Genomic DNA, 144179 nt, shown 5'->3' on the forward strand with positions numbered 1-144179 from the left:
AGGTGTTTTGGATTAGTATCTCTATAGATATTTAAATTGGTGTCTTTATGGATATCCCTGGCTCAGAATGCTCCAAAAATAAAATAAAAAATAAATCTGTGTTTGTCGATATAAGGTTAAGTGGAAACAGACTCAAATTAGAAGGACAGCAATAATACTGTAGTTCTTTTTCCGTCTTGTTCCAGCATGTCTTCTCTGTCCTGTAAGATAATTACAGTTCTGCTGGTAAATAGACTTTCCAGGAGTAGAGGCTCAAGTCTCCCCTTTTCCCCTAGCCAACAGAAAGCCTCTTGTGACATTCCCATTCCGAAATCTGATAGCCTGAAGCAACTCTTGATTTATTTCCAGAACTTGTAGAACAACACCCCCCCCACATGCTTCAAATGCAATCCCGTATCAGGCCTCACTTGACATAAATTGCAACTCCTCAAATAAGCAAGAACTGGTGTATTTCACAGGTCATTTATGGTCTTGGTGTAAAATGATTTCCACATTGTTGAAGTTGCAGACAGACGAACAGTTTGTTTGCATTTTTTTTTCCCTTGCATTGGTACAAATTGCGATTAATAGAGTAACAATTTAGGTTTCAAAGTTAATGATGGCATCCTTCCCTATATACCTTATCTCCTCTTCAGAACCTGCTGCCAACTGTAGATGTATAGAAAGATACCATAAAACTGTAAGGAAATAGTCTCATGAACAGGCTGAGTCCCATTTCTCTATAGTATCAGGCAGTGGGCACAAATCAGCCCTCTGTTTAACACCAGCCCTAAGTGCAGCTGTGGCAAGGATGCTGGTGTAAGCCTCATGGGTGCCCTGGACACAGTCTCAACTGCCTCTGTTGATCAGTTTTTGTCTTCTCAGCCCAGAAATTTTTGGTCAGGGCTGCCGTTTGATTCACTTTTTGCTACTCAGAGGAAATAATTTGACATCTGTGTGGCAAATGGAAGTAAATGGAATTAAATGTGGTAACGTATATTTTCCTTAAATGTTTACCATCTACCCTGGAGGTGGTTCATATTAATCTTCTCTCACGGGCAGGACTGAATGTTGTGGGCAATTATGTTACATCGCTGGATGGGTGAAGTTTTGCTTTTATTCCCCTGAAACCTTAGTTTTCAATCTGATGGGGCAGGTAGGTGTTGTTCATGTTGCAGTGATTTCTAGTTCTGTGTCAGCATCCTCTCTAGTAATAAATGCTCGTTTTGAAATCTTGTTAGTGAAGATGAAACTCGCAACTCTGGTCTTACACAGGGTGCCAAGCTACTGCTGGTGTGAACGACATGGTCTGTAGGAACTGTAATTCTGGCACGGGGCCCTGTAGCTGGGAATATAAAATAAAATCTCTGGATTGTAGCCTTTTAAAATATATCGGCTGGCTTTCTGTAACACACAAAGAAACTGGGTGTTCTTAGGACATCATTAGGCATATTTTCTGTGGCAAACAGGGAAAAACAGGTTACTACCATTATGAGTGGCATTTGTTAGACTCAGGACATTTGGGATCCCAGGTAAAGAAAACATTTAGGACTTTCAAGTATGTTGCGAAGGGCCTGTTCTGCACGTGGGTGATTTCCTGAAAGACTCAGTTCAGCTTGGTGTCATTGGCATTATATTCTTCCCTGTTAATACACAACACATTTCTGTATACTGTGTTGTGTATGTACTAGAGTGCTGATATATAGGTAATATGAACACCTCTGATTTCAAGTTTCAAATACCCAGTGAAATTATTAATACATATTTTTTTGCCATTAAAAAAAAAGGTTCCTGCAAACCTGCACTTTAATCTAGATACTGAATTATGCATTGTATTAAATATGTTAGTGTATCACATTTACTAAGTGTATGAGGCAAGAATAAGGGGAAGTTAATTTTCAGGAATAGGAAGGTCTTTGGGATGAATCGTCCATCTGCTCGTATACACCGCAGCTTGTGTTGCAAAACGGCGCTCAGATCAGGGCTCTGTAGGACATTTCCAAGCTTGCACGCTCCACAGTCAGTGTGTAAATAGATGATGCATGCACTCACACACTGTTTTTTCAGCCCCAGGCAGAAAGAGGTGGACTGGGAATAAGGAGACGGGCAATATCCCCTGAAGAACATTCAGGGGTTGGCAAAAGTTTCTACATTGTTGCTTGACTGTGGGAGTAAATAAATTTTTAGAGATGCTGTAGAGACTGCCTGGAAACAAACTTGTACCATTCAAAATGGATCATTTCAGCCGTTTCTAGGCAGGTTGTGACGAGTAATGCAGTCAGTGCAAAATCTACCGAATCCTACAACAGATGTATTCAAGAGAAGACAAGGTCTTTCTGAAGTCTATTTGTTATTTTGGTAAAAGGAAATGAAGCGACTCATAGATACATTAGGATGTGAAAAGACTCCTACATCCCGGATACGTCTGGTTTTGTTGTAGATGGGCTGCTGCCAAAACTGGGATTTAGAGAACGATTTTCAAAGTTATGAGATAATGAACAACAACACCCCTAATAGTGGTGTTTTGACCCATAACTTGTCGAAGACATTTTCTGTGAGAGGGCTGAATCACTCTGTGAAACTTCATCTGGGAGGTTCAGTGACACATCCAGCCCTCTTGCTAAAGTGACGGTGTTATCTCAGCTTGTGTCACTGTGCTGAACTTGATCTTCCAAGCAGGGTGTTCAGTGTCCTTACACTCAAGATGGATCTCTGCCTTCTGACATTGTTTGGCTGTAAGAGAAGCCACTGCTTCCCCCAGGAGTGAAGTGACCAGTCCTTTGGCCTGGGTGGCCAGGACAGGAGCAGACTCTTGTGGTTAAGACGTAGTCTTGTAGGTCATGAAGTCATGGTAAAGCCCCCTGAAGAAGGAGGGAGGAGGCAAGCTGAGAGTCAACAGCAAGGCAAAACTGATGATGTAACTGTTGGAAATGATTTAGTGAGAGTCACAGCATTTCCCAGCTTCATAACTTAACAAGCAGGAGCTGCCTAGTGGCAGCAAAAAACAGCCTTTGTAGTAATTCATTACTTACTTTTAAGGGAGATTGGACGATGCTGCTTTTTCCCTAGAATAATTAGGTGTTTGCAGACTTTGTGACAAAGGGATAAAAGTTCACAGAGCCAAGCAGCCACAGTTGCAACCCACCAAGTATGTTCAACCTGGCCCACTGTGTAACACTTGTTATACCAAGGAGTGGATGTTGCATGTGGCATCAGGATTTGCCACAGTGAATGAGCTGGTCCCATTCTTTAGTGTCCTTATGCCCAGCAGGTTGCTGAAATAGGATACTCAGCACAGAGTCTTGCAAAATTTAATTGCGATCTGTAACTGGGCTTCAGCAGTTCAGGAAAGGTCTTTTGATCTTGGGAAGAAGTTGGAAATGGGAATAGCCGACTCCTCTACATGTGATAAACTTGTCAGGGGATTTTAGGGTTGCTGAAGTGAACCTGAAGCAATACTTTTGTTGCAACTACTCCTTGATGCTCAGGAAAAGGAATGGCAATACCATGAAGCTGCCCCAGGGCATGTGAATTAGGAAGAAGATTGCTTATAGCCTGCTGAAAAATAATGGCACATATGACAGACTAGTGCTGAACCAAACAGCCCGCTTGTTTTTCTAGGGTGGAAATTGTAAAGCTAATGTTGTTTTAGACCTAGTCTGGAAGCGTTGACTGGTGGAACATGTTGCTAGGCTGCGTTTTTTCCCAAAAGACAGTGGGCAGGACCTTCAGAAAAAAAAGGGGCCTGACCTTCGCTGGAGGAACTTGGCCAAAAGTGAAGACAGAAAAAGGAAAAGGCTTCTAAATCAAAGAAAGCAAATAAGAAATAGAAGATTAGATAGAAATACTGAAAAGGATGGGATTAATCAAACAGAGAAAATGCTTAACTTTGAATGAGTAATACAGTGAAATGGCAGTGCACTGCAAGGAAGTGCTGACTCAGACTGGTAGCTAAGATGAGCTGAAGGTGTTAGGATGTGCTGCAGTCACTTCTGCCGTATGCGTGAGCTGCCCCTGAATTTAAAATGCTTTTGGCAACAACTAAAAAGCTTTGTAGTGATTCTGCATATACTAACCGAAGTGTAGATGTGTCCTTGGATAGATGCTCGGGGCAGAACTCTTAGACTGTGGACAAGAAAGCCCAACTAGAAATAGCAGAAGATGATAAAAGAGGGGAGGATGGTGCTGTTACGAAGCCGCACCTGGAGTGCTGCACCCAGGCCTGGGGCCCCCAGCACAAGCAGGGTGTGGGGCTGTTGGAGCGGGTCCCTGGGAGGGCCACAGAGATGCTCAGAGGGCTGGAGCACCTCTCCGGTGAAGACAGGCTGAGAGAGCTGGGGATGTTCTGCCTGGAGAAGAGAAGGATCCAATGAGACCTCACTGCAGCTTTCCAATACCTAAATAGGGCTTAAAAAAAGATGGAGAGCAACTTTTTACTCATGCAGACTGTAACAGGACAAATGGGAATGCTTTTAAACTAAAAGAGGGGAGATTTATATTAGATGTTAGGAGGAAATTCTAGGGTATTTAGGTTCATCTTATTGTGCTTCACACATGACCCTACCATGTCTGAATACTAGATTGCTTTGGCAATGGAGAACTGAGCTACATTTCCTGGAATGCTTCTTGGCCATACTGCTCATGTAAGTCAAGTAGGAAAGATAATCCCACTACTTCTTAGCACATCACAGAATCACAGAATGGTTTGGGCTGGAAGGGACCTTAAAGAGCACCCAATTCCACTTCCCCTGCCCTGGACAGGGACACCTCCCACCAGACCAGGTTGCCCAAAGCCCCATCCGGCCTGGCCTTGAGCACCTCCAGGGATGGGGCATCCACAGCTTCTCTGGGCAACCTGTGCCAGGGCCTCACCATGCTCTGAGTAGTGAAAGAAGATGGTGAAAGAAGGTGGTGAAAGAAATACTTCTTATTTGCACAGGGAAAGCAGGATAATAGAGCGACACAACATTAAAAAGCCTACCACATCTAAAAGGCAGTGAGGTACCAGCTCGTACAAGACGCCTACTGCGTACATTCCTGTGCATGGAGAGATGTTATAGCAAACAACAGCCTTGTGCTTTAAGTTGCTTTGTTTCGTAACTGCTAGTCATGCTGTTTAATGTTCTGTCCTGCTGGAAAGCACTTAGCAGGATTGTTGTGGTGAAAGAACCTGAATGTGGTAGAAAGTAGTGCAGCTTGACTTGCTTTAACAACCATAAATTTGCTTCCTATGAATTCACACATCAGGGCAACACCCAGCTGCTGAAGGTCTATTCTGTTGTAGCACGCAGGGTATGCATTAAGCCGTTGTTATGGTTGGAAAGGTTGGCTTCCTGATCCTGCAGGGTATGTGGAGCTTACAAAGGGGATATCTGCTACGGGCAAACTACTGACAATTCTTCTTCTATTTTTCCTTGCTATACCTACAGAAATCAATACAGTGAGATAGCACTTGATTTCCAGGAAGAAAGCCATCAGCAATTTTATGCAGTTAATTGCCTTAAAGTGACGTATTAAAAAAGGGATCTTGACAGCTTGGTGTCTGAAGTTTTCTGCTTCAGCTGTTACAAAACACAAAGGGAGTGGAGCTTGTTGCTACAAGCAGAGGTTGGGAGAGTCATGGGGAAACACGTTCTCATCCACAGAACTGAAGCCAAGTTCTGTATTAGAGAGCCCCTCACTCACGGCCGCCTACAGTTACACTGACTGATGTTATGCAGAGCAGGTGAGGCTGTGTGTAGAAAATATATTCAGCTGCAGTTAGAGAAATGTCACCAGAAAGGAGTGCATTCATGAGAGAGAAGGAATGTCACGCAATGAAGGAATGGAAAGAAGAATTGAGGATAGGAACAACTGAAGAAATTATAAAAAAAAAATAAATCAGCACACCAGGTATGTGTGAATGTATAAATAAAAGACACAAGAAGGAGTGTAGGCATTTGTACATGATGTTGTAGCACAAAAGGGTTGTGTATAGAATGAAATAAGCAACAGAATGAAAGGGAACTAAGGAGTAGGCTTTTGGTAATCATTTCCCATTGTTAAGACATACTAGACTGTGGTATAGCTTCTGACGGCTGTAGCTCTTAAACAATTTAAAGTGGAAGCTCTATTTAGGTACCTAGAAAACATATTTTATTTTTGGAAAATATAAGAAACAGCAATGATCAGTATTATCCCATTCATACTGCAACTGCATATCTGGTACAAAGTCAAGAGGAAAACATTTTTGTCCCACGTGCTACACTACCTTTGAAGATCAACTTTGCAGTTTACCTTTCTGATCTCTCTGACCTATATTCTCTTCTTCCTCTGCTTTACCATTAGCACTTACAACTTATTAAGAGTTCTTTCTTTCATTTATCTTCTGGTGCTTTCTTTTTCTCCTCTTCCATTGCCAGTCTTAATTTTGTGTTTTCTCTGTTCTCTTTGACATTAGTTTAAATACAGCTGTTATACAGCTGTTATATTCACAGCTTGTTCAGAATCATTCCTTCAGAATAACACCTTTTAAAATGTCATGGTACGGAGAAAGTTAATTAAATATTTGTGTGCCATAGTTATTGTCACACACAGGTATGTTGCAAAACACGATTTTTCTTGTAATTCTGCTAAAAATCTGAAGCTACAGAGAATTCCTTTAGATCTCATCTCACTACCTGCTTTATCAAGTGCTTTGCAGTCAGAATTTAGCAAACAATAATTATGGTGGTCATGCATAAGGCATAGAAAAATCACACCTAAGTTCCCAGTGCTGAAACTCCTCTCTAGTACCAACAGCAGTGAAAACTTGTATTAAGATATAACTCAGGGAGATAAGAATCATGCCCTAAAGGAATCTCCTACACTGAACCTTAAACCATTGTTTCTAGAAACAAGTCCCCAGTTCAGAAATTGCCACTCTAACTTCCAGTTAATCACTGTTGTGATTTTTTTTTTCCTTCTGTTGCAGTGCTCAGATATCCCAGTCTGGACAAGGAGCTCATTTTCTTGCTGGTTTATAAACATGTGGTAAGATACAGACCTTCTCACAGAATCAAGGCTCCTAAAAGATTAAAGAAAATGACAGACGAATGTTAGTGGTGAGAGATGTAACATGCAAACCAAACTGTTATGGTAATTGTAGACTAACATTCCCTCAGTTTTTGCAATATCATTGTCTACTGCTTTCATTCTCACTTTTCTGTCACTTTTCTTTTGCCTTTCCTTTCTTCTTTGACTGGTACTACTTGTCATTCAGCCGGCTGAATGACACTTCTGACTCAATTCAATGCTGACTGAAATATGCTTTGTATATATTTTGGGAGGCAATCGGTGAATCGTCTTGGAAATATGTGTGTACTCAAGGTGAAGTTCAAGTCATGTCAGTATCAATACATCCTGAAGCATATGGGCTTTTCATCTTTAGTGTCTATTCTGAATAGATCCTGAATGTGTTAATATTTGCTCCAGAGTTATACTTCATAATGTATTACTTGAATTTTATTATATGACTGTGATAATCAATATGTATTAGACTAATTCATTCACTAGTGATAGCTTATTCAACAGGCGTTAACGTTTTCACAATGCTCACATTTTATACACAGTCCTTAGCAGTGTGAATACATGTTTCAGAAATGCATATGAATGTCTTGTGAACCCCTCCTGCCCCCGTGAAAAGTCTTCAGATGTGTAAACTATTGTCTAAAGTTTCTTTGCAGCTTATCTGTAGGTTAAGTTTTTTTTAGAACCTTCAGTGCTCTCAGGAATAACCTGAAGTTGCTGTCTGTTCTTCTGTCGTGTTTAGGTGTCAGGCTTTCCTTTCCTGCCTCATTTTCTTTACATTTTCCTTTATAGCTTTTAATTTTCAGTTTTCTTGCTTTCTCCACTACATTTCCATCTCCTAACTTTCACCTCTGGCTTTACTTGGTGTCCTCCATATCATGTCACAGTGTCAGGAGGAAAATTTGGTGGGTTGGTATCACAGCCTGTGGTCTCGTATCAGATATGAAGTGGAAAGAAGAGGCATATGTGATTAACAAGCTCACTCTCAGAAGCAAAGCTGGCGGCTGTGGCACTTGTGGCAAAGGTGGGGACTCAGCCCCTACAGCCTCCAGAGTTAGGACTTGACGTCAGCTGGAAACTAGTACCTTGCATACAGACAGGCTATTGACGGTATAGTGATGGGATCCTACCCCTTGGGAAGCAGCAGTTCCTGGCGCCTGCTGAGTTCCTTCCAGCAAGTTCAGCCACTGGTTTAGAAAAGAAAAATACAATCTGACATATAATCCTTGACAAGCTGCTGACCCTTGTATCTGAGGGATGAGAATAAACTATTCTCAGTGTTCACACAGGTTTTTTTTTTTTTTTTTTTTTTCTGTAAGCAGTAATAGTAGTAATTCTTTGTCCACAGCCTTAAAAAATTAAATTAAATTTAAAAAAAAAAAAAAAAACAAAAAGGATGAGGACAGACATTTTAGTCTCATTTCTATGCATAAGAAATCTCTTTTACAGATGACTGAATTCAGCCATGTGTGGGATGAATGTAACAATTGTTTAATAATGTGAAGCTCTAAATTATATCCAGCTGATTATGTAGGGGGATTTTGCAGGCAGGAAGAAGTTAATTATCCAAAGCTGGATCCACATCAAGATTAGGCTTATTAGCTGACACATTGTAAGCTTGATAGCTCTAAAGTGGTAACTGACGTACTTTTTTTTTTTTTTTTAATTATTATCATTTGTGAGTATGTTCTGTGCTGTAAGAAGGTACTTTTCCACTCTGCTCAAGAAACAATGTTTTTCCTGCTCGTTAATCAATTACGCTTTTCTTGAAAAAAAGAATGTAATCTGATATAATGCTCCAATACTTACTGTAAAAAAAAAAAGTTCTACCGGTAGTAATCTTATGACTATTTTTTTTCCACATGTATGTTGTCATTGTTCTTATTGGTAGTAGCATATATTCATATTGATGACATGAATATAATGAAGAAGCATAGACAATTTTCTACCACATCAAAAGCTAAGTGATTCTGTTCCCGAGCTGTAAAATTAAACTTACTGATAAAATACTATACAAGCAAGGCAAATGAGTATTTTATATTGACCCCTCTAAGATGAAGACGGTCTCTGAGGAATTAAAATTTCAGCCACTGTTAAAAAAGCAATCATGAGTATAAATGTGTATTAATCTTAATTTTGATTTGATTTAAATTAATAGGAATTTGTTGTTGAATTCAGTAATTGAATTGGGTTCCCATTGTCAAATGTTGCAAGATTCTGCTGACTTCCACTACCTTTAGGGAGGACTAAACTCTGACTCATGATTGAGTGGAAATAAACTTGTCAATATGCTCTTAGATTGAGTCTAGGAAATTAATAAGAACTAAATGCTTATCTATAATTATAACAGAAAAGACATTTTGAACTATCTGCAGACATAGAGGGTCACTGTGAAAGTATTTTGAACTATTCAGAAACTTTATAGAATACTCTTATTCAAAAGAAAAGTTATTCCCAAGATCCAGTAACATCCTTTATTTATTTTTTCCCCCACACAATTAAAGTTAACTGAGAAGAAAAAGCTTCCTAGGATATATATACTAGGCCTGTTTCTGGTGGGAGAAGTCCATACTTGGACAGCAACTTTATGTGAGATTTTATACCATTAGTGCAGTATATCTATGTTACATGAGGTTGACATATAAGTGCTAGTTCTGTAGACTCGTTTTGCAGCTGAATCTAAAATACAGACAAAAACATGACCTCCCTCTGGCAGGTAGGATTCATTTTCTGCAAGGGGATTTCATTTGATTGTGCACAAAATATATATTGCCCAAGTAATGTTTTTGTGAAAGTTGCCCATTTACAAATGAAGACTGAAAATTAGTTTCCTCAGAAAAACTTAATGTTTAAAGAAGGACTAGAAGGAATTCTTATTTCATTGATGTAATCCCTCCCTCCCCCCCCCCCCCCCCTTTTTTCCCCAAGATTTCATCTTCCATTTTCAAAAAATAGGCTGCCCAGGTGTGTGAGATCTAACAAATATGTAAGAACGTGATCTTGTACACGGTGATCTTGTACATTTTGAACCAGTACATTTTTTTACAGTGCTTTTTCAGTTACTGTTATTTTTTGAAACATACCTTTATTTTTTGGAACTTAGATGGTACCACTGGTGTCAATTCCTTTGTGAAATGAATTTCCAATATAATTGTGAAGTGAAGTGGAAAATCAAGAAAACAAGTACAGGATGCTTACTGCTCAACTGACAGACATCCACACAGCTTGAAAGGAAAGGAAACACAGCAAATCCACTTCCTATTTGAGTCAAACCATAGTGCTAAAAAAAGAACCAGAGATAATAACAGCAAAGTAAGTTGTCCGGAAAGGACTACAAATTCTCAAGGTAAGGAGGAGGAAAAGGCAAGCAACAAGAGATTATTGGAAAGACACAGAGAACAGTGTGGCTCTGCCAAGCATATTTTGTGTAGAGTATAACTCTCAACTTCTGTAAGAAAAGGAAAATATCTTTTATTTTCCACCTTTCATGGAAAGTGATACAAACTGTTTAAAATTAGTTGCTTTAAGCAATAAATTGCTTAAAAACTCCACTAAATTTCAACATTTCACTCTTCTCTGTTTCTTGCACTAAAACCTCTGGGGTTTCTGTCTTTTTTTTTTTTTTTTTTTTTGAACACATTTGTAAAATGGACATACAACTCACTCTCGTGACAAAAGCACCCACATTTCTCTAATTACTGTTATTATGTGTTATATTTCTTGGGTTGTTTATTTGAATTCTTCACTCACCTTTTTTGTAAAGTATCTAAAGACCCAAGAGGACAATAGCAAACATAGGTAACATTATGTTGTCTAGGGAAAATGCTTCCTAGCCCAGCAACTAATAACAAGAATGAGAGTTGATAGTTTTCTCATCTTAGTCTAATGTTGGTCATGGCATACAGGTAGTAGAGTCAAACCCTGAACCGTTCCCCTCAGATACAAGCCTGTTAAGACTTTTCCTGGCAACCAGGCAAGAGTCAACATTTAAGTGAGGTCGGACATACATTAAAATGAAGTATTTGACTTAGTGAGCCAGACTGTATGAATTTACTGGCTTCAGAACTCTCAAAATCTGTAAAATTTTCATTTTTGGGGGGACATCTGTTATTTTGCTAAACCCGATCATCAAGCAAAGCCCTTTGTGTTCTCCACTTACCATGATTAACCATCTGGCAGCTATCTGTAGATACAATTTACCAAACTATAATTTCTTTCCAGGGCTCAGCCTAGCAGGATGACTAGGGGCCTCCATTGGCATCTGCTTTTTTGTTATTTTAAAAAATTACTTCCAGTATTTCTGCCCAGTTCTTAGCATCCTTATTTACTTTAGAGTATTTCCAGCAGATGAGGAGGAATGTTCCATTTTCCTCACATTCAGCACATTTCTAAAGAATGCTGATTTCTTTTTTTGGGCTATAATGGAACAAGATACCACTGGAATAGTATGTTTCATAATAGGTTTCTTTGGTGGTTGCACTTCTTGATGATCCCAGAGATCTCTTAGATGCCACTATTCATCATCTTACCTTGTTTTGTTTCAGCTATGCCATAAAAGAAAAAGTGTAGTCTGGAGCCTGGAGCGTCAGTCTGTGCTGAAATACACCAAGTCTTCTCCACTACCTCTTACAGCTCTGCATTCCTGAAAACCATCTTAGCCATGTCAGACAAAAACAATTTAGAAAACAATCAACTGCTTCATCTGACAGGAAGAACCAAATAGTGCTCAACTGCAAGATAATAAGAATTGTTAAAAACACAACAAAACTATGCTATCCCTAGTTCTTCTCTTGGTTTGGCAGAATGCCAAATTTGCATGCTATGGGGGCTTTAAGAAGCTTTAAATTATAAAGACCGACTATGTTTTAAGCAAGTGCTTTTTATCCATGGCCAGGGTTCCACACTCTCTGGTAAGGTGTATAAGATTTATATTCTAAGTACATTAATCATTACCGTTGGAAGCCTGAGAGGCACAAACTTCACACGCGGTTGGCACTGTTATGAAATCAGATCAGACAAGGTTTTTAAGAGCATCGTATCTCACTGGGGCTGTGCTGCATGGGGCAAGTGGCACGTTGCTATTAGTTATGTTGAATTTTGACAATGAACCAGTTTGCTGTTAAGGGGGCTGAGGATGGTGTTGTACTTCACTGTTGTAATGCAAATTCAGGAAAAAGTAAAACTTTTGCTTTCTGTTATACATTTTATGGCTCACTCATGAGTTGTACCTAGGTGAGATTATTGTAAGGAGTATTCTCAGCAGCCAAATGACTATTACTGCAGTGAAACAATTCTGTTCCAAGCCTAGGGAGTACAGATAAGGAAAAAAAAAAAAAAAAAAAAAAGAAACATTAATCTAAACTTTGTGGTTAAATGATTCTGTAGTTGCAATTCCACTTTTTTTTTTTTTTTTTTTTTTTTTTTTTTTTTAATCCCCTCTCTCTCTCTCTCTTTTTTTTTTTTTTAATTTTATTTATTGTTTCGGTGAGCTAATTCACCCATATTAGGTGTTATATCAGTTCTGAATAGGCTGAAATCTCTGTTATAACTCTCTCACAGGGGTTTCTGAACCTTTTAAATCTATGGTATGAGAGGCAGTGGTAGTGTAGCTACATGCCAGCTGTACATAGATAGAGAGCTGTCATGAGGATACAGTACAGGCTCAAATAACATTAGCAGGGAAAGTCCAAGGAAGGACCCTGGGAATAGGTCACAGTTTCAAATCTTTCCAGGTTCATCATAGGAAGAAGCTGTTTCATACTGTACAGTGGAGGAGAGGGTATGGAAGGTTGTGCAGTCCTCAGGGAACTTATGATTTGGCAGGTGAATTCCCCCTTCACAAATATGCTCCTCGCCTGTAGCTCCTGGCAGCTTCCCTGTTTTTCTGGTTTGAAAAGGGAGGGGAGAATTTTAATGTATAAAAGTACTTCTGTCTACAGGTCACCTCAAATAGTCGTTGAGCAGTTGAGCAGCTGCCACACTTTCTAGTTGGCCTTAAGCCTCAAACTGTGTGACAGACAAACTTTTTATCTGAAAGCACCAGGGAATATAATATAATATATCTATATATGTATATAGATATTTAAAATAAACACCTTCACTAAACAGGAAATATTGTTCAGATACAAATTAGAGTTTGTCCTAAGAGGAAGAAAAAATATTTGGTGAAAAAGATATTTGAAAGATGTTTGGCTTTCTATTTTCACTTTCTACATTAATACTCATTCAAAGATTTTTGGTACTGATTATAGTGTTTCCTCTTCCCTTCTTGTAATATTCTTCTCTAATACAAACACTCATGCAAGCATTGCTGCAAATGTATCAGTCATGTAGGAGTAAGGAGCTTCTTCTTCTCTTTCTGACAGTTGAAAAAAAAATGTTCCTCAGGAGACGCCTGAGAGAAGGGCAGAAAGAAAAAGAGATTACGACCTGACCAAATGTTAAAAAAGAATCACAGACTAGCTACACTCATACTAACTTTCCAGCATTTATTCTATATCCACCTTTTTTAGGTACTCACACCTTTGTCCTGCAATTCAGTCCATGCAGACAAATGTTTCAGGGCAGTACCTGGAGATAGGCAGACAGAGAAACCTCTTCCTATGGACTACTCTGTCTAGTCATTAGAGCAGGGAAGTTCCTTAGGTCTGCACAATGCTTAGACTGTAGACATCAGCTCCTGGACTCCTCAAAGCATTTGAACATTTGCTTAAAGCTTGATGTAAAATATTTAATCAATCACTTGAAAACATTAAATACTTGTTGAATCATAGGCTATAAAGGTTGCAACTTAACTGAATGGTAATATAAATGATTTCTGAAAACTGAAAATAACTGATGCTGCTTTTAGGGAACTCTCGGTAAAACTGTTGGTTATAATTGTGTCTGTATCTCATCTTCCTAATAACATATATGAGTACTGAAGTTTTCTAGAGGTTAGAGTGAAATCCAAGGTCTCTCTGACTTAGTGTCACATCTAGAAATAAATTTAAAAGTGTACAATTCTTGTTTAGGACATCTCAGTGGGAAAAAATAAAAGGAGGCAAATTAAGTACAGACCTGTTTCTAACTCTCCTTGAGCCACTGAAAGAAGTCTTTTGGACTCAGCTGGGATCATGGAAACCTCAAGAGGAGAATTATAGAAGGGTTCTTGTGGTTATTAAAGCCAATGGTTTTGTGGTTATTAAAGCCAAGTGACCTGGTAAAGAGGTCTCTTCTATGAACAACTGAGCCTAATTTGTTTTGCAGTTCCTCTGCAATAGGCATATGTCCTCCAGAAAAAAAACAAACCAAAACCATTATTTTACTTTCCACCTTAGGAAGATAGGTGAGATATTAAAAAAAAAAAAAAAAAAAAAAGTTTTAAAATTCTAAAGTTCTAAAGTAAAAATATTTAGAAAAAAAAAAAAACAAACATTAAAATGCTTTATAATACTAAAAAAAAAATAATAATAAAAATTTATATTAAATATGTCTTGAGGTCCTTGTGACATGAGATAAAAAGGATACTGAAAAACCTTCCCCCTGGCTGGCTGGTGTGGTTTGCTGTCAGTACAGAACAGCATCCCGGGAGCTCTACAGATGTTCTTTTCAAACAGACTGTAACATCTGAAACTAAGTCATTTACTCAGTTCTGACTGGCTCGATGTGCATCTCCGGTGATTTCACAGTAGCCTGAGGAAGAATCCCAACAGCTGTAGTATTCTACTGACCTTACTATGCCTGTCCTACACCAAATGTGATCTTTCGTTTTAGAGATTATGTTTAAATCTCTGGTTTCTGAAAAGAGTAATGGGAATGAGGTAAGGAGTAAGAGGTGCTCTGCAGGAGGATTAAAGAGCACTCTGTAAAGGTCCTTTGAAAGAGTGAACCTATTTGAACAATGTACAGTGTAACTTTTGCAAGAACATGACTGGCAAGAAACTGGGATATATGAGAAAGGACATTGGTTTCTTAGTTAATGTACATTGCTGACTTGTTCGGGGAGACACAGGCTATTACCATTAATTTAAGAATAGCTAATACTTAGAGAAAGCCTAAGGAATTATGCTTATAGGATGATTATATTTTCTCTACTGCTAAAATGCAGTCCCTTCTACAGTGACTGCTAAAAAGGGTTTATCATCAGTACAAGGGTTGTATAGATCTGTATTAATAAGGGTTGCATGCACAGTACATAACTAGGAAGAAAAGGCAATGTATGTGCAATGTATGGAAAACCCTGCTAAAATCCTACATTCAGAATAAAATGAGAACATGGCAATAATCAAATAGACAAAAATCAAATAGAAAGGACTTCAGTCTTATTTGAAAGACCTGTTTCATTGCAAAGATGGTACAAAGGGTTTCAGTCGACTTGAGAAGTAAAAGGCCCCAAGAGAGTAGTGCTACAGGGAAAACAGCAACAAGAGGTGTAAGAAAGAGAAAGCAGGCCTCTCACTTGAGTGGTTTCATCAATGTGTCCTTTAAAGCACCATTTATTTCATCCCTGAATGTTGTTTCACAGAGCTCACATACAGAAAACACAATGGGGGATGAAGTTCGTGACTTTTATGGTTTTCATGACATAGTTATATGGAGAAATGAGAAAATTTTACAATACGCCATCAGCAAGTGTTCTTTCTAAGTCATAGACACCAGAAATGGGTAGCTTAGCCTTCCTTTCTCCTTCTAACACTCGAGACAGTGCATACTAGGCAGAATCATGCCCAAATGCCATCTCTTTCTTCTACAGCTGAAGAGCTGACACCCAGAGATAAAAGGGAAAACCACTCCCTGCTACTCTGTAAGCTTCATTTCCTCCTGAGCCATTTTGATTACCAGAGTGACAGACACTAAAGGATAATGACATGGGAATACAATCATTTTCAGGTATTAAATACAAACAGGCATTATATTTTCAGTTTCAGAAAGATAATAACAAAATTTATGGCTTAATTAAGAAATCAACCAAGGTATTGTTGTAGTATGACCTTAACCAAATTAATTCATTTCAATGTTGCTGTTAATCTTGCTACTCTGTGTCTGCTTCTCTGCTTATTTCAATTCTAAATTTTGGGTTTGCAGCATCTATTTCTTGTAATGTATTAGCACCCACCGTAGGAAGCAAGAGATTTAAATCTTCACTGGAATTTCCAGGTGCTGCTTTGATATGAGTAAACAAATTATACACTGTTTAATAAGTAGTCACATCTTACATATAACAGTTGAGCTTTAGTTCAGTTAGAGCCTAATGGAATAAGAATGAATAGCAAAAGATTTTTGTGCAGCTTGGGAGAGGACGGATGCAGTCTGATGCAATGCTGACTTTTGCCACAAGCTGTACTTCCAGTTATGCTGACTGTGAAGTGAAAGAATATTTTGCATAATGGAATTTGCATTTTTTTTGCTGTTTAAGCTAGCCACACAAATCACACCCTAAATGGTTTCTCTTTTATAAATCCCAGTACAGCTTACTGTCACGTGCCCCGCTGCTCAGTGACATTCCACTCTCTCACAAACGTATTTATTGGTGACTTTCTTAAACTCTTGCTAGAGGGTATTAAGAGTACTTGCCAGTAAGATCTTAATTTAAATTGGATAAGTATTCCCAGAAAGTCAAAACTGTTAGCCCAGTCCTGGCACTATATGCCAAAGCTGTATGATGCTAGACAGTTCACGGGTCTATAGACCACGCTCCTGAGGCAGTACCTCAGCCATGCTGCGCTGGACAGTACGAGCAGTTGTAAATATGGACCTTACCTTTCATCTGTAGAAAACAGAGAAGCAAGAGAGCTGTTTTATGGAGTAAAGAGCTGAAACAATAGAGAACATGTCCCACAAGGCTTAACCACAAACATTAAGCACTAAGACTAAGAAACGTTTCCCTACAGAGTTACTAAAAAACAAGAGCCAGGGATCCAGGGGGACTGGCGATATGAAGAAGGTGGACAGAGATCCAAAAGAAAAAGGACACTGGGAAAGAGAAGGAATAATCTGCTCTAGCTCTGTTTGGAAAGCAGGGTCCCATTTTTGTATGTAGAAGCTGGAATGGTGTTTGTTTCTTTGCATACAGAAAAAAACAACCCTGCATATATTCTTGAAAAATAATCAGATGAAGTCAGAGACCATGCTGCTTTCTCTTGTGAATATCTTATTTTGATTTATTTGCTAGTTACTTAGGATCTGGTAACAACAGTTGCTTACACAACTACTATGAAAACCTCCTCAGATCTCTTGGTTTAGCTCAAAACCCCACAGTACACTTCACCTTGGGAACATGTTATCTTGTGGTTTTTCCCCAGTTCCTCTCTTTCTCCTTGTCAACAGCTTTCCAAAGTGCCTCTGAGGGGCATGTGTGTACTCAGACCTCAACACATCCTCATCTTTCTTTCCATTTTGTTGCTGTGCTCTTCTGTTATGTAGAACTAGGCACTACTGTTTCCTCTTTGCAGAGGTTTGGTGAGGCATGTGTAAGGCTCAGGAAGCAAGTTCTGGTTCAGAAAGAATTAATTTTACCTACTAACTCACTGTGAAATTCAATGAAATAAGTGAAAATAAAATACTATTTTTTATGAAGAAAATATATTCAGAGTACACAACAGAACTAATGCATCTGATATAGCTATTCTTGTTTTCCTAGAATTCGTATGTCTCCATACAGCTGACTTTCCTTTACCAACAAACAAGAAAAAAAAGCAAACGACAATAAAACAATCGAAAAACCAACCAACCAACCAAACAAACGAAAAAATCAAATCAAATCAAAACAAAACAACAAACAACACCCCCAAAAAAACAAACAAACAAATACCAAGAAACAACACAGCTATTTAACACAACTATATAAAATCACCAACTATTCTTATTCAGTGTTTTCTTAGTATGCAGACAAGGTTACACACTCTGGGAGAACTGCCCATCAAGAAGGGGTAATCAGTTTAAAAATGAGAATGGGTCGGGTTGGAAGGGACCTTAAAGATCATCAGAAAGATTGACAGTTTTAAAAATAATGCCCTGAGAAATATATGGCATTACACTGAGATGGTACCCCATACCCAGATGTATTGGAACTAATTACAGCCACTTGACGTTGTGACATGGCTGTTTGAGAGTCCGTAAAATAAGGTGTGCATTATTTCCAATAATGTATCGCACAGTGTGTATTGATGACTGAAGAGTTAACTCTGTTCATTTGACCATGTGCGTAACATTTGAACAGCTGGAGGACCAGTGCTGACTACTCTCAAGGACTTCCCATAAACACAAAAAATGGAATACTCCCAAGGAGAATTCAGGCTCTTGAAGAAATCCAGATGACTGCCAAATCAGAAAGGTCACTAGGGTGTTTTTCTCTCTAAAAAGTCTCTTGAACTGAGATATGATTTCTGTTATGAAAATATATTTAAAAATAGCTTCAAAGTTCGTTTCTCAGACTATCTCTAGGGTTGAGATTGTTAGTAGATGTGCTCAAAAGGAAGTAGTTCACACCTGTGGCAGCACTTCTTTGAAGGTCCTAAATAAAGAGAATGTTTTGACAAAGATCTCTGACATCTCTCAGCTGCAGGCAGCTGAGGAATTGTTTTTTTTTTCTTTAAGAACATTTGGAATAGAAAAGTATACTTAACTGTCTTACATAATACAATGTGGTTACATGTAGCAACCAAAAGAAAAAAAAACAACACACAAAACAACAAACACAAAACAACAAACAAAACTTTGTTGTGTGGAATGCAGAATCTGTCACGCTCCTGCAGATATTAAACTTCAAAAAAGGCACATGAATGTGAGAATTTGCTGCATGATCTGGCAGAATTGAGAAGAACGGTCAGAAAATAAGTAAAGCTTGTTCTCGTTTAATAGCATATTCAAAGAAGACCATAAATAAATTAAGGTTAGTGCAGAGAGCAAAGTCTACAGGCTTTATTCATATTTTAAATTAGAGTAAGTTAAGTCATCACTTGAAACAATTCATACTTGTCAGTTTTAACTGACCTGACTGTTGAATTTAGCCCAACATTTGGATTACTAAATTAGGATTATAGATTTTAGAACATTAAACAGGGGAGTTACACTAACACGGATTTTATTTCCCTGGCTGCAAGTATGTGGGTGGCACAGTAAAACAGGAAGCTTTTCAAAATCGACTGCTGGTTGAAATGGAGAGTCAGTAAGAACTGAACTCATCCTATCGCTTTTCAGTAGTTTGAGTTGATGGTTCTTGTTCAGCTCAGAGAAGGTAGTTTTAAGTGTTATTAGGACTGCCTTTTTAACTTTTAAAGGCAAGTCAAAGAAAACCGCAAAGAAACATGTGATTTAGATTTTACTGCGGGAATTTTCCATTTGTTATGAAATGACAATATGACAGCCCCCTCCTCTCCAGCACTTTCCTATGGTTAACCTGGTTAATTCAGCTCTGAATTGCTGAGTGCTGGTTGCCCACCATTGTGTTTGGGTGAAAATGATGTCCGGAGATACTTACCGAGTGATGCTGCACAGAAAAGGTTGCACTGACATCGTGCACTATATTTGGTGTCCCTCCATGGGCAGTACCAGAGGGCAGCAGCATTTCAGTTTGGATCAGCTAGAGGATGTGAAACAGGGCTGCTCTCTGTGAGAATGGTACAGGTCTCCTGTGTGGTTAACAGTCATTGTTCAGTGACTATTGCAGGAAAGCTGCCGTAGGTGTTATGCGATGAGTTCAGACAGAGTTCACAAAACCTGTCAGGAGAGCAGCCTGAACAAGCTTGGTAGATATTAACTTGTTTAATCTCTTTTCTGTTATTTGGGATGGCAGAGTTGAATTGTGACTCTGAAATGTCTGCCTGTGCTCTTCCATCCCCCAAGGAGATCAAGGAGACATAAGAAGAGCTAATCTGAGCTGGCAGATAACTTACCCAATGCAGCTCTAGGTCTCTCCTAGACCAGACAGTAATCACACAAAGTAACAGCTGTGAAGAAGTCTGTCACTTAATTTTCCTGAAGATAAAGGCTCTTTCTTAGTCCTGTACTACCGCTCTGGGGCTGTGGTTCCTGGCTAGGATCCCCAGCATCCTGCATGAACCATCCATAAATGTGGTTAATGATGCTTTTCAAGCTGTCAGTGACAGCACTGTGACTACTATACACTCCCCAGCAGGAGCTTTGCAGCTGAGCTGCCTTGGCTGACTAGCCAAGGTGGCTTTTGGCCAAGAACAAGCACAGACCAGTGGCCAGGATCTACTGTCAGACTCTGACTCTCTGCAATATGCCCTGAGGGGAGCCATTTAAAATCTTTATTTTTCCAGACCTTAATTTGCTTCCTGCAATTTTCCACCTGGATTGTCATAAATACTGAACACTCACAAGCAAGTTCCCATAAGGAGGGATAAAAGAAGCCATGCTTTGGATGGTTAACACCTGGGCACTAAAAGACAGCTTTACTACCGCAGTCCTCAGAAGCCACTACTGCAAGCTTAGTGGCTAATCTTCCTGTTTTAGTTTCCTAATGTGTTACATTAGGATGATATTATTTGCTAGCCTACTGGGCTAAATTTCATCAGAATTTATAAAAAACAACCAACACACAACCCCAGGTTGCTCCAAGTTCACTGACAGTTTTGGTTATCAGACGCTATCCTCACATAAAAGCTCAGAGGAGAATAAAACCTTTGTGAGAGCAGACTATCTTCCTGTTTACCACCTTATCAGAGAGCACCACAAGCTTGTAAAGCTGGTGCTTGCTTTTTCCATTTAGATAAAGAATTTACACTAGTTTCTGCTGCCATTTTAGGGTCTGTTTTTGACACTTTTTTTGACAGGTGCTGAACTTAAATTACAAAAGTAACATTGAAAACTGATGGTGATAGATCTGACAGTATTGATAAGATTTCCATTATGAAAAAAGAATTCAGGAAGGTATTTCTTGCTTTTGTGAACTGAGAAACTAAGGATCTCACATTTACTGTAGTTAAGAAGGTGATGTCTGAATTCTCAAGCTCTAAGTCCTGGCACATTGATTTTTATATTTCTGAAACTAAGTATGCCAAGCTCTGCATGTGGAACAGCGTGAGAGAAGCTTCACCTGTGCTTTTTAAGTGTCTATAACCGCAACATTTGGTGAAATGTACAGTAGGCATATATGTAAGAATGAAAACAATAAAATCCTAATGTAAATTCATTGAGCATAAAAAAAAAATAAAAATAAAAATAAAAAAAAGAAAACCAAACAGAATAGAAAGTAATAGAATGACATCAAGGGCACACATTGCTCCTAACAGCCTGTGCCACTGATGAGTCCCTACATTTCTGAGTGGAAATTTTCATGCATATTAATTATCATGAACCCAAGAATGTGTGTCTCATGAAGAAACCTAAGCAATGGCTAATCAGAAGCAGCTTTTGTAAGATATGTCCTGGAACCCAAAAGGAAAATAAGATGTCAATGTCATTTACAGGAAAATCAATCTTTTAAAAATGTTTATCTGAGAGACAAAGACTGCAGGGACAATGATAAACTTCAAGTGGCTTTAGTCAGTAGTTTCTAGGACATACTAAAAAAACACCTAAATCAACAATGGAAGAAAAATTGCTGTGTATAAGATCACAACATAATGAACTGTGGAAAAAGCACTAGACACTGTAACAGGAAAGGCCAAAGCACAAGAACATATTTAGAGTTTCAAGCATTAGAATTTTCAAAACCATCCAAGCCCTTTCTGATAAATTCCCTACACAGGATGTCTTCTGTCAACAGCTGTAGGATGAATGAACATTTAAGATACTCCAGACTTTCAGATCAGAACAAAGTACAGCTCTCTGGTGCTAGGAGTTGGACAGAATGGGAGACAGAGTCTCATTATGGGTTAATTAATTGTTTTAAGAGTTTGGTATAGTTGTTCTTAGCAATAGATCTCTACCTTATTTCCCAGAGTCTACAACAAATAGTCACTTTAGAAACAGTACCTGACTGGCAAATTTTAGAAACTGAAAATGTAGCCTGTACAACTGTATAATTAGTATATATATATATATTTAGTATAACCTTTCTCATTACATTTAATATTCTTTCTTTATTTATTTATGTATTTATTTAATATTAATTTATTGTTTATATTTGGTGTTTGTGGTGCAACAGAAGGTCGCAGAACATGATACCAAGTACCCTTAGAGCAGCACAAACAGTGACATGGGGAATGGGAAGTGTACCATGTAGGTGTCTGCGGACTATACCAGACTCAGCAGCAGCTTCAGAAGGCAGGCCCCTGACAACATAGGCTAGCAGGCAGGGAACACTTATCTGATGTGCCTGGAGTTGATTTCTTGTCTCCATGTCACAGCTGCTTCACATCAAGTACTGCTTACTACCAAAGCTTGCACTGACACTGGACACCTAACAGACTCTGGTCTAAACTGCCTCTGTGGTGATGCTGAACTTTTCTGCCAATGGAGACAGCACAGGAAAATCTTTGCTTTTTCTGAAACCAAGGAACACAGGCAAACACTATAAATATAATGAGGGAAGAGATCCTCTTTAGAACACAACAACATAATAATATATCACTGCAATACTTCTGTCTTCTTCAAAATTGTTATTATGGTGCAGATGCCGTGTAGCAGATCTGATGACTGATGGTGACAGTGTGATCACATTATGGAGATTATTCTGGGTGTTATTGAAAAACACTTGAAAGACTACACAGTCTTTGATCACAGGCAGCATGGGTTCATGAGGGGACAGTCCTGTTTAACTAACCTAATTCCTTTTATGATTAGGTTTGGAAGACAAGCGAAATTATGGGCCCTCTCTGGAAGGAAACAGGAAACCTGGTTACCGAGGATATGGAGAGGGCTGAGGTACCAATGATATTTTTGCCTCAGTTTTCACTGGCAAGAACTCTAGCCACATGGCCGAAGTCCTAGAAAGCAAAGGCAGTGACTGTGAAAATGAAGAATTGCCCACTCTGGGAAAATCAGGCTCAACACTGTTTAAGGAACCTGAAGGTGCACAAGCCCATAGGACCTCATGAGATGCATCCATGGGTTCTGAGAGAACTGGCAGATGAAGTTGCTAAGCCACTGTCCATCATATTTGAGAAGTTATGGCAGTCTGGTGAAGTTCCCACTGACTGAAGGACAGGAAACATAACCCCATTTTAAAAAAGGGAAACAAGAAAGAGATGGGGAACTACAGGCCAGTCAGTTTTACCTCTGCAAGATCATGGAGCAGATCCTCCTGGAAACTATGCTAAGGCATATGGAAAATAAGGAGGTAATTGGTGACAGCCAACATGGCTTCTCTAAGGCAGACTGTGCCTGGCAAATCTGGTGTCCTTCTACAACATGATTACAGCATTGGTAGGTAAGGGAAGAGCAATTGACATCATCTTGGACTTGTGCAAAGCATTTGACATTGTCCCTCATGATATCCTTGTCTCTAAATTGGTGATCGTGGATTTGATGGATGCATTGCTCAGTGGATAAGGAATTGTCTGGATGGTCGCACCCAGAGTTGTGGTTAATGGCTCAAAGTCCTAGTGGATATCAGTAATGGGTGTGCTCTTCAGGGCTCAGTATTGGTACCAGTGCTGTTTAACATCTTTGTCAATTACATGAACAGTGGGATTGAGTGCAGCCTCATCAGGTCTGCCGATGACACCAAGCTGTGTGGTGCAGTCGACACAATGGAGGGAAGGGATGCCATCCAGAGGGACCTGGGCAGGCTTGAGAGGTGGGCCTGTGTGAACATCATGAAGTTGGACAAGGCCAAGTACACTAGGTCCTGCACCTGGGTTGGGGCAATTCCAAGCACAGTTACAGGCTGGGAGGAGAATGGATTGAGAGCAGCCCTGAGAAGAATGACTTGGTGGTGTTGGTTGATGAGGAGTCAATATAAGCTGGCAATATGCGCTTGCAGTCCAGAAAGCCAACCATGTCCTGGACTGCATCAAAAGAAGCATGACCAGCATATCAAGAGAGGTGATTCTACCCCTCTAGTGTGCCTTTATGAGACCCCACCTGGAGTCCTGGACCCAACTGTGGGGCCTCAGAACAAGAATGGTAGAGATCTATTAGAGCAAGTCCAGAGGAAGGCCATGAGGATGATCAGAGGGCTGGAGCACCTCTCCTATGGACACAGGCTGAGGGAGTTGGGGTTGTTCAGCCTGGAGAAGAGAAGGCTCCAAGGAGACCTTACAGTGGCCTTCCAGTACTTCAAAGGGACCTACAAGAAGGCTGGGGAAGGACTCTTCATCAAGGATTGTAGTGCTAGGACAAGGAGTAATGGCTTTAAAGTAAAAAAGGGCAGATTTAAATTAGATATAAGGAAGAAATTCTTTACCATGAATGTGGTGAGACACTGGCACTGGCTGCCCAGAGAAGCTGTGGATACCCCATCCCTCACAGTGTTCAAGACTAGGTTGGAAGGGAGCTTTGAGCAACCTGACCTAGTGGGAGATATCCCTGCCCATGGCAGGGGGCTTGGAACTAGACTCCTTTCCAACCAAAAACCTTCTATGATTCTATGATCCTATGTTACCCACCTGGTTGACCAAGGGAAGCCAGCTGAGGTAATTTTTTTGATTTCAGCAAAGATTTCAATATTGATTCTCACAGTATCTTATTGGACAAAAAGCCCACCAAGCAGCTCAGCAAGTACATAATATGATGGGTCAACATCTGGTTGACGGATTGGGCTCAAATGGTTGTTTTAAATAGGCTTACATCAGGCTGGCAGCCAGTCACTAGTGGGGTTCCATAGGCCTCCATTTTAGTGCTTAAGGGCTCCATTTAATGCTTTCAAAAATGACTTGAATGCAGGACTTGAAGATATACTAAGAAACTTTGGTGATGACACTAAATTGGGAGGAGGTGTTGACTCCCTTGAGGGTAGAGAGGCTTTGCAGAGAGATCTTGACCAATTAGAGGGCTGGGCAATGGCCAACAATGTGAAGATTAACAAGAGCAAGTGCTGGATTCTGCACCTGAGAAGAGGCAGCCCTGGCCACATGTACAGACTGGGGGTGGAGAGGCTGGAGAGCAGCCCCACAGAAAGGGATCTGGGGTTTTTGTTAACAGCAAGTTGAACATGAGCCAGCAGTGTGCCCTGGCAGCCAGGAGGGCAAGCACTACCATGGCGAGCACGAGGCACAGCATTGGTAGCCTGGTGATGGAAGGGATTGTTCTGCTCTTCACTGCACTGGTGCAGCCTCATCTCCAGTACTGTGTGCAGGTTTGGTCTGCAGTATGAAAAGGACATTAAAACTATCAGAGAGTGTCCAAAGGAAGACTACAAAGTTCGTAGAGGGTCTAGAGGGCGAGATGTTTGAGGAGCAGCTGAGGTCCCTTGGTTTGCTCAGCCCTGAGCAGAGCAGGCTGAGGGGAGGCCTCATGGCGGCCTGCAGCTCCTTCACCAGGGGAGCGGAGGGGCAGGTGCTGAGCTCTGCTCTCTGGGGACAGCGACAGGACCCGAGGGAACGGCATGGAGCTGGGACAGGGGAGGGTCAGGCTGGGGGTTAGGGAAAGGGTCTGCACCCAGAGGGTGGTCGGGCACTGCAACCGGCTCCCCAGGGCAGTGGTCATGGCACTGAACTGCTGGAATTCGAGAGGTGTTTGGACAATGCTCTCAGACACAGGGTCTGATTGTTATGTAGCCCTGTGTGGAACCAGGCATTGGATGCAATGATCCTTGAGGGTCCCTTCCAAATCAGGATATTCTATGTGATTCTGTGATCAGACGAGCTCTTACAGCTTTTTTTTTTTTAAAGTCACTATGCTTTTATGCCCTGAAGTAGCAACTATGATGCTTCTGATGTTTTGCAGTAAAGGTATATATAGATTGTACGTATTTCCCTTTGGTGATGACAGAGGAGTGCAATATTTGAGGTGATGAGGTAGAGATTTCCAGCTTTGGCAGGGGGAGAGGGTTTAAAAATGTCCTAATAGGACTGAGTTTTTGAGGATATAACTTCCTCTTTAGGCATTCATACTGGAAGAGTAGCCTTTTTCATCAGATATGCTACTTATCGATAGAATAGCCTTTTAAAGATCCCCGTAATATTTACAACTGTTTGTTTTATATGTGAACATTTTTCTCTATCTGAAATAAGAGAACAATGCAAACCTCCAGCGCAGTTTACTGGAAGCATGCAATACAGTATCAATGTATAAGTAAACAGTCCACTGGATTAAAGACCACACTGTTTTCAAATATATTTTCAAATTCTACTTGTAAGAATGATGTATGGTAAGTAGAGCATGTTCCAGTAAGGAAGTATATTGTGTTTGGTTCAGAAAATGTATCCTGTATGTACATATATTTTCTTAGCTCTGTGTGCCAAGCCAAACTCCCCAGACAACTGAGTACTGCAACACTGTATGAATTAACACTCAGCTAGTGCCACAGGAGAATGTGCCAGAGATGTTTAATCCCTAGGCAGAGGGAGAAGATCTCTGTCATGACCTACTGACCAGACATTTCTTGGCAATTGCTAATCAACTGTTTTAGCCTTGTATTGTCTATCCTGCCATTATCTTCCAGGAAAGGTCTGAGCAAGAGGTCAATGTAGTTTAAGTAGGTATTGGTTCATTTGTTATCTTTGGTGCAGTGTGCTGCAGTGAACACTTTGCACTCTTCTGAAGGTGAAAGACTTCAACAATGTTTGACATGTTTATTTACTGTAGAATTGGGCTATCAAAGCCCAAGGTTAAAAATAGCTTCTGGTGGGAACATTTCTGAGAATAATATTCAGTGCTTTCTATAAGCATTACTTTTTTTTAAAAGATATATGTTTAGTAAATTGTGAACTCCAGAGCGGTCTGGTAAATGGGGTTACATCAGGCTGATGACCTGTCACTAGTGGAGTTCCCAAGTGCACAATTTTGGGACCAGTCCTCTTCAATGTTTTCATAAATGATTTAGATGAAGGACTTGAAGGTTTTTTGAGCAAGTCTGTGGATGATACCAAATTGGGTGAAGCTGTTGACTCTGTCGAAGGTGGTGAGGTCTCACAGAGAGATGTGGACAAATTAGAGAGCTGGGCAATCCCCAACAATATGAAGTTTAACAAGAGCAAGTGCTGGATTTGACACCTGGGAAGGGGCAACCCTGACTATACATACAGACCGGGGGATGAGATGCTGGACAGCAGCCGTGCAGAAAGGGATCTGGGAATTTTGATCGACAGCAAACTGAACATGAGCCAGCAGTGTGCCTTGGTGGCCAGGAGGGCCAGCTGTGCCTTGGGGTACATCAGGCACAGCATGGCCAGTTGGTTGAGGCAATGGATTGCTCTGCTCTGCTCTGCGCAGATGCAGCCTCACCTTGCAGCCTCACCTCCAGTACTGTGTGCAGTTCTGGGTGCCAGACTATGAGAAGAAAATAAAGCTGTTAGAGACTGTTTCAGGAGAGGGCTACAAAGATGGTAGAGGGTCTAGAGGGGAAGACGTATGTGGAACAGATGAAGTCACTTAGCTTGTTCAGCCCCGAGCAGAGCAGGCTGAGAGGAGGCCTTGTGGCGGCCTGCAGCTCCCTCACGAGGGGAGCGGAGGGGCAGGCGCTGAGCTCTGCTCTCTGGGGACAGCGACAGGACCCGAGGGAACGGCATGGAGCTGGGACAGGGGAGGGTCAGGCTGGGGGTTAGGGAAAGGGTCTGCACACAGAGGGTGGTTGGGCACTGGGACAGGCTCCCCAGGGCAGTGGGCACAGCACCGAGCCTGACGGAGTTCAAGAGGTGTTTGGACAACGCTCTCAGACATAGGGTCTGATTTTTTGGGCGATCCTTTGGAGACCCAGGATTTGGACTCAATGATCCTTATGTTTCCCGTCCAACTCGGATATTCTATGATTCTATAATAAGTGCATTAGAAAAACGACCTGGATCTCCATTCAGATTGCCATGTATTTAAGATTGTCTCTGTTCAGGGAAATACTGTAGTCCACACTTACCTTTGAACATGCAATTAGTTTTGCATTCCTTTTCTGAAAAAGTCTATTTCCTGGGTTAAAGACTCAGGGAAGAAAAAATAGTTTCTTCCTAGAAAAAGGCTAAGAAAAAAAGGGGGGGAAAGGATAGAAAAAAGTCAGACAACAAATGTTTTCTGTTAGTTGCTCACACAAATTTTTTGTGTACAGAGGAGACAGTGGTAAGAGACTGCACCTGAAATTCTGCATTTTTTGAGGAATTTTGTTTGAAAGACAGTATTATTTTTGATCAAAAATGGCTCATTATTCAGGTTTATACACTGCTGGTACGTGAACAATGGCAATGCCTATGCTGACATTTAAGGTTAACATGGAGGCTATTTGCTGCCAGACAAAGCTGCGTGAACTGTCTTTTCCTTCTTGTCACTGCAGCCATTTCCTCCTTGTCACTACCCCAAAACCATCCACTTTGCACTACTGATTTTTCAGCTTTGTTAGTGTTTTAAGGGACACACTGAAATTTGAATGATTCTATGATATCTGAATGTGATTTTTGAACCACTTGTATCTTGTGTGAGGAGGGGGTATGTCAAAAGGCTGGCATCGGAATAGAGAATTTGGGGGTTGCAGCTGGTTGGCTTCCTGGGCAGGGAAGCCTAGGGCTTCTAGAGAGCAATGCAGCTCAGGCAGTGACCCTGTGCAGTGGAGAGAAGTCTGCAGGAGGGGCTCTGGACCTTTTAATGAAGCTGGACTGAGTAGGAATGGTCAGGTGCAAAGACAGAGTGTACCAGAACTGATTTTTCCTTTGACCAAGTATGCTTCTGTTGTACAGTATTTCTTCCATTAACCTCAAGGACTAGGTTGCTTGTCAGGCAGAAGCACATGAGCTTTTTACTCTCATGGATTACAGCAAGGAGCTGGAGGTTTATGTCACTTATTCAACTTGAGTTTTACACCCTGCTATTTGGATTAGAATATCTGTGCTTTTGGCTCTCAGTGGCTGTCTGTGACAACCACCAGCCATACTTCTGTTTACAGTCATTACCACAAGGCAATTGGAAACTGCAGCTCTGTGGATGAGATTATCTTCTCTTTCATGCTAGGTTTGTCTTTTACTGTTACACAGCAAAACAAACATTTGTACAGCTAATAAAACCCTTTTATAGAGACAGACAGAAATGTTGCATCCTGGTTGGGTGAGCTTTTGATGTAGGACTCAGGTAAGACAGGTTTACCATTAATGGTGATACAGATGTGGTGATAAATGAGGGTTGTCCTCCCCCTCTTGCTGCCCACAGAGTGCTTTGCCCAGCGGTCTTTGGTTAGTCCTCTGTAATCAGACATGGAGGAGCCTCCTGGGTAATAGCAGTGAGATTTAGATAAGAATCCTGAAGCAAGAGGAGGCTGGCATCTTTGTCAGCTTCTAGGAAAGGAGAGCCTTGCGAAATGTTTAGTCAGAGGCTACAGCACTTGCCAAGGCTCTTAACTAAACAGCAATCTAGTTAGATTTCCTTCAGTTTGTGGATAAAAGTAATAAAACAATGCCTAATTTGTCAGGATCATACAATCCTTGTTTTATGAAATTGTCAGTGAACAACTCCATTTTTGTGACCGAGAAATATAAAATTATAAATGAAAGAGATATATGTCTTTCAGTGTAAGACACAGTTTTGAACATGTGCTGTAACCTTGCCTGTCCCACAAGGATTAGTGTTTCATTGTAATTTTTTGGCTTGTAGAAGGAAAGAAAAGAAGAAAAAACCCACAAACTTACAATGTAGAAAATATGTGAAAAATAAAGAGCCAAAAAAGCTCATTTGATAAAATTGCCTTTTATTTTGAGCTTACATTTTTTATCTTAAAAAGATATTTTTGACGGCACACAGCTTCAGAATCAGCACCCTTGCACTTACAATCTGCGGAGAATCCCCATTGATTTGTAGTTCTCTGATTCTGACTTAAATCACACAGAAAATCTTACTCTTCCTGTTTTCTAGGGAAGGCTTGACAGCACAGTGCTGCAACAAGATTGCATGTTATGAGGGCTCCATTCGCAAAATAGATTTACAGAACATTAAATACAGCTTTAGTATTTCCATCATAACAAAAACTATGAGTATGCCTATATAAATACACAGTGCAGCTTTTGTGATGCGCTACCCTTTTCCTTCTTTTTTTTTGTTTTTTTTTTACACTCCAGTTCACAAGAGCATCAGTAGTGCAAATTAATGAGATTTTACTGTATACTTATCTTGTAACAAGCTCTTGGATGTATTTCAGCTGATGTTTGATGCCAGTGCAATGAGTTAATTTTCAATGTCTTTGTTGGTGAGGGATTTCTCAAGCTCTTCTGCAGGGTTGGATTTCTTCTGGCTTGGGATTGCAGGTAGGACACGGCTTGGTTTGAGAGGCTCTCCTGATAGACGAGGCAAGAAAGAATATAGCATATGACTCTGAGAATGTCCCCTCTTCTGGGATCTGGAGGTTGGGGCTGGTGGGAGAATAACGGCTCCAGTCCTTAAGGAATTTAAAGGCAGGGATTTAAACTTCTTATCACCCTGAGATGGTAGCTGAACTACAGAAAAAAAAAAAAAAAAAAAAGAGAGAGAGAGAGAGAGAGAGAGAGAGAAAGAGTGTACAAGAATGAGAAGCATGAAATTTTTACAAATGATATGTTTGTTGCTTTCTTTGAGCTGTTATTTGTTGTTGTTGTTGTGCTGTGTATAAATAAACCCACATTTGAAAGATGTGATAAATATATGGGTAAAAAGTCCCTGAAGTCTGTCAGGGCTAATCTTCAGCTGAAGAAAAGAATTCCAGTATCAAGAGATTTACTTCATGTTTGGTGATCCCTAAGACCCAACAAGGTCAAAGGTTTACTTTTGATAAGCACAGAATCTGTAGTTTGTCTGAAAGAGATTCGGTCTGCTCAGAGAGATTTCCAGAAGACATTTTTTTTCTTCAGAAAATGTAGGGTTGACTGAAACAGAAATGTTCCATGGAAATATATTAATTTTAGCACAACTTTTGTGTGTGGTAGGTGGTCTATAACCTTGTGGTAAAAACATTAGGAAGATGAAATGGAAGAGCTTGGGAAAATGTCTTGGTTTCTCTAGGCACAGTCAGTCATGAAGGTAGGTCCAAACATCTGCTCTGCGTGTCACAGGGCACAAGAGCAGCCCAATACAGCACACTTAAGACCTGTGCTGAGACACAAGAGCTACAGCTGTTGCATGTCTTGTGCTTGTCAACAGCCTTGTGAGAAACTGAGGATTTAGAGCATCCTTCACCTCCACCTCACATCCAGCAGTGTAACAGTGTTTGTGCTTTAGGGTTAGTACAGTTCTGTGCCTTCTCTAAAGAAGCTTGTCCTCAAGCTCTTTCAGTCAGGCAACTTGTTAACTAATCACACAAGTTTTTAAAAGGAGAATTCAAAACCTTAATTATAGACTTCTTTATCTCTGCCTTAGACTTTATTGTGGATTACATTAGACTCTATTCATTTTATTCACTGTTTAATTTGCATGCTCTTTGCCTTGGCCATTCTTTTTTTTTTTTTTTTTTTTAAATTTATTTATTATTATCAATTTATTTATTTATTTATTTATTTTCAGTCTAGCCATGTCAGAGATTCCCAACAAGAGTTAACACCTATTTTGGTTAGAGATCCTTCCTCACTATTCTTCACATTTGTTTTTCCTTGGTTGCAGTCTCAATCCACCTGCAATTTCCTTCCATCTGCACCTGTCATGATGAATATACAATATCAACGTTTGTGTCTGAAATGTTTCATGCTAGTAGTCGTGGCAGCCTCCAGAAGGTTATCTGGATTTTCTGCCCATTTCGATAGCTTTTCCTTTGAAATTAGGCACAAATGCTTTCTAGTGGTTAGGTATTAAAAGCCATTCTCTGACTGGTATCATGTTGGTGTCCTGGTTCTTTGCATGCAGAAAGAATTCTGCTATAAAGTACTCTGCTCAAAAGATGACTTTCTCAGCCAGGTGTTATCATTTCATTTCCTAGTTAACCCCATTGAAAACCTGAGTATTCTTGTTTACATTTTTCCCAGCAGACCCTTTGATTATTCCTTCTTCATATTGAGAAATTTTTCTGGTGCAAATTGAAAGAAATTCTACACAAATTAAGAATGGAGGAAAGTATCCTCTCTTAATCCTATGAAAATCATGTGTAATTTCAGAAAAAAACATCTGAAGATAAGCTAGACTTTTACTGTTTGAATAGAGAATAACATGATAAATAAACTCTTTCTTATTAGAAATAACAGGCCAAATAATCAATTGGTATGAACTGAATTGGTAAGTACTGCAGTCAATGTGTCTGTAAAAAGCTGGACCTTGTAAGTGAATTTTAATCTCAAAAAAAAAAAAAAAAAAAAATCCTCCCAGATAAACTAAACGTTAAACACACTTGAGGAACTTATAGACAGAATAGTGGGTAGAGTATCTTGAAGGCTGTAGATTAAAAAGACAGAATAAAAGGGGTCTTCAGGATTTCAAATATATTAATCTAACTTTCATACATAATAACCTGTCTGTGCTGGTGTTTCTCAGAAGTGAGTCTTTGAAGATATAAAGTCAGCCTTCTCACTGTTCATCAAACAACATCAAAAAGAGTTACTTGGGGTGTAATAATTTCCTGGACAACAGGTTTACAGTGCAAAATGACCTTGATAAATTGGAGAAATGGTAAGAAATTTAGATAATGAAATTCAGCAAAACAACATGCAAAGTACTATACTTACGACAAAGAAAGAAAGAAAGAAAAAAAAAAAAAACAAAACACAATCCAAGCCACCAAAAGTACACATGAAAAATGGGAAATAGCTGGCTGGGTCAGCAACAGTAGTACAGCTAACTGGGGATACAGGCTGTGCCCAAGTCAGAAATAAAACTGCAAAGTTTCAAATAGAAACCCCGCAGCTTCTGTGCCACAGTAAAGCAGAAGCACAACAGTTTTGTCATGCAAGCACTTCTGTGCCAGTAGATTTACCTAGTGTATAATTAAGGAGTCAGAAATTTGTTCCGTTGAATACAAATGAACCTCTCTGATGTCTTTAGTGGGCACTAGAAGAGTTTTGCAGACATGGATTTTTTTCACTATATACATGTACATTGTGACAAAGAGGCTGAAGTTCTCCTTGCCATCTTTCCCCGTATGCATTTCATCTTTTTTTATTTACTTATCAGGGGTGGTAATTCTCTAAGACTCAGCAGATGTCTATCAGGCACAAAGCAGAAGCTGCTTCACGGAGAGGATTTAAAAATTTGGAAGATTTTTTTCTTTTCAGGCTAATTTCAGTACAATTAAAATTGTGATGGCCAAACCAGGCAGTATTGTACTGGACCTCCTTGTCCCTTGTCAATTTAATGTAATTCACAGATTATGTTCAAGGTTCATTTCTGTTCAGAAGTCCAGGAAATGGCTTAACTGTTGCTTCCAACATCAACAAAAAAGCACCATTAATAATTTGCTTCAGTTTATATATTTATATATATTTGTGTGTGTGAGTACAATATAGTAGCCTGTATCTTTTCTGGCACATGATTAAAATGCTTTGGGTTCACAAAATTTCGGCATGAAAGCCAAATGCATGCTAAGAAAGCCAGTTATTTCTTTGGGGCATATGCATATGTTCATGCATTCAAAGTTTACACCTGTGTGAAACATCTCCAGAACGCTTTATGTTCTAGATAAGCCTTAATGGTGGGTTTAAGTAGTGTGTAAGCAGTTTAGTTTGATTTCACCTCCATGCCATCACAAACCCACACTCCTTGAAGAAAGGAAAAAACATCAGCCAAACATCCAAACATCCATACTCTCTCCTAACATGGATCATGGATCCCTAATGCATGGATGATAGTGAAATTTCCAGTCATGATAAATAAAGGCAAAAGTAACTATTGATCCCCAGAAATTGTTGTTAAATGACCTGCAGAAATAGCTTCTTTTTCTTTTTTTTTTTTTTTCTTTTTTTTTTCTTTTTTTTTTTTTCTAACAAGTAATAGCCCCAATGTGGCTTTAGACTTTCTGTGCCACATGAAGAAGTGAGAACAGCAGAGAGTTCTCTTGAATTCCCATATTTGCTTGGAAAATGATTCTGGCACTGTGTGAGTGGTGTGTGATGGCTGTGAGTTTGCTATCCAGGGGTTCTTGGGAGAGTTGCATGATGAGGTAGGAGGGGTGTTTGAGTGGAGGAGCAGCAGCATGAAGCATAACAGTGATGCCAGGTCATGAAAAGGCTACTCATGAAGACATTTGATGTACCCCTTTGGCCCTGGAAATGTCTGGAGTGTGAGAGTTCATAAACTAGGTTTTAAAGTTATTGAAGTATTCTTTTTCCTAAGCTACCATATAATTACTATTGTCTTCCTCCTAACCTGTATCTTTAAATATTTTTACTTGGAGGTTAAAGCATCTCTTCCCGTTTTTTTTTTTTTTTTTTTTTTTTTTTTTTTTTTTTTTTCCATTGCCCTTCCTTTTCTGGGAGATGTTTCTTCTTTTTGTTTATTTCTGACAAGTTTCAGTTCTCTCTCTAATTTATGCTTATTTTATCTTTCCAACTCCGTGGCTTTTTTTTTTTTTTTTTTTTTTTCCCCCTCCACTGGTTTTGTTGCATGTATTTAGCACACATCTAGTGTAACAAAAGAAAATACTAGAAAAACAAAAATGTTTGTACTCAAACTTCTTTGCTGGAACCATATGTCTGAGTAATGGCTGTGTCTGGAACAGTAATATTTTTAGGGCTGGATGGTGACTGAAATCTTGGCTCTGAAACAGTTACTTGGAAAGCTCCAGGATGAAATGTGTCATTTGTATTAACAAAGAAGAAACGTAATCTATTTTGCAAATAACTTTCCTTTTCTTTTATTAGCTTGATCTGATGTTCATGCAGTAATGACACCTGGATAAATGTGCTATGTTAGTTCATTACATGATGATTATGAACTATAATAGTTATATCTCATTTATAGAGCACTTTTTTTTTTTTTTTTGGCATGAGACTAGAACTAAAATCGTTGTTGTCCGTGTGAATTTCTGCAAAAACACCACTGATTATGAAATCTTTTTTTTTTTTTTTTTTTTTTTCCTTTTAGGATTTTGCTTACAACTATGTTAAATAGAAGACATAAAGAATGTTAATAGAAAGCTTGAAAACAAAAAGAAGACTTGGAGCTGGGGTTTTCAAAGCAGTTAGAAAATTTTCCTTCTCCTGGGGAGGCAGGCGATACCACCTCGGTATTCCGCATGTTATTCTTCTTCCTTTCTCACTTACTGTGCAGCAGCAGTGGAGGATTCTGCATTTCCCCTACCCAGTCTGATGTTCCCTATAAAGATACCTCTGCTGTTTCATTTTTAGTAATGTTGTCATAGCTGCAGCATGGCTTCAGAAGCTCACATCATAAGAGGCTTTAGCTTTGAAATTTCAATGCTTTAGGACCTGGCAGATCTGCAGGATGGCAAATAGCAAACTGCAAATCCTTGTTCAAAATACATGGAGGGATTTGGACTTAGTGGAGCACAAGAGTGTGAGGGCAGGACACTGCTGGGAGTAGTGTTTGTATGTGAAATTTATATGTGCATACTGCCTGGGACACTCACTAAGTCTTGGCACTCCTCCTGTGCTGTTGGAGCAGGGTGAGGCTTTCCCTGCCCTTTGGGATCTTGCTTCTTACTGCCTTGAGAATGAAGACCTGGCTGATAGTGCAGAAGAAAAAGGCTGATGCTCTCTCAGTCCCTTTATTTTAGTTCCCAAAACAGTCCATTCTAGAATGAGAGAAGCGAATGGTTCCCATCCTTGTGTAAGAGCTGGTCCAGCTGCTGTGCTTAGGATAAAGTGAGCTCTGTCTTGAAAATCATCAAGGATCATCTGTTTCAGAAACCTGATAATCTCAATCTTATCCTCTTTCCTCTAATTTTCACTAGCAAAAGGATGCAAAAATCAGTGTCATGATATTTTTCATGCTGTTTGTAAAAGAGCCATTCCTTATCCTGGCTTTCATCCCACATACCCAGCCTTTCTCCGGTGTGCAGTTTTGAGGGTGTTGTCAACCATCTCCAGTGACTCCTTACACAGTGCAAGTCTCTGTGTTACATCAGGTCCTACCCCCTGTGAAACACTACGAGACATGTAGGCATCCACAAACCCTTCTGAGAGTGAAAAATCCCATCTCTGTGAGAATTCCAGTCTCTGCTCTGGAAAACAAATGCAACACCAGACTTTCCTCTCTGCTTATTTAGATCATATCTGTTAGAGCAGCTCCGTGGAACTCACTGGAGAAAAGTGTTGAGATCAGCAGCACAAAATCCAGCTGGAGGTGGGCCATTCGCTAGTGAGATACCCCTGGATCTGATACTAGGGCCAGTACTGCTTAACATCTTCATTAATGACTTGGATGATGACACAGAGTGCATGCACAGCAACTCTGCAAACAGTCAAAATCTGGGAGAGTGGCTGATACCGAGGATGGAAGTGCTGCCATTCAGAGGGACCTGGAAAAGCTGTTGAAATGAACTGACAAGACTCGTGATATTCAATAAAGGGAAATGCAAAATCCTGCACCTGGGGAGGAGTAGCACCCTACACCAATGCATGTAAATGCCTGACTGGGGAAAGTAAAGAAGAGGGGGTCAGAATCTTCTCAGTGGTAACCTATGAAGGCAAAAGAGTCAGTGGGCACAAACTGAAATACGGGAAATTCTACTTAAACGTAAGAGGAATCTTTGTACTTCAGGGGCAGTCAAACACTGGAACAGGTTGCCTGGAGTGGTTGTGCCATCACATCTTTGGAGATATTCAAAACCTGTGTGGTCCTGAGCAATCTGCTGCAGGTGGCCCTGCTGTGGGCAGGGGGTTGGACTGAGCAATCTCCAGTGGTGCTTTCCAAGAAACCTCCCTCAAGCACTCAGCTGCCACTTACGGAGGCATACAGTAGATGAGACTTGTTTGTACTTACTTTTTTGAGCACAGTGGTTAGATATAGGAGCGAGGCTGTTCCGTACTGGAGAAAGATCTTTTATTTTGTGTTGGCCCGTGGACATCTGTTGAAAGTTTTTACCTGTGGGAGAAAAAGAGAGTCTATTATTGTAAGAAAATGGTTGTAAATAATAAGATGTACAGTAGATCTCTGGTTTCTAAAGAAAAAAAGTATTTACCAGGGATATGTAATAAAAAGAAAGAAATGATTGAAGAAAGCTCTTTACATATTTAAAAAATGACTGATTTAGTGTAACTTCTGTGCGTACACTTGCTCTCATATAATATCGTAATTGGTGTTCAGACATGTTCCAGTAGCCAGGTCCACATAAGAATATTTGGATGCTAGATTTGAAGAAATGTTCAATTAGACAGATTTAATTTCAGAATAAAATTGTAGAAACCTAGAATCAGAGAATGGTTTGGGTTGGAAGAGACCTTTAAAGATCACCCAGTTCCATCCTCTCCTACTTGAGCAGGGCTCCCTCCCACCAGACCAGGCTGCCCAAAGCCCCATCCAGCCTGACCTTGAGCACCCGCAGGGATGGGGCATCCACAGCTTCTCTGGGCAGCCTGGGCCAGTGCCTCACCACCTTCTGAGTGAAAGCTGAGCTCAAAAACTTTTCTAATATTGTCTCTGCCTTTCTAAGCACTAGAACACAGAGTTCAACTCCTGGTTGGAAAATCAGGCTAGAGGAAGTCTGTCAGCAGATCAGTTTTGCTGCAGATGAAATATAGCAGAACTGATACAAACAGATAAGGATTCTTATTAAACTATGTTTCTGGCAATTTGCTATTACCAAGAATAGACACTGGAAAATGAAATTTTCTAACTGTGGCATTTTACTGGCTTAGACCAAAGCTGACTTTGGTCTAGTGCTGTTAAAATAGACTATGTGTTAGGTGATATAGTGCATTTCATTACACAAACACCACATCAAATGTTATTAAAAAAGTAGAAACTCAAACTCCAAATCAACATTTTCCCCAGATCCTTTCTCTGACTTGATCATATCGAGTGGTGTTGGCATTTCCCAGATTTTTCTTTTTTGTTATCCCCAGATCTGAGGTGATCCATGTAAGGAGTCTTGAGATGTCTTCTCAAACTGCTGCTTGCCCAGCATGGCATTGCAACACAGCTCATTGCAGAACAAGCATATGGTCTGTTTGCATGCAGAGATGAAGGGAGGCACAGGCTGGATCTAGTAGAACATGTTAAGCAATAACAAGAAATGAAATGATATAAATTGCTTTGATGGCTTTGTAGCTGGTACTTGAATACATCTGTGTATTACTGGCCTGTGCAAGCTAAACCTATAGAAAAGCAGTTACAGAACAGTGTCCTAGAAGTAATTACTGAAGTAATTGTCAAGACCGCTGTACAAGCATTACTAGCTAAATGGTTTCTGTGTGCAAAGAGCTAAGTTGGTGTATACCAGTTAAAACCCACACAGAGCAGTGCATTCTTCACCTTGGCATAGACTTTGGATCATTCTTTTTGTTCCCATGGGTAAAGCTAATGTGTATTGAGCTAAAGCATGAAGAGTCTGTTACAGATGAGCTGCATCTAATACAAACAGACTTTGTTCTCCTTTTCCCATGTTTTACTCTTAATTTGGTCTTTAATATCTCTCCAAGGTAATCACAAGGTGTGTGTAAAAGTTGGTAAATGTCTTCTACACATATTGCATACTCTGTGCACAAAGAAATAATTAAATTGACTCCAAAATAGAAGAAAATCAAGCCAGCTGCTCCCATTAGCGATTCAAGTTGTATTGGTTTTATTGTGATGCTTACGCTGAGCACTAATGCCTTATTATGTATGTACCATTATGGCCTTGATGAGGGTAGGTTGTTTTTTTCTATCAAGAGATATATTTATTTCATAAATGGGGTTATCTGGCAGCAAAACAAAAGTACAAAGCATAATCATATTTACGAGGCTGATATGAATGCTTGGGAAAAAAAACCTTGTCTACAGGTTCTGACATCAAGTAGAACTATTCTGTTCTTCCTTCCTATATGCTTTACATAATATCAGAGAAGAAAAGGATTTTTCTTTCTGTTAGACATTATCTTTGTCACCCCTGAGGGCATATTTATGATGGCATCTGAAATGGAAAAGAAGCAATTTCTAATTTATTGATTGTAAAATGCAGGACTGTTCACATTTTGTTTATTGACTTTTTTTTTTTTTCTTTTTCTTTTTTTACAGTTTGATCTCTGATTTTCCTTCTTGTTGGGATACACATTTGCATTATAATTTTGTTTGTTTGTCTGTTTTGTGGAAAAGCAGTGATATTATGGTGAATGTCTCGCTGTAAATCAGTTCTTCACTTTGAGTAAGAAACAGCCACGTTGATCAGTGTTGCTCTACTCTTTCCTGACATGAACTGTTTCCTTTTTGACTATATCATACTGCTTACGCCAACGGACGAGTAATAATAGCCTTCCTTTTAATGTTACCTATTCAAGCAACTAGAAATTACTGGAGTGCTGTACAAACCTATTAAAAAGTATTGCATTAGACCTGGCAGCTTAGTAATCTACAGGATGAATGGGTGATAGAGGGAGGCTCCATCTGGTTAGAGGGTGGTAACAGCTGCCTTTTTGTTTGAGACAGCCCTGCTTTGTCCATGTTACCAGGAATTTCTTCATTTATACCATTTTCCCAATGAAATGTAGGTGGCAGTGCATTTTGCAAAAAGAGATGATCGCAAAGGTCACAAATGCAAAATGTTTCAGATGGTGGATGCCAGCTCAGCCCTGTGGCTGGCAAGGACTCCTCCTGCAATATTGGCAGTCATTTTTGTTGCAGTCCATCTCTGTTCAACTCAGCAGAGTAAGACAAAGCAGTTATTCTGAGATAAACCGCTGATGTGATAGGTGAGTCTCACTCCTACCCACAGCAACCTCTTCCCTTTGAATTTCGGGCTGGGCTAGTAAATTGACTCATCTTTCATTTCCAGGAGCACAGAAAACAGAACAAAAAAAACTCTAGAAATCCCCCATTGATATGCCAGCTGCCCTGGTAGCAGTGAGTACTAAAAGTAGCTCTGACTTTAATAAAAGGCGTGGTCATGCAAGACAATCAACACCGTGTGTTAGCTGAGAAAATATTTTTCAGACTGAGCTCCCCTAGGTTATCGACACCCACAGTCCTGTCTCAGATGTTGGAAAGCTACACGCAGCCCCCACAGCCATGCCTGGAGAAATAGAGTATTAACACTTCAGTGTCCACCAAAGACCAGATGCTGTTTTCCCCCTCAGCTAGGCCTCCTGCAGGAAAAAAACAACGAGGAAATGTCTTTCTGAGAGTGCCGCCTGCGCGGTGCTGCTGGCTGGGTTGGAGCCAGGGCACGGTTTGCTTCTGATCCCTGCAAGTCGTGCAGGCACAGCACTTCTGTGCGCTGGAGACCTGCAGGCCCTGAAGCTCATACAGTAAATGCAGTTCTAATTCACTGCGAGGCAGGTGGCTTTAATTACAGGGGCAGACGGATTTAAACCAAACACATGAGCATGAAAAGGGATAAGCTGTTCTTTTTAGCACGAGAAAATGTTAGACAATATCTGGGTTGTGCAATGTATTCCTGCCAGACACTCTCTGCCTCCTTACATGCTTTTATTCCATTCACTTCAATGGAAGTCCTTTATGCCAGCTAAAGGAATTTTTTGTTGTTGAAAAGTTTCGTTAAAGGCAGCAGGTACACAGAAGGCTGGGCTTGCAGCAGTCTCAGGCTGCTTTCCTCTGAGAAGATAATAAACTGCCAGAGCTCTGCTCTTCATCTGGACAAAGAAAAGCTAGCTCCAACTGCAGTGATTAGAAGATTTTCCATAATTGATGTGATTTTCCCTCGTTCATGCATGTAGACTGCTACTCCTCTACTGAGTCCTAGTGCAAATGATGGAGTCTGTTCTCAGTCACTGGCCTGTTTTTTGTTTTGCTTTTGGTCATAGGATGTTCTTTCCCAAGAAAAGAAATGGGTGGGACGGTACTTTCCCATCAAAAGTATTCATAGGCTAGCTAATCCCACCAAGAAGTATTCCCCCATAGTCACCCTCTGGTATGGTTTATCCAGTTTTAATTCATTCCTCCTCCTGCTGAACAAACAAAAGATCTCAAACATCTCAGCCTCACTGGGCCCTATTATATTTGGGTTGTAAGGAAGCCCTGCAGGTTTTCTTGTCTGCCACATGTGAGCTGAACCTTGCAGAGTTTAGCGTAGAAAGAATAATGCTGGAGCAATCCTTGATAGCTATATGTAGTTTGAGATTTGTATGGTTGAGTGAACAGCTGAAGAGTGCACAGTAAAAAAGTAGTTACACCTACAGACCAGGTCTATCGAGTTTTCAGGAACTTGGCCTGATGTTCAGGAAGTGGAACTTTTTGAATAGCTTCTTTTTATGCTGCAAAACTATTTCTGGCCTTTAGTTGCACAGTGTAAAATCACCTGTCATTCTGAAATCGCCTTACCTCCTCTCATTATTAGAGAAGTGAATAAAGATTTGCTGTTCTACATCTCTCTTTGCCTAGGAGTTACTACAGCTTGCAGTGCTATGCAGGGTTCCGTAGTGACCTGACCTAACTGAGGGTTCCTCTTGGACAGGGTTTCTGTTCACTGCTCTTTCAGCTGTAAGATAATGGCTCATGCCTGTTGAGGGGAGGTTAGATTAATTTATTGTATCATGTTTAGTCCTTGTAATGGTGTACTGGTAGGTTTGGCAATTGCTTTTGCTTGCTTCATTTTCAACTGGATATTACAGTGGTTGGAAGGCATGCTAGATGTGCTTAATTTTGGCATGAGACTAATCCCAAAGGTAATGAAGTTGGAGACTCTGATATGTTAAAGTGAACTCCAGTGTACAGGCCATCCAGCCAGATTCATCTAAACATGGATGAGAGTCAAAGTACTAGATCCCAAATCTTGCCAAACGCTAGTTTTGAGTTTACTTCAGAATTCTGATACTCTACTTCATTATTGTTACACTGCAGTTTCCAAACCACAACATAAAAGCATTTACGCTCTCTGCAAATTTAGCAACCTGAATTCAGCCATGGAAAAAACCTCAGCACAGCACATTAAATCAAATAGCTTGGGGCTGGGAGAGTGGGAAGGAACCTGGAGTCAGGTAAGTCCATGTGTGCTGTGCTGGATGGCTCTGCATCAGCTCATTTCTTTGTGCAGACATATACTGACTTCAGCAGAAGCAACTCTCAGCAGAGTTAAAGATCTGAAAGCAGTACTTCTCCCTTACACATCTGGTTCCAGGGTTAAATGAAGACAGAATGCAATGGGCATGACAGTAGGTATTAACTTGCAATTCACAAAACATGTATGTGATCTGGAGGCTCTTAACTTGCTCAGGTACCATGCAAGTCTCCTAATTACCTTTATTTTTGCTGCTAGGCCTAATCAGATCCCTGATTCTCATAATTAGAACTCTGATGTCTACTCATATCTCTGATTTCCCACACCTAAGCTTCTTGCTTCAGCTGTCAGCTCATGTCCTGTACGTACCATATCTGCATTTGCTACTGCTCAGAATTAGAGAATATCCTGAGTTGAAGGGGACCACAAAGATCCAGCTCCTGGACATACAAAGAGAATAAACTGAAAAGAACATATTAAAGAAATGGAATCATTATGGGGCAGACTTACCTATCTTTTCTTACTCAGCTTGCCACATCATCAGAGATTGTAGGATATGGGAGATAGAGAAGAAAGAAATTACCTGATGGAGAACTGGGGAGTGAGGGAAGGCGGGGAGGGCACAAAAGCACATGGTGAGATCTATCAGAGTTTATGCCATTTATCATTTTGTCTGCAGGAGTTTTGGTACAGACTTTGTAGGAGTGTATTTGGTTAGACTCTGTGTTCCAGGAGTTGTCCAGCAAAACCTGGCAGCTGCTTCTGTGATCCAGCAAGTCATGTTCACTCCTGCTCTTTTGAGACCTGTGTGCAAAATGGTAGTTGCTGGTGCTGGAGGAGATGCTTGAAGCTGTGCTCTGGGAAGCAGTGAGGAAGGAATTGCCCACCGTGATTGGGGGGAGGCTCTGGGTTCGGATGGGCAGAAGACCATGGCAGTCTGGAGGCTTCTGTTCTGGTATGAGGTACTTTGTGTCTGTGCTCCTTCTTTTGAAGTCAGCGGTGGTCACACACTCATCCAGAATGTCTTTGCAGTTTGTGTCCACGATGCAATCAAAAGTGGTGATGATGTCATCTACTTCTGAAGTCTCTTCTGTAGGATATCTGTCTCTGCTTCTGTCTTTCTGATTGGTTTTCTGGTCCTCTTTCTTCTTTTTGCAGGAGAAGATGTTGTTCAGCATACTGAATCTTCCTTCTTTCTTTAGGATTCTATTGTTTGGAGAGGGAAACTGATGAACCAGCTCAGATCTACTGGAAGTACAAACCAAAATGTGGTGCCATTACTCAGCAAAGAATGAAATAAACACTGCCTGTGATAGACCACGAAATGGGGTACATACTGTTCAGATACATTTCTAGGGGTGGCTCACAGAGGGAGAAAATAAGGACTCCAAATATGTAATTAACAAAGACTGAAAATGATACTGCATTACTTCACTCTTTCTGGTAGGGTTCATTGCATTACACTTATCTTCAAGCAGACTCAGTGCAGCTATCAGGAAAAAAAACAACAAACTTTTCTGGCTTCAGTATCTACCAGCTGCAGAATCATTATCCTTAATAGTGAGGCAAGATCCAATAACAACAAGAAGAACACACAGGGGTATTTAAAACCAAGTAGTCTTTGTATTATGTCATATTAGGAAAATGATATTTCCAACAGCACAGTCATTGCTAACACTGTGAGAAAGACAAAAGACACTACTTCACATTTCTTTTCCTTTCCTTTTCTTGCCTTGCCCTTGCTTGCTTTTTTTTTTTTTTTTTTTTTTTTTTTTTTCGGGAGGTCACCAACCCGTGTATTGAACAGGCCTGGCACAGTTTCAGAAGACCTATCAAGATAATTACCTACAGTGGTGTTGCTGTAGTGGTTTTTAGATGAGATTTTGACTAATCAGCTTTGCAGACCTACTCAGGCAGAGCGCAGCGCAGTAGTAGTAGGAGGAGATGTAACACTACCCATGTCTCACCATTTATAACACAGGAAATAACACTGCCTGCTGACTGGAAAGGAGGGGCAAGCACAAAGAAATGTGATGATAAATGTCTTTGTAAGTGTGTGCTCGTTTACCAAAGTTGAAGAACTGAAATGAATTAAATGACAGTTGCTGAAACCTGAGAAATATGAAGAAAGAGGAAGATCATAAGCAATGGTAAAAGAATTATATCTTTTTTAACAGAAAAAAAAATCAGGATAAGAAGAGATAATTGAAGTAGAGAACTGAAGTAGTCTAAGAAAGTAATCCCAAGCCCTTACCCTGAACATGAAAATTTAAATTTTATTTTACTATCTGTCTGGCAAAACTATTTTTTTTTTCTTTTCAATCTATCTCTCTGTCTGATTACATGAATACACAGCCAGTGTGCAGAGATTTCAAAAAAGCAGAGGTCATATAACTAAAGGCTGAAAGATAAATCCAAAGACTGTAGGATAGATTTTGTGCACAAAGGTGTCTGAGCAGTAGCTATACCCACACTGTCTTGGTTCAGAACCCTCCACTAACTGGCAGACTAACACTGTAACCACAGTGATGAGTCTTCAGTAGATGACTAATTATAACGTTGCTATCTTTGTGGAAAATTTGGGTTCAGTATTGCATATGAATTGAGCCATCACACAGGGCTCAAACCCTTCAGCAGCATACAGAAAGTAATGAATTTATTTTCTAGTCAGTGCTAATATGAGCAAAGTGTGAACTTTTCCTTTACCTGCTCTCCTGAGACAGCAGCTTGATGCACGCTGTGTGACCACAGTACATTGCATATGTCAGAGGAGTGTTTTCATTGATGTCTCGAGGGCTGCTGTCTATCCCCAGCTCTAGCAGTGTCTGCACACAGTCAGCTTTCCCTGCTGCTGCAGCCCAGTGCAAAGGCGTCCTAGGGAAAATGGGAAAACATCATTAAAATAAATTAACAATTGTGCTATGGAAACTGTTAGTGACACAATGAGGTGTGCTTCTATGCTACTTGTCTAGATTCACAACATCCATTTTACAGAATTCTTCAGCAATTTATCCCACACTGATGTAGTTCCCAGCAGTAGGAATAAAACCATAGACCAGCGTCTGTCTATGTGCATCTATTTGGCTGTAATAAAGATAGATATGGTGCTGAAGGATGCCAATGCATGCTATATGATAACATCACTTCCACTGCTGGAGCTGTAGACTGGGAGAAACTTCTGAAGTTCTCAGACCAGAATTTGAAAAAAAATCTTTGTAGTGTCCACCACAGAGGGACAAGCCCTTCTCATCTTTACAGCAAACACAACTAGCCATGGTTGGCATGAAGGCAATAGGAAAAGAAGCCTCTCCAAAACAAGGAGAAGGACTGGACACATCTACCAGGCTGTCATTGTCTCTGCCAATTTTTGTGTTCCTTGGTGGGCACAGATTGGAAAAGGTATAATTGTCTTGAATTTAGAGGGAGAATCAAGCTGATTTTCTTATTGGCAGTGGATGCTCATCTTTCTAAACTTTTGTCCACTTTCAAAATTGTAATACTTCACTCTTGTGAAATCTCTGAAAGCACAGAAAACACCACTAGGAAAATGTGCAAGAAGAAAGAATAAAATTGACTTTTCTGTGCCCTTTCTTGCAGTCACAGTGATTTCAGATGGGTGCAGTCAGAAACAACATAGAATGGAAAAGTACTGTGTATTTATATTTAACAGCTTATCTTTTCCCTTCTTCAAGTGTGATACCTTCTATGGAAATACCTACGAACACGTAATAGGAGGTACTTTCTTTACTGAACTCTTAACTGTAGTAGCTCCTCCCTTCCCTCTTCTTTCCACAGAAACAGAGCCTTCTCTACTACGCTTTCCCAATGTTTAGAAACTTCTCCAGAACTCTGTTGATTTTATTTCTGTTCCATTTTATTGGATTTTTCCATGAAGAATGCTATTATTTTAAGTACCTGCAGACCTAAGCCAAGAAAACTTTGGCTTTTGCTCCACTGAGCAGGATAACCAACCCAGACTGGGCAGTTGGGTCTATTTGCATTAATTAACTTTGCAGCAAAATTCCAAGGGACATGGATATGGTGTGATACAAGAATTTATGATACAGTGATTTCATTTCCCTTGTGAGAATAGAAGGCCAAGGCTCCCTGGTCCTTTTAGGAATGCTGTGTTAGCATCTGAACAGCAACAAGGGAATGTTGCTGCGTCTTGTATGCAAATAGCAGCAGGATCACAGCTTCAAGATGTAGGATCCTGTTCTATTGTTTTGAGAAGAATGCCCATTTTGATTGAAAGAAGTTAAGTCAAGCAGTGACAAAGTCCTTTCACATATAGTCTTATCATTTCCTACCAGAAACACAAAGTTAAATAACATTCCTAGTAGCCAGTTATTATACTAGATGTGAGCAGGAGTGCTTTGCCGGGTTTCTGAGCAAACACAGTTTTCTGTAAGTGCAGTTCATTAACTAGGCCATGGCCTGTGAAACAGGAAACATGATTATAGAATAAACAGACCTAGTCTCAGGTTAATAGAAAGGAAGCAGCAATTTGAGTTTCAGAGTTTCCATGGTTACCTGTCATCCACATCAAGGGCCTGCAGGTTGCACTCCGGGACTTTAGCCAGCTCGCTGATAATATCACTGTAGCCTGCTGCAGCAGCAATGTGCATGCATGTTTTGCCGTTCTCATCATCGTAGTTGATTATTGAGGGTCCCTGGTAGTGGTCCAGGATGATGGAACAGAGGATCCTGTTGCCACTCTGGGAGGAAGTTCAGAGAAGAAAAGCATTTTACCATGGAGCTTACATCAAACTGCAATTTCTCTGCTAGAGAAGACTAAATACAATAACAGTATTCTGTTTTGTGTATACCAGCCTCCCCAGGTGTGAAAGCCAAAAGCTTCCAATCTCCTGCTGGGAATTGGTTTTTACTTTATGAATTTCCTAGCTGCAAAAATAATAAATAATGTACCACTGCAAACATCTCCAAAAGTTACAGAGTGTAAATTACTCAATAGCTTTCTCAGAAATAGCTTTTCTAAGTTTTGCTAAGGCAGAGTCTGGAACAATATGAGCTGATATTTTTCATAGAAATTTAACATTGGAAGGGACCTCAAAAGACTAACTCATGCCTGTAAGCCTGTCCAAGTATACGCGGAAAAGCCATACCAAACATTTGCTCAAGTGGTTCTTGAAACCACCTGCTTCTTAGCAAGTTTGCTCCAGTGCTTCAGTATCTTAACAGAAAATTTACATTGTTTTCTAACCTGCAAGGGAAACTGAACATTTTATATCCTATCGTCGATATAAAGTGTGTATATATATACATATATATATATATTTAACAATATAAGCAATAGGCTGTAAAGGTCTTTCTAGATCATTATATTCAATCCCTGCAGTCACTTGTTATGTTATATCATCCCTTTCATGAGCGTAATGTGTCCATTAAAAGCAATTAGTTTTCTGTCCCCACTATTCCCTATGGATGGCAGTTGAAGAACTTGTTTGCTTTAATGGCTGTATCTCTAATTTCTATTCATACTCATGGTTGGTCTATGTCCCTTTATTTTTGTGCCATCATTATTATTTAGATTAAATACTTCTTTCCTCTAACTGGTATTTATTCCTCAGATGTATTTACAGAAAACCATAATATCCCTTCTGAGCTATTCTCTTGCTGCTTTAATAAATCAAGATCTTTCCAATTTTCCTTGTAAAATATACTTTCTATTTTCTCTTACCTCATACTAGCCTCTTTTCTTTTATGTTTCAGTTGTGTATCCTTGGGAAGGGGTGAATAAAATTGTATCTAATATTGTTGAGATATATTGTTGAGAGATATTGTTGCCAGGTTTTTGTACCAGATCTAGCTCTTCCTTGTTTCACTTAGAAGTGCCTCTTTTGGCATGTCACAGAAAAGCATTTGCCTTATTCACAGCTGTATCGCATTAGAAAAAGCTCCTAGTCATTTTAGAGTAACCCTTTATGTCTAGGTACTTCTCTTCCCTAGTCATTTCCAAACGCAGAGTTTCTAGTTTGTATGAAGAACGTTTATATTAGTACCCAAGTTCATTACTTGAATGATCTATGCTATTCAGTTCTGTCCCATTGGTATTATTTCAGATTTCAAGGTGATCCCACTTTCCCTGTATGATATCCCCATTTTCTTCTGTTAATGCTTTGCTGCTGTTATTTTGTTTGTTTGTTTGTTTGTTTTGTTGTGGGGAAACTTCACTAGAAAGCCCCTGTATTTTGTGCCAAGTTATCATGAAGTATTAAGCAAGACAGATTTCAAGCCTTGTCCCTGAAGGTACATTCCTTCCAGCCTCTGTTCAGCATTAATTATTACTCTTCTTGATCTTGGAGATACAACTTCTCAGTACTTTTTCCCTTGATTTTCTAAGATGTCTACTATTTCCAAATATTTATTTGAAAGATGGTTATTAATCCAGCTATAAGTGAAGCCTCTTCTACACATTTTTCCTTCTCTTTTAGGATGCAGATTCCTGACATATTTCACAGTATCGATAGAAGAAATCCTGTGGCTTTGGAATAGTTAGGACCCAGAGCTTCTCTGTCCAGATAAGAATTCCATTAATTTAACAAAATGTGTCCCTTTGAAATCAATAATTTTGTTTTGTATGTACTTTCTTTATTTGCCTGTTCAATTTAGAGTCTACTTATGTTCACGCCATACAAGTTTATTTTCTATGACTAGGCATGTTAAAATTGTCATTAATTCTTCATTGTCTGAATATCTGATGAAAAAAGTGTTGATTTTTATGTTCAAGTATACCTAGGTCTCATGAATAATAGTTGTTTCTGTTCTCCAGTTCCCGTGCCAAAAGTCAGTGCTCTCCATACTAAAGTAATTCTACAGTACCTTACTATTTCAGCATTAATGCTCTAATGATGCTACCATTCCTCTAACCTCACACTGTCTTGCTAAATCACAATTCTACATCCTGCACCTACAGTTTCAGTCCCTTAATATTCTTGCATAACTCTTAGAATTTGTATAAGAAATTTTCTACTGTTCTTACTGGCGTTTTATATATTTACACACTGTTTTGTCTCTCACCAATATTCCATTTTCTAGACTAAACAAACCATTTCAACCTCTCTTCATGGGTCAGGTTTTTCAACCCACTTATCATATTTGCCTTTGGCCTCCTTCCAGTTTGTCTACAGTGTTCTTCAACCATGGCACCCCAAATTACATAGTTATCCAGCTGTGGCTTCAGTTCTGCCATAAAGAAGGAAATTGCTACTTCCTGTACCCCACATGTATCACACTTTTATTAATATATCCCAGAACGATGTTTGTTTTGCATCAACACCACAATTTAAACTCCTAGTCACTTCGTAACCCACCAGTCTACTAGTCTACTAGTCTTCATTTCGTGCAGACATCTCTCACTTTTCACAGTTCTGTACATGGTACTATTTTATTAATTTCAGTTCATCCCTACAATTTATCAAAACCATTATGAATTTCACCATGTTCCACCAAACACATGTCCCATCATGCTTGGTGCCCCTCTAATCTGCTTCTACTTTTGGGTTAAATACATGTTTTGCATTTCATCACATTGTTATGGAACAAATAAAAACATTCTTACGATAAGTTTCCACAAAAGAGACAACCTAGGAGTCCTGGTGGACTCCAAGCTGAAGATGAGTCAACAGTGTGCCTTCGACACTAAGAAAACTAATGGCATCCTTGGATGCATTAGGCCAAGTATTACCAGTAGGTCAAGAGAGGTGATCCTTTCCCTCTGCTCAACCCTGGTGAGGCCACACCTGGAGGACTGTGTCCAATTCTGGGCTCCCTAGTACAAGAGAGACATGGACATACTGGACAGGATCCAATGGAGGCCATGAAGATGATGAAGGGACTGAAGAACCTCTCCTATAAGGAGAGGCTGAGAGAGCTGGGATGCTCAGCCTGGAGAAGAGGAGGCTCAGGTGGATCTCATCAATGTCTATAAATGCTTGAAGGGAGGGTGCAAAGAGGATGGATCCAGGCTCTTTTCAGCAGTGCCCAATGCCAGGACTAGGAGCAGAGGGCACAAACTGGAACACAGGAGTTTCCATCCAAACATCAGGCAGCACTTCTCTACCGTGTGGGTGAGGGAGCCCTGGCATAGGTTGCCCAGATGGGTTGTGGGGTCTCCTTGTAGATCTTCAAAAGCCACCTGGACATGGTCCTGGGCAGCTTTCTCTGGGTCTCCCTGCATGAGCAAGGGTTGGAGCAGGTAATCTCTAGAGGCCCCTTCCAACTTAAATAATTCTGAGATTCTGTGAAGGCTCTGGTGGGACTGTCCATGAGGTGTCCACATCCAAAGTGTATTTGAGCAGTCCTGATCATGCCACATGGGGAATATGTAATGTATGGTATAAGTCCCCATGCTGATTTTGATTGTATTACCCTGTCATGTTCTTCCCCACTGGGACACACTATTTTTGGACTGAATTCTGAGTCCATTATAGCAGGCTGTGCTTATACAAATTGTCCTATGGACTTCTTCATTGTGATGTACTGCTTGAGGTAGAACGGGACAAAGAACTGGACTTTTTATGATCACCCTATTCACCACCTGCTTAACAAGCTTTCCATACCATGTGATGAACTTTATCTTGTTGGCCCTTTTCTAATATGTCTGTTTTTACCAGATGGTATTACACTGATTTATTGGAATTCTAACATGCCATATCCAATAGCGTCTTATCTGAGGAAACAATGATAGTTTTGAAGATGTCTGTTAAGCTTCTATCCTGTTTTAAAATTACAGTAAAGTTTTTATTTGTTTGTTTGTTCAAAGTCACCAAAGACTATTTAAAAATATTTTGAATGTTCTTCTGAAAGAAATCTGTGGCCAACTGGTCTGTGGTTTCCCAGTTCTCTCTTTTCAGGAATGCCTTCTTACCTTTACATTTATCTTGGCTTTTTTAAATTGCACACAAAATTCTCGTGAAATGCTTACATTTCCCTTATTCTTGGATTGATAGCTTGAAGCTGAGGTCACCAAAAATGTCATCTTCCTGTGGTAAATTTACCATGAACCCACAGTACTGTTGTTAGACTAGGATGTTCAGTGGTAAATCTACCATAGGAAAATTACATGTTTTTTTAATCTTATTGTGTGTATCTCTACATTTCATCTTCTTCTTCTTTTTTTTTCTTTCCTTTTTTTTTTTTTTTTGTTCTTCCTCCCCCCTCCCCCCCTCCCTTTTTTTTTTTTTTTAAATTCAAAACCTTTTCAGCATTGTTCTCAGAGATTAATAGTTATTTTCTGGTTTTGTGTTTCTATCTCATTCTGTGGGGATCCCAAAAGTTTTGTCCCATCTCACACCCTTCAGCTTCCACCCCTTATTCATTCCCTTGACAAAACTTTCTTAGGTCACTCATCATAATAAAACTTAATCAAGAAGAAATGTCCTAAAGCTTTGATACAGGTGCCCTTGAAAAGCAAATTCTCAATCTACTTTATGCAAGATTTTGTCTGAAACATGTGTCATATCCAGACAGTGGTTAACAACAAATTCACAAATATAAGGTTTGCTAGCTATCACTTTCACTTGATTAAAACCTCATATTCTTTAAGCTGGTTAATATAAAGTCCAGCTTCTGACAGTTGCATCTCTGCTCTCAAAACAAGAAAATAATTCTTCAAGAAATATCCACTGTACCAAATACCACGAGGAGAATCCTACATATTTGGGATGTTTTTCTTGTTTTGATATTTTTTTCCCTTACCTGTGTCTGCTTAATTTATCATCATCTTCACTACAACCTTTTTTCTTGTACCCGGACCTTGTGCATGCCCAATGGATGTATAGAACTATAATTTTATTTGTGTAGTTTATTGTGACTTCTACAATATTGTGCCACAACATTGCATTTTATTCTGCTAGGTCTTCAGTTACACATCATACAATGTTTTCCATGTTCACTGCGCTGTATAGGGGGTTATTTTTTTCCTTTTGTCAGAATACTCTGGTGAAGTAGATGTTACAATGTCGAAAAGAGAACAATCATGTGAAGGGAGTGTGCTACGCTGGCTTGTGTCTACCAGGAATGTACAGATGGGAAGGGGATAGGAACAAGCTATGGACCACTTAACTGTTTTCAGAAAGCCCTGACAAGTGTTTTTCTTCTGAATGCCTGAATGCCTCTGGAGATTATGTGGTTAGGTTATATTAGTTTGCTTATATTTCTGCTTTTTTTTTTTTTTTTTTTTTTTTTTTTTTTTTTTTTAACGTAGTATGCAGTTTAAAGCCTTCCTATAGCTATATTTGCTAGATAGAAATTCCCCACTAGCAGCTCTTATCTTGCTTCTTAACATTAGCAACTCCCTTTAGGGCTGCCTGTGATTCACCTTCTTCCACCTTCCCTTCTTTCAGAATTCCACACTTGTGAATCCAAAGCTTTGACTTTCTCTTTGATGTCTTTCTTCTCTGACTCTGAATGTCTAACCATCATTTCACTACTGTCTGCAGCAGCAAGCTGCTGTGGGAGATAACTTGTTTTCCCAAAGAAAAACTTCAGATTACATAAAATTTGCAGTAGTACTTCTGGCTTCCTCCTGGAAATCATCCTTGTGCATCATGAGGTGCTGTTTGAGTTGTGTGTTACAGAATGCTGTCTGTTTTCACAATGCTTTTATTTGTCCTCATATCCCTCACAGGCACACGCTGTGCATTTTAATATGAAATTGACTGTAAGAACACCAAGAGGGTCCTTGAAGAAAATAAGAAATTTATTTCCTCCTTTGCTGAAATGAAGGCATGTGAGCCATTTCAAGTATTTGTTGAGCAACCCATTGCAAAAATGTGAACAGGTAGTTTGCCTGTGGATGGCTTTATTTTTTAACTCCAGCTGAGGTTATTACATTAGTAAATGCCTCTTCCCTTTCATAGCCACATTTTTTTCCTTCTTGATTTAGAAATTCAGTTCTTGCTGAAATCAAATGCCAGCAGTGTATTATGTCATTACCTCTACTGCAAGACAAGTTCAGAATTTCAGCCTAGAATAAGTGCAAGACCTTCACTGTGAAGGAATTTTCTGTTTTAGATGTAAGATGCAGTGCCTGATGTTTTAAACATGGAGATATCATACTCAAGAGCAGAGACATGCTGCAGCTCCTACTACAGGGAGAAGCCTCCATAAAGCTGGCAGCTCGGGTTGCTGGGTTGAAGGGTTTTGCACTCACGGGAGCTTTCTTTCATTGTTAAGGACTTCTAGCATCCCTCCTCTGTACCCTGGATGAGTGAAAGCTCCTGAGGAATGGGAGCATGTTCGCTCTGCGTCTGCTGCTGCCATGCCTTGGCTGCCATGTGGCTGTGATGGCAGTGGAGCACCAGTGCAAGAATTTGGAACACCCTGTGGTTTCTCTACACTCAGGGGACAGGGTCAAATGGGCCCTGTGCTGAGGGAAGGAACAACCCGTAATACCATCGTCAGCTTTCCTCCTGCCAGTGACACTTTGCCAAGAGCTGCCTGGAAGCAGCCCAGGCACTTCACAGGGTGTGTTTCTGATGGCAAACCAACATAAATTAACAACAACTCTACTGACGCCGTTGTAGTTACATTGGTGAGACACAGCCAGCTCACAGAGAAGCTCATTTGTCTTCTCCTAACCCTAGTGCTTCAGCCTCAGACACCCACTGAGACGGCGTCTCTTGCCGACTCGGAGCATCCCAGCTTGGCTTGAATTTGTGGTACTTCTGGAAAGAAAACGTGTTTTTGTCGTACGGGATACTTTGTCCTGTGGTCCTTAGAGCACTGCCTCTACTACAACAAAGGGACAAAGTGTTCCTAACATATTTTTTATCCTCTCAGCAACCTTGGTGGCTGTTGGAAAGAGCTACCAAGTGACAAGGATAGTCACAGAGCCCTACCTGTGTGGCTATCATATGTCACTGCCTCTCTCATCCTCTCTTTGCTCAAGCACAAACCTTAATGACATACTAGCCAAGTCTCTCTGAGAATTTATTTTCACTTGGACTCTTCCATAATAACCGAGTATGATTTACTGTGCACCGTGCCTATGACTAAAGTTACTTGGCAGCTTTCCCCTGGTAGTACATTGTTGTGAGGACTGATTTCTCTGGATGAGCTGTTTGTTTATGTGCTCTGAAAAAGGGGTCTTTTTTTTTTTTTTTTTTTTTTTTTTTTTTTTCCCTGCAGTAGCATAAGGATTTATTCCTTACTGCTGTCAGAGAAATGTATATCTTTGTCTCCCAGTGCCTTTTTGGAAGGCATAGGAGATTAGAGCATTTATAGATACTGAAAAGGTGTTGTGTGTGCACATTACTCATGTTCTGGCAACCACTTGCAGAGTTATACACAGACTGTGCTAAGAAGAGGTCTGGCAATTATCCTGCACTTACCTACAGGTTTTGCCCTAAAAAAATCCTGCTAGCCTCATCAGGAGTTTTGCAATTGATTTCCTTAGAAATTTGATTGGCACAAATAATTATATTGTGAACAGCGTGTTCGTACTTGAAGAATTTACTGTTTAACGATTAATTATTTTAGGTAAAGGCAGTTTTTCTGATAATCTGGTTGTACTGATGAGTTTGTATATCAATATTGTACACTTCTATACCACACAGAAGTCACAGGGGCCTTCAATTTACAATCTGTCATAAATGGAAGTGGAAAAATAGGTCACAGCTGCAATAGAAATCTAAGTAGCACTTGGGAATGTCCCTGGGCATCTGAAGTCAGCTGGCCATACTGTAAATTTTTTTAAGTCTTCCAAATTAAAAGCTCCTGATGGTATTGGAGCATGTTTATTTCTTACTCAAAACCAACTTTTTGAAATCACTTTTCTTCCTCATTTTGCAGCTTGACAGCTCACTCCATAGAGCCCTGCTGCTATGCAGTGGCCCATCCTCCATAAGCAACAGCTTTACTTTTTTTGTAAATATATGAAAATATTTGCACAAGAAAGGGATTTCTTAAGGTAATGGTTAAAAAAAATATAGTCAATCTATTTTTTTCATTCATTCCTTAGCAGTGAAAATTGTCTTTAAATCTTAATGACTTAAAAAAAATAAAGTGCTGCTCTCCTTTTATTGCTATCTCTAGAAAACTGCATGAAACAAAGAGAAACCACAACCAAATTTGCAACAAAAGAAATCTGCCTGAAACCTCCCAGACTGTGAAAGGTGCTCAGTTCATGCATCTTTTCTGGCCTACTTCAGCAGCAAACACATCTGCCATGAAGAAACACTCACTACTTTTTAAGAGGCCTGAGAAGTTTCTCTCTGAATCCTTCCACTATAGCCAGCCCACAGGAGAAAAACTGGGGTGCTGGGCAGAGAGGATGGGTGCAGAATGATGCCTAGAGACAGACCTGGCCCCAGCCACCACTGCCTGCTCTGGGACCTTCCTCCTGCCCCTGGGCTGGGTATTTAGTTTTGTCTTTTGCTATCCCCTGCAGCAACAGAGTAGCTAGTTATTTCCTAGATGTCCTGAAATGCAAGTGTGCTCTCACCTTCGAAACATTACAGAGAGGCTGCCACGCCTTTCCAGTCAAACACAAATAAATAATTGTCTGTGATTTTCTTTTACAGTGTGTGTGAATTATACAGGTATTTCTTTCTGCTCTCAGGAAAGGAGGGAATTAAATAATTCATTTATTTCTAAGAAAAAAATATCCCAAGATTTTTTTTTTTTTTTTTTTTTAATATTAGCACTGCAAGTCAAAACATAAATAAAAAAATCAGAAGCGCAGCTCCACAAGGCAGAATATTATATTCAATAGCTTCTTTTTATCTTATAAGTTTTTTGTTTGTTTGTTTGTTTGTTTTTTACTTTACATGAAACAATCACTAGAAATCTTGGTTTGATTGTTTGTTTATTCTTAAAATGAAAGCTGATATTTTTACATAATCATATGACTTTGGGAGCCAGAGTATTAAGAAAGAGACAAAGAAACTTCTGGTAAAAACCATAGGAAGTGGCAAGACAATGCAGGAAGACTATAAATCTTCCTAGGGTAATAGTGTACTGTTTCTAGGGTACTAATAATACCATTATGATGTAGTACTATGGAGCATGCTAGTGTATAATAATATATCATATACTGTATTTTACAAGGATTTCAATGACATCATTATCTAGGACTCTTAAAAAGGCTTTAAACTTAATTCCAGTATCAAGTAACAGGTTTTGTTTACAATGGTATGCTTCCTTCTGATTACAGCAGTTATTGCTGATTGAAATGAAAAGAGAGAAACACCTCCTAAGACACCCCTACTATAGCCCTATCTGTACTGACTTGAAAATAGTGCATGTGTGAAAGATTTGACGTGAGGCATTCCCACTTTGAACCAAAATGATTTGTGTTTTCGACACTGATGCTGACACATTTGCACTGAAGACATGAACTCGAGCAGCAGGAAGGTTGAGCTTCTCAGTACAGCAGATCTTGGTGTGGGCAAGGTGTCTTTAGAGCTGGGACTCGACAGACCCCGTCTGTCTGGTGGAAGACCAAGCACCAAACATGTGTTCTTTGAAACAGACAGCATAGAGCAATTATTCTGTATGGAACACATGTGAGAATTCTATTTTTGGTGGTGGATGATGGTTTTTACGTGGTCCTGCTCTGAGTTTCAGTCCAGTGTGCACAAACTGCCTTCTTTTCTGCAGTCTCTGAAACAAGTTTCTGTGTTATGCCTGGTCTTCCCCTTACTGAGTTTTTTAAAAATTAAATTAAACACAAGGCCCTATTCAGACAAAAACAACCCCTGCAGCTGTTACTGCTTGAGCTCTGTGAGTCTCTTGTGCTCCGAAGATATAAAAGCAATTCTTAAAGGAAAATTAGCCCCTTTCCAGTAGCTATGGAAGAGGTTATTAAACATTGCTTGACACGGTCTTCTCAATGAGCACAACCCTGCCTTCGTCTTTTGATCTCCAGGGGAAAACATTCAGTGAGCATATTAAAAATTGGTACGTGGGAATGATGATCACATGCAGCAGAGCTGTAACAGCAGACAAAGGCATGGCTGTCCACAGTATCTATTTCTCTTGGGCCTAATAGAGCAAGAAAGAGCAGTGGCTGAAAATATTTCTTCTTGGCCAAGCCTGAGTAAGGGAAATGCTAGCAGATCTATTCCATGCTCTGGTATTTGAACTAGCCCTTCTTGACCTATATTATGAGAAATATGTGGATGAAGGAAGCAGTTTATAAGGCTTCATAGCAGGAATCTGTCAAGAAGAGAAAGGGTCTCATCCTTCTCATATTTTCTCTTACTTCTGGGAGCAGCTTAGAGAGAGAAAGAAGAGTGATTTATGATTTACCTCCACCTGGGGCAAAGTGGGTTTTGTGCAGCTGCAATTTCTCCCTTTCTTAAGAGTTGTTCTGCACATTTATGAGAGAAAGTGGGAGGAGCAAGCCTAGAAAAAACACACAACGGACTAGATACCTGTAGTTTCCGAAGACAAAAGAGTAAAGGAAGTAACCAAAGTTCAGACTGATCAGGATTAAAGAATGAAACTGTTGGTGAAATAACACCAGTTGCAGAGGCCAAAATATAACTCGATTTCAGAAAAACAAAATTTGAGCCTATTGTGCCTGAACCATCTGTGGGAGGCTGTGGTTGAAGGAAACAGATTATTCTTTCTAGATGTCCTTACTCATTTATAGCATGTGGCAGTTCAGAGATTTTTTATTTCTTTGTTGGCACATATTTTAAGACGAGTTTACTTGGACCAAAAGGTGAGGATGCAAATATTTAGTCATTGTAGGAAAACGTTACTGGATTTTTATGTAAGTTCTATTTTTGCTTATCTGTTGAGCAGGTGTTTTGAACACTGATACTGGAACTTGCTATAGCAATTGAGCAAGTACAAACATGTTTATAGGATTGCTATCCTTTCATCTGGGATGTTTTTGCAGTAAAGTTTATGCATAACTTTTTAAACTACACTATTTTACACCACTCGCTAATAAGCATATTAACAATTTTGTAAGAGTGTTAAATGTCATATGCATTTATTTACCTGTGTGTTTTTCTTCTCCAATGATCTCCCACATTATTTTTAGCAATTTGATTTTTTTTTTTTCTTTTTCATGTGAGATAGGGAGATACAGCTCAGTGGGAAATGTGTCTGTCTCCCCATCCTCCTTAATTTCCACAGAAGCAGGGGCTCAACCCCTCTACCAATTGTTCCACAACTATTTATTTTAAAGGATATTTTAAATTGCATTTACATTATTATATTCTCAAAGATTGTTAGAAAGACTATTTAAGCTGCAGATTTCTATGAACCTGATTCAGTGAAAAAATCTAAGCACATGAAACACACTTGTAGTCCCAGTGAGATAAATGATAACTGTTCAGGGCAACAGAGCTCACCCTACATGAAGCACACCTTGCTCTCTGGAGCAGGTCTTAGATCCTTGTCCCATGCCACTGGCAAAATGCTGGGGGTGTTACTGGACATTCTTAGCATCCTTTTTCCTCATTTCATTTAGGACAACACAATAGCCGGCTCAGTTCAAGCAACTGCCTGATGAAACCGCAGCTGTGTCTCACCTGAACGGCCCAGTGCAGTGCGGTTTTGAAGTCTTTGTCCACCAGGGTCAGGTCTGCTCCCTTGTGCAGCAGGGTCTGCGCATGCTGGGGCCTGTTGTGGAAAGCAGCCCAGTGGAGTGAAGTCATTCCCTGAAAGCCACAAACCCAGAGAGCAAATAATGGTCATGCATGGTAGCTCCCTTCACGTCTCTTTCAACTACAGATAAGCTACACAGTTCTGAAACCATTTTGGCTGGACTGACTCTTTCCACTCTGTCTTGACTTGGAAAGATCAGTTACAACTTCTGAAATAATTATAAGAGGGAACCTAGCAATCATCTTTTTGGAGTCATTACAGAATATCAATACAAATATGAATGTTTCTTCCATGCCCATCTAAAAAATGCATGGTCATCACAAAAAAAAAATGACAGCTGGGGAATGGTTCCTCACTGCTAAGTTTATGTTCAGTGAGAAAGGACTATTTTAGGCTGGTGCTCTGTCATGACACCACGTGATGTTTATCTTAGGTTTTATCTTTGATTCAAAATAAGTATTATAAGCTAGAATTTTAGCTGACACTATTTAGCAAGCTAAGGAACTGCCCCCGTGATGTCAACAAAAAGACACACAATATAAACATCCCATATTAACTGTTTAGGAATAAAACAAAGCAAATGTTAACTGATTTACCTGCATTTTCATTCCAGTTTACCTGTGTCTAGTCAGTCTCAGTAGATTAGAGAATTCATGGCCTGTAATTTCACCTTGTCATCAACACTGTTAAACACACTTATAATTTACTCTAAACCCATAATATCAAAGACTTTCTGCATGAAGTTACAACAGCAGCATGTTTTTTAAAAATTGCTAATGTTCAGATGAGGTAACATTTTACTTTGTGGAGGTGCCATTTACTACCTGTTAACACTGAAAATGTATTTTAAGGGTCTTTTCTGGGTTCTAAAATGTTAAAAACCAAAAAAAATGTAGAGTGGAAAAGAAATGTAAGCTTGACATGGAACACCATAAATCCAATTGGCAATAACCCAGATAAAGCACAAGCTATAAAACATTCAAGCATACAACTTATCAGTGAAATAATACTGAAAGTTGTAAGCAGTATTTTTTATGTAAAAGTTTGAACCCCTCAGCTTTCATTTATCAGGTATATTTTCAAGTCCTTACATGGCTTAAGTATGGATGATGACAAAATACAACATATGAAGAAGAGCAGTTTTGGTCTTAGCTTGGTTTTACAAAGCTTAGTCATAAGGGGTTAAGTTTTGTAAAACCAAAAATGAGGATGAAATCCCAAACCCACTGAAATTAATGAGAGCTTTGCCACTGATACTGGTGGACCAAGATTTTGATGTTTCGGACCAATTACTGTTGACAGACACCCAATGTGAGGCTCTGAAGTGAGGTTTGAGTGAAGTGTTTCCAGGCTGGACATGGGTCCTCACATCTAACCCTGGAGAGCAGGAAAAGTCACTGGAAGAAGGGAAGCTACAGTGTACTAGGCCAGCTTCTCATCATCTGCTCTCAGTCTGTTGATATGGACAAAAGGGCAAAATCCTTGAAAAAAAAACAAGTTTTTCCTTGTTCTTGCCATAGCCAGAAGCAGCCAGCTGTAAAGTAAGAGTGTAAAAACTGTGTGTAGGAACCAAAGACCTTCCTAGTCCGGGGTCAGTAGGAGATGTTTAGAGAGAGAATATAAGAAGTAAGGCTCAGTGTTATACAGTCACACAATCTCACTAATGACTTCTTGTGCCATCCAGATCTCCATGTGGTAACCACTCATTCTGTGAAAAAGTGCTTCCTTTCATTTTCTTCATATACATTCACTGCTGCCTGATAATTTCTGTGGGTGCCTGCATTATTTTAGATGTAAAAGACAGCAGTCATTCTCATCTTCTCTGTGCTGTTCACGATGTCATGAACTTGTATTATACCATCCCTCTGACGTAGCTACCATCCTGAACATCCTATTGTAGTTAGTTTGCTCTGGTTGTTGACCTACCCATGAAAGGAAACTATTCTAAATAATCGTTGTAGTCCTTTTCTGTTCCTGTTGTTGTATAAGCTTTTTCAGATGACTCTTGCAGCCGGCATTCAAGGTGCAGGTATACCAAGAATTTAGACAGAGCATAGGGCTGCTTCCTGTTTTGGTCTCTTTTTCTTTTCTAATAATTAGTGTTCCACGTGTCCTTCTGGAGTGCCCAAAAGAGTACAGAGTTGAGCTGGTCGGAACAGCACCTCACACGTGTGGGAAGGCTGCAGTGGGTGATGGCTATCCAGCTTATGCCCATCTGCTTTGTGCAAGGTGATAGCACCCTTGAGTGGCATCTGCGGTTGTGAGAGGAAGCATGAGGGTGATATCAGAACTGTCAAAGCTGTAGGGCTCTGAAGATCTAAAAAATGTAATGTTAAAAATAAGAAAGCCCAACAGTTGCACATCTATTAAAAATAAAGAGTAATAGGGGACATAAAAGGAGAAAACCAAATACTAAAAGCAAACCAAACCAAAACAAATGGCTATTGATGATTGGGCAGCAGTTTCATGAGCATAGATGGGTGCAATCCAGTAAAAGGGGACCTGAAATAGCATTCACAGGCTGCGTTTGCCCCTGGGAAATATATTGTGATACCGCTTTTGCTCAGATTCTAGGCTTTTTCAGGGAATGTTTCTTCCCATTGTTGTCTCACAAAGCTTCACAAGAAACCCACAGAAAGCCTCAGTTGTGGAAACTATGAAACCTCCAGATGTATTTTTTACCGTTTGTGTGTTCATGCATTGATCAGTGTGTTTTTCTCAAGTGTAGATGGGAAAACTGAAGTGTTTTACTTATGCCAGGAGAACAGCTTCATTAGCAGAAATAATTTGTGAGGTTCCACACTTTTAAGAAAACATTAATATTCAGGGTTTAGCAGTGACATTTGAACAAATAGCATTCCCATGCCAAATGACCTAGACTAAAAGTTCCAATTTGCATTCAGTGATGCATTACAGCAAACCATTATGGCTTGAAATTGTCATTCATGGTTACATGCAACTCATTAGCAACATAATTCTATGCCAAGACAAACCATATGTCTGGTTTAGGCTGTTGTAAGTGGGGTCTGCAAACCATCCAGTAGATAAGGAAAACTCATGGGAAGAGAGAAAATTAGCAGCCCTGTGATGGTTCTGGCACCATGGAGAAGAGAAACACCCTTGAGCAATTGCTAGAGCGAAGACAAACACAGGAAAAGATGTCCAGAGTCTCTCTCGTGCCTTGGCTTCTTTATCTGGAGAACACATTTGGGAAGCTGACACTCTCCTGTGTACACTGTATGTGTACATGCAGGGCCAAATTCTTTAAGGATCAGAGTAACCTAGCATAAATTTTTGTTCTTCCATGCTTGTTCTGTGCAATACCAGGTTTCTGTTATTTTTTCTGTGAACAGTTAGCTCTTTAATGATAGGACGTTTGGAAAAGGTGAAGATTTAATCCAGGGTCCAACTTAAAAAGGATCAAAAGCAATTTATGTCTTAGCAAGTGAGTTAAGAGACTGTCTGAAGATACCTCAGAGCTGGCAGTATATGGAGAAGTGTTATTAGTGTAAAGGTGCATCATTGTGGGAAAAACGTGATAGGGCTTCAGAGTTCAGCAACAACATTACAGAAATATCTGACTTGTGCATTGTCTTACCATAAAATTGATAGTTCAGTGGACTCTTTCTGAACAGCATGAACTGAATGATCCCAGAGCCTAGGACAGTGACTTACAGCACAAGCTCACTCACCTCATTGTCCTGATGATTAATTTCACTAAGATTTGACTGCTGCAGAAGCACGTTCAGGAGCCTGTGGAAGCAATGACATAATCAGTGTGCTGTGCTCCTGACTAAACCTGAAAATTTGACATCTTTTGAGAAAAAAAGGCATGCAATTTCAAGACAAATCAGTATTAGTAACGGGCACAGGTCAGAATCTTAGGCCTGCACTTTGTCGTATTAGACAAGCAAATGAGACGTTATGGCTTATTGTCAGAACTTTGTGAATCAAAAGCAGACCCACTAGGAAGAATTCTTATGTTGATTGCTAGGGTAGAATCAGAATATGTAATCCTATACATGCATGCAGTTTTGGGCAGCAATACCTCATCATTCTATTTCATAAAGTTTTAAACAAACAGAACTATTAATGACCTGTTTCTAAAATGATTTTTAATGCTCTGTAACTCTCAGAGTAATGTGATATTGTGTATGTGTTTGTGTGTGCGTACCTGCATATATACTGTATGTTTATACACACCTAAAACAATAGCATTTGGCAAGGCCTTACAGTTTTTCTGCTGGGACAGAGCCATTGTTATGGTATAAAACACAGTAATGCTTCGGTTCACCTTCTTATTGAATATCAGACTACAAACACTCCCCTCTGGTGGTGGGAACAGTTACAATAAAAAAGTCACGTGCAATATTCAACAGCAATAATGTTTTTAGCACTGCACAGTTTTTACTATTCCTTTCCTTATGGCCTTATATCCTGTGAAGATCTTCTGAAATAAATTATGTTTCATAGTAGGATGATAAGTGTTTGGATCATGTAGAGGACCATGCAAATGAGTCAGAGCCTCTAAGAAAGCCAAATAGTATAGGTGCTAATGTGGATGTACTGTTGTTCTGAGTCTAGGAAAAGGAAAGATATAACCTTAGTGGATCCTTAGGTAAGACCACTATCCAAAACTGTGCTTACTCTGAAGGTGTAAATTTGCAATAAACCTTCAAAACATGGAATTCAAAATACACTCTCTTTTGCAAGGAGATTAAAAGACAATGAAGAGTTAAGGTGGAAACTCTGATAAATGTACAGATAGTGCACAGATAAATGCATGCAGTCATGCATTGATTTCCAGGAGACTGAGTGAAAATCTTTTGCTGCTTTTTGTCAGGACAATCTTCAACAACTTCCAGCACCTTTTCCAGATTGAACTGTGTTCAGGTGTGTTCATCAGATCTAGTTGAGGGTGTTGCATGTGAATTTTTTTTTTTTCCTTTTCTTATTATTAAAAAAAAACCACAAAAACCATTATTCCAAACAATACAAACAAACAACAACAAAAAATACATTTACAAATGCTTAGGGCAAGTTCCGCCTGTGAAACTCTTATCTGTCTGGTAATGCCATCTTCAGGTGCAAGAAGTTTAAATTTATTTATTTATTTATTTATAAACTAGAATATCCCTTAATGGTGAAGACTGGGCAGATCCCAGTCCTTTGTCAGGACTTAATATCCATTTATATATGTATGCAGTCACATTTAAGAAAGGAGTGTTAGACCTCTTTTTTGAATCACACAGCCAATGGCATAGTGAAGTGATACTATAGAAACTCTGAAAATCATGATTTAGGATTGTTGTGGATAGTTTTTTAAAAAACTGATAGGCCAGAGACTTTTTGTGGTCATTAACTCAAAACAGAATCTCAGAAATTCACTATCTGAAGACAAGTCTGAGTAAAAATGTACTGGTGGGCAGAGAGAACGTGAGATAACAATAATATGCTGTTAAAACTCCTTTATCACACTGTTATATAATCTGTTACATGGTTCTGTAGTTTAATTCCACATATCATCAGTGAAACCAGTGGAGGGAAGGACATATCGTTCTTTGAGTGTAAAACCTCTTTCAACTAACTTTGGCTTACTTATTTGCTCAGACCAACAGCAATCCTACCACTCACATGTGCAGATATTCAGCCATCCCAACTGACATTTCTCTTTTTTCTATTCTTAAAGACAGAATGGATTCCCTTTCCACCTTGTCTCTTAGGCTCTGTGGTACCTGCATTGAAGCATATTAATCAATTATTGGAATAATACATGAACTGGCTGATCACAGTCTCCGGCTTTCTGTGTGGTCCATGTGCTGGAAACAGCACATGGAGTTTTAGCAGGGGACTGCCAGCTTTTAAACTCAGCTGAAAAAGCATTTCATAGCTCACTGCTACATATACTTTTTTAATAATGACATGAGACTCAGGAGTGACAATGAGCACGATGCAAAAGCCCCTGCACAGTGCTCCAGGCATGTCTTCTGGGCAAGGGGCAACTCCAGCCAGGAGGAGACAGAGGACAAAGAATAGAGCAGCTGATGAATTCCTGTTTAGAGCAAAGGTCTGCCTCTGTCCATGGAGAATAAGAAAAATGTTCAGGGAACCCTGCCTGCTGCTGTTAAAGTAGATTACTGTTCCCTTTCAAGTAGCAGCATGAGCAGTGTTGTACAAACATCGTCTTTCTGTGGAAGCTTTGTTTAATGATAATGTTTTCATACTGCTGCAGAAACCTTAAACTATTCTCTCCAAGTGATGCATGAAAAGCAATGATGAAGGTGGAAAATGAAGTAAGCTATTAAAAAAGGCCAGAGAGCAAGATCAGCAGAAATGCACAGAGCTCTGGGCAGGCCTGCTATGGTGACAATGACAAATCCATAACCTCAGTGATAAAGTCACGTGAATATTTAACATCTACTGAATGTTTTAACTGTCTCTGATATCTTCCTGTTCCTCCAAACATGATTTACTTCCTATTTTTTTAAGTGAATTTATTAGTAAGTACAAATCAAGACTTAATATATGTTAAACCTTCCTATTATCACAGGCTAGAATGAGACAAAGAGGACCTGTGTTGGAACTTCCTCTCAAGAGGCATGCTTTAGTTCTTACCAGTAGGAGTAGTTAAAAATGAGACTTTCCACCAAACCTCAGCTTCCCCTTCACAGCAGGGGCTCTCAGAGAGATTGTCATGTGGAAAACTTTTCTCATGCTGGCCCATGTTACTTGGAGGAGAAACCCAGAAATAAAGAACTGGTTGTAACATTTCTTGTGGAGTGGTGCCAGAATGATCAAGAGAAACTAGAGTTTCAACCTTTACTATACACATATATTTCAATTTTACTACTTTTTCTCCATTTTTTTTCTCCTGCTGTTGTTATTTTGTATCAGTCTCCTCACCTTGCTTGACTATGTACCCCTGTTACAGAAGCATTAGACAATGCTTTTCCTGCTCTCCGCCCCTATGACAGCCTGGGATGGGCTCCCCATTGGGCTGGGTAGATGGTTTTGGGGACTACCTGTTGAGATTCAACCAGCAAATGCCGGTGGAGCCTGGGACATACCTCACATCAGGCTCTGCAGTAGCAGCATGTAGTGGCAACCTTCCATTTTTATCAGGTATGTTCTGCTTAGCACCGTTTCTGAGCAGGCTTACACAGCCTTCCAGCCATCCCTGAAAAAGAAATTACAGCATGTCAAAGAAAAAAGTAAAATGCATTAGGCTAGATACTTGCTTGGTGGTTCTGACATTCATATGTGACCCTAGCTGTTTCTGCCACCTGAGGAAATATACTTTGTTTCTCCAATATAGGTCTCTCCCTACTCAGTATGTTTTTTTTTGTAGTCTGTCTCAGAGTAACTCACCCATTGATTTTAATGGAAAAACTTTCCCTTCCCTTCCCTTCCCTTCCCTTCCCTTCCCTTCCCTTCCCTTCCCTTCCCTTCCCTTCCCTTCCCTTCCCTTCCCTTCCCTTCCCTTCCCTTCCCTTCCCTTCCCTTCCCTTCCCTTCCCTTCCCTTCCCTTCCCTTCCCTTCCCTTCCCTTCCCTTCCCTTCCCTTCCCTTCCCTTCCCTTCCCTTCCCTTCCCTTCCCTTCCCTTCCCTTCCCTTCCCTTCCCTTCCCTCCCTCCCCTCCCCTCCCCTCCCTCCCTCCCCTCCCCTCCCCTCCCCTCCCCTCCCCTTCCCTCCCCTCTCCCTTCTCTCTCCCTTCCCCCTTTTTTTCCTTTTCCTTCTTTTTTTTTTTTTTTCATTTTTCTTTTCCTGCAGCTATGGCAAGCAGTGAATGAATAAACAGTGATTAAAAATCTGCTAATTCCTGTATCACCAGCAAATGCTACACATATTCCTGCATGTGAATTTAATTATGCTAGTTTAAACCATGAACAAGAGCACTTAATCTTATTTGCTTTATGAGATTTTAGCAGGGAAGGCAAATCAATACTAAAGAGCCTCAGAGTGTGGTCTTACAAACATTGCTGCAGAAGTTTGAATTAGTGACAATGGTAGGCTAAGAACAGCACCAGAACAGATGGAATGAATCAGTTCTTGGACTAAAACCTTCTATTGATCACTTCAGCAAAACAGCATGTAAACAACCTGGTTGCAATTGCATAAATTTTTCAGCATATGCTTAAATCACAGGGAAGTCAAGCACGTGTTCAAGTATTTTCTTCAGACCTCTGCAAGCAACCAATAAAGACCATTGCCTCCTGTATGAGCTATGTTGGATCAACATCTCCAGCATTCACAGAGGAAAGTCAGAACATCCCTGTTGTGGTTTCTGGTGGAAGTACAGGACTGCCAAATTCTGCATGTGATTTTGAACATGGAGCTCTGCTGAATTCAGTTCTCTGGACTGACATCACAGCCAATGCTCTCTAGACCTCTGATTATATCCATCACAGAAACTGAAATGGAAACTTTGAAGCCTGGGTGGCTTAAATCTTTTCCAGTCATTTCTCTTTTTCCAAAGAATATTTGTTCCCCTCTGGGAAAAGAGGAAGGAAAAATGGAGCATGACACTAATTACGGGATTTTTTTTTTTAATATCTGGCAGAGGAAATGTTTATCCTCAAGTAAGTGAGGCATGCCCCTTGCACTGAATAAGTGTCTGTGAATAAGCATGTTTTGCTTCTTTCTACACATATTTTCTGGCTGAATGTCTAATAGCTTAGCAGAAACATTGTTTTTGTCTTGAAATTGCAGGAATAAACTAGATGCAAGTGATGAGACTTACTCAGGCTGCCACTATATCTGTTTAAATGTACTGGCAGTCATCCAGCCAGAACTCATATCAAGCACTATGGGTAAACATTCCTTCCTCCTTTCTTTCCAACGAGTCAAGAAAGCCTATGGTTAACCCTTCTGCCCAACTAACCTGGTCACCATCCTCTCCCTGAGATCTGAATTCCCTCTAGTGAGGAAAAGCAGACTAAGAAAAAGAGGACCATCTTTTGGCGTTTCTGACAGACAGCACCACATCTCCCTTCCCAAATTTCTTGATGAGATGTCTTCCCCTACTGTCACTTGCATGTGGGTTTAGTGGGGGGTTGGATTTGCTTAAGAACTGAGTGTCTATGCTGATATTTGCAGCACCTTGAACCTGGCCATTCAAGGTCCAGCTCTGTAATGAAGGGAAAACCAATGCCCTAGGTCATGGGGAGTACAGGTAAACATGCTTGCTGGCCACCCAAAGTTGAGATAGGAATATGTTTCCTACAGCATGAAAATCTGATACGGAGGGTGAGATGGGAGAAGTTAATCTTCGTATTAAAGCTGGGAAGGAGCTTCAAGCTCTTTTCCAGTGCACACAAAACCAGTGACTCCTGAAACCACACAGAGGACCTTCACTGCTATCTAGAACCCAATATGTTGTCTTTTTTTTTTTTTTTTTTTTTTTTTTTCTCCCTTCTGTAATACAAACAGAAATCTTATTTGCTCTACTTATTTCCTCTCTTCACTCCACCTATCTTTCCATCCTCCTCCCCCAAGACTTGGTACCAGATAAGTTGCCACAGATAAACTGGTACGTCCACAAGCATCTTGTGTATTAATATTGGCTCCCATCTTCAGTAAAAGCTTCACGGTATCGACCTGGCGTCCTGACACAGCATGCATCAAAGGTGTGCAACCTGGGGAAGAAAGTCAAGTGTTCTTTTACAACTTTTATTTTGTCAAAGCCATAAGAGAGATATATTTTGTTATTTGCTGATGTTAGCACTGGCAAATTAACAAGTCCTTTCTCTCACAATTCTCCAACAGCTCTGCTCAGCTTTTTTTCAGGCAGGAAGTAACTCCCATGCCAGCTAGATTGCTACTGATTACAGAAAGAACATAACTTCAGAGCAAAAGCCTTGTTTCATTAACTTTACGTCTGGAATAAATATTGTTTTTCTATTGACACATTTACCATACAAATTATTGACTTTGTACACCATTTTGAAGGCTGATATTCTTCAAAGTGAATAGTTGCCAGGTTATGTTTGGCTAATTTTCTCGAATCACAGCTTTATTTTGTGTTATGTGTTCAAAAGAGGTATGAAATCAAGCTATGTCTTATGCAAAGCTGTATGTGTTTGAGATGATGCTTTATGTAGACAACAACTTATTTTAAAGACTGGATTTGCCCTGGAGTAGTTTCTTTTCTGCCATCACGAGAACTTATTTTATATTCTGCAAACCATTCCTGTGCTGGAAAGAGACTGAAATCTATGTTCAAACTTAATAATCAGATTTATTTAATACTCCATATTACAATATAATTTAATTGCTTCCCCTTCCTTCCATTCTGTTAACTGCTCAAAAACAGCAAAGTCTTTCCTGCATAATCTGACAAAGAAATTTCAAGTTACTAAAATGGGAATAAATTTGAATGTTAGAAGCCATAACATGCAACAAGGCACAACTGAAGAATAATTATTCTGTCTGAATTCAGTGAGACTGTTGAGCAAATAAACACACATTATTCAAGCTAAGGTTATGCACACTCTGCCATATGTGTAGGATACAGCCATATGTTTTGTCTTGCAAGACTGGTCTTAGTTACATTTTATGTACAACCTAGTAAACAACTGGAGCTGGAGCTGAAATGCTTCCTGTTTTTAATCAGTCTACCTCCACTCAGAGCCCTTCATACTGATAAGGATTTGAATACATGGTGTTAATATTAATCCTTCTAAAGAAATTGCAATAAAATATACTCTTGACTAAAAAAAGATTTTCTAGAAAAAAGGTTGCTGGGATCTGTAGCTTTAATAGACATGGAAAATGGATGCATATAAAACTAAGCCATGGGAGAGTGCTTTGTAACAGTGTTATATAGAAATCTAAACAGAAAGGAAAAGGAATGCAGTCTCACAGATTAAACAGATCAGTTAGTTCATTGCATATGGTACAGTCAGCCCTTTGGCAAAAAATCACATAACAAAATATTTCAAATTTGATTGTACCTGTGCACATACTTTTAAAGTGCAAATTCCTGAAAACTTTTACTCTAGAGATGTATAGAATTTATAGGATTTAGCTTTGATAAAAATATTCTTCTTCCTTCCTTGAAAGGACAGCAGTTTCTCAAGCACCTTTCCGAATAAGATAAATTCTTGATATGGTTCTGTTTGTTTATGTTAAATAAGCTTATTTTTATTTGTAAAAAACAAACAAACAAACAAACAAAAAACCTTAGAGTTACAGGGGAAAAGAAATCTCTAAATTATGCATTTCTAGTGGATGTTCAAAAGAATAACTCAAATTTCCCATATTCTGCTACTAAGCACAATTTTCTGAACACAAAAATCAGGATTTAAGAATGGAAAGTTTAATTGGAATCTGGAGCCCCTAATCCCCTGAGAAAAAGCTCAGCCCCCGTTTACCCTCACTGTCGCAGCACTCCAGGATGGAAGGATCTTCTCGAATCACTGCAGTTAGTGTGTTCACATCACCATTAGCTGCTGCTTGGTAAACTACAGTCAGGTCAATCTCTTCTGCTGCATCACCTATACGGAGGAGTACATCCATGAGTAAGCAGAGAGCAAGTACGAATGATTAACAGTGAAAATAATAGCATGTTTCACTGAATGTGTGTGAATGTTGTAGTGGGTTTACATGGCAAGGTTTTGGTAGTGGGTGGCTGCAGGGATGGCCTCTGTGAACAGAGCCCCAGTAGATGCCCCATGTTAGATAAGGGCCAATTTCAGCCAGCTTCAGAGGCCCGCTGCTGCCCTGAGCCAACAAGCAATATTGTTTGTGCCTCTGGGAGAGCGGATTTAAGAAAGTGAAAAAACCCTGCTGTGCTACAGCAGCTGGGAGAGCAAGGAGTGAGAGCCAGCCCTACAGGCAGCCCCCCGGGGCAGTGCAGCAGGAGGGCAGGAGGTGCTGCAGGTGGGCAGCAGCAGTTCCCCTGTGGCCTTTGCAGGGAGAGGCCCCTGGTGGAGCAGGCTGTCCCCCTGCAGCCCATGGGTCCCACATGGAGCAGATCTCCACGCTGCAGCCCCCCCATGGGTGGAGGAGCCCCCGGTGGAGCAGGTGGATGTGGCCTGGAGGAGGCTGCGGCCCATGGAGAGCCCCCGCAGGAGCAGGCCCCGGGCCGGAGCTGCAGCCCGTGGAGAGGAGCCCACGCAGGAGCAGGGGGGCTGGGGGGAGCTGCCGCCCGTGGCTGTCACCCGTGGGTGACCCGTGCTGGAGCAGTTTGCTCCTGGGGGATGGATGGACCCTGTGGGACGGAGCCGTGTGGGAGCAGGTCTTGAAGAGCTGCTGCCTGTGGGCAGCCCCCGCAGGCTCAGCTGGGGAAGGACGGCATCCATGGGAGGGACCCCACGGGGAGCAGGGGCAGAGAGGGACCGGAAAGGAGCGGTGGAGATGAAGTGCTACTGACTGGCAGCAACCTCAATTCATCCTCCCTCTGCACCACACAGGGGGAGCAGGTGGAAGAGGGTGGATGGGGGAAAGGCGTTTTTGGTTTCTTTCCTTCGTTTCTCACTTCTCTAGCTTGTTACTAATAGGCAATAAATCTTATTATCTTCCTGTGCTGAGTCTGTTTTGCCCATCACAATAATTGTCGAGTGACCTCTCAGTCCTTATCTCAACCCTTGTGCCCTTTTCATCATATTTTCTCCCCCCTGCCCTTTGAGGAGGGGGAGTGAGAGAGCTCAGCTGCCCACCTGAGTAAAACCATCACAGCTCTGTAACTTGAAATGGCATGAAGTGTATACAAACAGCACAGTGGCTTTTCTTAGTCATCTGAAACTTATTTCACCATTAACTTCTTCCAAAAACTGTCTGACATAGATGCTGAAATGGCATAATACAACTTGTGGAAAGTTTCCACCTCTTATAAGAAATCATACTAATATTAATGCATCGTGAATTGAGAAACAATAAAGTAATAACTGAGCTAGCTCATTATATTACTGACTACACTTCTATGAGATAGGATGACACTATAACACAACAGGTGTTTACAGTTTCAGTATTGTCCCTTATTTTAGTCAGCTGTGAGCTCTTTCCACTGGATGCTATGCCCTGGGAAGAGACCCGCAATCCTATCACAAAACTTGACAGTGGTTTGCTAAAGAAGGGGTGTACTTTCTTCAAATACTTATTTTCACAGAAAACATTGATAATCATCAAGAAGACTATCGTCAGTAGATTGGGAGGGCACAGTTCTATACATTTTATTCTAGAGATGGCAGAGAAAAGCCGATTGCCAAACAAACCTAAGAGCTAAGTAACAGTTAAGGCTAATAAAAAGAAAAACAAAACAAAACAAAAAACCAACATTTTAAATGATATGTCTTAGACCCAAGCACTACTGTAAAAACACCTTATTCCTCAGTTCCTGAGAAGATTTTGGGGAAAATCTGAAACAAAGACCAGAGCAGTTTAAAATTACAAGGTCTGTGACAAGAGGAGACACAGAGCCTGTTTAAAACAGGGAGGGATGCAAACCACAAGCAGTCCCCCAACACCCTCAGTAAATCTGTGCCAATGTGGCATTTTTACTGTTCCCCTTGACTTATCTAAAAGCACAGCTACCTGCAAAACAGAAGAATTAAATGACAGAAGGGCATGGTTTTGTGTGGGAATATATTTATGTGCATGAAAATATCATTGATATTTGGTGAGATTATGAACTAATCTCAAGAAAATTAATTTTATTTTTAGAAATAGGCATGAACCATGTACCAATATGTACTTAAGTCATGTATTCAAATTTAATATTCAGAAAAGCACATAGGGCTATTTTGGACTAGATTTGCAGAGAAGACAAAGGAAGTCCCTAACTTGTGAAGCAGACAAAGGGGACAAATCTGGCGAAAGCCCAACAGCTTGATCTAAGCCAAATTAGTTTCAGAGGCACTGATAGCTAAACACATCACTGAGATGATTAATTTAAGGAGAAATTATATTCCTGAGTGGTTTAGAAGCTTTACCGGGCACTCAACAATCAATGACAACATTTACTAATTTTGCTTGTTAGGCTAGGTTAGTAAATATGCTTGCATGTCTATTTCTTGCTTTTATATGACATTTTATAATTTAGAAACTCTTATTGGAAGTAAAAATTATTAGCTGCCAATGTTTGGCAATGCATTATCTATTGGGATTGGAATTCTGAACATACTTTTCAACTCTGAGAGTCACACAGGTGACCAATGCGGAGCATGTTGCTCTCTTCATTATCCTTTTCCATGGAAAGCACTGAGTTTGAAGCTGCACTATTTTTATGACTTTCTATCTACTGAGTTTAAACACAAGTGATTATTTTTTGTGGCCCTTGCAATGGAAGGAAAACCTTCACAAGCCTGTCTTGTAGGACCAGACCCTGAACAGATTTTGGTTGCTAAAGGACTGAATGAGATTTTCCTTGTTTATGGATTCTCTTTTACTAGTAACATGCTTCTAGGCTGCTCATCCCATGTTGTGCATGCCTACATTTCCTTTGGCTTCAGGTGGCCATTAACCTCTTAGCACCAGGAGTCTAATGAAATATATATGGTTTTTTGGTGTAGGGTCAAATCTGATGTCACAATGAAGTGGTCTAGGTGTTTGGTTTCAGTCAGCTATGGTCTCATCCTTAATTTTGAAAGAGGAATTTCTGATCTCTGCTAACTCAGAAAGAAGGTACAGCTGCAGTGTGATGTATTGTTTGCCAAGGCTGGGGTCAGAACTCAGAGCACAACTGTTGTCCCACCACTGCACCACCTTGTTAACAGGAGAAAGTAAAGCTGATGCCTAAATCACATGAGAAAGTTGATTAAAAGAAAGACAGGTTAAGTGACTGATGACTTTTCCTTATGGTTGTGTTTTCTGGAAATAGCATAAATACTTAAGCAGTGCAGAAAAAGAGATGTTTAAAGAGAATTTGAAAAGTGTTAGTACAGTCTTTTTAATATTACCACATTGATATAAATTATATTAAACATTAAATATATATATATTTGAGTGAGAAAACATCTTTAAAGATAATTTTGAAGTATTTGCCACCCTATTCATGCTTGTGTTAACATGTGGCAGGTGAACCCTCATTAGCTCCACATGGGGCTTTGCAACCCAGTGTAATTGCCCATACAAGACCTTCTGTGCCTGGGACACCATCATCACTCTCTGCTTTAAAACTTGGCTGCCATGGAAATGCAATCAACTCTTACCTGGGAAAGGTAAGTATCTCAAATCTGGAGCTCTGATTATGAGTTTGGGAAAACTAGAGAGCTGATATTTAATCTGCCTTCACTAGTGCAGAGGTTCCCATTTCATCACTACTCCACTGAAGTGAATTTCCTTTCTTTTTCTCCTCTAATTGGTCTTTTAAATTACACGTTTGGTAAAATTTGTAAATTAAAAATGCTAACTTAATTTCTGTTCTAGTAGAGAGTCTATCACTCAACAAACTGATCATTTGGCCCAGAAGCTCTGACCTGCGTGCTGCTCAGGGTGCTTGGAGGATCGGGGGACGTGAAGAGCCCTTGCATCTGGACAGTCATCATCAGTGACTAGTACATGAATAAAGAAGAGACTTTACCAGTGTCCATTAATCATGTTTCTGTATCAAATCAGATCTGCAAACTGCTCTCACAATTGTTAAACTCAGCAAACAGATGTTAAAACAAGATCAGGTATGGTACTTAAAGTGGACTTTGCAATGGGCTGGGTTGCAAAAGGGACAAGGCAGGCATTCAGCACTGGCACTGCTTCCCTTGGCCAGTCTGAAGGTACCCAGGAGGGACCAGCTGAGAGCACTGACAAAATGCCTCTCACAGCTGCATGTGGTGGCTATCTTATGGGACTGGTGCAGAGAAGATGCTGCTGGCCTTGGGAAAGAAATCGTTAGATGTATAGGTACATACAGTAGATCAAAGGGGTCATCACCTCCTTTTATCCATTACACATATAACTTTTATTCTTTTTGCTGTTTTGCCTTGTAATAACCGTTACATTTTCCTACTGTAAGTCTGGAGTAGAGCAATCCAGGCAGAAAAGAAATTCTCCATCTCCTGAGCAGAAATTCTTCATCTCCTGAGCAGAACAGTTGCTTACCCAGAGGGCAAGGTAGCAGGAAGATGAAAGGCATGGATGCACACCTGCACCTGGGACACAGATTCCCTCTACCATTTTTCATTTAACTGAAACCAAAATGCTTTCTCCCCTGTGGCTTTGCTGTCCTCAAAGCAATTGTTCTCCTATATAACGAGAGGAAGCAAATTCTGAATGATGCATGAACAAGTGAATGAATGGATGAATGAACAGATGAATGAGTTTTCCTTGCACCTGCTCTTAGCAGAACATGGACCTCACGCCTGCTAGGGGACAGTGGCGTGAGTGTCAAGGGTGTCTCTAACATGACCAGTGTCTCTGGTGAAGGGAGAGGGCGAGAGAGACGTGTGGTGTTCTGGTGCTTCATATGGACAGGGAGCAGGAAAAGCCAAGGGGTCCTGGGTGGCATTCACCCTGGCTGCACTTGGCTGCAGGTGATGTGGTGTCTCCTGTTTCATCTTCCTCCAATTTACCCTGTCCAGGAATGAGGGGGTCTGGCTGCAAAATTTGTAGGGCCTTTCTCTTGGCAGAAACCTTCCTGGGCAAAGGAGGAATGGTCTGGAGAGTGGGCATTTTGGGAAAGTGACAGTGAGGCACTGAGTGGCTCCCTCCTCTCCTGCTGGGAGCTGGGCTGCATCTTGGGGCACTAGCATCATGAGCCATAAAGGGATCACAAACAGCCAAATGCCTGGCCCTCTGTCTGCAAATGTGTTAGCTTTATTTTTTTTATTGTCTTTCAGTTCTGTAAATGCCAGTGAGCACTGGTGCTGTTTCAGATGCATTGTATTTTGGAAAAATACTGTGCCACTGGTGAAAGGAAGCTTCAGGAAGGAAGAAGGTCCAACTAACAGCCAATATGTGGAGCATGGGGAGGGAGAAACAACAGGCTGGCACAGCAGTGCTGTAGGAAGGTCTGGAAGAGCCTTAAAGAGCAAAGACCAAATGGCATGCAAGGTTGTGACATTTTCTTTCATAGCTAAAATGCTGAGAAAGCACCAAACTTAAAAGACAATCTATTTGAAATAAGCTGCAGTATTAAAGCATGTCATTTGTTCCAGATAGGATGAGTCTTTGGGGATGAAAGGAGGTGTATAAAGAAACATACAGAGTGATCACAGGATTTATAGCAATGAAATTACACTGATTGTGACACTAACACTCCTCTGATTCTCATGTGAAGGATGTCTGCTTTACTTAATTTGTGATGTCGGTTGATCTGTTGTTTAGTAAAGTGAATATTGGATGTACGTAAGTGCTCGCTTCCTATTGCATTGTGTTTCAAATATCTAAATGAAGTCATTGCAGGTTAGCCTAGTGTACATGGCGTGGACAATGATAGATTTAGCACTGCTAAAATTCACAAATTTTTACAACTGAAAGATGGATGACAGTATAATTTATGTTAACTGGGGAGAAGAAATATTTATGTACATAATTTACTTCCCTCTTTCATGCAAACACACCCTATTGCACCCCATCTCCCCTCCCCACCCACCCAGTAGCCAAACGCCTGTGATTTTCCAGGGTTTATCATCAGGACACGATACTAGACAGCTATGTGATTTCAACAAAAAGGTGCTGCCTGGTTTCACCAAAAGACAATGAATCCCAAACATGGACTGAAATGCACCACTGTGATCTCACTTTGCAGTGATTTTTACCACTGGAAAAAAAACCTTTGCATCCAGTGGATGCAGTTAGCATCCCCTTCTCCCAGCTCCCTGATGTCTCAGGTAATGGGATGTGCCTCTCCGGATGTACGGGGATAACCTATGTCAGCAGTGGCAGGCACCTCCTGGTCTTAGCATGATAGCGGATGAGTGCAAATCTTGGAAATTGTAACTTTTTCTCTAATATTACAGATTTCCTGATTACTTAACAAAATAATAACCTGTGTGTGTGCCTGGCTATGAGTGTAGCAGTCCAAGTATTTGTCTGGCTCCTCTGTTTACACGGCAAACATCAGAAGCCAAGTACAGCACAGCACACATTTGAATGGCACCTAACAAGTACTGAGAGGGGAGCAGGGTCTGATAATGGCTTTCTGAAGCACCACGTTGCTACTGCTATCACTATTCGTAGTAACATAAGCTATTAATGAGTGATGCCACAGGAAGTGTTGCAAAGAGGCAGTGTGATTTTTAAGCCTGGAACCTTGTTTTTTTGACCTGTAGCTGAGAGGAGTTTTCTGGTGGGTGGGGTGGAGAATGGGATTGTAGGGGAGGATTTATTGGGCTGACAGATACTGATTTGGTGTGCTTGATAGCTAGTCAGAATTATACCTTTTTATAAATTGCTCCAATGAGCAGCGTGTTCCTTCTCCTTAAAAAATACTCTTCCTGCTTAAATTGGTAATGTGTCATATGTCAAGGACTAACATGCTATTTAGCTAAAATTCACCGTGCACTCCACATCTCGAATAGAGCTCTCTTTGTGCGATAACTAGTGGTTTCAGTGTTCCCTTGCTGTGCGCTGCCTGCTCCTGCAGGCGCTCCCTGTCCTCCTCCCACGCAGTGAGTGGGGAGTACAGGCACTGAAGTCTGAGCCTCTGATGAGCCAGCAGCTCCTGCAGCGGTGGTGGAGAGGGGACAGTGGGTATACCTGGAGGGGGGTATTGCTGGGGAGGTGCTGTGAGCAGAGTGTGGCCCTGGGGATGGAGGACACAGCTGGGTGGACACAGGGATGGGGTCAGTGTGCACAGAGTCCTGGCAGGAGGAGGGGAGCAGAGCAGAAGTCCTGGGAGGTACTGACAGATGTTACCTCCCAGCTCTCTCTTTTCTATCCGGATAAGTGCTTTGGATCAGTGGTCTCCTGCACTGTTCTATGCTCTCTTATCCATCCGGAGACCTCACTGCTCCTTCGCCAGCCCTGGTTTTGCTCCAGCTCACTGCCCGCACCACTTCCATCAGCCCTGTGCCCATCAGCCACCCCACAGCGCTGAGCAAGGTGTCCCCTCACCCTCCCCAAGCTCCAAGCACAGCCGTGTTGGGGTACAGCACAAACTGCCTGCAGAAGGAGAGCTCAACAAGGGCTGCTGGGTGCTGCCAAAGCTCAGTCAGCCCCGTACCTCTGTCCTTTCAAGGAAAATGTCCCAAACACGACTTCCACATGTTCCATGAGAACCTGTCTGTGTTTCTGTGGCACGCATACGTGCCTCAGCCTTTTTGGTGTGGGGCCAGCATGGCTACATCAGCTTTGACTCTTTCCAGGCATGCACTGGAAACTGGAGCCACTGCATACAAATGATTTTGCAAGCTGACTTAGAAATTTGTTGCAACACAGATAATCAAACAGTGACTGCTTCCTGCTCTGAGAATGTGAAAGGAATACCACTGTACAGAGGGAAATACCAGCTACGAGAGAGAAAAGCCCGTACAGGCAAACAAATACATGAAATTCAACCATTTAACTTTAAAACACATGATAAAGTGACATTAGTATTTCCATAGCAACCTTACTATGTAGAAAATCTTCACTTCGGTTCTTTAAACTATATCTTAAATTCATAGTTATGGCAATACTTATCGATACAGCTGACATTTACTGAAGCAAAGTCAGTCACTTATCACCACCTAGTCCTCTCAGTGTATACAAATTAGTAGATTAGGAAAACCAGCTTTTCTTTATTTTTTACTCCATTTTAAATTGCTTTGATTGCTAATGTGGCAATTGTTTTATAAATATATATATTCATAAAAGCACCAATATACAATATAAGCAATAAATACATGCATTCATCTCTCAATGTTAGGCATATGAGCAATCAAATGCTGTAGCTTATCTGCTGAAATATTTTATCTTTAAAAATAACTTTAGCTTTAGGCTGAAATATCCATGCCTGAAACTGATGGAAGGGATTCCCTCCTGTGTAACAAAAATAGATCTCCATGAGACCTGATCTTTCCCCAAAATTCTTGCCATTCATTCTGCCAAGTAACATTAGTACATCTGCCTGGGAGGACCACAGATTTTTGAAATTAGGAGCAGTGACTTACCTTTGTGCTGATCAAATACGGATGAGGAACTGAAATCCATTGTGATCTATCTCATTATTTACAACCAGACCAGGCAAAAAGCATCTCTGGGGTTTCCAGGGAGGAATTCCACATATTAGAGCAAACAATTCAGTAGTAGCTGTCACCCATCTTCTTGTCAGAGAATTAAACTTGCTTTATGTTTGCATGTTGTTGTCAAAGCAAGGACATGATCATTAGCCTGATGGGGACGGAATATTCTGTTTGCTAGGGATGCTCTTAAAATGACATCCCTGGAAGCTCAGCCGAGCTTCTGAAAAACGTCTTCAGTGAGCAAAGCTGCCTGTGAGCATCTCAGAGAGATGCTGCAGCTCTCCCAGCCTCAGCAGCAGAGTGCTGCCCGTAGACAAACAAGCCTCAGAGGGTGAATGGGATTGTGCTGGCACACGGAGCATGTGCAGAGCTGCGGTGCAGCCTGGGTGCTGCTGGCCTCGCTGTGCTGGTCCAGCGGCATGTGCTGCGCTCACCGACAGCCCTGATGGGGCCACTGCCTGGACCACTGTGTCTGAGGGTGGCTATTCACATCATGTTTTCAGAGGTTACCTATTTATTGATTTAACCACTCTATGCAGAACGTAAAAAATCAAGCCATTGTCATCTTAGTGTGTTAATGCCTAATTAATGGACAAGATGCAATGAAAGGACTGAGTAAGTAACTGAGGAGCACATCATTGTTGCTGAAGTAGGTAGTGATACTTCAACAGTGCAGTACAACAAATATAGGAGTTCAAAGGATACTCCAAACCCTCCGTGTCTACAAAAGCAACAGCAGATTTGTGTATTCAAGCTATTATTTTAGTTGGGCCTGTGCTTCCCTAAGTTGGGAACTCAGCCTGTGTAGTGTAAAGAGGAGGTGATCCTGATGAGCTTTGCTACGTTGAGCAGAGGATGTATTTAGCCTTATAAAGCAGGGAGGTGAGTATAACAAATACTCAATCTGTCTTACATTTCACATGGGAAACTCTAAGTTGTAGCTGTGACATGTTCTCCCATTCTCTAGTCACAGTTTTATCTGGCCAGGTTAAGGTTGTGTGCATGGCAGAAATAACAATAAGTAACAATAAACAGGCTGATTTGGTACATACTTAAAGCAGGGGATCACCAGGTCTTTTCCTGAAATGCTGCCAGTGGGCTGCTGGTTTGGAGGGGTAAAGGCAAGCTTTCCTAACACTACTGCATTGGAAAAGATTTGCCACTACTGTTGAGGAAGGTGAGCTAACATACAAAAACAATGGAAGGCAAGGCATGTTTGGTCCGAGTTCAAAGAAGGTCTACACTAAAACTGTCCACATTTGGTCAGCCCTAGACTTGTTCACCCTATTGACTATATTCTGCTGCATTGACTGACTCCTGTGGCTACAACAGATCCTAGAGACATAACTTACACGTAGGCACAGTAGGAGTTGTATCTGCAGCTGATTCACATCCCGGACATCTGTGTCTGAACCTAAATCCAAACTATTTGTTTGGAAAAGATTGTATGGTCCAGGAAGCAGTACAGCCTTGACAGCTTGAAACTGCAGACCAGAGCTGAAATTCCCCAAAACGTGACAGTGTGATCTACTCAAGGGTCCTGACCATGGAGAGCTGTGTGGTGGGACTGTGGGGCAAGAAGCTGGCTCCATTTTTCTCTTCTGCTGACTTGTTCACGCTTGGATCATCTCTGGCTTTGTTACAGTGAGGAGGGATCCACCACGTGGCAGCTGCTGGTTGTGCACAGATGTGTGAACAGGGCATGTCTGCGGTTACGTGGCAAGGTTTTGTTGGTAGCAGGGGGCTGCAGGGGTGGCGCTTGTGAGCAGAGCCCAGCAGCCCCATGTCATAGCAGAAGGTGTTTTAAGTTTGCTTTTAGTTCTTACTGTTCCAGTCTGCTGGTGTTGGTTAATATATGACATTAATCTCCCTATGCTGAGCCTGTTTTGCCTGTCATGATAATTGTTGAGTGATCTCCCCGCCCTTACCTCAACCCTTGAGCCCTTTGCATCATATTTTCTCCCCTTTCCCTTTGAGGAGGGGAGTGAGGGATTGGTGTGGCGGATTTCAGCTGCCCAGCTGGGTGAAACCACCACAGGTTTAACACAGATGTTCAGCATCTGTCACCTCCACCAGGAGGGTGGCCCGGCTGGTAGTCCTGGCTCTCACCTGGCTCTCAGACAGCCCGCAGGTCCAACACCTCGGTACTGCTCAAAGGGCTGCGGCCTCTGTGGCCTCCGAGGAGGAGAGGCAGGAGCTGGAGGCAGGTCTCTTGGGCAGCCTGTGGTTTGGACTGCAGGTTATCACACCCTCTGATCTTCAGAAGGCCCCACAAGTGGCTCCTGCTTCCTGCATGTGGCAAGAGGCTCTCTGTCCTTTGTGTGCAGTGTTTCTGCTCAGTTACATCTCTGCATCCATTTCTCACCCCAACACTGCCAGTCCCCTTGTTCTGCCTTCACAGGGCACTCAGAGCAGCCGTGTATGCTCCTGTTGGAGCACTCCCAGGAACCAGCAGCACCAGGGGTGAAGCGTTCCCCTGCTTTCTTCAGAAGCCTGCATGTTGGCACACGAAGCACACTGCTTGGTAAACATGTAATCTCATGAATGGAAGTAAAAATGAGCAAAAGGGATAGAATCAACCGTCACTTTCAGCTCCTAATAAGTGATAATGATTTAATTTTATTAATTTGATTGTAAATTCTTTTAAGTACCATGCTGTACATAAACTGGCTCCTGGTTGAATTTTGGAGCTGCATCCTCAACATCAACAATGACATCAAACTCAGACGTGTATGGAGAAGTCACAGTCCCACTCAGATTGAAGCACTGGGTTGTGGGGTTGTCCCTCTCTTTCTGGTGGGGACTGACCCATGGCTAAACCAAATGAGCACAATCTGTCTTGCAATCACCAGATAAAGCCATGACTAGGGAATGGGAAACATGTCACAGCTACAGTTTAGAGCTTCCCACAGGAAATGTAAGACAGAGTATTTCCTGTACTTGCTTCCCTGCTTTATAAGGCTAAATACATCCCCTGCTAAGTCAGTACGAATTTTTGCCCTTGACATCAATAGAATGAGGATGTCTTCAAAGGTGCAATTTTTTTTTTTTTTTAAGGTATCACTAGCATCCTCTAAAGCAAATTTAGCAAAAAACAAAACACATGAGAGACTGTTCTGCAATTATAGTAGACTGTCAAGCAGTAACTGCTTCTGTGGGTATTGTTTTTCCAAATGATAATCTATGTACAATGAACTAAAGCAAATTTTTATTTTCGCTCAAAGTGTTGGGTATGGGAAGGAGTGGGAAGTCTCCCAGTGAGTTTGTCACCCTTACCATTTAGCATCTGTCTGTCTTATAGAATAGTTTGGGTCGGAAGGGTCCTTAAAGATCACCCAGCTCCAACTCCCTGCCATGGGCAGGGACATCTCCCACCAGCCCAGGTTGCCCAAAGCCCCATCCAGCCTGGCCTTGAGCACCTCCAGGGATGGGGCATCCACAGCTTCTCTGGGCAACTTGTGTCAGTGCCTAACCACCCTCACAGTAAAAATTTCTTCCTTATATCTAATCTAAATCTACCCTCTTTTAGTTTAAAGGCATTCCCCCTTGTCCTATCATGCCACCCCCTGACAAAGAGTCCCTCCTCAGCTTTCCTGTAGGCCCCTTTGGGCACTGGAAGGCCACTGTAAGGTCTCCCTAGGGCCTTCTTTTCTCCAGGCTGAACAACCCCAGAGAGTCTTATTTGAAAATCAAATTGAATTGAAATCTGAATTTTGACAAAACCTGGGACCTAAATTCATATTCCATGATAATAAGACATCAACACAGGCCTTGAACATTACTCCAACAGTGCTCTGCTCAGATGCCCATCAGCCAAGCCTGAATCTTCAGATAAAGCCTGTTGACACCAGAGTGGATGGAGACAGGTTAAACAGGTTGTGACCACTGAATGTGTGTCAGAATTTACAGAAGCTCCAATTCTGAACATTCAATTCAGGTACAGTGGAACATTCCAAATTTTTTTTCAGTAAAATTACCCATCGCACTGACAAAATTTTATCAGCTGACACAGATGTCTTCTGAAGACTTTTTCCAGTGTTGGAAGCAGCTGAGGAACCCTGAACAAAAAGTACAGGATCCCTCTCTTTACCTTCCAAAGACTTCCTTGTGGTATTTCCAGGTCTGAAACTGCATTCAATGCCTCTGGTGTGGTGTAAGGTCAGTTTTAAGAGACAGGGAGTAGGCCAGCCAGATGTGCATGTGGAGCAGCAGAAGGGGTGGGTGTGGACACCTGTCAAGGCAGGAGAGTCAAAGTACAAAGTGTCTGCCCTGGGAGCACATCTGTGTTTGTGGCACCAGGGAGCTGGAGCTGGGGAGTGCCATGAATTGCACAGGTAAAGGGAAATTTATGTTCAAGCCTTTGGATGATGATGATGATGTATTCCATTATTGCTTGCTCTACAAGATAACATAAGGAAAAAGGAAGGTGTCTGCTCCAGATCAGATCGTACATTATTTACATTTATTGACTGATCACTACAGTGTCTAAATTGGTGCTTGCCAACAGCTTTCTGGTGAACTGCAAGACAAGTGTGTAGTGATTCCTCTGAGCACTGTTTTGGTCTCCGGCATTTTTCAGGCCAGGGCCCTGCTGAATGCAGTCTCCAAAGCAGCCCTGTAATTCTGCAGAGTTCCAGTAGATGGTGGGGTCTGATTAACACTTGGCTCTTTGAACCAGCAGAAACAGCTCTAAATCGAGATGCTTGCATTGTTTTTCTATTACATTCTTTTAATCAGAGGAAGAAAAATTCATTTGTGGGAAAGCAGTAATCTCTGACATTATGCTGTGCATTAAGAATGCCTGCAAATTAACGAAATTCCATTCCAGATATCAAACAGCAGTACAGAGCATGACTAATCATCTACGAATGGTAAGCTTTGAGAGCCTCTCTATAAACCCTCGTGATAGTAAGGTTTCATTGCTAACACACATGAAAAGCTTAACATTTTTTTAACATATACAACTCCAAAACTCTATGTTAAAGCAGGAAAATTGTCATTTAGAGGTAAATTTAATACAAGAGGGCTTAAAGCAGCATTGGGAAGCGTGCATCAGAAGGACAAGTCACTCTGGCAGGTGTATCTGTGTCTGTATGGTTAGAAGGCAAATGCCAGCATTGCCCACGAGAAGCTGGTGGGGCTGCCTCCATCCCAGCAGGTGTGGATGTACACATTGGGAATTCCTGTCCAAGGCCACAGGCTTGCTGGGACAGCCAAGTCAGCTCATCTTCCTTACTGTATTTGGAGCAATAATACCCAATGGATTGATTCTTGATCCTTGCTATGAGGGTGTTCACACCTTTCTGCTTCTGTGTTCTTTCTGTGGTAGTTTTGCTGTAAGACAGGAGAGCTGGGCTGGCAAGGAGAGCATCCACTGCTTTGGGAGAACTGCCTGCTGCAGCAGTGGTTGTGTCTGCACTGTGCAGGGGGACACTACGTGGCAGTGAAACAAATGCAGGCAGGTGAAACTGCACAGAAAACAGGAACTCCCAGTCAGAATTCAGTTCGGAGAGGATCCAGGTCATTACCTGTTTCTGGGCACTTTAATATTATGTGAAAGGCAAATATAAAACACCCAGCCCAATTAACTTTTCTTGTAGAAACAGTAGGAATACATTTTTTTTTTCCTCTTACAGTGCTATTGTTTCACACGAATCCCCTCTGTTCCTCATTTCTCTTTACAACATACAGATACCAGCCACCCATGCCTCCTCTTCTCTCTGTAGCAAGCCACGGAAGCCCACACTGTCTTATTTAGCCTTGTTTCTTTTAATCCCTTTCTCTGCCTCTTAATGCAGAAATCAAAGGACAATAACAAGATCATATACCAAAACGATAACTTTACATAGTGTTCTTTCTAACAATTCCAGTTATATATTGGTGGGTGTTTCTCTGCCAGCGTAACTACATGTTTTTGGGATGCTGGGTCCTCCAGTGAAAACCCAGAAATTGCTTCCAGCTCTTCCGCAGACATCTCAGCACCTCACTGCTGATGTATCATGCTTCAGGAAAGTTATCAAGGGGCACAGTGTAATAGTGGGGGAGTTGTGAAGCCATAACTACAATCAGTGGTAAATAATTCACATTTATAAATGGGAAAAGTAAAGAGGTTGCTGGAAAGAAAGAGTAATGTGATCAACATGATTTGCCTTTTGACTGGGCCACATTACAATGATGGTGTCACTAAAGAGTTGAGCAACAGATTTTACAAAGTGGCGGGATTAAACTTTTCCCTCCTCCATTTATGTCCTGTTATGGTCCTCTGCAATTTTTCTATTTATGATTACAATCTGGAACCAGTTCATCTTTTAAGTTGCTGATAATTTTTCTGCTGTGTGCAAGTTTTCTGTGCAAACTGTTTTTCTACTCCTGCCTAAGCTACTATTGGTAAGTGTGATGCAAAGGCAGATGTCAGATCATTTCTTGTTCAGCTTTAGCAATGACCAGAGTTGTCCAGTTCTACAAGAGTAAATAACAGGTAAATAACACAACACATCTGTATAATGTTACATCAAAAACTGCTTCTGTGACTCTCTTCAGTGTGATTACAGTGAATTCTGTGACACAGAGTGAATGGGATGCTGACCCCTGTCTGTTTGTTTCTGGGGTAATAAAAGATATGTGCCTATTGAAGTCTTCTGTTACCAGTATTTTACATTTCATTGCCAGGGTATGTTAAAGCACTGGATATGGGAAGGGAAGGGAAGGGAAGGGAAGGGAAGGGAAGGGAAGGGAAGGGAAGGGAAGGGAAGGGAAGGGAAGGGAAGGGAAGGGAAGGGAAGGGAAGGGAAGGGAAGGGAAGGGAAGGGAAGGGAAGGGAAGGGAAGGGAAGGGAAGGGAAGGGAAGGGAAGGGAAGGGAAGGGAAAGACGTATTTGTGACATACAAACTGCAAAGTGTGGTGTAAAGGACTTAATCTTGAATTCTTTACATACCTGAGACTCCTGTTGTTATCTCATCCCAGATTGTGAGCCTTATTTAAGCTTGAAAGTTGATAAGTGCATTAGTAGCAATGAAGCACACAGGTCTGAAGTTTGGTATTATTACACTTAAACAGAAGAGGCAATTTAACCATGTGCCAATGAAACTCAAACAGAAATGCAAACAGCTGGTATCTTGATTTACTCACTGTCAGAATGTGAAGGTAAGCAGTTCACGCCACAGCAACAGAAGTAAATTCAGAAGCAAACCAAGCTCATTTGCAAAACAACAATATCATTTTGAAGACTTACACTATTAGAGGTATTGGAAGAACATCATATCAGCAACCCTGTCAGACTCCAGTTTGCAGTAGCACTTATTAGTACCTTGATGCAGCCAGGACAGTTCCCAGATTTACAAGACTCTTCATGGACCCCTCTCCACCTGTACAGTAGATGCTGTGTTTATTGTGAAATGATGGTGATACTCAGCAAGCACGGGGTCCTTGTTGTGTCAGGCAGGGCTGAAACCCATCCTGAAACCCTGTTTGAGATCCCAGACTTTTCAGGCTCAGGGACTGCTCCTCTGCTAAATTACTGGCAGCATGGAAGTGGAACAAATAATGGTAATAAAATCCATAGAAAGGAAAAGATCTGCATATATAACTTCACTGATTTTAAATGTTTGAAAGGATGTTTGCAGTATGGCTGTTGTAAAATTTGCTCATTTCTTAGCGTGATCTCTGCTGTTGCTGTGCAACAGAAATGTAGGAATAATTTTTTTGCTACTGAGAAGTGGCTTTTATGTAATTTTTGAGTCTCAGAGGACCTTTCCTGAGATTACAAAACCATTCCAAGTAGGCCAAAGTGTGGCCTTAAGCTGTGGGGGTACTTCAACTGCCAAGAGAAACTGCAAGCTCATCGGGATTACTTGAAAACTTGTGTACATTTGTCCTGCTTACTATGGGCAGGCATGAACTTGTTCGATTTGTGCTCTGAAAGTCAGGCCCGGTTTGTCAGCTCAGGCTCAGCTTCACGCTAGTGCACTCACACGTTTTTCAGCTCGGATGTCTGTCCACTATATCCACATGTGCACATGGAGACAATAAGCACCAACAGCAACATTTCCTCTGTGAGTATAATAGAAACCTCCAGATATGTTGGCAATTCACAGATTAAGCATGGTAAATGTTTTTTCCTAAATAGTCCCGTTCTCTGGGCAAAGTGCAGCAAGATATGAACTGAGGAGGTGCTGTGTGATCTCAGTGCACAACACTGAAATTTTAGGCCATTTCTCCTGGAAAAGGTAAGTTTCTTCTTGACTCCACATGGGCATGGGAGGAATGGAAACAGGAGAGCAGAAGAGATGAAGTGCCAAAGGTAGCTCCAGCAAGTGCAGCTCAGCTAAAACTTGAAGAATTGCTGTTCATAAAGGGGCCAGGGCTGCTCCTTTATGGCTCGCTCAAGGATACATGGCACCACCAGTGCAAATCCAGATGCAGAGCTGTGGCTTTCCCACTTTATCCCAGGGAGTGACAACAAAATAATCCACTGAAAAACTACCACTGCATAAACAGAACAGTTTTGCACTGCTCCAAACATTGGAGGGTGCCAGCAGGGTGGCATAACCACGGCACGAAATGGGGCCTTGCAGTGGCACAGCACAGCCCCACTCAGGGCAGAGCTGGGTGCTGGTGAGGGGCAGCAGCCATGCAGAGGAGCACAGCTGGGCGTTGTGCTTGTTTTGCCATGGCACCGTAGGTGACAAGCAAAACCACACAGCTTCCTCCCCACCCTGCTGAGCTGCACCAGGCTGCCTCGCCAGAGATTAAGCCCGTGCAGACCTTCCTGGCACAACTGTTGCTCTTCTGACTTTTTTTTTTTTTTTTTTTTTTTTTTTTCCAGCAAGGGGAAAGCATTTTTTTTGTTTTCTTTTGTTATTTATTTATTTTTTTTTTTCAGCCTGGTTTGGCAGGCTTCAATTTAAAAAAATCTTAGAAAAGAGTGAAGTTAAGGCAAAGGATGAAAGTGTGGTCCCTTTGAAAATGTCCACCCTCCAGACACACAAGCAGGCATCTCAGCTTCTTTGGAGATGTGGCTGGTAGGGAAATGTCTTTGCTGCAGGTGTCTGTCTGAGAAGACAGCTTTCAAGGCAGAAAATGCCAGCGACGACGATGCTGGCCCAGCCTGACCCGGCCGAGCTGCAGCTGCAGGCGCGTGGGCTGCCAGCTGGGGTCAGGGACGGTCCATGCTGGTGGGCAGTGGCGTGGTCCTGCAGCTGGCGAGGCTCTCTGCAGGCACCCCTCAAACTCCTAGGAAGGTTCACATGCCTCCGGGATCCTCCTCGTCCTGGATGTCTGCCTGGGAGCTAACGAATTGTATGCGTGCGTGTATGTGATTTTATTTTATTTTATTTATTTTTCACTTTTCCTAGCCAAGATGCATTCAAGGCAGGAAGGAATTGTTAAGAGGAAAGCGAGCCCTTGACTCCCCCAAACACCTCATGGGTGCATTCTGCAGCCCCTGGGATGTGCCAAACACTTGCAATCCTCTCACACAGTCAATTTTTGTGGCAGCACTGCGGCACCCAGCAGCAGAAGGGTGATGGCTAAAGGGAAGTGGTCATGGGCAGCAGCCTTTCCTAACTGGAGTCGCTTTGTCAGTCTGTAAGTCTCAAGCTATGAATTATAACATTATCAGAAATGGTTAGGGCTGTGTGGTTGTAAACATAGCAAGCACTTCCACTATTAGAAATAGAGAGTCATACGGAATAGGCACAGATATTTTTTAAACAGAGAAAATGACATGCTTAGTTTGTATCTGTTAGCATTCAAGTTGGCTGAATAGTAAAGAAAGACCTTTGTAAATTTTGTTTCTGTTTCAGAGTTGACTGACACTTGTGAGGCTGTTTACAATCCACAACTGGTTTGACAGTACATGAATATGAAATTGTCACATCTGCAAGTCATGAAAATGTCATGTCTCAATATGGATGAATGAGAAATTTCAGCTGGGCTTTATTGTTCTGCCATTCTAAAATATCATCTGTCATCTACTTTTTTTTTTTTTTTTTTTTTTTTTTTTTTCCAAAAGTGAAAAGTACACACAAATCTTCTATGATAACTCTGACCTTGCAGAAGTTTATGCAGACAAGGCTGTAGCTTTACACATCAATGAAGCATTTTAGCAAGTTGTACACCAGGCCCTTAGATGACCACTCAAACAAGGTGAACAACAAGTAGTTAACAGTCATTTGCCTAATTGCCTTTGGAAAATCACACACACGTGCACACAACATAAATCTATGCAAACATACAGTAGGATCCTTACCAACCTTTAATTGGGAGCTGGAGCGGATTATAGTTCACCAAAAATAATATTGCAGTGGGGTCAGACACAGAATCAAAGGAGATCTGTATGAAATAAAGCCAGATAACAGACAACCTTATACTGAACTTGCTTAATCCAGGGGGAGATTTACTGGCGGATGGTGGGGAGAGGACAGGAGGCTGACCTTCCCCTTAGATGTGGCACATGCCTCATGTCACATACACAGGGAGCAGCTGTGCAGTCTCTCCAAGCCATGCTGTGGTTGCAGTGAGCTCTGTATAATCCATGGCAGATTTGTAACTCAGCCTAGGTGGGGCTTGTGAAATCTCTTCTCCATCACAGCTTCATCCAGCCAGGAACTGTTGTCTAAAATGAAGATAGTGAACACAGACACACAGCCCAATTGCTGAAGCTACTGAAAGTCTGTGTGTGTATCTGGAAAGATGGCTTATCTGAGCAAGGGCTTCAGGAGGGCCCATCCACATTGCATGATAGCTATCTTCAAAGATACTGAGACTACAGGAGCTATGGTATCTGTGAGACCAGTAGGCTGTCATCTCTAGGGTTGTAGGGTTATTGGACTTGCAAAAGCTTTTGGATTCTATGTCATCCTAAAGTACTTGTTTAAATATTTTTCACCTAGTAATCTTGTATTTTCAGAAACAGTAATTGCTATTCTCTACATTATTCCTCATTGGTGATGCTCCTTCTGCATAAATGTTCCTTAATCCCGCAGCTGGTGCAGATGCTTTGAGTTTGGTGGAAGTCTGCAATAGTGAAGAACAGCAAGATGGCAATTATTATTATTATTATTTTCAGTAGAAACAAGCAATTTTTCTCTGCCTTTCACATTTGAGAACCATGAAATAGGATAAATTGAGGGAAGTTATGAGAAGATCTTCCTGAAATAAAAACTGCAAAAGAGGAAAAGGGTTATAGATATTTCTATGAGCATTTTCTCAGGTGGCCACAGGGTCAATGCAGAGCTGAGGCAGAGCAGGTTCAGCAGCTGCTTAAACATGGGTATGGATTTATCTAGGCAGGTTTGCTAATGAATCAATCAGGTTTTGACAGTGATGAATTTAGGCCAGTAATCAGTAAAACAAATGAAAAACAGCAGCCATAGGTTATGGTACAAAACACCTGCCATTAGTATCTGTCATTATTCCAGAAAGGCTTCTCAAGTGCCTTGGAGCAGGTTTGCTTTCCTCTAGTATGAGGGTAGTCAAGAAAGGAGAGGAGATAAACTTCTTTCTTAGACTGTAAAGAGGCTAGAAAGCTTAGCATACTTAAAATTGCTTAGCAAACACCAGCAAACTCTAGTTTATAGTAAGGCCCTTTCTTGTGCAATCTGCTGCCACATTTTGCTTTGGGCAAGGAAGACAGGGTTTCACAGTGCTGTTATCGAAGGTGGAACAAATATGCCCCCAGGTGTCACTGGGCCACCCATCATGTGGTAGAAACTGTATGTTCTCAATGCCAAAACAAGTAAAGCCAAAGCTGCAAGAGATGAAGGGATATGGCATACCAGTTTTTTTATGGGATATGGCACTCATCAGGCCTTAATTCTGCTTGCACAAAAGCTGATAGTGTTGCAGCTAACGTGATGTTATAGTCAGTATTTTTGTCTCCTGGGCGCTAAGCATCTCATAAACATAATGCAACACATGTGTTATATATGTACATATCTGTGTGCACGTATGTATATACCCACATTCCCATAAACATTTACACTCGTATATAGTGGCTAACTTAATCTATATGACTAATATATAATATATATAAATGAGATATGTCTAATATATAATAAACTTATTTGAGATGCTACTGAGGGCATATAGGATGCTGTGTTTCCCTATGAGTCTATTGTGAAGTCTCCTATTTCTTTTCATGTAATGTTATTTGTGAAGATCCTTCAATGTAAAAAGCTGGATTTAATATTTGAGAACAATTTAAAATCCAGATTTTCTTTGGATCCATGTTTTTATTCATCCCATTAAATGTTGGTCGCCTGGACAATTTAATCTGGATTATGGTGTCTAATGAGATTAGTTAGATAACATGTTTTGTTAATTAGGGTGGCCTGCCCACTAGATTTTTTCTGAAGGGTATGTTGGTGCATGAAGCAGGATGCTTTGGAGGACAAGGCACTGTGTGAGACCAAGGTCAGAAGCAGGATGCTGCAGGGTATATGAGAGGGCAAACACGATTGTTACTTGGAAGTGCTTTTTAAACCAATCATTTAAAAAGGCACAGAAAGAAAGAAAGAGAAAAAGAAAGAAAGACAGACAACATACATACTTTTATAGGAGTAGCTGTATCTATTCAATTGATGCTGAAATGATAACCAGTCAGGATTATTTAGGTTGGAAAAGACCTCTAAGATCACCAATTTCAATGAAGACCAATTGTACCTATTAAATCTGCAGAAACAAAGTGAACAGAGAGTGAAGCCAAAAAAAAAAAAAAAAAAAAAAAAAAAAAAAAAAGAGGAGAAAGCTCATTTTAAAGAAACTACTAGAAAATAGCTAAGTAATTTCTCGCTCTGAATAGTTCTGAGTTAGAGGTATTTGCATTCTGCTGGGCACCATAGCTGAGAAAGATTCAATTTGGTGCACTTGAGACCCACTTACATTTTCTATCTACTTAGAGTTTTTCATCACATGAAGTCAAGCCTTTTTGTATTTCCCAAGAAGACAGAACACCTGATTCTTTGCTTACCTGATTACTTGCTTAGGAAGAAGGACAACTCAAAATATTGGAATGAAATCGTGTGCAGTAAAATGTAGGCTGGATATCTGGATAGATGTCATGGTAATAAGAAAAATTAAGCTGTAAAAGAGTCTGATGAAAGCCTGAGAGTCATTTGAACTAGAAAGAACAAAGCTGCCTGACATATATTGTAGAGAACCAACCTGCATTCATAAGGAGAGACAAGATGATATCATACATCTTCTTCATCATTTATTTTCTAACATCTATAATCTGTGATAAAACATACTTCTGTGGAGAGGGGCCAATATTTTGAAGCCTAGGTATTTGGATCTAGTTTAAAGAAGTATTTATCAGTAACAGGGAACGTTTCCAAAACTCTAAGATACGATGCAAAAGGAGCAGAGGTGTTATTGTGTTAAGACCATGCTTAAAAAAGCAGGAGCTGCCCAAGAGCCCATGTCTGCACGGAAGTTAGCCTTACAGTACTCCATTTGTAGTTGGCTCCTGTAACAAAAACCCACAATAAAAATCGTCATAATTAGAAATAGCAGGGTATTTTTTTTGTAATACAGATAGTTGTATCCAAAGCCTCTAACTCCAGCCTGCATGTGGATCTTGCAAAGCATGTGATGGTTTCAGAATATACAAAGACAAAGATTTTTTAGCACTGGAGTTTTATCCTTGCATAGTTACAAGAAAGCATAGCCACCTTTTTCTAGTATCATAAGAATTAATAACAAAAGCTGCCAAGAAAAAATATGGCCTCTGGCTGCCACATGACCAGTGTAATCATATTGTTAGCTGCTGGCCTGAGTACACAACCCACATGAGAATGAGAGTATGTAATAGCCTCGAAGTTTTTGTGCTCATAACACCATAGCACTATTTCCCCCTCAGCTTTATAGACATGGCAATTACAAATAACAAAAGTAATGCGTGTTACAGGAAATTATAGACAAAATTTTCTTATACTCTTTACATTGATTTTTTTTTTTTCTTTTCTCAAATAAAACCTAGTGTGTATGAGTAGAACATAATTAAAGAAACTTTATTTGTCTTACCTAAACTTACTGATTCTGTAAAATCCGTAAGAGAACAAAGATGAATTGAGGATTAAACATAACCTCAGCCAGTTTAAGAAATGAACATTTGCAAGCCATGTCTTTACAGGGAAGGAGATGATATCTCCTGTCAGTGTGGAAGCTCCCAAAGCATTTATCCCAGATTCAACAGGATCAGTAAGCCCAAAGTCATCGCCTACTGCTTTCTGTTTACTTGCCTCAGCTCTTCAGACATGTCTAGCCAACATGAAAGAGAAAGATGCAATTTTCACCATTTGAACTTGGAGCTCTCTCTTCTCCTACTGAGATCAGCATGAGTTGTGTGTTTATTTGAGGCAAGAATACAATATATGTTTTAATCTCACTCCTGGTACACATTTAATGGGTATTTTATTTTATTTCTGACATCTCAGCTCTGGGTGTCTGCAGGAGACAAGATGAATGACCAGCTGTGCCAGCAGGCATGGCATTCAGCGGGGTCATGGCACCCGTCTTCTGTGCTGGCTAAATCCTCTGCCATATGACTCAGTGGCATGAGTCACAAGCTACCCTCTGAAACAGGCTAACAATTCTTATCTCTATCTGTGTGTTTCATTTGTGGTCATAATACTTATTATCAACTTTGTGAGCTACAAGTGTTAAGTGGTTGCTTACTGTTTCACTGTCTGCACACATCTATTTGCCTACTAAAAACTACATAACATTGCTAAAAATAACTTGGAAAAGAGTGAGCCTCATCACCTCAAAGCTATTTAAAGACTGATTTTACATCTTCAATATGTTTCAGTTTAAACATGTGAGATACCTTAAAATGTGTGGTTGATTTCCCCTTATTTTTCCAGCAAAGGAGTAGTTCCAAGGTCAAGTGCTTTCATATATTAATGGGGTTCACAGGTGTTTTCTCTAGCCAAGCTATCACAGCATAACCAGCCATAAAATGTGTTTCAGTTAATCATTGCTCAAAACACATTTAGCAGTCACTGTATTTTACAATGGAGAATCTCTAAATTCCCTTCAAAGTTGCAGCTGATACAGAGAACAGATAAGTTAATAACTCCATGCTCGGGGGACACTTGACAAACAAAATTGCAGATGGGAAGCCTGGCCTGACTTCCATGTGTTTCTTGGAAGCCTTTCAGAAGGTTGATGAGCCCCGTGCTGTAGTCTTTGAGAGAAGCTGGAGTTTCAACACATGCTGGTGGCCTCGGTTACTCACAGCTTTTGTCTGAGGAAGGTGAGGAATCAGCTAGCTTAATATAACCTCAAATAGGGAGGGGCAGGACTTTTCCTGCCCTGCTGGTGTGGTTTGCACGATGTTTCTGGAATCTGGCTAACACCTTCAGTGTGAAGGGCGATTTCAAGATGTCATGATACATCAGCAAAAGTTATTAGAGAAAGAATGTGAGCTGGCACCTGTGTTAATGCTTCCTAGTAATTAAAAGCATTGCTACAACCTCTCTGGCTTCTGTAACAATCTCCAGGTTTGAGCCAGAGCTTCTGCTTTCCTTTCTGCCTGCCTGCTTTGAGTAACTCCCATCCCATCCTTCTGAGCAGTTGCGGAGGAGACTGTTTTGGCTGGAATTAGACATCCCCAGATTGTACTTTAATGCTCAACACCTGCTACAACTCCCTCAGTACTTGTTATCTCTGCCACAGCTTTTATACATGCCTTTTATCAGATAGTTGGGTGGAGGAGGGAGAGGAAGGAATGCTCACCGTCCGGCTCAAAGCAGATGCAGGGCTGTGGTGTTTGTGCTGTGCTTCACCCCACACACGAGCAGCAGCACAGGAACTGCCAGCACCCTGGGTCAGCACTGACTCCATTGAGTTATTTTTTTCTGTGTGCTGATTTAAGAGACACTGAACACTCACAACTCTGGAAAAATACATTATTTAGCTTGTTCAAAATGACAAAAATTTTCATGGAGTTATTCTCCCCTCCTCTCTCCATTACTGCAGCTATCAAAGACATTGTGGACCACTGCTCCTGAAGGACTGCCAAAATGAAACAATGCCATGCTTACATTAATTTTAGCGAAAAGACATCATCTGTGCAGCTTTCAATATCTACCTTGGGGCTCTTCTTGGTCCAGCTGCATCTTTTAAACTATTGCTGAGGACATGACTGACAGTTCTACAGCTCACAGGAATAAAAGCCCAGCTGCTTTCTGAGGTAGTCACTGAAAAAAAATGATCAAATTAGTGTAGTGGTCTTGTGTTGTAATTGAAAATTTCTATTAATCAGGATCTCACACTGCTAGTTCCAGATGGGCAAATATATATTCATGGTTGGAACTGAGAAGATGTTGGTTTGGTCCTCCTGATAGACTTTGTTTATTGACTTGTGAATATTACTAGATTGATTTTATTTCAAGAGGATATGGATTCATTGTTCCCCCTGATCAAACAGCTTCTCCAGAGTGGGGTACATCCTCAGCTGCTGCAAACCAGCCTACCATCACTGAAGCTATTTTATCCCAATTCAACACCTGGGGTAACCCTAAACATCCCAGATTTGACACACATCAGATTGTGGATGAAATGTACCCTTCACCTCTGGACCTCACAGCAGTCAGTTTTGACTGTGTCCTGTGCACATCAGCAAAAGGGCAGCAATCCTGTGATCCCCATTACTTACTAGCAAAGAGGATAAAAATGAAAAGGTCCAGAAGGCTGGGAGAGTGCAAAATGAATCACAGAATCACAGAATTTCACAGAATCACAGAATTTTCTAGGTTGGAAGAGACCTCAAGATCATCGAGTCCAACCTCTGACCTAAAATGCTAGCTGGGCATCTGCTAAACTTTCAGTACATGTTGTCCAGTCTCTTGCAAGCTGATCATTAATGAAGACAGCTCAAACAAATTTTAATTGATAAGAAATATGTTCAGAAGAAATTTGGCATAAGAACCGTAGTTCTGTTAGGAAGCAGTCATAGCCTGGTTTTAGGGTTCCCAGGACATGACAGGGAATGTGAAATGAAAGAATATCTGACATAGCCAGGGTGATACTTTAATATCAAAAAACATTAAAACAACAAGTTTCAGGATCTGCTCAGGGTATGCCTCTTTGGACGATGAGGTTTGTTATTTTTGACCTTTTTACAAATCCTTTATCAGAAAAAAATATTTTCCTTCCGTACATTACAGCTCCAAACAAAATATTCTGCACAGACTAACCTATCAAGTAGTATCCAGTGTACATATACATAACATAGTAGAGTTATGAAAGGATTGTCAGGTGGTTTTCTTCTAGAAATTCTGTTTTATTTACTTCAGAAATTACCATAGAGTGCCAGCCACATCAGAAGTAACTTGTTGGTGAGTACTGATGCTGTGTGTCACTGTGCAGACATAAAAATGAGAGCTCAGCTAGTTTATTCTCTCTCTTAGATTATGTTGGTGAATTAGTGACTCCTGTGACTAATTATGGTTCAAGATAGCATCCAGCAACTGCTTCAGTAGAAGACATTTTACTTTCCTGTAGAAGGAAATGTTTGGTAGCTGGACAAGCTACTTTTATATTATCTTTCCTGACCAGGGGAAATTCCTGAGGTAGGGTTTCTATCCTGGAACAAGACATTGGTGTTGGGCTGAGATCCTGGAAGAAAGCTTTGCAAGGCTTGTAATCCTTTTTATTTCAGGGTAAGTATGTGCTTGCAAATAAAGCAAGCTGTACTTAGGACTCCGTAGATGGGATCTATCTAACAAAACTATGCAGTAAATATTTATTTGTACTGTAGTTACCAATTTCTGAGCTATTGTCTATAAAGCCAAGAGAGAAATAGACACTATTAGCTCACAACTCATTTCATCCTCAAGCAAATGTCAAAAGCATATCAGATGAATGGCTCTTTTAATGTTTAGGTTGTGTGAGAAATACAATAGTTAGAGTTGGAGAAACAGGAAAGAATACATGTGCTCCTTTTGCATGACTTCAAAGTAAAATGAAATCAGGTACTTATGAACTGTCAACACTAAAGCATTTGTGATTCTACTGCGTCCCTGGGCTCCAGTCCCAGTTTTAAAGTCTCCACACACTCTTGCACTAAGACATGGATTCTATGAACATCTATGGGAATTTCCATTGTTAAGAACTGACATCAGTGTGGTATCATCATTTATTTATTTTAATATTATTTTTTCAAAGATGCTGTCAAATTATAATGACATTATCCAGGTCTCCTGAAATCAGAAAGGACATAGCATTTATTTCAAAGCATTGTGGGAGATCAAATCTGAAATATCAAAAGGGTGAGCTCTAGCACCCATTAGCAAGCATTATTTTTTTCCTGCATTTTCTCATGTAGTTTTCTTTTTGGGTGACCTACTGCAATTTATGCAGGCTTTTGACTAAACATGTTTCAAATGTGCTCTTTCTTCAGGTTCAGTGACAAAAAAATACATGATGATGGGTTATGCAGGTTTGTCTTTCAATCAGGTTAAGTCAGCTGAGCAAGATTAAGATTACTGGAAACACCAATACACTTGAAGGCATGTTATCTGTTATCACTGGAGTCACGTGTGAAATGCAGGCAGATCCTGAAAAGTCTTTGTGAATTTCCAGAATAGGTTGATTAAAAATTACTTTGCCTTTGGTTTACAGTCCAAGCCAAGATAAACTTATCTCTCTGGAGGTATGTCTTTCACCCTTCCAACTTCACCTTTTCCCTTTGTCGTGAATTCATTAAACTTGAGGATCTCAATATCTAAAGACAAATTCCAGTGTCAATAGGGTATCTGTTGTCATGTGAACCTCACCTTCTCAAGGGTCACCTTAACTAATGCCAGTAGATATCCGTGAGCGTCTTTTTTATGCTTGTTCAGTTGCATGATTTTTTTTAAACATATTTTTAGCATATATTTTTAGTATTTATAATAAATAAGGTGTTTATAAGTGTATTATTATGTATTTCTTCTGGCACTGGTTTCTGATTTCCCAATATTTTTGCTACCAAATGAGGGCATGCCACGTCCAGTTAATTTATTTCTGAACTACTGGTAGGTCTCTTAGCAAGTTCATTGTGATTGACCATACATTCATTAGCATGTAGAATTATTTCTTAATTCTTCTGTGCATTACGTTAACAATTTACTTTATCCAAACATTTATTAAACTGGAATTTGCTAGATTCACCTGAGAACCAGAGTGAGTCCATGTAAAGTGTTTTTATTCCTGTTTTCCATCCACGTTCTGTACATCGTGATTTGTTCTTTATGCCTTGACTTTGTGGGTGATGAAACTTGCCATATTTGTAAGTTTACTGCATAAATTATTTACTTCCGTGCTCCCTGGTGTGCTAAGTTAGTTAGCTTTCAATAGGCTTGCAGCACTTACAAAACAAACACGTCAGCTATATCTAAAACAATTTCATCTGTAATTTGGCTTTTGAGAACATGAAGACACAGATACTTACTAGGATGAAGCTGAAGTCACCTCTGAAGGCCAACAAGCCTGATTTGAAAGCACTCATTTTGTTCACCAGATACCCTAGGCCTGAAAGCGATTTAATTTGTCTTGAAATAATTCCATTAAAGTCATCATGATGGAAGATATTTACTTGACCTATAAATCATTTTTATTGGAATCTACTTAATAACGGTTGAGCAAATCCTGAAATGCCTACCAAGTCTATAAACAAACAATTTTAAATCTTTGCCTCAAGATATTCTCCTCAATCACAGTAACTTCTGGATTTGTCCAGGCACTAACAGCTTGCATGTTTGCATTCATAAATACAGACTGGTGGTATGCACACTCCAGTGTGTGTTCTAAAATACTCTGGTGCTGAAAGATACCATATCTGCTTTTAATGAATAGGCTGAAGGTCCTGAAAGGACAATGAAATAACTGAGTAGATAAAGTTCAAAAGAAGACAAAAGAGTAAGGGAAAAAATATATAATAAATGCACCTATTGATCACAAATAGCTGTTTCTCTCAAGTACTTCCAAAACTATGAATGTCTCCTTGCAGATCACAAAATAGCAATATTACAATAAATTATGATGTACACTCTGCATTGTTCACTGAACTTGGCCAGGACTTCACTGAGTTGCTTCATTCCAGCTCAGGACCTATTCTTTTCAGATTAAAGATCTATTATAATTCACTGTTGTTTAAAAAGAGTTTAATGATAGCTGTTCTGTTTTCTCAGACTATTCTGCCTACTGCAAGTCATCAAGAAGCCGAGCCTTCTTGCCCTAGCTGAAAGATCAAAGATATAAAATCAACCAGCTTTGACATAAACAAGAGGCCATATTTTAGCTAAAGTTTTATTTGAAACTTTACCTAGAGAGGAAAAGCCAAATGGCTGTGATTTTTGCATGGTGTACTACTACACTCTATTTGATTGAGCTGCAATCCAGTAATGTACATGGACAAATGCAAAACCTGTATTGGTTCCCAATCAGCTTCTTACCTCTTTTCCATCTTAGTAAATAATAATAATAGGCTAAATGTAGAGATTATGTGAGGTAATGGCATATATATATATATATGTATATATATATTTTTTATTTTTTTTTTCTGGCACTGCCTCACTTCATCATCAGTGTTGTCATCATCACCTCCACTATTGTAAACTGTCCCAGTTGTGCCTGATATCCTTCTTTACTCATGAATACTTTCACGTAACCTTTTCCCCACACTTGTCTGTGGTCATTGGCTGAGTAGATCTGCTTTGTCGTGTCCTTTTGTCAGGCTCTGTCTACTTTGCAAAGAAGGCAGAGCTGAAGAATGGTCTAAAGCAGAGCCTTGACGAGCCATGTTCACACACTGAATGTGACCCTGGTGTTCTCTGGGTCCCACTCGGTTCTTCTGGCCCATTGAGCTGTTGTTTGTGTGCTTTTGTTGTTTTCAGTACGAGGTATTTGAAATAATACAACTCCTGTTTTGTACAGTGATGTCACCAGTATGAAACTGAGGTGAGGACACAAAAGCTACTGGGGTAGAGTTTGAGAAGAGGGTACGGTGGAGAAAGCTGAAACTTACACACTTAGACTTAAATATGCAACCTAACAGATTCCTAGTGCAGTGCTATAGATACTGCCTTCTTTAATGCTCCTCTATTCTCATGGAGGAGAGGCTTTTTGTGTACAAGCATTGTGCTGGCTCTAAAAATAATAATTTAGCTCTTTGATGTCCCACAAATATTGATTTAATTCAGAAAAAGAACCTCAATGAATTACTTTTCCTTCTGTTCTGGCAGGTTTAGCCCCCAAAAGAGAGCTTTAAGCTCAAAGGAATGCACTGTTATTAATCGTTTCTGGTTGCCAAACAAGAAACCATTGTTATTACTCTTTCATCTAAGTTTGCCCATGCTGCTCCAAAACAGGGTCTTCTGGCAATGTTGTGTGAGAAAACTTTCATCTTGACTTCTGAGCCTCCTGAAGGACTCCACAGCCACTTACAGCTCCAGATCTGTCCTGCTAAGCCAGCCTGCTAGCAGGGGTCTCTCCTGAACCCACAAGCAGTTGAGATCATACCTGCAACTTTACAAACGGCTTTTCCAAGCCACATGGATATACATGTATCTGTCAAAGCCTGCATTTGCAAGGGTTTTTTATTCCTCTTTCTTCTCCTGTTGTATTCATTGTTCCATAAAATCCAAGTATTCTCTAGGTAGATATTTTTCAAGTTGCCTTTTTTTTTTCTTCCTTTTTTTTTTTTTTTTTTTCCCTTTTTTTGTACTTGTGCATTTGGATGCGCATGACTAACTGTACAACCCTCTAACTTCTCTGTTTTTTGAGCTCTTTCTGCACTTTCTATTCATGCATCTGCATGTTTTAAAAGAGCAATACTCTGTTTACTGGCCAAACCCTTGCAGCCACTTGAAGCCTCTTTGAGGTAGAGGGTTACCAGAAGTGAATGGCTGAGGTGGCTATGGCCTTTCCTCCAACATCATCATTGGTAGTCTGGTGGTGCAGTACATCCCTCAGCTTAACACAGAATGGTGGGGTTGCAGCTGTGGCACTCATTGATTTAGTTCACAATAGCATCTGTATGAGGGAGTGTGTGTTATTGCAAGTGGACTGGGATAAGAGCATGTCTGATGGATGGCATCATTATTTTTATACTCCCATGAGTGAGGCCTGAGGGTAATGAAGAATGGGTGCAGCCTATAAAGTATGTCTCTTCACCTGGAAGCAGAAATTGTTCCATTAACAGAGCCATTACTGAAGCTCAATGGAATATAGTTAAGTGAAAAAATGCATGTCTGTGTATTATCTGTATGTTCAGAAAAAAAAGCAAAAACACCCTTCAGAGAGCAAGGAAAGGCTTCAGTGCCCACAACAAAGCCACTAAAACCAAAAAACCCTTCCTGCAAGTTCAGAAAGTACATCTCTCTCTGATTTTCTCTGTCAGGCTCATTTGTGATAGCACACACTGCTGAGATTTTACCTAATGACAATGACAATTTTTTTTTTTTATTGATCAAAAACTAATGAGAACTGCAAATTCTACATCCCAGGAGTCAGCTCCATCTGGTGGCTGTGAGCATCTTTCTCTTTTCAAGAACTATGCAGCTTCAGTGAGATCTGGGACAGATCACCTCCTGTCTGCCTCTCAGACCTGGTAGTACATGTCAACAAATAAATGTTTAAGAAAACTATGAGCAATGCATTCTTGAATCTGTTGGACGCTTAGCACCAGTGCCAGAAAATTACATGCATGCATAGTGAAGACAGACAGTCTTTAAGGATCACATCTTCAAGGCACTTTCAAATGATCACTAAATTCAAATACTTAAGTACTTTTTCGTTTGCTTTCTTATACACTGGACTGTTTGTGCTTACAAGACAGGATATCATTGCTATAATATTTCCTCCAAAACCCATGCATTTATAACATTCTCAAAGATCAGCGTATTTCCTAACACAATTTTAAAATGGTATCTTACACACTGCATCACTCCCATTTGTGTCTAACTAACAGCCTGAAGTAAGAAATCACTGATTTCAGTCACTAATCAGACTTGATTTTTTATTTTTTATTTTTAATTCTGACTGGCATCAGAATAATAGAGACAAAATCTGAAACTTTAATTTTAAATTATTTTAGTGTCAGTTCTGGGCTAATTATATGTATTTCAAGAAAGATATTTTGATATTGCGTGTATGAAAAGCACATTCTTTCAAAATATTTTCACTATACTAGAGCTGATACATTGGTAATTCTTTGAATTGTTCATAGGGTAAAATCTGTCAAAAGTAATCTAATCCATCTGTGATATACTAAAAATATAAAGCATCTCTTATTCTTGCCATGCAGGAAGATTGTAGAAAAAATATAAAAGCCTTATATGTGAAAAATACTGAAATCTGAAATAGGCTTGCGTCCAAGCTGAAGCAGAGGCAATGAAAGAGATTTGGCTGATAAATAGAGATGGCAGGCAGAGAGAGAGCAAGCGAAAAGGAGTTGATCAGTTATAAGTGAAATGTAGTTGGCAAGCATCCATGACATCTCCATTGAATAAACTTCAACTGTGGTTTGTCTTACTCATGTACTAAACCTCACACGCACATCTGCTTACTCTGTAGAGAAAGGCCTGCCAGGGAGATACGCACCAGGAATAAATACATCTCTCTCTCTATATTTATATACTATATATGTACATGTACATACACACACGTGCACACATGCATGTGGCATGAAATACCATTTTTACATCAGGCAGCCTGGAATCCCAAGAGACTCAAAGATGATCCATCTGCTTGCTTATTCCAGTTTTTCTCATTTTCTGTTCACTTCCCAAATTGTCCTCATCTTGATGTTAGATTGTGGTAGGATTTGTGTGGATGTGGAATTTTATTAGAGATGTTTGAATGCATTATTCTATAGTCGTAAGAATTCCCTTATAAATAAATATGTTGAGTATATGTGCAACATGGGGATGCTATTGTAGACTGTTTTATTTATAAGAGTACATTTAGATGGGAAGGCTCTGTTTCTCAGGGAAAATGCCTATACGTGTTGAAAAAGACAAAAGAAAAAAAGGCCAAATTCTCCCATAAGAGCTCCTCACAGCATTTTGTATCAATCTTTAATAGGTTCATGCTCCTTTTTTTTTTCCTTTTTTCAATTTTTTTCCTGTTCTATATTGTTTCCCAATCTTCGCTTATGTTGTTTATAATAAAGCATAGCTATTAGAAAATTTGATGAAAGATAAAGAGTGACTTTAAAGTAGTTCTGCAAAGCCTGTTTATGTTTCCTGTCAGGTCATTTTTCAGAAGGGGAAAAAAAAAAAGAAAAGAAAAGACTTGCAATAAACTATAAAATGTAGTCCTTTCACTGATGTATGAGACAGGCCTGCAAGTTCAAGAAACACTGAATATATTTTAACCTCTTCATTTCTTAATTCAGATTTTTTTTTTTTTTCTGACTGTGATATCTGGGCATTTCGCATCCACTGCACTGTGCTGTTCTTTGGAAGACATTACCATGCCTAGAGAAAAGCGGTCCAAACTCATTTCTATGTCTTTTTTTTTTTTTCTTCTGTATTTAATAATTTCTGTCTTAAACTGTCATGGGGATTTAATAAAAAAGCAATTTCAAAACCAAAACAAACCTTCTGTTTGTGTGTGGAAGTCTATCTTTTTCATCCTGGATAGAGCAGCACAGCCTAGGGAAGGGCCGTAGGCTCACCTCAGCCCCTAGGGACTGAAAGCCACACCTTCCATTTCCCAGCGGCTGCTTTAATCATTACCTAGGCTGTAACTGGGGAAAAGAAGGGAAAAGATTAACTGCCATTGTTCCCACAAAGGTTACTGACCCTGGTGAAGATGATGTTAAGAAGACAGAAGGGATGAATGCTTAGCAGATATAGCACTATTTTAGCTCAGAGCCCCTGCTTGGCACAGTGTGCACTCTGGAACTGTAGGATGTAGCCATGTCTGGCTGGGAAGCCCTTCACTTAGGAGAAAGCTTTGGCTACAGCTGAAACATTCTCCCCTCATTTTATTTTATTTTATATTTTTTTTCCCTTCAGCAAAAACATATTCATCGAATCATGGAACAGCTTGGGTTGAAAGGGACATTAGAGACTATCTTGTTCCAAACTGTCATAGACAGGAATGCCACCCAGTAGATCAGGTTGCCCAGGGCCCCATCCAGCCTGGCCTTGAACACTTCCAAAAATGGGGCATCTGCAACTTCTCTGGGTAACATGTGCCAGTGCCTTACCACCCTATGAGTGAAGATTTTCCTCCTAACCTCTAGTTTAAATCTCCCCTCTTTTAGTTTAAAACCATTCCCTCTTGTCCTGTCATTATTTACCCAACCAAAAGTTGCTCTCCATCTTTTTATAAGCCCCCTTCAAGTACTGAAAGGCTGCAGTGAGGTCACCCCAGAGCCTTCTCTTCTCCAGGCTGAACATCCCCAGCTCTCTCAGCCTGTCTTCACCGGAGAGGTGCTCCAGCCCCCTGATCATCTCTGTGGCCCTCCCCTAGACCCGTTCTAGCAGATCAACACCCTTCTTGTGCTGGGGGCCCCAGCCCAGGACGCAGCACTCCCAGTGGGGCCTCACAAGGGCAGAGCAGAGGGGCACAGTCCCCTCCCTCCACCTGCTGCCCACCCCTCTGTTGGCGCAGCCCAGGACACAGTTGGACCTCTGGGCTTCAGGCACACACTGCTGGCTCGTGTCGAGCTTTTTGTCCACCAGAGCCCCCAAGTCCTTCCCCGCAGGGCTGCTCTCAATTTCTTTTCCTCGTCTAGGTAAAGAAAGTTCAGGCTGGAAATTAGGAGACATTTCATCTTAGAAAGAGTTGGAATGGGTTGGAATGGGTTGTCCAGGGACTTGTACCTGTTCAGTTTCACCAGGTGGACTCAAACCTTCTTTTTGCTTACAGTAGGAGGCACTTTGTTCCCTCAGCCCCTGCCCAGAGGTTCAGGGACTCGAGAGACATGGGAAGCCTGACTGGCAGTGAAGGCTGAGGTGAAGAAGTTGCTGAGTACCTCAGCCTTCCCCGTCTGTTGTTACCAGTTCTCCCTTCCCGTTTATCAGAGGGGGCACGCTCTCCTCAGCCTTTTCTGGCCAATGCATCTACAGAATCCCTTCTTGTTACTCTTTGCACCCCTTGCCATTTCCATATGTGCCTCAGCTTTCCTGATCCCATCCCTGCACACCCAGACAGCATCCCTGTGCTTCCCAGGCCACGTGTCCCTGTTCCCACTGACTGTGCATTTCCTTCTCGTGCCTCAGTCTGGCCAGCAGGTCCTTGCTCAGCCACGCTGGTCTTCTGCCCTCCCTGCCCACTTTCTTATACAGGAGGATGGAGAGTTCTTGTGCTCTAAGGGAAGTGTCCTTAACCTCCTTAATGAGTTCATCCATAGTGGTGGACACCAGCTCTGGTAACACTTCTCCTCAGGTTGGTTTGTCTGATACCTGGACCAGGAACTTATCTTCAGCACACTCCAGGAGTCTCCTGGATTGTTCACTGCCAGCTGTGCAGCTCTTCCAGCAGACATCTGGGTGGCTGAAGTCTCCTATCAGGATGAGAGCCTGCAAGTGTGATACTTCTTGTAGCTGAATCAGGAAGCCCTCATCAACGGGCTCCTCTTAATCAGGTGGTCTGTAGTACAACCAAAAAATCAGCCACAAGGTGTCCTTTATAGGTCCTGTCCTTAACTTTTACCCTCAAGTTCTCAGCCTGTCCGTGACTGTTTCTCAGAGGCAGCTCTTCAAACTCAGTCCCTTCCCTAACACAGAGGGCAACACCCCATCCCTCCTTTCCTAACTACATGCCATATGCTTGAGATATTTTCCTTGGCCCTGATATTTGGTCTGATTTTTTACCCTATCCACAATACTGGAAATGTAGATGTATATAACCGGTTAACTTCAGGTGGGAAACACCTGGGGCTTTTCCAAAAATTAGAACCTAACTAATATGCCAAGAATAGTAGTGGATTTATGGATTGAGACTTAGACCCAGCTGAAGTCTGGCATCTGAACTGATTTTCTTTATTATAGATTGGATCCGAAGGCCAATGCTGTGGTGTCAGAAATAATAATAATAAAAAAAATCCCTTCACCAGAAAAGAACAGATCAGCTGAAACCAGAACTGTGCTTTAAACATAAAAAGCAGGTGCAGTGCTTACAATGAAGAGTTTAACATGCTTACTTTCAGTCTGGAGTCAATTTGCATATTAATGCTGAAGCTGATGGAGAACATGAAGATCTGTTCTACATCTATGTACAGATTTACAGTGAATCAGGATCAGATCAACCAGAAAGCTGCAACTGGTACCATTATTTGTTGGATGTGTGCCAGTAAAGGCAAGTTGTTTTCTGACCTTATTCTAGACTAACCATAAATATGAGAAATGACCTGGCATAGTGTAAATCCTCAGGAAAGACCTATGGAATGCAGACACCCAGCTAATGTAATCGGTCATGAGGGGTTACTCTTGCTTTATGCAAACAAGAGAGAGAGACCATTAGTTTGGCAATGAACCCCACCCCATGGTTTTACAGAGGCATTCTTATATGTCAGTTATTATTTTATCTTTTTTTTTTTTTCCCCACAAAAAAAAAGGTGATCTTCCCAAGAGAACCTCCCTGGACCTACAAGCTGCTTGTTCTTAGTTATTTGTCACTGACTGTTGCTCACAAAGGCCACCAAAGTTTCTCAACAACAAGGGCTGTTTATCAAATCCAGCAAATGTCTGGGCACATGCACAGTGTTTGCTAATGATGATGCAGTTGTTCTGTAACAAAGAATTCCAACAATACCACGTGAGAAGGGAATCCTTAATTATTTCGGCCACTTGTAATTAGTTTAATGATCTGAGCTTACTTGGTTGATTAGGCTGTGGTAAATGGGTCTAACATGCTCTGGCTTCTTCACTGATTTTTGAAGTATTCCATGTAATGTTAACATTTGACAAGTGATTACTCAAAGCCTTCACAATGTGCAGAAAGATATTTGCATGCCCTGGCTACTCTTCCCTGCCTGCATACTTTAGACAACATATTTCATAGCAGCATCACAGCTTGGAAAGGTTCTGTTGCAAATCTTCTGCTTTTTTATTTTTATTATGTAGGAAGTAAAACATAGTGTTACATTGAAAAACAAAAGTGATAAATAAGGGTTTCTTGTTATGCAGTTCTTCCGTTTATGAAATATGAAAGGTTTTTATACTGTTAGCTGCATGGCATTCCTAGTCATGCATTCAACAACATGCTATAAAGTAAACTGATGTTCTCTTTTGCTTTCTTTGTCAATGTCTGAAGAAATGTTAACATTTTGTGGACTCAGCTGAGAGGGAGAAAGGGGTGAAGGGACATGGAGCACATTAGCATTATGCCTGACCTCCCTGTCCTCACACCATCTAGTTCTCCTAGTCATGAAACAGCAGTGGGGCAGGTCTGTGCATCTGGCCCTGTGTCCATGCAGGGGCACTGCTGGCCAGCACACAAGCCAGTGCAGAGCTCTTGCTTGCTCATTATAACTTCACCTGATCCTACTTGCTTAATCTCTTGTACCCTCTTTAGGAAAACTAAACAAAACAAAACAAACAAACATAAAAGCTCAACAAACCAACAAACCAACCAAACAAACCAAACAAAAAATACCACAACCAGCCAGTCTACTATGTAATCTAGATCCACATTTATTTGATCAAAGGACATAACTGCCAAATGACAGATCTTTTGAGAGGTTTAAGATGTGTTTTTTTTCCCACTTAGCTGTGGACCTCTCAATTATTTCTAGCTTTCTTGTAAAAAGATTCAAGTTCAGTTATTGTGTGGAGTGTTATTACAAGTCATAATTATTTAGACTGCAACACTGACTTAGTTCCAGATGCTTCCTATAATGAGGAAACTTCCTGTTCAAGAGCAATCATTCATATGCAGTTTACAGACAAGCATGATGTGTGATGCTATATCTGTAACATATTCGAGCAGGGCAAAGAAGTAGGTTCACTTGTGAAGACACAGGTCCTTCTCCAAGTAGCCAGCCTTCATCTTTTTCTGCAGCCCCCAGGTTTGAATGCTTCATGACAGGCTTTTATGAGAGTTTAATTTATTTCTAGGGTTAAGGACACCAATGGTAGCAAACTCCTTCACTACAGTTTTTGCAATCACTTTCAGTTCTTCTTAGAAAGCAGAAACAAGAAGACAAAGTGATTTGCTTTGATTTCAAAACTTCTGTTTTCCCTTTTATGATATTTTAATGTGAAGATTTTTTCTGGCCGCTTATTTATGCTAACTCTTTTCTGTGCCTGTTATTTATACCTGTATGTCATGGACCTTCTAACTTGTAGGGATGCAAGGCAGACAGCAGGCAAGGCTGGTTTCACCAAACTATATGTACTGGTGAACTTTGGGTTGCACAAAGAAGGAGTTCATCTGCTTTTACTGGAAGGTAGCCTTAGGGCACTGGTAATGTGTTATCCACAAAGTTAGGCTCCATAGGAAGCACAGCAGCAATCAAATGTTTTTATTTAAATTAAAAGGACTGGAGTAGCTGTGCAAGAACATGATTCTTTGGTATAGATATCCAGCGGCTAAAACTAATATCGAAGATACAAAACATAACATTTTAATTCCTTCCTGTGCCATAAGCCACTGAGAGGCACAATGCCTGTCCCTTAGTCAATCATGCTTTGACTGCTGTTGTTTCTCTACTGCTAAAAGTTTTCAGTTTATGATCCATCTCCCAAAACACACTCCCACATCAGGTGGATAAGCAGCACACTGTGCATGAGGTTGCACCTGTGGATCTGCCAGGGCACTTGCTGACATCCAGAAGGCTTTCGGGACTCATTTACCTCTGTTCTGCATTCTCTGTGTTGGTCCCCAGGGGTGTAGGTTAGGAACATTGTCATCCAACCCCTGAGGACCTCACTGACGCTAAGGATCCCACTGGATCCTGATGCCACAGGCATGGAACCCTTCCTCTCCTCTGCTGCCCAGGGAAGGGAACCTAACAAATGTAGTGCCATGAGCAAGGCACGCAGACCTCTTGCAGCCACCTTGATGAAAACACCTCTGCAATGCAGTAATGGTGTCCAGCACCCCAGGCTGAGGCATCTGGATCAGGGCCACATACAGGATCAGGGCTGGCCTGAAGTGGAGGCCTGGGATGGGGCTGGAGCAGGGTCAGGAGCAAGGGGCTGTGGACAGGAGCCAAAGAAGGAAAAGGGCAGACCACAAGGCAAGGGAGCAGCAGTGTGGTCAGGAGACAGGCTTTAGGTCTTTGGCCAATAAAAGCATTACTAATAACAGATCTGGGGGTGGTTAAAGGAGTAGGCAGGCCTGGGGTGTGGCTGGAAGTCAACTGGGAGCTGGAAACAGGGCTGGGAGAGAGCAGCAGGACCAAACCTAAACTCCCTCCCCCAGGTATTTCAGATTTTCTGATTATTTGATCTTCAGCTCAGCCTCTGGCCACATTTTCACCTTGCCCATTTGCCAACAAGACAAGGTGACTGTGTACTGCACTGGTTGCAGCAGAAGCATCTCAGATCCCCACCCACCGCAGCATCCTAATTGTCAGGCCAATGACTCTATTTTCTGGTCCAGATTTCCTGTAAAGTGACTTTCCTGAAGGAACCAGTGGGCTACACTTGAATAACAGATGAAGTTATGTTATATCCATGCAGACAAGTGTAAGCTTAATTTCCCAGGTAAAGAATTGCACTGGCCAGTTGTGGTCTGCAATTCAGCTGTTTGGGCTAAACTTGAGTGGGACTGGCAGATGTCCTATGGGGTTTATTTAGGCATCTTCTGGGTAAGGATTGGAGAAGGTTCAGAAGCTTTTATCACTTCAAAGAGGCGTGATGTGAATCTCTTTCTCTGGGTCCAGCATGCCTCCCAGCCTCTAGGAATCACAAAAAGGGCCTCAGGAGAGTTGACCAGACCTCTGAGCCTTGGGCACAGGGCTGACTGTCATTATGTCTTCTCTGTGGTAAGCATCATAAAAAATAAAACCAGTCAAACCAGATCAGTTCAAAGGGTCTTCAAGTCAAGTGCCCTGTCTCCAGCAGTGGCTAACACTGAAGGAGAGGAATAAGGAATATTATTGTGGTACTAATTACTCAAAAGTGTCTTTCAACTTACATTGTGCTGCATAAGAGCTGAGGGAGTACATGAAGGAGGAGAGACAAGCTTAGAGCTCCCTTGTGCTGCCTTCCATCCACATCAGATGTGATTTAATCCTACATTGCAAAAATATCACAAAAGGGATGGGAAAGTGGCAGCTATTTTTATTATGACGTGACATTCCTGAAACTAGGGGTGGATGGTGACAGTGATGAAGGAAGAGAAGGAAGTGTCCCAAGACTTTATAAAGAAAAGAACAAGTAATAGAGATGATGAAGTGTTGCCCACCATATGGACTTTTCATGTTAGTGTCTTTTGCTGTTGCTTTTGAAAACCTCATTTCAGCTGACTTCTTATATTCTCTCAAAGCAAAGTTCAAGTGTTACAGATATTTGTAAGAACTGATTTCCAGCACCTGTAAACAGTAATTATCCATTAATGAGATTATTAGTCAGTGTTTTGAAACTAGCATGTCTAACTTACTGCAGTTCCTTCCTAAAAGTAAGACAAAAAAAAAAAACAGCTATGGCAACTGTGGCCTCTACTGTCACACACTGGCTTTTGGAGTAGGGCCTGTTGTGAATTGGCTCCAGCATTTAATATATCTATATGTGCACCCACAAGCAGAGAAACAACATATAAAATGCATTCCAGTCAAGACAGCAAGGGGACTGCAGAGTTCATGACCATTAATTCTTCCTCTTCAAACATTTCTTGCATTAAAAATTGAATGAAATGATGAGACAAGGAGGGCTTGTGAAAAGCTTATCAGGAATAAATATTTAGAAAACTTTGCTATTATAGCATCATTCCTGACAAGTTTATCTTAAAAAATCTTGCTTTACTCTATCTTCCAGGCCCTTCCATTTGCACAAAAATGGACATTCAAAGTGGTTTCATCTGAAGCATATTCAGGCTTTCCATATGTGTTTCTAATGTTTCCCTAGACACCACTTTGAACTATTTAGGAAATCTCTAGGGTGGTGTTTGTTTAAGACTGGTGAACAGAATGGCACTACAGCCTGGGAACCACATAAGTGAAAGAGAAATACTGTCCTTATGAAACACACTGTGGATGCCTTGAATTACTCTGTATTATAGCTGACACTAAAAATAGCCGTGCAGTGCTATTGTTCTGGGGGCATGGTGGAGCAGAAGCAGGAGTTCCAGCATAGCACCCAGACCTGGATGGGATGGGAGTTCCCATTGTTCCCCACTTCTTTCTCCCACATTTCATAATTTCGTTTCTAAAAAAGTATTACTTTTACTCCACATGGGAAATATGAAGCACATAAATTTTCTTTCTTCATACACACTAAAGCCTTGTCATTATTATCATGTACCTAATGCTTTAGTCCTGACAAATGTTATTGTGAGTAAACACCTCTCACATCAGTAAAGGCTGCAAAGTCTGGTCCTCGTGTGAACAGAAACCATTCACATGGGTGGAAAAGGGAGTTTGCATTTTATTTGTACTTTCCAGCAGCAGCTTATATTAGCTATTCATAGAATCATCCAGATTGGATAAAGACAAACAATGAAGGAGCACTTCTCCCAGGTTGTCATGACTATTTGTTTGTAATGTTTTTATTTCCAAAATAAAGAAAATGGTTCTGTGGTCTTTCAGCCTGAAGTCATGTTCCTATGTCTAGCTTTGCTCCAGCCCTCCTGTGCTTGCATGTCCTCAGACTCCTTGGGAACATGGAACCAGAGTTTTTTATTTAAGAAAACAGGAAAATGATCAGGAGAGATTGGCAACTCTCCCTGTGTTTTTGTACAAGAGAATGAACAGCACAAAAAACTGTAACCGCAGCTTTGCCCATTGCCTGGAAGAAAATAATAAATGCCTGGCTTTATACTTCAGACATCTCAGTTATATTTTCAGTTCCACCTTTCTCCATCTTTACTTACAGACCCAAATAAGAACAGAGCTGGTACAACCCCATTCTATCTGCTGCTTTAGTAGCCAGCTATTCTGCCAAATTCTTCTGTTCAGTTCTGTAATCTCTCCTGCATGGGCAGGCATAGCTGTACCTACATTTTCACTATGAAGTCAGCTTCAGCTTCAGATCAGTGCTGCCCTTGGGTCTGCATAGTCCAATTTTACAGGTGTTTAATTATTTATTACTTACTTACTCACTTGCTTACTTATTTACAGAGAGCAGGCATTTTTACAAGGAGCAGCCATAGTACAGAGAATCTGGTCGGAAAGGGGATTTCTGTTAGCGGGAGCAGATGGCTCCATGGTTCCATCACTGTGCCATGTAACTTGGAGCATGCTGGAAAAAACCCCATTATTTGCTAAGGGCAATGCTTGTGAGAGAATGCTAGGCATTACATGTAGAGCAAAGTAAATCTTGTTCATTACAGGGTATTGTCTTTCTTTCTCAATATGTTTTGCTGCTCGTCTCTCAGGTAGCAGCAGATGTAGCTGGGCTTGCTGATCAACCTGCAAGTGAATGAAAAGTTAACTTTTCATTCTAAGCTATCTGCTCCACTTCTCTGCCTAATACTGACTCTGGGACAGGAGAAAGAGTGAAAGGGAAGTCACACCAACCCCTCAGCTGCTTCGATACAGAATCTGATGTCTCAGTATAAAGACAGGTTGATGGGCAGCTTAAGAGAAGATGCTGGACCAGTGCAGCTGGTGTGTGGGCATGCATTGCCTTCGACTGGCTCTGCTGTGAGAAAGGAGTGGAGCTGATGCAGTCTGTGCATCCTGGGTACCAGAGCTTGTTGCTCAGTGCTGTGAAAAGGACTAGCACTTCTGATATCAGAGCACACCTCTGCAAGCCATCACCTTGGTCCTGGCCCTTGCACAAGATCCACCACAGACTGTATCACCACAGAGGCTAGCAGGCAAGGAGCTACTGGGGACATGCGTAGCAGGTCTAACCTGCTTGTGCCTATCACCAATATACAAATGTCAAATGGAGGCGGCAGCACACAATAGATCTGTTTTAAACTTGGTGCTTGTAGGTCTCCAGGGGTTGTGCAAATATTTGCTTTGCTCCGCAGTATCATGGCACTCCCTAAGTTTCTGCTTTGAATGGGCCCAAAACACTCAAGTCAAGCTCAAGTGAAACTGCCTTTCTTCAGGCGGTTTTGCACTGAAACCATGTCAAATAGATGACAGCTATTTCACAGAGGGCTGTGGAGTGGTATATTTAGAAAACCTAAAAAGAACAGTGATATTTTGGCAAACTGTGGCATTGCAGACCACTTTAGACTTAAAGATGGATCCAGAGTTCTCAAGCATTAGAATGAATGAAAAAACATGTTGCTCATAATCATTTAGTACCTCTTTCATGAGATATTCTTTAATCCCACACCATTTAGCTTAAAGATGTTAAACCACCCAGACAGGTCCTGACTCACCTTCCCTCCTGTGAGTCCAAGTGCCTGTTGCAGTGTCAGCTATCATGCCTTTCCAGTGCAGGACTAAGGCCACAGACGAAACTCAGGCTTGACATTAACGTTATCAGAAGGTATTACATGGGAGGAAGTCTTGTAGATGGCAAACCGTGATTATGTTTGCTGAAACACCAGGGCTGGAAACAATGATTATAGAAAAGAACAAGATTAGCAGCACAGAGTGACTAGATTAGCACTCGCTGAGCTACTGTAGCTCAAAGCTGCTAAATCCCCCCTCTGCCCACAGTTCTAACTTGACTGCACTTAAAGCTATCCACTGCTGTCACCTCAGGTGAGCTCAGAGACTATGTGCTTTGCTTGCAGTGGGTCAAGCTTACCTTTAAATTACAGTGGTTGTGGTTTTCCTAACAGTTCTAAATTTTTCCTAACAAACTTCAATCCCTCTTTGCAATAGTGAGACTCTGGATAGAGCAGGTTTAAAATCCTCTTAAAAACAGGGCATACGCATTAGAAGCTGTGTGAGAGCACAATTATTGTCTCTCCCAGATAGAAATATGTGGCTGTGTGTGTCTGGACTGAAGCTGAATCATTGCAAAGTGTAAATGGAGCTGATGGGATGGGCAGCTGTCTGTACCCAAGCATATAGTCATAGACTACGACATAAAGAACTTAACATTGTGTGGAACAGTGGCTAAGTGCATTTAGTCTCTGAATTACCTTTACAAATACAGTATAGGGAGCTCAAGTCACTTAAGTATATTTGACCTTATTATTCTAATGACTGAATGATGATGCTTAAGAAACAAACACCTGCAAAATGGTTATTTCTTTTTTCTTCATATAGGACTATCACAAATAGAAAAAAATAGAAAAAAATTATGTCAGCAGCAAATAGAAGCACTGAGTGAACACAGACACAGTGAACACTTTTTAAGAAAAATACATAGATTAAGGTGGGCAAGCATACCATGGAAAGAGGCATTTTTTTTTTCTTCTCAAAAGGAGAGGCAGATGCAAAAGGAACCAAGCCTACATAAACCCCATGTTGAACAACGTCCTGATGTGCTAACACCTCAGGAGACTCATTGATGTTTATGACCATGGTCTTCACATCGAGTAGGAAGGAATGAAGGGGCACATCTCACTTATGTTTCTAATCCCATTGAGATCAGATTTTAATAGAGCTGAAGACTGATGCCATGGTGCAGAACTATTAAGTTGGGCTTTCAAAAGGACAATATTGATAAAAAGGAGATGTATGTAGTGGCTCAAACAGGGCAGAGAATAGGATGCAGTACAGCCAGCAGAGAACAGTTAGGCAGCTCTTGAACGTGGCATTTTGAGTTAATTATAACATGTTATTTCTCCAGATAAACTCTGATCTCTGAAAACACTGATGAATTGCAGCATATGCTGTATTAATTCATTAGATCATGCAACCTGCTATTGAAGAGAGGATCAGAAGATGACAGCTACCAGTATCTGCTCCCACACTGCACCACTCTAGGCTATGCTCAGTCATATACTTAGGGATAGACTCGTGTCTCAGAGTGAGTTTGGTTTCTGACACCTCAGACTGTGGGCACTGGCTGATATTTTTAAGCAGTCTGTTGCTAATCAGCAAGGATTTCTTGTTCAGAACCACTTGCCTGTTTGTGTTCCACAGAAGGATTTATAAGAGGCAATGAGAAATAAAGGAAGAGATAAAGTGAGGAAAAAAAGGCAGAAAAAAAAGTGAAAAGTGATTCAGAAATGTGTCTGTTCTTTCCATTCAAGCCACTGTACAGAAACTTAGCTCCTATTGTGGGACAAAGACCTTTGAGCACAGTGAGATGTGTTTATGCTGCTCCTATCAAAGAGCCTTTCATCTCCACAAAGCAAATTATTAACACATTCCACTGAAGATGTGGGGGTGGAGGCCTGGCCTTAGAAAAAAAAGCTGGCCAAAAATGAACATTTTTTTTTATAAACACTTTTAATGATAGTGAATGGCTACTTGCCAAGACCCTTATGCCCAGTGAAGCACTGCAGGCTGATTGTTTGTCTGGAGAAGTCCCGTGGGCAGAGCCTTTTGTGCCGAGGAATTTCTAATTTGAAAGGCAGTGGTGTGGGAGGTGTAGGCTCTTCCAGGTTCATCGAGTTAAGGCCTGCACTGCCAGTTGCCTTAAACCTGCACCAGAGACTAATTTTTGTTGGATGAATGAACACCCGCCTCTGTTCCAGACAGTAAATCTTGGCCTTTCAGGAGAAACTCAAAACATGAGGAGTAACCTACACAAACTGTGCAGAACAGCTTTGTTAATAGACTACTCGCCTTGTGCTCCCTGCATCCCATGCAGATGTCTGGGCTACCTGGCATGAATTGTGCTTACTGCTGTTCTGTGAATAAGTAAATGTTTTCTGTTTTCTCCTTGCTCCATGGATCATTATTGGCTTGCTTAGGGAAATAGATTTGCTGTTGGTAAATAGAGACCTAAATTTATTTTATCAACTATTACTATAAAAATCTTTTTTTTTTTTTTTTCCATTTTTTTTTTTTTAATTCTATTTCATTTGAGAGTAATGCCACTATTTGCCTGAGCATCACATTTTTTCATTACTATTTTTGTCACAGCACAGGATACATACATGTGTGTGTGTATAAATGAATTGTGAAGACTTTGTAAGGTTCCTGTAATTCAAAGGGCAGCTGCTGTCCTTGGAAGTCAGTGTATTTATTCTCTAGCAGTGTTTAAATAGAGCTCAACAGGTTCCAGAAAAGTGGAGTACCCATGGGTTTTTAGCCATGCCCTAGTGCCTCTTTCACAGCTAACATTTAGGCAGTCAGACACAGCAGAGAAAAGGAGTTTCTAAATACTTGGTATCCTCACAGATGTTTGTGTCCTTGTATTAGTTGATTCCCAGTTAACTTAAGATACTTAAGGAGTCTTTTGAAATGTTTCTGTCTGAGATACAACTGGTCACCTTGAGTGCTGAGAAGTAGGCCTAGATTTTGAATGAAAGCCGCCTGCCAGTTGTGGTTTGCAATGCACAGACAGGTCCTGGCTGACAATAAGGAATACTGCCAGCTGAGATGGTAAAAATTAGGCCCTGGAATCTTCAGCTCCCAGCTGTAAAGAATGGAAATTTCATGCTTGAGACTATGATGAGTGATGGGTGGAAAAAACAAATTCAAAATGTGGAAAACATTAATATTTAAAAAACATGAATCTTGCTCTGATCTTTGACAAAATCCAAGTGCAAGGTTCTGCAGCTGGGCCAGGGTAATCCCAAGCACAATTACAAGCTGGGAAGAGAATAGATTGAGAGCAGCTCTGAGGAGAAGAACCTCGGGGTGTTGGTTGATGAGAAGCTCAACATAAGCCTGCAATGTGTGCTTGCAGCCCAGAAAGCCAACTGTATCCTGGGCTGCATCAAAAGAAGCATGACCAGCAGGGTGAAGGAAGGGATTCTACCCCTCTGCTCTGCTCTTGTGAGATCCCACCTGGAGTCCTGAATTCAGCTCTGGGGCCCCAACAAAACAAGGTCAAAGACTCATTGGAGTGAGTCCAGAAGGAGGGCCATGAAGATGATCAGAGGGCTGGAGCACCTCTTCTGTGAAGACAGGCTGAGTGAGCTGGGGTTGTTCAGCCTGGAGAAGAGAAGGCTCCAGGGAGACTTCACAGTGGTCTTCCAGTACCTAAAGGGGGCCTTGCAGGAAAGCTGGGGAGGGACTCTTTGTCAGGGAACGTAGTGGTAGGACAAGGAGCAATGGAGTTGAACTAAAAGAGGGTAGGTTAAGATGAGATTTAAGGAAGAAATTCTTTATTCAGAGTGTTGTGAGGCACTGACACGTGTAACCCAGAGAAGCTGAGGATGCCCCATCCCTGGAGGTGTTCAAGGCCAGGCTGGATGGGGCTTTGGGCAACCTGGTCTGGTGGGAGCTGTCCTTGCCCATGGCAGGTGGGCTGGAACTGGGTGGTCTTTAAGGTCTCTTCTAACCCAGACCATTCTGTGATTCTGTGAAAATGAAAAGCTCAAAAATGCTTTGTGAAAAAGGTGAAGATCCTGCTTTGTAGGATATTTTTCAGAGCTGTGGGCCCCAAAGGCCCCATTGTCATAAACTGAAGGCAGTTGGTATGAGATCTGAGGACTTCAAAACACCTGGGAAATAGTTGGAGCTCAGAAGTTGAGAAGCTAGGTCTCCTGGTTCCTTGGTCACACTTTAGCCCAGGTGTACAGGTGAGGAGAAATCAAGAGAAACATGTGCAAAATTAAGGCAAATCTTTGGAACTTTTCCATGTCAACAAGCTGTTGATGTCAAAGTCAAAAAATGCTTGTCAGAAATTTTCTACCTATCTTGAGTTGAGTGGCAGCTGAATTATATACAGACTAGTGATATAAAAGCATATAGCCGAGAGATAGGTAAATTATTGTAATGTTTCAAAAGTAGGCACAGACAAAAATAATCTCAGTGAGTTTTTCTGTGTGTGTATATATACATGTAGATACATAACACATGTACATACTCCATATGACACTATGAAGTTGATAAATACAAGACTTTATTACTTTTGAAGACCACACATGCAGCTTTTGTCAAAGGTGTAAATGTACAGTACTGACAATTTGACAGCTATGTGAGAGTTGACATGTATTTGAACTGTAGCAGTAACAATCTTGACATATCTCTTAGTAATGCACATTGTTCACCTCAGATGGAAATAAAGTTTCTTAATTTCTTTCTAATAGATTAATACAAGTAAGGAATTTTCAAAAATTTTAAACTCTCCCGGGGGGAAACTATTTATAAGGTGAATACCCTTACTGTACTCCGCAGTTAAAGCCTGGCTCTGCAGCACTCAAAAGCAAAGCTCCTATTTGATTGTAGCAGTACTAGGATTCCATCCAGAAAACTTCACTGACAAACACATTTCCCCATTCACGCCTAGCCTTGTTTTAGCTTTTCTCCTGCAGAAATCTAGTTATTTGGCATTATTTTTCCTCAGTCAGCTCTTCTCTGTTATGCTGGAGAATGGCTGAGTCCAAAAGATCAAAAGATTCCCAGACTCTTAATCTATCCTTACTTAGAGGCGTTTGTTTTGTTTTGTTGTATGCTTGCTTTTCCACTAAAAGCTGTTTCCCTGCTCTACTTACTCTGCGTGAGAAAGTCAGAGCAGAAATAACACTGGAAACAGCATCTCCGTAATACTTGTGATCAGAGGCATCCTGTCACCAGACCAATGGAAAGCTATTGTTTAGAGAGAATCAATGTTTGCATTCAAACCCTTCAGGGCTTTGCTTTCTTTGCCTTGGATGCAGTGCAGATACACAAGCACAGTCTCTTCTGCAGAAACATTACCCACCTAGCCTACCAATTTAGGCATTAGGCAATAATATTAGCTTATTATGTATCTTACATCCAATGTTTTAAGAAGCTTTTAAGGGTCAAGATGAATAAGACTGGGTTCTCAGATGTGTCAATCTGTGTAACCGTATAGCAGCTAATATGTTCCTGAGGCTATAAGCACAAGTAACCAGAAGTTGTCTGTGAGGAGGAGTGTTTAAAAGCCATCATGTTTGAGCATGTGTGCCTAAGATTAAAGTTAAAATCCATCCCTGTGTTCCTAAATAAAATCAGAATAAACTTAAAAGCCTCCTTAAACTCCAAATCACTTCAGGAGTCTCATCTTCTAGTTTTAATTGCTGTTACTTAGACATAGAATACAATGAGGGTACAACAGTTATTGGGGATCTGATGACTGTTTGGAGTTTGCTTTCACTTTAGCTGCTCTTCAATATGTGTTTTATAGAAGTGCTCCAGGCAACCCTGCTTTGTTACTTCAACTTGTCTTAACCCTGCGTGCAAACCCAGGCCCTTGCTCAACCAGCAGTGGTCTGACATTTAGTTTGACTGTAATAAACACCAGGCCTCTGCTTATTTCAGACTCTTGAATTCCTTTTGGCCAGTGCTTCACCATTGCTTGGGAATATAAAGGTATGTGTAAATTGACTCTCTTCAGTTGTATAATTTCAGAAGTATGAACAAAATATCTCAGTTTTCTGAAATACTAGAATTGAACTACGTAATCACAGATGTTTTGCTTATTGTATTTTGGGTTTCACAACAAGTCAATGCTGTCATGAAACATAGGGACCTGGCACATTGAAGTCCTATGTTTTACAACTGCTTATTACAAGGTTTGCCATGAAACTTATTTAGATCTTCCCAGAGAGCTCATGTTCTATTTGATTTAACTTTCTTCAGGGGACCTTTTCCATTTCTAAAGTCCTAGATGAAGATTTAAGATTCCTTGCTATAAACATTAGTGCTTTGTCTATGTCAATGCTCCTAAGAGACAATTTGGACTGGAACATTTATTTCTTGTTGTCCACTCTTCTGCACATTTGTTCTACTTAGCCCTCCAGTTCAGGTGCTCGAGTCATACGTAGTTTGTGACCTGTAATATAGGTGCTCAACCTAGCCAGACCTGGTTTTCAGGAATATTTTTGTTTTCCTTTGGCTAGGCAGTCCTCCCCATGGGATTTGATTTACAATGTGACAGACCATGGTACCATCTGGGTAAATATAAATTACAGGGTTCTGCTAATGTTTTGAAAGGAACAGTGCTGATGTGCATTGAAGTTAGTCTACATTTAAACAAATTCAGAAGTGGAATGAGATGAGCATTATCATCTCACAGGGCTGGCATTTCAATCTGCTTTTCTTTCTTTTGCTGTGACATGGGGAGAGGGAAGCCCAATGTTTGAAACAGATGCCTGTTGATCACTTGCAAAAGTTGATCTTTAGTACTAACAACTATCTGTGACTGGCTCTTGCACTAGGGGAGTCTGTGAGATGACAGGTAAAGATCAAGTCGTAGTAATAGTTTTAAGTACCTTCCTCCTTACAGTGGCCCAAGTACAGACAGACTTTACATAAAAACAGCAGCAAATGCTAGGTCTTTGTAGCATTCTCCCAGCCTTTGGCTTTATGACTTAGTTCCAATTTCTCTTTGATTTTTTTTTTCCTATTATTAATTTGTCACAGCTGCTGCCAGCTGAATTTCCTGATGGGAGGCAGGAAGCTACAAATGGGGAAACACCTTTCTTCACATTGGTTGATTTTTGATTAAGGGGATATTTCCTAGGATAGGAAACTGTCAGAGGAAGTGAGTATGTTGACAAGCTGGGAGAAAATGGAGAAAGAGGGAGCCTTGACTGGTCTGCCAACAGCCCTGAAGCTGCTCAAGCCTTGCACAGTTAAGTTCTTAGGGTGGTGGTGAAGCCAAAACTTTAAGCAATCAGCCAATACCTAGAGTGAAAAAAAATTGTCCAAGGAGAGCAATTGGATCAATGGCATTATTAGGAGGAAAATGAGCTATGAGGAAGGAGATGATTAGCCTCACTGGGGGAGTGGAGACTGGGATATGGTGCTGGGGAAACTCATCTGCAAAGAGAGGGAGCTGTCCCTAGAAAATCCCTGTACCTAGAAAATCCCTGGAGTGTTCATTTTGAGACACTTAAAAAGAACTGGGACTCGTATAAAAGTCAGGTACATATTTATGAACAGATATCTTGCACTACTATTGACCTTGATCTTTTTGATGGCCAGTCTCTGCAGGCATCTGAAGGAAGTCAGGTACTGATCCTGAGTGAACCACATTCAACTTCTGAATATGTGCCTTCACTGTGTGCAAAGTCTACATGGGGAAATCTTACTTGCACTTGCTGATTCCATGTACTTTAAACATATCAAAGTAATTGATGTTGGCTAAAAGGGGAGCAAGCTGGCTCTGAAAGCAAACAAGCTGTCCCAGTACCTTGCCATTCAGATTTCAGTATAGGGTCTTTGGCAAGGGACAAAATCAAGAAGACAGCTTGGCAAAAGGCATTTTGATCCTAGCTGAGCTAAAAGAGACCTTTCCTGGGCTGAAGCTACTAAAGGTGACACAGCAGCCATAAGAGAACTGCACACGCAGGGTCCGTGTTGACTGTTGTAGTTTCATGCACGTTCCCTGACCTAGTCTGCTGTAAGTCATTAATAGCAACCTGTAAGATAGAATTTAAGCTTTTGATTTTGAAAAAAAAAAAAAAAGGAGAAATTTAGCAAACTATAGGCTTTTGTATTTATGGCCTTTTAGGAAACAAACTAAAGAATCAAATGTTTGTGTCTGTTCTTAGATATGCAAAATGTGATGGAAAAGCAACTAGCTTTTTTTTGTTGTATTGAAGTTGCTTTAGAAATATGAAAGTGAAGAACTCACGGAAATCAAGTAACTGCAAAAATAGCAATCATTAAAGGAACTAGTTATATGAATGCATTTTTATATACTTTGATTTATAGGTAGCTGCCTATAACAGCCGGGTTAATTTTAGATCAGCTGTGTTATTCATACGACTTTGTCAGGATGTGTAGTATGTTGTATTATTTTTAGTTCGGGGTAAGCCAGTAAGTTAATACAAATCACTCTGGACTTCCCACTCTGGCATGCAGCAGCTCCAGCTTCAGAGAGGGCCAGAGAGAGGAACAGACACAAACCATTTGTCATAGTTTTCTCCAGGCATTATCTCCCTCCCTGATCTCGTGATAACAGAGAAGCCAGAGGATTCTGTTAGGTATGCAGCAGTGACCCCTTCTAACAATACACAGCAGGCATGGCCTGGGGAAAGGTTCATGTTGCTTCCTGTTGGGAAGGCCAGAGAGTGGTCGTGGTGTTGGTTCATCACAGGCATAGATACTCACAAATGCTTAGTACGACGTCTCTGATGACAGACACCTTGTGCCTCATAATCATGCCCTGAGAAAGAAAGCTCTTCATGCTGCTCTGTGCTGAGAATGTTTGTTGTCGAGGGGTGCTAAAGCAATGTGCCCCTCTGCTTTGGCCCATTTACTGGAGGATGCTTGATAACGCAGACAGCTGCTTCTCTGGCATGTATCCATCATGTTGTGTCTGGAAACTAGGTCAGAGAAGACTAGCTTTTTGACATACACTTTCTAATCATCACTCTTCATTGTGCACTGCAAGGTCACATGATTCAGTGGCCTGAGGAGAGGCATAGATGCACTGAACCACTGCCAGAGCAGCTGAAAAAGAGCTCCTATTCATTGCAGATTACATGTTTTGACCTAACTGTGACAGAAAAGCATACCTGTCAGCTCCATGGCAAGCTGATTAGGTTAATTAAGTCCTTGCCTATGAGTACAATAATTAGAACTGTCAGTTGTTTAAATGATGATAGAAGAAAGGCAAGATTCAAGGAGCAGCAGTGGAGTTTGGAAGTGCTAATCGTATGGGGGGAATCCATAACAGGCTGTGATTTAATACTTCCCTTCAGGCAACCTCATTTCTGAATAAGGGGAGGAGAAAATCATGTCCCATGGGGTTTGGTTTGTTTTGCACTTACAGTAATGAGAACAGAGATGGACAATGAGTTTATAAATCAGATTTATAGGCTGCAAGCACAACTATAGCCTTGGGGTAACCTTGGAAAACCACTCTTTTCATGAGGAAGGTCTACGGAACAAAGAGAGTAGTGTATATTTTCAAATCATCACAACAGAGACATAAGGAGCCATCTCATATGTTCTTGTAGCTTTGGCTTTGTTAGTAGATGAGTTGGGTCAGGATGATGAGATATAGCAGTAGCACAGTTAGCAGCACAAAATGGGAAGAGAGAGGTCCTGAGAGAGACAAAACCAGGAAAGCCAGAAGTGAAACTAGGTAATAACTACTCTGCTTAGTCCTGAGAAGACTTTGGGAGTTTGATTTGTATGTCATAGAATCACAGAATCATTGGGGTTAGAAAGGAGCTCCAAGAACATCTGGTCCAACCATCCCCTTACCACCAATGTCACACACTAAAGCATGTCTCTAAGCATGAGATCCAGCCTTTCCTTAAACACCCCTAGGGACGGTGACTCCACTACTTTCCTAGGCAACCCGTTCCAGCGCCTGACTGCTCTTTCTGAGAATAAACGTCTTCTAATTTCCAACCTGAAACTCTCCTGGTGCAATTTGAGGCCATTCCCTCTAGCCCTATCACTAGTTAGCTGCGAGAAGAGGCTGGACCCCAGCTCCCCACACCTTCCTTTCAGGGAGTTGTAGAGAGCAATGAGGTCTCCCCTGAGCCTCCTCTTCTCCAGACTGAAAAACCCCAGTGCCCTCAGCCCCTCCTCACAGAACTTATGCTCCAAGGCCTTCACCAGCTTCATAGCCTTTCTCTGGACAAGTTTCAGGGCCTTGATGTCCTTATTGTAGTGAGGGGCCCAAAGCTGAACACAGTAAAGTAAATGTCTCTTGCTTTCAGATGTAGACACATTAGCAGGGGACCAGAGAATATAGAATGAAATGAGAAGAGGTCTGGAAAACAACTTGCTATGAGCACAGTTGTGTTTGCTTATTTGAAACAAAGAGAATACTGGTGAGGATGGAGGGAACTCATAGCAACATCCTTCCAATAGTTGGAAGTGTGTTGCAAAAGAGATGATAATCACCTAAATCCCATGCCAGCTGGGGGAGGGACATGAAAAAATCACCTTTCATCTCAGCAGAAAAGTCATGTTGGAACTGGAAAACTGTTATGATTGTCAGAAAACTGGAACGGGAAAAGTGTCACCATGGTCAGATATTAAGAGAGACTGCCTGAGGATGTGGTGAAAGTACTAGAAAGAATTAAGAAGATGACAGGTAAACATTCATTTGTGTCATTGGAAGAACATATCTTGCCATCTCTTATGACTCTGTGCATTGGTGACTCTGTAGAGGATTAAGATTTAGTCATGCTCAGGTTAAGATGTGAGCAAAACATCTCATGGACAAAAATAAAAATAAAGGTGAAGGGAGACGGTGGAGACAGAGAGTTTGGGAGTGGCAAGATAATTCTGGGAACTGGGACAAAGAGGGGCTCTGGAACTATGTGTAGACCATGTAATCCAAGTGCAGAACAACTTCATGAAAAGACCAAAGTCTAAAAAAGCAGCACAGGCACTCCAGAGAAGTCTGCTACAAAGACAGAAGGAGAGTGGAATTAAACAGGTGGAGAGAAAAGCAATGGAGACCTGCCACATTTTGTAACAGAGAGTATGACTAATGGCAGAACTGAGAGAGAAGGGAATGAGCACTGTCCTGAACACCTGGTCATGGAGAGGTCCATAAAACCTCAGTTATGCGAGGCTTAAGGTATTGTGTCATGATGTACAAAAGGCCTGAAGCCTGTATTTATTTTGACCGTGCAGCATTAAAATCAGATTGAAGGAATGTAATTCCATGTCTTTTTAAAGGGGCACATCTGTCCCTAATTTTCTAGCAAGCACGCATACACCACAAAGAAATAATGTAAGCCAAGCATTAATTAGAAAAACCTTTCAGAAAGCATTAATGACTTGTCTTTGTGGAACTGAACAGTTTCTCAGCAGACTAGCTAATTCTGAGAAAACGAATGTTAAAAAGCCTGTGTAACCATAACCGATGTTCATTTTGATTTTGACATAGTTTGGGGAAGGAGAAGTAACACCCAGATGTGAGGTTCTCAGCCATTTACTGATTTCACTCAAGAAAATACAATTCTTGTAAAGTAAAGAACATTTTGTAAGCATGGCAGTGATAACAGCCTCATTTTTTTTTTTTTTTTTTTTTACCAAAACCAGATAAGTTTTCTGAGTGGCTGGCACCCGATGCCAGAAGAAACTCATGTGTTGCCTTCATCTTGAGGAAAAGTGCCAGAACCATCTCCTTCCCACCAGCAGAGACTGTTGACATGTGTGAGCAGCTTACCAGCTTAACAAATTAGGTCATATACAGCGGTGATTCCTTGGGGTAAGGATTGCCTATGATGCTTTTTGTTAAGCAGAGGCATCCCCAGGCACCACTGAAAGTCATGTTGCCTGCCCACTGCCAGCTGCTGGACGCCAGTTATTGAGACAACTTCACTGCTGCCTTTTTTTCTGTGGTATTTAAATGGCATAATGTCACACCCTGCTCTCTGACTATGGTTTAATTACCAGGGGTCATGAGTCACCGATCCCTGACAGGGACAGTGCTTGTGCACACTCTCAAGTTTTAGCTGTATCCTTAGGAAATCTCAGTTGAACTGGGCTGCATCCTTTTTAACTTTTTATCTTTTGAAAAACTGTAAAAAAAAATCCTACCTTTGGCCTGCATTGTGCTCTTAAGGCAGTGTTTTGAGAGCTCTGCTTTTAAATGGCATGAATTTCTCTGGTGGCGAGGGCCTGGAACTGCTATCTGAGAAGGGCTGGTCCAGGCGAACCCTGCACATTTGGATGTAATTTTGGTGATGTTTTTGTGTGGACTTACTCTGTGTAGAGCTGCTGCTTTGAGACTTACCAAAGGTAACAGATCTGCAGTCAGAGCAGATCTGATGTACCTAGGTGCAGTGTTCACTCAGGGGGCTTGTGTCTCACAGATGGTGATTTCAGGGAAGACCTTTGTGCTATTCTGAAGGTATTGGAGACCAAGTAGGAGACTACACAGGGTCATTTGATGACTCCTTGCTCTAGATTTACAACATAGTTGCTGAAGCCAATGAGGTATAAAGACCAATATATTGTACTTTGTAAACAAAAACCAGTGTAAGACCAATCTGAACGCAGACTGATAAGGACATCTGCATTTATCTGATAAAACATATGCAAGATGCTGATGGCATGAAAGAAAGAGTCAGGGTTAGCTGAAGGCTGACTTGTTAAGGAAACAAAAAACAAGCAAACAACTAAAAAAAAATCCCACAAACCTAAAACAACAAGAACCAGAAAAAATACACAGTAAGACCTCTGATAACGATGACAGGCTTTAGCTGCAAAACGGATTTCAAGACCCAGGATTTTAACTCTTCCTAAATTTGAGGCTGTTTGGATGTGCAGTTTTATTTTGGGCATGGCTCTATTTATAAATAACAAAAAGGTCTTCACGCAACCTGCCAATTTACACAGATGGACGAAGATAGCTTTGGAGTCTTAATAAACCCCCTTTTTGTTTTACAGTACTACATCTGTTTTAGATAATACAGGAACACAGTTTAATAAGATCTTTCATATATGCTTCCAGTTTAATATCTCTCTATAATCACTTCAGATACTGATATTAGAGAAATTAAACTAGACAAATAGTACAGTGACAAGACTTGGATCTGAGCAATGATATAAACCAGAGAAGCAGACTCAATCTGCAGCAATGCCCTCATCAACAAACTAATAAAATTTTCTTTTCTTCCCCCTTGACAAAGGCTACATTTTATTAAGCAGCCCCCTTCTGACAGCTGTGTTAATACAGTTGGATGTTGTTGCTGAGAAACTAATCAGAGAAATGTCTGGAAATAGGTTAGGTCTCCTTTTTGATTTAAAAGCAGAGTGAAGTTTGAAATATGGCCATTTAAAAATAGATCCAGCCTCTGAGTTGCCATTGTGAATAACTCAAAACTCACTGATGGACTAAAAACTGATCACTCAGCCAGAGTTTTCACAAGACTGCAAAACCAACAGTGTTCTTTCTTGTCTGATTTCTCACTCATTCATATCAGTGTTCAACACCTCATCTAATTTTATTATTTGCAAAAAAAAAAAACCCAGAAGGTTAATATTTAGTACTGAATCTCAGCTGACGTTATCCCATGTAATTTAATTTACTCCAGTTTACTCCAGGAATACATGACCATTTACAATTTTACTAAATGCCAAATTCAGTAAGGCTAAATCTTTAGTTTCAGGACTATTTTAAGTGTCAGAATTTAAAGATCATTAGAAAACATATGCAATTATACCTTTATGGAGAGCACTCCCTCCCTACTTCGAGTACCCAAGTTTTGCACAGAAAAGTAGGCAGAGGAAGAGATTACTTGTCAATGTCAGAAGATCTTTGCATGGGGAAAACTGAACTTGTGTCTTGCTGTCCCAGGCATCCCTGCAGCTCAGTGCTGACATTTTTTCATCATGCTAATTCCTTAATAGTAGCTAACTCCACAGCGTGCTGCAGTGTCAGCTCTGATTTACAGAGGCCTTTTGTTAGCACAGATTGCTGGAGGAAGTTGCTCAGGTCCACCGAGATCCACCCAGGTCAACTTGCAGACCCGTTCAGCTGATGCTTACAGCCGGGGAACAAACAATTATAAATGGTTTCTCCGTGGGCTTCTGGAAACCAGCGCAAGCCCTTGGCTGCACGGAGCGTGTTCTCTGTGCCATTCATTCATTTCAAGAGGCTGCCTGCAATCATAGTAGCCCTCGCTGCGCGGCTGGGCCATCATCAGCATTCGGGAGGCTGTGGGTGGGGTAATGAAAGGAGCACTGCGGAAGTGCCAAGAGCTGTGAGGAAGCACCGTAATTCATACAGCCCAACTTGCCCCCGAGCCTTACTAACACATTTGGCACAGAGGGACAGTATAGCCTCTGTTTGTATCAGTGGCCCTTTTAGCGTGTGTTTGGAGAGTCAGCTTGCTTCAGAGAGAGAGTGGCTACAGCTAAGGAAACTCAGGTATCTCCACAAAACAAATTCCTTCCTCCCCACAGTCATTTGCTGGCTTCATGGTGCGTGTGTTGACTAAGCAATATCTTAATTTGCCTGCCCACTTCAGATGGATGATCAAAACAAAAGTGAGGCAGGTCATACATGTGTATGCATATGCTTGTGCATGTATACAAAACTGTAATTGCACAGAAAATCTGTGAAGTCAGGCATTTAAAAGGTAAAGGAAAATCAGGGAGGGACAGAATGGAAGAGCTGAGAGTGCATTCCAGTGACAACACAACCTTTTGCAGTAGGTGCCAGACCTGCTTCATAACTTCTCCCTTCCCTCTCTGTCTGCATCCTCTTTCCATCCTGTCTGTGCTTTTCCCTGTGCTAGTGGTCAGGTGCTGTGAGCACAGCAAGCCAGCGGCTTGCTTTGATGCTGGGTGCCACAATGTCCTCAGCAGCAGAGAAGCATGGCTGTTGGAAAACACCTTCCCGATCCCCATGGCCACACGCTGCTCTCAGCTGCACATTTACTCAGAGACCCTTGGCGCAGCCTGCAGGCAAGGACTGCTCCAGGTCACGAGGGACTGAGAGCACTGAGAGACAAAGTCCCAGTGCCTGTTCCCTGCATGCTTGTGTGTTCAGAGGTACACAGTCTGACCTGATCCAACCCTTTTGCTCAAAAGCAGGCTGCCTGTGTTTCAGGGACAAATCTGGAGATCCCCACTGCCAAGTCTCAAGCCACAGCTTTGAAGAGCTGGAGGATTTAGGTAGTATCTACAAGGCATATTTAAATGTGGACAAGGCAGAAGGCATTTGGTATAGGCAACTGCAGCCCAGATGGTTAAACTTGGCAAAGCAACTAGAAACAGAGTTTTATAATGGGGAATGTCAGGCGGCTGTAATAACAGGCTGTGCTACCAAGGCAGCTCACAGGGGCACCGTGCTGTTGTCATTACCACAGTTTAGCTATCACACAACAGTTGCTCAGACACCACAGCCATTTCCTGCACTGGACCCCTACATCTGATCACATACGTATGCCTTCAGACCTGAGATACAATGGACCTCTTTAGACATTGACCTTTTTTTTTTTTTTTTTTTAATCCCAAACAATACAGGAAGTCAACAGAAACTGGCACAGTTTTGAAAGGAGATGATATTTTTGTTCTACTCTGCAGTAAAAGATTCTGCCCAATGTGGGTAATCATTAAAGATCTCTTATTCACCACTAATGAGAGAGGAGTGGTGGCCTCACTGTTTCCTATTCCTTAAGGAGTGCTTGGCATTATCCTGCAAATCTGTCGGAGTACTGCTTTTATGTGTGTGACACCAAATCAAAGCAGCCCTCTTAAAACTGGGAGGCTTTGCTGATAATAAAATATATTCCTGAAATTATGGACCACAAAACATTTTAGGCTTTATTTTATACACTAGCTACTTTACATTTGAACTCACCATTATAAGTTATTTAGATTCTGTGAGAAAGTAATGAGTGAGAGACTTTATTAATGAAATCCAGTTCCCACCATTCTGATTAAATAGTAGATGTTTAATGTCCCCTGTTATTGCGTTTTAATATGTACTTACTAAAACTCTTTAAAACTCAAGCCTCAAACCCTTATCTGCAGATCAACTGTCTGATACACTTAGAGTCTTTTTATCTAGTTTTGTTTTCCCTGCTGCAAAGATCCTGATAAGTTAGTCTCTGTGGTCTAGTGGAGCTGTTCTCCACCCTAGTCTCAAAGGGAGAAGTAGCAGCTCCCTGATGTGGTGCTGGAGCTGGAAATGTGAAACAAAAAGGCTTGACTCTGCTCTGTCTGTTGTTGTCTGCCATCATTTATCAGGAGCCACTGCTCCAGCTAAATATCAGAAGAGGCAGATATATTTTGCTCTCCTTCTTCCTTCCTGTGGCTATGGTCAATGAGGCGATGACAGAAACATATCTGAAGTACTAAGGGAGCATAGAGAAGCTTGAGACTTCCCTGCATATTAGGAGGCTAATTCTTTGCTGAGCAGTTGGACTGGCCTAAAGTTTCTGTGAGGCTTCAAATTTGTCCCTACAAAACCATACCATACGGCTATATACACCGTGGGCAGGAAATCAAAGAAGTCTGAACTGAGGATGACTACCTGGATAGGAATGGCTGACTACACAGGAAGGAAAATCTTGATAATCTCTGAACTTCAAGGCCTTTTGAACATCACTGAAAAAATGAACTGGCATTGTGTGTGGGCCTAATTCTGGGCATCTCTGTCTACCTGTAAGCCCTTGGCTGGGTTGAGTTGGCTGCCACGGTGCTAAGCAGGTTCTGCTCTCTTGGCTGGCCATGCCACTGGGGTTTCTATGTGTGGTTTCAGATCCTTCAGGAAAATAATTGCTGTTGTGAGTACCACATACACTCACACGCAAAGACTCATCACAAACAGCATGATGTCGTATCCAGCTCCTGCAAACAGTTACTGTTACAGTGGATTCTAATCATATGGCAGACTACAATACATTCATTTTTTCTTACCCATAAGTCAAGGGAATAAAACATACTCTTTCTGATTAACAAAGAAGCCAGATGTTCAGAATAATTTTTGAAGCATGAGCAAATTCAAAGCCAAATTAAGGAAGTATGTCTGGACATAGCCTTTCCAAGCCCTATTTTCTCTTCCTTAAGTCTCTCATCATGAAAAAATAAAAATCTTGCTGGGTGATAACACAAAAGTTGATGATTAATTATAACCTTCTCTCAGGAGTATTTCATTGCTGGGAATCACGTCACACAGCCCTCAGCTGACACTAGGAGTTATCCATATGCAGTAAAATATTATAAAGATTTATTCCTATGTTCAACCCCTCTTATGACATAAATAATGTCAAGGGCTCAATTCTGCTTCCTTATTTAGAATTTTAAGTACCTCATTTAAAGGACACTACAGGCTACATTTTCAAAATGAAAGGCAGAGATTCATGCAGGACTTATCAAACTTACTCATGACAACACTGAAAAGGTTATGACTTTGTGTGAACATTTCTTAATTAAATTTGTGAGAAATGCATGTGTTTGATGAGGTGTATTCATGTTTGTATGTGCAAACATGGGGACTGGATTTTTAGAAGTAGAATTCTTGAATGTATGGTTTCTTACAGGCCCTTTGGAACAACTAGATATTCTGTTCTGTAACCAAAACCAGGCAAGCACAAAATTCTCAGGATGTTGAAGTATGTTTTTTACAAAAAGAAAACATACCCACCTGTCTAAGTGTAGGAGACTTTCCTGAAGGAAAATTCATCCAGATCACCAGTTTTAGGGCAAATGATCAGTCAATTCTTTACAATGTTTTAGTGTCTGTCTTTCATGAGGTGCTACATGAGCATACATTGCACACCTCAGTGCATGTACATTTGTGCATACTGTACACTACTACCTTACAGGAAGGTGCTTATTTTAATCTAGAAATAGTTTCATGTGAGCTGGTTATGGTCTGGATTTGATTCATTTGCTTTTCTCAGGTCCCTGAAGAATAATTTAGGAATGTAAGTAACTTACAGAAGCTTTGTAGGATGTAGACTTTGGAAAGTAGCATAATTCATTGTACCAGTATCTAACGCTGTGGAGCATTAACTTCTTAATAATGGAGTCTTTCAAATCAAACACTACTGGCACAATAGCACACTTGAATCTAGTGGCTTGGCTGAACACGAGATAGAGATCATTTCCTTTATCCTTTTGTCCAATTAATTAACTTTGATCTCTATGTATGGGTAGTTCTCATTACACTACATTTTTCTTAAATATGAACTCAGTACATACATCTCACGTATATTTTCGGCTATTCACTCCCTCTACCACATAAAAAGAATTGCTCAGCCAGATATGGAACTTTTCATGCTAATGGAGGTCAGGGCAAACTGTGCTTTCCTTTGTTTATCTCAAACGAAATCTTATCACAGATTATTTTTCATTAATCTCAAATCCGTAATATATTGCAGCAGAAATAAAAGGCAAACTGATATCTTTCCTAGATCACCATTAAGTACAAAGACATTGTCATTTTCTGGCTCCATAACCCTTCTCAGCTTACAGAAATGAAGTATCTTTTATGAATGTCTTAAGAGGAAGAAGGTTGCAGGTGCAGGAATTAAGTTTGACCTCTACCATGGAGTCCCAGTTCTGAGGCATTTGGGATGCACTGTCTTGAGGAGTTCAGCTTTATACAGTGCTACAAGCAGCACTGATGTCAATGCAGCTGTAAATATTCAGCTTTTATTCCGACTGAGCCTGAAAGTCTCAAGTCAGTCACTAACAATCAGAGCATCTGGAAGATGTTTAGTTGAAGTGATCTGAGAGACAAGGAAAAATCCTAGTGTCCAGGGACACCACAGGGCTGAGCCCAATTGGACAGGTATTCTGTGGGGAAACTCTATGTGGTCAGTAATTGAAGGCTCTATCCTGTGTCAGGGTGGGGTTTGGGAAGAAAAGGAATTAAGGTCTCATAGGATGTTTGGACATTTCAGTTTTTGGCTCATTTACCTTCTACTCTTTTAATGCATTTCTTTATATAAAACTTCCTAGGGTTATGGGAAAGCAAACTAGGAAAACAAAACAAAACAAAACAAAAACACCCTCTATCCCCCAAACAAAACAAAACAAAAACAACCATCATTCATCATTGCATTACAATCACATCCTGCCAAAGCAGATAACATTAGACTTATATCCCAGTCCTCTGCCACATAAGCTGCTTCAGTAATGGTCAGCAGTACTGCTTATCTCTCCCTGTTTAAATTCTGTGGACATTTTTTCAGTGTATAGAACATACTGAGTATACCTTGGCCAGTTCAAATCCCCAGGGCCACGTTTTTGTCCTGTGTTTGCTGGGTATAGATCAGGCTCGGGAAGAGTGGCATTGACAAGCAACGTCCTGCCCAATGTGGTCAGACATTTGCTGACCACAAGCTGGGGGAATGTGGGGAGTCTTGATTCCAGCTCCAGCTGTGGACTGGGAACAGACACAAACACATGTGGTTCCCTTCCCAAACTGCCCCTTCTGAGTTGTTTCTCTTTGTTGGTCTTCAACCTTCTTCCTTCAACAGACTCTGTCCAACCCTCAGTTTTATCACCCAGCTCCCAGGATGGGACTGATAACTGATCAGAGAAGAACAGAAAAGGTGCTGAGGTATGCAAAGAGCTACCAAGCCTGTGCAAACAGTAGAAGTAACTAGTCTACAACTTTGCCAAAAACTACTGTGACTCTGTGTGTAATGCCTTCATGCAAAGCACTGCTGCCTTACTTCAGCAAAATTTAAAGTCTTCCTCTTGCATGTGAAAGTTTTAAGTGTTCCATATAACATTTCAGTCACAGCACAATTACTTTGAACATATTCAAACTCCTATTTTATTTTTTTATTTTTTCCCAGGATGAGACTTTGAGCACTACAAATGGCCCAGGGTGAAGTAGGTCAGTAGCATGGAAAATTTCAGCCCATCATTTAAAGTTTGGCAAAACTCTGTACAACAGGAAAGGGATACCTCTTACAGGATGACTTCTTTCAAGTCACATATCTGAAATAATCCTGATCCTGGCCTACTTCACTCTCAAGAAAATTTACCAGATATATTCTTTTGTTGATACTATCCATGAAAACGCAACCACACAAGCTTCTGGAGGTCCACGAAAACACCGCATAACTGTTTTAATGACCTTTCCCCTGGGAAAGGAGGAAGAAATCGAGCAAGTGACCAGAATTTCACCAGAACGGCACCAGGGTTAACTCACCCTTTCCTTTTTCCTCCTTTTGTTTGTTTATTTATTTATTTATTTTCGTGTAATAGTGATATGGGATCTTTATTGACCACAAGAGGTCAGGGCCTCCCAGTGTTACCTCCTGCCCGGGCACTGAGGCGGGTGTGGGATACTTCCCCTCTCAGTAGGAGATGGGCTCAGGGTTGGAGATGGGGAAAGTTGCCATCTGGGGAAGCAATCAAACACCCTTCCCTAGCACCCAGGTGTAAGGTGAGGATTGCAGAACCAGAAAATGAATACTGGATACTTAACCTGTCACATCACAGCACGATGTTCAGAATCCATTCTGTAGTTTATGTGGACTGAAGAGGGTTTAACAGTGTATTTTGTGTTGTAGAGTGGTCAGGGGCCTCAGATGAGCTCTCACAAGTAGTGGCAGCCTTTGTCATGGCGAGCCTGCAAAATTGATTTGGACAAGGGAAACAGAAAGATGAACTAACTTTTTCAGGGTCATCCAGTACATTAATAAGAAAATGTCACGTCTTCCAGCAATACCTTCAGAAAACCACCATATTTCTTCCTGTTTGTGAGGCAATCAGAGAACTTTAGGGTTAATCCTCCAATGATGCTAAATTTTGCTGATGGCACTGGGAATTGTCACTGATTTTAGGTAGACGTATCTCTACATTAAACTTAAATTTGTCAAAAAAACAAAACAAAACAACGCTATTGCTCATCTCTTCCTTCCTACCATTCCTGTTCAGGAATAGTCTCTTCTTTCTGCCCTCCCTACACTTACCAGTGAGATGTTGCAAAGCTTTTCACTTAATTTTATTATGCCATGCACAGAGCAGAGGGATGCAGTCATTCCCGAGTCAATTTTATATTCATTTAAGTGACAAACAATTATAACAATACTCTTGGAAGCTGTTTGCAGCATGGCAGGAACACCTTTGCACTGAGTCACCTAATATTACATGACAGTCCTCTGGATATCAAAACCTATTAAATTTCAAGTAATTGCTATACTATTTCTGTCTGACTTTGGACCAGTTTCATGCTTCAAAGGTTAAATTAGTCAATCTGAAAAAATATTTTTTTCAGTGTTAGAAGTTCATTTTTTCCTAATATCTGGTGTTGATTCTAGGCAAATAATAATTTAATTTTAGACCTTTCTTTCTTGTTGCTGTTTTACTGAATACTCATCCATATGCACTCATAAAATGGATTATAAAATATATAGATATCCAAATTATATAAATTTTACCCTGTAATAGCTGGTTATATAAATAACCTTCTTCTGTGTATCCATAGAAAACACTAAATTGTGTTGCAAACAACTGTCTTAAAACAAAATAATCTTCATTTTTTCTGCTTTTCCCATATTTAAAGTCTAAATTACCCAAGATAAACATTACTTAAAGGCATGTTTTTCACAGTCAGGATGAGATCCAGATATATAATCATTGAAAGTCTTATAGAGCTTTCTGTATGGGAGAGAAAGAGAGGAGGAACTTGATCCTACATAACTGACTGCAGTGGAAGAGAATATTTGATTACAGTGGGTGCCTTAATCAAGTAAAGAGATAAATTAAGCCTAATGATTCAAAGGTGAAACTGGAGAATATGGAAACTAGGGCATGTTTAAATCAGAAGTATCTGCCTAGGCAGCATGCCACAGGATGCAGCAGGAAAGCAGGCAGACTTCAAAACATCTGTGTCTACTGGGAACAGGCAGGGGACATCCCCATGCATCACTGGAGCCGGAGAACAACTCATGCATGCTGGACACCAGGGGTCTTCGAGGGGTGGCCCCAGTGTGGTGGCCCAGCATGAGACATCTGATGCCATGTGAGCCCAGGCTGCATCTCTGTTCCCAGCTGAAGGCTGGGTGGGAACCCCTGAAGGTGGACATCATGAACAGGAAACAAGAGAACATCTGGAATTAATCTGTTCCAGTGAACTGCCATTTTCTCATTAAAATGTGTTCAGGCCCATGCGGCAGGGAAAGGCTGCTCTCCCCCAAATTATATGCCTTTTCTCACACAGCTTGTTTATTCAGGATATGAAACTAGATGATGGTTCCTTCCAGCTTCTACATGAATTTCTGGCACTTGTTTACATTTGTGGCAGGTCTGGATGATGTCTTGGCTTCATTAGGAAGCAAGAAGCAGCTCTACAATTTTCAATGACCCATGCTCAAAACTACATTACAGAAGGCTTAGTTGTGAAAATAAGACTTAGTTTTGAAAATAACAAGTCCTACTAAACTTCTTCAACAGTCATATTGCTTAAATAAGCTCATAGCATGCTGTCTGAATTAAGAGTTGAATGTAAAGATCAGAAAATTACGGTTTTGTCCCTCACTTCAGTGGAAAGAGAATGCATTAACACATTACTTATCCATGCACATTACTCTATCAAACCTAGTAAGAAAACCAAGAGAAACTCTTTTATTTTGTGTGAGTGTGTAAAACAGCTGGATTAATTGTGGTCAGATGCTGACTTGAGTTAATTGGAATGAACAGGTTGTTTTTGCATAGAAGTGCAGCAGTTTGGAAGGAGAATATTTCAACAGGAAAAGACCAGGACTTGTTTTCCAGCAGGCTGAATACAACAAGTATATTGTATTCTAAATAAGGGTCCACAGACTGCTGAGGAAGAAAACATGACTCTGAAGGACCTTCATGTTATTAACATGTTTATATCAAACAGCTTTCCCTCTTAGTTTTTGGACTTACTTTCTTTGTTTATTCCAATGTTCTTTATTCTTAAGTTCATATTAGCTAGAGTGGAAGTATTAAAGATATATCTCTGTTCCAAACAGCAGCATAAAGCCAAAACCTCACTATCACAGTATCTCATGCATTCACAGAAAGGATCTTGCTACAGGAGATGGGTAAAGGAGCTAGTAGGACAAAACAGGAGGCATTTTCCTGTGTTACCCTCCTGGAGGGAAAGCCTTTTCCATGGATGACCAAATGCAGAAGCCCTCAGGTTGTCTCTTGAGACCTCAGCTCTGTGAGTAAATCTGACTTTGGCTTATGGGGGCAAGTTGGGTTCCTTCTGCTTGGAACTGCATCAAATTCTGTCTCATTTGCAGGGGAAGGACAATCTCAGATCTCAAGGCAGCAGCTTCCTGTACTTTTTTTGCACAAGCCCAGTGTGGTGTGCTGGATGCCCCATGCTAAGCAGTGGCTTCATTTTGAGCACTGTCTGCCCCGGTGCCAAAGAGCTGCAGAAGCCCACATCACACCCTGAAGCCTGCATGAGCTTCAGACTGCCTCACATGCCTTTCTTCAGACTTGCTGGCCCAGCTTTGTCCTCCACAGGTGTGAGCAGGGGCAAGGTGCTCTGCATCTTCAAAGCATTCGTGGGGTGCCTGATGCTGCCTCTGCCCTCTACCCTGCTCTGTAGCACCGTGTATTATGCCAAATCTTGTGCTTTCAGTGTTTATCCTGTTATGGCTTTATCCTGTCCCTCTGTTTTCATCTCTTCCTATCCCTTTTTCCATTTTTATTTTAGCCAATACTGACATGTATCAGTCCCAGATGAGTACATTTATGCTTCAGTCTTATCTGTCTCACCAAATCATTATTAGAATTGTGCTGAGTGCCTCACAATTCCTGGTTTCAGCTGTGTCCTCACTGACACTGATGGAAATCAATTGTTACTTTGGGGTATCCAGAGCGGCAGCACTGTAAAATCTATGCAAAATATTCCTGACTATTTAAAAGCTTCCACCTCACTTCCATCACTGACTGGGCAGTTTGATCAGAGAAAATAAAATCTAGGAGCTGTGGTATGGAAAGTGAGCATCTGGGGTGTTGTTTCTGATGGGTCTCACTGCACCTGCTGAATCAGCCATGAACACCTGTAAGTTCAGTTGTTATCTGGAGAGGTAATCATGTCCTCTGGATATGGACTCTCACATGCACTGATTTGGCTTCTCCTTAGCATGCTTTGCAATGGGGCTTCATATATTTTTACTGGGATTCAAACATCTGTTTCTGACAACTATAATGAAAGTGAAAATGTAATCATATTTATAACCGCAAGCCATGCACAACAAAAAAGTCACATGAAGTTTGCTCTGCTAGGCATTTAGCCCTGATGTGTTGCTCTAACTGCTAAGCTGCACTTATAGATACAGCTAAGAGCAAGCCCTCTTGTCATGCATTTGTGCACAAACATCCCACATTGCCTCTTGTAACAACAGCCACATTATGCTTCCTTGCACAAAACCAGCTGTCAGTTTAGATTTCCTTAATCCTGTCAGATTCCAGCTCAGCCAACTAACAACCATTATGTATGGGAAACCCTTCTGCGAAATAAAGCAATGTCCTTGCTGAAATGACATGTCATAAAAATTAGTTTGGTCACCAACCCAAGGAAATATTTCGTTTAAGTCTGAAAATTACAGACTAGTGGTATCGTACTCCTTGGTGCTACGGATCTCAGAAATGATGAGCAGAACAGTGCACAAACATCACACAAAACTAAAGCCCTGCTCACTGTGTTCACATAACACACTTGAAAAGTGCAATTGTGTTTTGCAAGTTGTTGCTATGTGGGCAGCACATGCATGTGATCAATGGCACAACACTCTGGGGCATAACTTCTTAATTTCCAAATCTGATCAATGTGAACAAGCCTAGGAGTGTGAATGATGAGGATTTTGACCTGGCAGAACTAGGATGTCTCATGCAAAAGCACAATGCTGCTGCCAGAGAAAGAGTCAAAAGTGAGAAGTGTCCTCCAAGAGGACATGGGAAAGACGAAGAAGAATGCAAGGCGCACACTCTGCAGAGTTTATTTCTGCCTGAGGTAAAGGGGAGTCAGAAGGAAACAAAGCCATGTTTCCTGACCCTGAACACAACCCAGGTTTGGAATCATATGGGAAACATCAGTGAATGACAGTGAGCATCTTCAGTGCTGTGAGCCTCAGCCTCTTTAGCCCACAGTAAGACCTGCATATGATCTGTGCTTCCCCATATGCCTGGCTCATTGGGCAGGAGGAGAGAGGAAGACTGGGAGGTGAGCTCAGCCCATAAGGAGCACATCCTGCTGGCTGTGATAGGGAAGCCATCTCCAAAACAAGTCAAATGGTTCAAATGTGTTGCCATTGCCAGGCCTACAACCACAAGATGCTTGGATGAGAATTGCGGCTTCTTGGGGCACCTGTTGGGGACAGCTGGACATTTACTACAGGTTTTTCTGTTTTGCTGTTGGCTTTGTGTGTGTGTAGCTTTAATGGGGAGCAGAGCTGCTAACCACAGCCAATTTAGAATCAGGACCCAGTTTTTGATGCAGCAGTAGATTGTCTTACAAAAAGTATAAAGGTATGGGATTTTTCAGTTGCACTGTAGATACCATTAAAAGCAGCTGGAGATTACTTTTTTTTGCCTCTCTTCCCCTCCACAGCAAAGAGGGAGAAATTTATTTTTTCCTTTGTAATGAAAGCTGTGACCTTTTTCTCTTCATGTGATTTGGCATTAAGGACTTTCAAGGCAAAAAATCAAACACCAAAACCAAACCAAACCAACAACAATCCACAACTGTGAAGTATAATGGGATGCACGACAAAATCCCAAGAGCTGCCAATGCTTACATGATCTGGGAATCCTTTTATATCCTGGTCATTAAAGTGAAGTTTTTAGTGTGTTAGAATTTGAATGTCTTTGTGACATTTCATGCCACTTGCTAATATATTTTTAAAAGCAAAGGATGAGATTTTGTTTGTTTTCAGTTCACAAAATAGAGTACACCCCACAGCTGTGCTACAGCCACACAAATAAAAATACATACTTCCTTGTGCAGGAGCAATGTCAAGACAACTTTAAGTGAAAAAAAGAAGAGGGAGTTATGCCTCTTCTAATAAGTGCATTAAATTCAATTTTATCAAAATTCTTTTCAAATTTTTGGTTATCCAAATGTAAATGATGCTTCTTTACTAATTGTTGCTCCAAACCTAATTAATTTGGTTCTAACAAGTTCAAACTGCTATTCAGAGAGAGAGAAAAAAAAAAGCCTGCTGTGTCCTGTTCCCCTTAGGTTGGTGCAGGCCTCTAGGCACTCAAACTAATCAGAAAGCAGTCTCAGCGTCAGGATGATATCTGCAGAGATCTCTACAGAGGCTGCAGCTGAGCTCTTCACATCATGTTGATAAGTTTTGCACATTTTATATAAAAGGTGGTAGGCAAAGGCACTCAATAATCCAAAGCAAGCAATAAAGGTATTTCTAAAGGACAGTAGTTAAAGCCTGTTTCATAACTCAGTATTAAACCACATGCAGCAACTGTACTTTTGGAGAAAAAGAAAAAGAAAAAGAAAAAGAAAAAGAAAAAGAAAAGGGAAAAAAGAGAAAGAGAAAGAGAAAGAAAAGAAAAAGCAAAAGCAAAAGAGAAAGAAAAGAAGAAAAACTTCCCAGAAGCATTGCTTCTGAGACCAAACAATAAAAGGATGGTCTTGGAGTAAAATGGTTAGAGAAAAGCTGGGAGTGCAAATGTGTTTCCACTACAGACCTCCAGTGTGATCTTAGTGCCTGTGCTTAAATTTCTTTCTTCTGCTGCTGAAGAGACATAATGTCCTTTATGGACCCCTTTGTCCTGTCTGTTTAAACCTAAGTGTTAGATCCTCTCTCCTCCTTGATGGAGGAGAGTGGTACAGCAGCCTGCACAATGAACCCCTGATATCTGATGATGTCCAGTGTTGCTGTGATAGCGATAGCGAGAATAAAGTAGAAAGTGCAAAATTTAAAGACAACAAGACAAAGTGGTTAGGCAAGTTCACCTTGGTCAAAACCTTGCTGACTGGGATAATGAGTGAAGAGTACACATAGTATGGCTGATTTTTCTGAAAGAAGAAGTGGCTTGAGAAGGCATACAGCTCGTTGATGTTGGTAGGGCTTCTGTCAGAACTCCCTTCATCCACTCTGGTGGATGAAAGATTTCAAAATCCCATGCATGGTTTTTAAAACCTCAGGATGTACATTGAAAAAGCCTGTAAACATTGTTAGAGTTTCAAAGTCAAACATTCAACTGCCAAGAAATGGCAACAAAACTGTAGTTCAGACCTTGCCATGCATGTTATGATAGTGTCTGAGCATGTGATCATATACCATTTTGCTGTATAGTCCTTCCCTCATTTAGTGCAGATGATGGACAATAGTTGACTGGTGCTATTTAGGACTGCTGTCGTGGAAAAATTTTGGAAAGACTGCACTTATTGCTACTTTAAACTAGGGTCAGGCCTACAACTGTCTGAAAATAAAGCTCTCCCTGTTAGCAGGTTTAAGGAAAGGGGCACAGATCTAGATGTCCAGATGTTGGAGAACTTTTCTACAGAAAGCAGCGCTGGAGGAGAAAGAAGGAAAAGATCTCTTTGGGCAACTTTCATTGTTTGAGAAATGTGGTGGATAAAGAAACCTGCTTGGAGTTTGAGTCAGAAGGGCCAGGTCCCACCATCCCAAAAGACTCAATTCCTTTTCCCCTGGAAAGTTTGCAATGGCCAGGACAAGGAGTGCAGAAGAGAAAAGATGGTTTCTTGGTAAGGGTAACTGAAATATTGCGCAGAGAACCAGATTCTGTTTCTGCTCATGCCCAGCATTTTGCTGCATTACTAGGAAACGTCTTTAAAACAGGTGGAAACTCCCTGTGTGTTCCTGCTTCTCTGGTGTCTGGTTCCTGAGACATCTGGGTCTGATTTGTGGGACACCACAGTACCCGCTGAGGCAGCTGAAGGCTATGGGGATGGCTCTCTGAGCTGCCATGACATTCACGGAGCACGTACTGCAGCCTGATGAACTAGGCCTCAGGCATTGCAGCAGGCCTGGGGAAAGACCAATTGACTGCTGACTCTGCCTTCCAGGTACTTCACTTTGCCACCTAATTATTAAGAATTTTGTATTAAATAAAGTGTTTTTTTTTTTTTTTTTTTTTTTTTTTTTTTTTTTTTCTTTTCCAGGCAGTATGAAAAGTGTCACTGCCGAAGGGACATTTTAGGGCCAATTTAACACTCAGTCCCATCCAGAGTGCACTGAAGTGGCATTCAGATAGCACAGGTTGGCTCCAGGCAATTGCTCTGGTCTCCATTATCAGACTATTCTTCTTCAACCTCTCTGCAGATCTACTTTCCTCCATGGAAATGCAGATATCCTGCATTGTAAAACTCTTGAACTTCCTTATTTAGAAGTTGCAGAACCCACTTTAATGATATGCATTAAAATACCAGTCAATCCCTGCACATGCCCTGATGCACTTGACCGGATTGGGTTTCTGTGGCAGGGCCAATTACAACAGACTGAAAGTGCTAGAAGCAGATTTATGGAGATGAAATATTACAAAAGCTCTTGAAGTTCAAGTGTGACTGGTTGTATGCAGGAACACTGTATTTTCTGTGCAAAAGCCAAGGAAGCAGTACTGTGCAGAGTGAGTATGAGGTGTGTTTAGAGCTAATCCAGCTCAGACCAGGCAGAACAAGAAACTGTGAAAGAAAAATGGATTATTATTTTTTTTTCAGATAAGACTCTTGCTTTGAAAGATTTCTTTAAATACTAGAAATACAAGAAAAGAGCAACATAAACAAAAAAAGAAAGTTGTTTTCATAGAATGAGAATATAGTGATTAGTGCAAGAAAATGTTGAACTGTTGATATTTCCAGGGGTTTAAACACCTTCAAAGCACAGAATGAGTGATCAGGAGATAAAAATTAATGGCAATATCTGGCAAGTGTAGAGCAAAACTAGTCAGTGGTGTGGGACTAGTCTTCCTTGCTTCTGCTTACTGAATGGAAAGATCTCTTTTATGTGGCTGTCTAATAATCACAATTAGTTTATCTTTTCCACTGCAGAGAGGGCAGAGGTGTGTCCTTCATTTCCCTTGACATCCACATGGCAGTATTATACATGCTCCAGCTGGCCCCTGCTCTCCCACTGTTGGACCTTATGCTCACTGGGGTCATTGTGGTCTGCAAATGCACAGAGGCCTCTTGCATAGGGAGTACAGCAATAACCAATTCTGCAAGCAAAGAAGAAGCTGAATACTATTTTAAGCAAACATTTCCTGTACAGACTTCCGGTATTTCTTCCCTTTGTGTTTGCATTTCTCTAAAAGTATTGCATGTGGCCACAGATGCAGTTTTCCCTACTTCATTTACAGTACTTATCTATTATTTTGCAACCCAAAACAGCTGGAAAGTAAGATAGCTTTAAAGTTTTGCTCTTGACAGGAACCAGACCTTGCTCTTTTTCATTTGTAAGTTTAAGTCTCAACAGGAAATTTCACGTACATTAATTAACTGCATAAATACTTCACCTCAATTAATTTTATTTCAGTTTTCTACATCATATTGTTAAAAAAAAATGTGCATTTTTTTTTCAGGTCTCATTGATGCAGAAGGAGAATAGCAACTGGAGACAAAGTGTTTTTGCTTCTTGATTTATAACTGAATAGAAAGAAAGAAATACAACATATAGCAATATCCTATTTTGAAGAGGGATGATTGTGAATGGAAGATGGGGTAGCATTTGTGAAGAGAAATGAATGTCCTCCCTTTATGACTGCCTCCACATAAAGCTGCAGTTTCATAGCTGTATAGGATTTTAGCTGTACGGATGTTTGTATCAGTATTTCTCAGATTTTTGTTTTGGACTAAAGCCATGTTAGAGGCAATCAGTTGGAGCTAGCTTTACAATCCTGGAGGCTTGTCCTTAAAAGCAATTCAGATGAAGAAAAGACTGTTTTGTAGAATTCCCTCAGTGGCAGAAGTTTGCATCCTGATTGTTTTGTTTGGCTCCTGAGTCCTAGCCTTCCTCTGCCATTATTAGCATTGAACAGCTTCTGCCATTTAACAGCTTTCTGATGCATCCCAGGAAAAATACCAGAAAAGCCTGAGAGTAAGACAGTTCTTTGGGTGTTATCTGAGCTTTCTAAAATGGCACTCAAATTGTTCTTTTTGTATAATACACTTCATAGAGTGTATAGACATCTATATTTATTCTACCTAACCTCTTTTTGGGCTTACTATAGGGATGGTGCTCTCTTTCAAGGGGAAAGTGCCATGTTACTGGAATTCCCCATGCTAATTTGGAACAGACATGGGTCTGGATGTTAGATACATTGAGGTCTTCCCTTGATTGCAGTGTGGCTCATAAACATTTGGCAAAGTTTATAGTCTTTCTTTTCTGCTTCATTTTGTCTTCTCATCTTCTATTTTTCTTTATATTATTTTAGTTCTGTCTTGTCCATGTACCACATATACCACAAGAAAACTCGAGGCTTGCTCAGGGTTGTGGGCAGTAAGAAAACACAAAGAATAACTTGCCACTGTGGCTACTTGGAGATTATGAATTTTGTTTAAGCAGGAACTGACACAATTTAATGGTGTAGGAGATTCCAGAAACCAAGGTTCTGCTGTGTGCTTCATCCCTGTAAGCAGGGAGCACCCTCAAACAAAGTCTGACCCGGTTGCTTCTTTCCTTCGTATGCAGAAATGGCATAAGTGGTGCTAGAAATTTCACACCCTGGAGCTAATGATTTAACTGGGGGAGTTAATATTTTCACAAAGTGAGGATTAATCAAAGATGTGTTCAGTCATCCCAGCTCTGCTTTTGGTGTACAGTGAATCTTTAGGATGTGAGCAGTGTAATTTTATCCACCCTACATGCAGGCATGATCCCAGGGAATAATCACATGCATTCCCTGCTCACCGCTGCAGAAGTTATGCCACCCAGCATCCATCACCAGCTTTTGGGTTGCTTTCATTACTGCATATTCCCTCCTCTTGGTAATCAGAAGAAAGGTCATTTTTTTAT

The 144179-nt window shown here is 40.8% G+C and overlaps 1 protein-coding gene across 1 annotated transcript; it reads right to left on the reverse strand.

The window, feature by feature from the left end:
* Positions 1-30210: 30210 nt before the first annotated feature.
* On the reverse strand, positions 30211-78705 carry ANKRD55 (ankyrin repeat domain 55; the record flags this gene model as incomplete). Its single annotated transcript, XM_084305228.1, has 11 exons — positions 30211-30479; positions 36880-36981; positions 42633-43297; positions 44756-44923; positions 46583-46767; positions 58564-58692; positions 62332-62392; positions 65707-65816; positions 68143-68273; positions 70011-70133; positions 78636-78705. 11 exons carry the CDS (start codon positions 78703-78705, stop codon positions 30211-30213), a joined length of 2013 nt encoding a protein of 670 aa, XP_084161354.1.
* Positions 78706-144179: the final 65474 nt, after the last annotated feature.

The sequence above is a fragment of the Netta rufina genome, assembly GCF_964035555.1.
Source record: "Netta rufina genome assembly, chromosome: Z".
Classification (NCBI taxonomy): domain Eukaryota; kingdom Metazoa; phylum Chordata; class Aves; order Anseriformes; family Anatidae; genus Netta; species Netta rufina.